Source organism: Anas acuta, chromosome 2 (genome assembly GCF_963932015.1).
Source record: "Anas acuta chromosome 2, bAnaAcu1.1, whole genome shotgun sequence".
In the NCBI taxonomy this organism is placed as follows: Eukaryota; Metazoa; Chordata; class Aves; order Anseriformes; family Anatidae; genus Anas; species Anas acuta.
Window position 1 is genome coordinate 89,805,491 of NC_088980.1, and position 144,179 is coordinate 89,949,669.

At 42.8% G+C, this 144,179-nt stretch overlaps 1 protein-coding gene and 3 long non-coding RNA genes across 6 annotated transcripts; 1 reads left to right on the forward strand and 3 right to left on the reverse strand.

The window, feature by feature from the left end:
* The first annotated feature begins 19,244 nt into the window (after positions 1-19,244).
* INO80C (INO80 complex subunit C) lies at positions 19,245-49,682 on the forward strand. 2 transcript variants are annotated; one of them, XM_068671133.1, is made up of 6 exons: positions 19,245-19,544; positions 30,380-30,507; positions 39,260-39,370; positions 42,221-42,332; positions 44,091-44,158; positions 48,967-49,682. In XM_068671133.1, exons 2-6 carry the CDS (start codon positions 30,397-30,399, stop codon positions 49,096-49,098), a joined length of 534 nt encoding a protein of 177 aa, XP_068527234.1. In that variant the 5' UTR covers positions 19,245-19,544; positions 30,380-30,396; the 3' UTR covers positions 49,099-49,682. The 2 variants fall into 2 exon arrangements, with proteins under 2 accessions (XP_068527234.1, XP_068527233.1); XM_068671132.1 differs by lacking the exon at positions 30,380-30,507 and having other exon boundaries at positions 19,282-19,544.
* An 11,684-nt stretch (positions 49,683-61,366) lies between these two features.
* LOC137850772 (uncharacterized) lies at positions 61,367-66,158 on the reverse strand. The gene is made up of 3 exons (XR_011092804.1): positions 65,924-66,158; positions 65,369-65,465; positions 61,367-64,772 (listed from the first exon to the last, which is right to left on the reverse strand). It is a non-coding gene; the product is annotated as an uncharacterized lncRNA (long non-coding RNA).
* A 13,985-nt stretch (positions 66,159-80,143) lies between these two features.
* LOC137850773 (uncharacterized) lies at positions 80,144-88,967 on the reverse strand. Of its 2 annotated transcripts, XR_011092806.1 has the most exons (4): positions 88,850-88,967; positions 88,657-88,760; positions 85,355-88,545; positions 80,144-81,360 (listed from the first exon to the last, which is right to left on the reverse strand). It is a non-coding gene; the product is annotated as an uncharacterized lncRNA (long non-coding RNA). The 2 variants fall into 2 exon arrangements; XR_011092805.1 differs by lacking the exon at positions 80,144-81,360 and having other exon boundaries at positions 85,280-88,545; positions 88,850-88,960.
* Positions 88,968-92,583: 3,616 nt separating this feature from the next.
* Positions 92,584-115,540, reverse strand: LOC137850774 (uncharacterized). The gene is made up of 4 exons (XR_011092807.1): positions 115,303-115,540; positions 100,432-100,574; positions 96,456-96,688; positions 92,584-95,748 (listed from the first exon to the last, which is right to left on the reverse strand). It is a non-coding gene; the product is annotated as an uncharacterized lncRNA (long non-coding RNA).
* Between the last annotated feature and the right edge of the window lie 28,639 nt (positions 115,541-144,179).

The window sequence follows — 144,179 nt, forward strand, 5'->3', positions numbered from 1 at the left end:
AAGTCTGGGAAACTCCCTCAGCAAAAATGTTATCAGCTTCATGAAAAAGAAAAGTCGATGCAAAACCTCTAGATACAGCCAAAGACACTTTGAGAAGTGAAATGAATTCACTAAACCATGCAGATGAAAAGATGTAATTTTGGAGTAAGCGTACATTCAAAAATGCAGTCTATAATTTAAGGACTAGGTTTATGGCTTTTGTGTTAAGAGAAGTGCATTGAGATTCAGGTTTATGGATTGTGCAGCACTAGTAAATCAACTCTGTAAAATTATTATTGGAGGGATCTTTTCATATATGTACAAATTCAAGTCACAAGGACGAATAAACAGATTTTTAAAATCTTTGTGCTGTTTTGTAATTATAGTCAGTGCTATCCTTCTGATTTCATGAGACGCAAATTATTCTGGGTAACGTACATACTGCACAATGCCTGGGGAGGAAAAAAAATAAATTAGATTTTTCTCGCTTTGGTTTCGTGTTTGTTGAGTCAGCTTAAGGCCGAGCTGTGCCACTCCTCTCATGTGCCCAGAAGACCGCAAAAGACCAGGGACAAACAGCTTGTATGCTGCAGAGAGAAACCCGCCGGCAGCTGCAGGAAGGTGAACTGAAGGGGACAAAATGGCCCATGAGCTTTCCTAGGAAAAGTCCCAGAGCCGCCAGGTTGAGGGCAGATGAACTGAAGATGAACTGAACTCAAGTTCAGGCTACCTGCAAGGAAAACGGAGGCAGCTGGGGCCAGGATACCACTGACAGGGTACATGTAACTGGAATTCATGCTGATAGAGTGGTCAAGTGTCACAATGACAGCTGGAAGCTGCCATCGTGACAGGACTGGCATTAAATTGTGCCTCAGCTGAAGCGGGTAACTGTGTCAGGGTCTGGCAATTTGCTGCCTCAGAACCTGAAGCAGCATCCCATTTGAGCTGAATGCAAGCAAGTGACCAAAATTGCCATAATGGAGGTCATTTTGCACTTATTTGGCGTTTAAGTGGTGCTCTTAAAAGACAACCTTAGAAATAAAAAGTGTATTTACATACCAGATACAATCACCTCTGGAAAAAGAAGAATGTAAACACGGCCTTCACGTCAACATTGGGGAAGTGTTTGTCCCTCTAGAACTAATTGCCAATGAAGAAACTGGTGTTTATTGTTGAGTTTGTTACAAAGAGGGTCATAAACTAACTTTATTATAGCAAACATTGTACTGTATTTGCATTATTTCCATCAGATTGTCTTTGTTTTACAAGCTGTCTGCAATAGCTGTTCTTGGAAGGTCTCCAACAAAGCATTCTCTTTGGGGCTACTAACTGCAAATAAGATTAAAGCTTAATATGTCTGGTAATCAGTTTTCTTTTAAAGCAATTTGATTTCTCATGGTCAGCTGGGATCCCCCGTATCCTCTTCTCTTCTATTTTTTCAACTTGCTGCTCTCAATAACCCAAAAAACAATTGCCAACGCAAGTACTTTCACTACCTTTCCTGAACTGAAGTGCCATCTGAGAGGTAGCCACACATGACTTCCACTCCAGAATCCAAGACTATTAAACTCCTTTTTTTTTTACTCCTCCAGCCAAGACAAGAAGAAAGTGTTTTATGTCCTCCATTTCTCCCAATGACATGAAACGAGTAAAAATGGGTAAAGGTCATGTGCTCAAACCTAGCAAACATGAGCAGGTAATCTCTCTACACCTCACCTATACCATCGATTTCCTCCAAAAGAGCTGCAGCTGTACTGGGTGAATTTTTCTTGACAGTGATGAAAATGCTCTTTTGGATGAATGGCAAGTAAGAAAGAAAGAAAAACACAAGAAGTTGACTTTCAAGAACCAGTTTCTACCCTCAAGGCTGCTGTGATCTCACTTCACTTGTAAGGGTGGGAGGCGGGAATGGCTGGGATCTGTTCTGGTTCCCCAGAGAAGAAAGTAGAGCACCTTGTCATTTCTCAGGGTACAAGGATCCCAGCACACTCACTTCCCATAGATTCTCCCGAAGCCCAAGAGTGCAATGCTCTTTTCTGCTTTGCTCTATTTCTTTGGAAAAGAGGGAGGAAGAACTGCTCTCCTTCGCCCTGTTCCTTTCCCAGTATCAGACTGGAACTAGGACACTGTTAAATACGTGGGGAGAAAGCTAAGGAAAGAAAAACAGTGAGACTGGACTGGGTAAGCCTAGCCCTATGGATATCCCACCAGTGTGACAACCTAGTAATTACTGAATTTGGTACTACATGTTTGTCCAAACAGAACACCAGTCAGACTGTGCTACTGCTACTGCTCTCTATTGTACCAGAGAAGAAGGGTTGGGAGTTGCACCAGTCCGTGAACCATTAAGGAAAGCACCTGGTAAAAGAGGATGCTGTTGGTGACTCTTGAACTTTACTTTACTTTTTTCTTTTTAATATTCCTAAAATCCATCTTGACTGATACTATTCTTTCCCTATTTGACCTACTGAGGCAAACCACTGGAGCCCACCATTTTCAGCGTGTTAGTTCCTCATCGTGAGTTAGCTTCTCAAATCCCAGTCCTCAGCCTTTACTTTTGTTCATTCTCCTATTGCAACAAGCTTTAGGACAACATCAGAGCATTGGTGAACTTGTCAGTTTGGTCATCAGAGATCCAGGAGGACTTAAACCAAGTTTGCCAACAAACAAGGTTGCTTCCAAATAGAAACATTTCACAGACTAAACAGCAATATTCAAAATGTTTTATACCTGAAAAAAAAAAAAAAAAAAAACTTTTAAAAAGTGCTTCCATCTCCATCTATGTTAAAACTGGAGCATATTCTTACAGGTTCTTACACAGCCTGCTGTTATTCCATATGTCATAATTTGTTTTGATACTTCTAAGATTGTATTACAGGAGAAAAAAAAAAAAAGAAGAGTGCTGTGTTTCTAGGATATTTCTGGCACAACAATGAAATGTTTCAGTATATTACAAAATATTTAATCCGATGTGAATATCCACAGCTACAAAATGTGGGCATTTAGACCACAAAACAACTATTACATTTCAGTCAAACGTACATGTGACCCGAAGGTCTGGGGGTTTATCACAAACAGCTCCAGCCTTTACAAAGAGAAAAGGATTGGTCTTATGCTGGAAGAAATATGAATGAGCTTTCTTCCAAGAAAAATAGAAGCAGCCTGAGGGCAACATAAAGGTACAGTAAACCTCTAAAAGATGAAGTCCCTATTTTATTTTTATCAGAGTAGCTTTATGCTATGGATAAACAAAGACGAGATATAATTTTATGTAGCCATTAGAAAGTTTATAAGCCCAGTTAAAGCAACTTTTCTCAAGCAGTCTTAAAAACAACAGTAAAACCAGCAAATAATATGTTTGCTTGGTACTCTGTTGAGTCTACATGATAGTAAGGCCTGTCTAATAACATTCGTTCTTCCTGCAGATGGGATCCCAGCGTTCCTATTTCAGCAGGATGTTTTTGTCACTGGCTTGAAAAACAGTAAGTGATTAAAGCGAGAGCAGATACTAAATGTTTTCACATCAGAGCCCATCACAGGTTTATCTCCCAGCTGGTTCCATCTAGCTCTCATTATTTTCCAGCACCGCTAACACAGTGGGTCAGCGATCTTGGTTTTTGCTAAACGTGAAACAGGGGAAATTTGTGGGGGGTGCCGAAGGCCACTTTGAAAGCAGTTGCGTGATAGAGATGGGGACCTTGTGAAAAAGGACTGCAAAAGTGTCACCGACAGGCTCCAACCTTGTATCCGGTTGGTGTCTGCAATAAATAGACCCATATGCAGAAGAGCAAAGGAGGGGAAGTGAGCTTCCCACAGACAGGTCTGCAAAACGAAGGCGCTGTCTCCTCCGCACACCGTAGATTAACCACAATAAAAAAGGCTGAATTCATCAGCGCAGAGACACACTGCATCACTGAGTTATGCCTTCGGTGACAACTGAATAGACCATTTGCCTTCAGCGAGTTCCTATCGGAGGCAGCGATTGGAACTTAATAAACAGTTGTGTTAAAAAAAAAAAAAAAAGCACTATTTATTATATATATGGCTTGTGAAGCACAAGCAGCAGAAGAGAGCAGCAACATTTCTTTTTCAGTTACAAGCTTCAGAAGAAATTGCTGGCAGATAAAGGAAGTGGATTGATGTGGTAAAAACGCACTACTTACCCACTTACTTCTCAGGTGGAACAAGCCCTTAATAAGTACCTGGTAGGTTTTCCCATTAGGCTGGCATTCCTGCAGCAAAGCATGCATCACTTAGCATTTCCACATATTACTGCCAGCCAGAGGACTGCACCCATAAGCCAGATTCCAGTTTTATTGCCCAATTAAGGTTTTAAAATGGTCAACGCCCACTGCAACTCAACGACTTATTCATATTTACCACGTACCTAAAGGACATTACAAATGAGTTTCGCCTGCATGACTGGCTGGCCTGGGTCAGAGCAAAGGTCCATCTAGCCTCGTATCCTATCCACAGCCCCACCAGTGGGTGCCCAGGGAGAGATTACAGGGGCCAGGACAAACACAGGGCGGCACCTCCCCTGCTTCCAGCTGAACTTCGGGTTGGTTTCTCTTTCCAATACAGAGGTGATTTGCAGTTCACTTCTCTTCTGTGAGGTCTGCAGGGGCAGTAATCCCGTAGGCCATTCTCAGCTGGGTCTCCAGGTAGGCACGTGTTTAATAGGAACGCACTGGCCATAATTGCTGCAGATGAGCTCTGTAGGCACACAGGCTGCTGGCAAAAGCAAAAGGCAAGCGTCACCGCTATGTCTTAATTCAGTTCCTCCCTTATGGTCCCGTCCAGACTATATGGATTTGTAGACTTTCCCCAGGGTTTTGATTTCTGGAACCAGCTGGATGACGTGTGCGGGGTCTAATAATTTATCTGAAGTATACAGAGGCTTTTCTGTAAAACCGAGGAGTAATCCACCGGGCAGGCTTCTTGTTCATGATTTTCAAGTACTATGAGATCATCTAACGTTCTTACAGCTCTTACTCTTAAACCCTTCTACACCCCAGTCTCAAAGTACAGGCAAGCATAAAATCCTTCACCCACCCACCCACCAGATATTTGGGTAATAAGGGGAGTTGGACAAGTCTTCGCTCGCCTTGCTGTGCCGCCAGGATCTCTGCTGCTCGCACATTCACTGCTTCCCTTCCAGGGATGCGCTGGTTTTAGACAAAGTGGATAAAAACCTCTCCATCTGGAACAGTTTTAACGCTCGCTGTCCGATTCCTAAATCCCACACCGGAGCCGAGTGCACCGGAGCAGAGCACGAGGCCAACACGGAGGGATCAGAGGCACAAAATCCAGCACCTCGAGGCAGCGCTCGGCAGCTGCTGCTTCAGCCCTGGAGCTACAGCAGCTGCCGCAGCCTGAGCAGCACCGCTTGGAAGGGACAAAACAAGCAAGGGCTGCTTGGGCTGTCGAGCTGCTTCTCCTTTGCCACCTTGTGACTTGCCTGCACCTTTTTTTTTTTTTTTTTAACCCTTCCTTTATGCCGTGCAAATAGTTCTGCCTGGGTGGTAACGCTGTGGGCCCAGGAGAAAACCTTTCTTCCCTCTTACACAGCCACAGCAACGTCTCCTCCCTTTCCCCCAGCTCCCTTTGATGCTAAATTAAGACTAAGCCACGATCTTTTTTAGGTGTTTGCTCAGAGGACCCAGCACAGGTGGACAGTACAGAGAGATTATTTCATCAAATGTAGCAAGCAAAGAGACTGTGCGAGCATGGAGCTATACCCTTAGGAGCAGAGGAGAAAAAGCTGGAGCGTATGCTCTAGGACAAGCACGGCAGCATTTAAAGTAAATGCATGTATTTAATTTGATATGAATCTATTTTCATACCTTTCTTTTCCTCCAGCCCGCTCTAAAAAAAGGTTTAACTCTCCAGAGTGCCATTTCGGAGATGGTTTCCCATCATGCAAAAGGGAAAAGCCTATGAGCTTCTCGGCGTGCGCGAGCAGCAGATGTGTGCGAGCAAAGAGCTGGGCAAGTCGGCATTTCCAGGGAGCTTAAAGTGCTTAATGCAGCACCCAAACACCACGAGCCCCATTGGGGCCTTGAAGCTATGGCGAGGAGACAATTGGGGGATGTCAGCAGTGTGGGATGAAGAAGGGACCTGTGGGTCTGACTGAGCCAGCGTGGGGTGCCTGGTGGCGTGCTTCAGCTGCCCTCTGCTGAACCCCAGGTGTTGCCTCTCTGCTCATCGCTTCCCTCAGGGTTGAAGGGTAAGCACAGCGGCAGTGTTTCCAAAATAGTGATAGATACCCTTCTTTGGACAAAGAGAAGGCTCTGTGAAACCCTGTTTCCTCTAAGATACACTCCTGCCTCGCAGAGTGAGTGTTAAATCTCCCTGGCTGCAGGACTGCCCGTGGACTGCTCAGTTACCCTTTCAGCTCCTGACATCATCCCCACACACACACAGCCCAGAATACAATAAATTGTGCCCCCTGAACGTTGCTTTCATTACTCTCAGATGGTTAAACTTCACCTAATGGCAGATTGGTAACTGATGCTTGTTGTCAAACTGATTTGCATGCTGATTTCTTTCGTCACATGCCGAGATCTCTTACCTTTAGTGTCTGCAATGCTACTAAAGGTGTAAATATTTTAGGATGCAGACAGTAAATCCTGCCAGCCTATTTGCTTTTTTTTTTTTTTCCCTAAATCTGTATTTATTTACTCTTAAAAAGAGCTGCTTCTTTTATATTGCAAACAATATTTATTCACACACTGTTACACATCCTCTGGTATTACCTCAGCTGCAAAATACAATTTTCCACTCAACCTTTGATGTGGGACTTCAGCCTCGTGTGCAGCCAACTTCTGCAAACGGCCACCCTCTCTGCCTTTGCAGAGGGGTGACCTTTTCAAGTTGCCTGGTTTTATTCATTCGCTATCATTGCCACCCCATCTAGCTGAAGCCTATCGGTGCGATCTGAGGTCTCTGAAAGCGGAAGGTTTAATCAGAGCCCCCCATTCAGTCTTCGGGAGTATTCACCAGAAAGACAATGCAGGCTTAAAATTGATTTCTTGCAGGACCCCTGGGTGGCTGCTGTAAAGGATAAGGAGAGGGCATCGCTCCGCGCCCCACGAGGAGAACCACGTTAACCTGAAGGACGTTGGAGTTCCCTGAAGCTGAGCGGTCACGAAAGCTATTACCTGAAAACACAGGCAGTGTATGCTGCTTTTTTTTTTTTTTCTTTTTTTCCCTGGGTTTTGGAGTTCTCTGTTCCGACAGAAAAGCGAGCACCTGTAGCTTGGTGCTGTCTACTCAGCTAAGCAAATATTACACTTTGGTTATGGTGGACAAGGCCCTTAATCTGAATAGGGCTGCCTGTAATGAATCAAATAACCTCCAGGGCATTTCTCTTTCACAGTTATTTACTTCCATACAGACCGTGCTTTTTAAAGCATAAAGCACAGCAGTTCTAACACGCAAAGAGCAACGAGCTCCTGCCCACATATCCGAAGAGAGGAGGAAATGCCTCCCTTTCTAAGTTTCTTCTGCTGTCAATCAACCACAGCTTGTATTTTTACTAAATAAGCAGCTTTTCCTTCCCTAACGGGGCCAATATATATTTTCGCTTGGGCTCTCACTTCTCACGGTTGCTCACCTTGCTCATCCCAAACAACAGCTCCCGATGTCCTGCACTGCACATTGATTGGGGTTGTTGTTCCAGGGGCACTTCCCTGGAAATGTGGTTATATTTTTAGATTAATACAGATTCAGAGGTGAAGAAAGGAAACGTACAAAACTGATTATTTTTCCATTTGAAAACTAGTTTTCCTGCTGTTCTAGACAGATGGAGAGGAAAAAGATGGTACTTAATGAGGTGGGACATACTGTACTTCTTGACAGCACTGCTGAGCCAGAATACGATTTTTTTAACATGAAAACCAGTGCAGTAGGTAACGTGCCTTTCAAACACTGTTTTAAAGTGAAAACCAATGCACAAATCAACTCATCTCACCTTATTTTCTCGTTGCAATAATAGACCAGCTTGGGTTTATTGGCTACGTTTGTATTTATTACTGCTGTCTCTTCCTCCTATCTCCTACCCCTCTCTTTTTTTTGTTTTCTAAGAAGAGAAAATAATCAGAGGGTGAGATGCTAGCAGAGCAACCCTCAGGATAAAAATACCTAAAAAAGCATGCACCATTTCCCAGGGATTCTTCCCAAGCGTGCTGCTAAAGCAATACGGTCGCACGGTGTCGGCCCCACGCTGAGCTCTGGGCCGTGCGGGTCATCGTTTTACAGCACCAGAATAGAAATGCAGTTCTGACTAAATCGCTGTACTTACAGAGTTTACAAACTCTCTTCTGGCAAGGTTAAACTGTCCTCTGCCCTAAAACTAAACATTGAAACCATCTGGGAAGAAAAAAATGATGTCTCAGTTATCTGGAAATGAGATTTCGCTTCAAGTATACATACGTTAATAAATATACAGTCAGGCTTCACCAGGTCTACCGAGCAAATCCAGCCTTCAGGAAGCTCATTGTAGGAGTGTGATTTGGGAAGCATGCAGAAGACAAGGCCAATCCAAAGCTGGTGAAGTTAGTTGGAAGAACACCATTGACTTGGACGGATTTCAGGGGACCCCAGTGGGAAAAGGTCGGATACCTTTGGTCATCACCACTGGAGCTAACAAAAGCTGCATTTCTCTGCATTTACTCTCAACACAAGCCAGAGTTACCTTGACTATCAGTGTTCATCAGCAGGTTGGAGTACTTACTATCCACGGTCCACAATCCTTCCCCTCTCTAAACTCCCCGTGGCTTTAAGACTTTTTTTCCAAATCAGACAAGCCCTGCAGCAACACAAAAAAGTACCTCTCAAAATTTCACAGAGGCAACTCCGATTACTCAAACATAATTTTGGAGTAATTCTAATTTAACAGTTGTCTTTTGCCACGTGGATTTTGAGCCTATGTGTTTGAATTATCATTTTGAAGCCAAAACCTGAAAGCATTTCACTGTAAGTAACAGTAGATGTTAATGTAAAAGCTAATGGAGGTTGCGCTTACCACTGAATAAGGCAGAAAGGAAAATAAAAGCCCCAAAGAATTTACCATCTAAGGGATCATTAAATTCAGTGGGACTACTTCCAAGATTAAATGAACACTTCTGGGCTAAGTATTTGCGAGATCAAGTTCATTCTGCAGACACAAGACACAAAATTGCCCCTGGAGACTGGGAGAATAATTCCGCCTAACAGGAGGCACGTACCCAGCCTTACTGTAGGCAACAGCAAAACTTTAATGGTAGCAGGAGAGCCCTCTGGGTTACTTTTCATATACACGCACTCACACACACCTATAAAAATGTATATAGGACTTTCATCTTTCTTTTTTTAAATATATATATGTTTGTGCGTGCATATACGTGACTTCCAGTTAAATAAATCCACATTCAAATCTCTCTCTATCAAAATTCCCTCTTGCCAACCTATGTACAGTATTAACCCGCTAGTGCTTTATGAAAGTGGGAAAACTGACGTTGACTACTGCTTCAGGATTAGGTGGGTTAATAGTCTGGCTAGGTATTCAAACCTATATTTTGATATTGACATTGAGCTCCTACCAGGTAGGGTTTTTGTTTGTTTGTTTTTGGTTGTTTTAACACTAAACTGAGGTTTATGCAAATATTCCTCAAAGAGGATGGAGCTATTACACCTTTTAAGTAGGAGATTGAAAACTGCCTACACGCCTATGAAATCATCATTGCTCCGCCAGTTAAAACTGCATCCCGAATTGCTCTCATTTAATCAAAAGCCAATCTTCTTAAGTTATTAAAAAGAACTGGCTTCTTGACATTAGCTAATACCAACATTAAACAAACAACAACAACAACAAAATAGCTCGACAAAATTTAAGACAAGTGTGAAAAGCAATAATATTTTAATATAACTGGAGTAGAGTCCTTTGTCAAAGAAATAAAAAGAAAAAAAAATGGCAATTTTCAATATTGGCAGGGTGCACATTAAGAAAATCACTTAAGATTTCATCATGGTAAAAGTAAGATAGCATCAATATTTTAGGTTTTGTAACATCTGTTTACAGTCAAGATTATTTTATTTGAAGCACTATAAATTGGCAATTGTTTATCTACAGTAATGGACTCAATTACTGCTTCCCCAGATTATGCAATGAGCATATTCAGTAACTGAGATAATTAAGCAATAAACATATACTTTGAGCTACAGCAAAGCCTTGCCAGCATTCATTCTGCCAAATCAGAAGACATGCACACATTGCAATGTCATTTATTTGCACTTCATTTTCCAGTACTTTGTCCTTCGCTACTCACTTCTGTAATGCTAATGTACTATTGCTTTGAAAATAATTAAAATTATGGCCTGACCACATGCAGTTTGAAGAAAATAGTGGGTGACCTTCAGCGCGACACCGAAACACACACACGTCAGAGGAGGTTATGCAGCACCAGAGAAACCACCCTGTGCAAACTTGCACACAAATCCTAATCACAATTTTGACAGACATGTTCGATTACACAAAGATGTGTGCAGTACAGGCTTACATTCCAAAGATTTAATTAAAAAAAAACCAACACTCTCCCTCAAAACCTCAGTTTAAAAACCATCACTTGTCCCCAGCCTTTAAAGCTGCCTGGGAATATTCTTTATTTCCATTAACTTTTCATGCTTTTTTTTTTTTTTGAAGGCCAGACACAGACACTTAAGTTGCTGATGGTTGCCTTTGAAGGCCTAAACCTCCTTAACTTTACCAAAATCCGTGGGAGAACAGAACTGCTCCACGCAATCCAACTCGCAGTATCTGACGTCTCTCAGCACCCGCTAATTGGGAGAGACAGAATGCCACTGTGGATTAATGCACCTTCTTTCACTCTCTGCACCTGAGCTGAATCTAATCTGCACAAAAGTGACTAAAAATCAATCTAATCTGACAGTGGTGAAATTATTAGGTATAATTGTATGCATTCCCAGATCCTTAGGTGGAGGAGACAGATTCCTTAGATCCTTTCAGGAGAGGAATTTAAATGATTTACTTTTTTTTTTTTTTTTTTTTTTAAATCAAAATAGTAAAGAAAACATTTGCTTACAATCATAAAAGATGAAAGGTGATAAAGACATTATCTTGTGTTCATATCAGCACTTAGTATTTGCGACAGGAAGCAACACACCCCCATGCCAGAAGTGTGGTGGAGGAAGGAAGGAATTGGGGGAAGGGAAAAACCTTGAGAAGTACTCAGATGCACCATGTTTAATTACACAATACCGTGCATTGCATTTTCAGTGATGGGCTCCTCTTCATTCAGAGGAGCAGAGATCTTAGCCTGTTCACACGATGAAATTGTTTGCAAAATTCCCTGTTTGCAAAGGGCTGTATATGCCCACCTAATGCAGAGACGAGCACAATTCTGACTTACAGCTACTTTTGCTCTCGCTCCCGTTTGCTGAGCTGTACTCAACTACAAATTAGGAGATGAAAAAGGCATGGCAACAGGCTGACATAACCTACTTTTTTGGTCAATAATCTCAGCAATAAAACACTAAACAGTGCTGCAAAAGAATCTGGTTTGCTTAAATACTAATCATGCCTATTGAAAAGTTTCAAATGCATTTGCAAATATGTTTACTCTCTGACATGACTTACTCAACAGTACATTGTTAACAATGTTCTTCATCAAACTCTTTCTTCCAGCAGGAAAATGCATTCATTTCAGTATTCCAAGAACGAAGACACGGATGATGAAATCATTGTATTCTGAACATCTAAAAGCACAGCAAATCTGTGGGTCAGAACTAGAAAGGTATTGCTGTGATTAAACTTAAAAAAAAAAATGTGTTTGGTGAAGGAAATAGAGTTTCTCATGTGAAAGAGAATCATCATTCTCTCCTGCAGTCATATTTTTTGAAGATGCCCACAAGCATGTGGACAGTGGAGATCTAATTGATACAGTATATCTGGATTTCCAGAAGGCTTAAAGAAACTAAGCACCAGCCAAAATATAAGGAGGGTTCTCACACAGACAGGTAACTTGTCAAAATAAATAAATAAATAAATATTTTACATTATATAGATGGCTACAGGAGTTAGGAAAGTAAATATTACCCACTGAGATCTGTGCTGGGACTTATGCTGCTCATTGTGTCCATAAACAAGAAAGGGCAACAAAAGTTGCTCTTGTTACTGCATCTCCTCCTAAATAATGATTTAGGGTAGTGGAGGTGAGGGCTTGTAATGAGGAACTGCATAGAGACCTTACGTGACTTAGTAATTAGGCAAGAGGAAATTCGATGTAGATAAGCATAAAAAAGATACACAGGAGAACAAAGCCGTCCAAATTTCAAAAATACAGCGAGCTGACCAGTACTACCCTGGTAGAGAGACCTTGAGGTCACGACGGACAGATTATAGAAACATAAGCTGAAGTACTCAACAGCGGTCAAAAAGAGAAACAATTATTGGAAAAGGAATTGGCAGTACAGCAGAGAACATTGCCTTGCAATCTATGGGGTGCCTGCATCTTAAACGCTGTGTGCACTTTGTGCCCTCCATCCCAAAGATAAAGTAGAGCTGGGAAGGATCTAAGCAGGGCAACAAGGAGAGCCCAAGTACCATCTTCTATGTAAGAAATAGCTGAGTAAGCTACAGCTCTTGAGTCTAGGAAGAGGAAATATTTAAGATTGAATGGCAAGGGTGAGTCTCTCCAAAAAACAGCAACCAAAAAGCATTGCATTAAGCTAGAAGGGAGTCGGGTTCAAAACAATGAGAAAGAGGTGGGTCCTCGCACATGAGATTCAGCTGCAAGAACTTCTGGTTGTGGGGCGCTGTGACTTATTCAAGGGGCACTGAATTCACAGAGTCTACCAAGAGCTACTCGGTACCCAGAAATCATCTGCAGTTCACCGACAGCCTGAGCCACAGGTGGATGAGGGCTGGGAGAAAACCACGAGGCAACATCCTGTGCAGTTGCCCCGCTCGCAGCCTTCCCCGCACATCTGCTTTCAGCTCCCGCTGAGGGTGGCGCGTGGAGTTAAACAGCCTGACCCCTGCAGCCAGCCTCACGTCTCCTTCTCGGTGGGAAAGCACATGCTTGTACAGGGGAGGACGGAATTGACAGAATCGCAGAAAACCGAGCTGGAGAAATTCTTGAGAGGTCATCTAATCAACCCGCCTGTCTCCTGGCAGAAGCGGCTGCACTTGATCCTTTGTGGCAGGTGTCTCACCTGTTTTTCAAAGCTTTCAAAAGCGAGCTATTCTGCGGCGAAGCTGGCCTCCTCTGAGAAAAAGCTCTCTGGAATATAACCCACGCTGCAAAGTTAATCCCTTTATTTCTTCATCATTGCAGGCATGGAGAGAGACGGGCCCAGCGGAGGGCAAGGCAGCGGGTGGAAGGCCTGGAAGGCCTGTCCTGTGAGGGGGCTGAGGGCATCTGGGTTGTCTCGTCTGGAGAAGAGGACACCAAGAGATGCCCCCGTGGATCTCTGCAGCGTCCTGAGGAGGGGATGCAGAGGGCAGGGAGGGTCCCTGCTCCTCGTCGCCGATAGCAGGGCACAGGGCTGGGCCAGGGGACGTTCATGGAAATCAGAACAGATTCTTCTAGTGGGGTCATTGCCAGTAAAAATAGCATGCAGATTATGGCTAGTCTCAAAAGAACAGCCTATACTGCTTAGTAAAACCATCTCTGATGGGCACAGAGAACAGTTTGCTGCCTCCTTTTCTGCAGAAATCTCCCCCAGCCACCTCTCCACTCCTCACGCCACACACATAACTTGGCTTCTCCACCTCCTCGCAGTCCGTGCTCCCTGCACCTCGGATCATCCCATCCCTCGCTTCACAAAAGACACGAAAGGTTGAGAGAGAGTCCAGAAGTGTAATGCCCAAAGCAAGACACAGCATTCAAATCGAGCCTCAGCAAAGCTTTGACAAGCAAAAGGATTACAGCCTGTGCCTCGCAGGCTCCCTGTCGCGCGCCTCAAGGCGCTGCAACGCCGGCGATTCACATTCTGCTCAGAGCGCACCCGGGCTCTGCGGCGCCTTCTGCCGCAACTCTTATCCTCCCTCTTTCACCAGCCCATGATTTATGGAGTGCCCATCGTCGTCAGTTGTTTTTTTTTTCCTGTCTTTTTTTCTTCCCCTCCAAAAGAGAGATGACTTTTTTAGGAATTCCACAAAAACGGCGCTGATGCTTCTCTTGGTGACCCCACACACGGACCCTGCAGCCTTCCCACTACCAACAAGCTGGACTCTTAAACCACTGACTGCAAAATGAAGTATGAGTTTGTGCTTGTCAAAATAACCAACCAACCAAACAAAAGCCTTCTCTAGGCTTGGTATCATCTGCAAATTTAGATTTTATTTTTTAAAATTTTTCAGTCTATCCTGTCCCCTGCATTGCACAGTAGCACTCAGCAGAGTCTCACAGACCTTGGCGTCTCGGTACAGTCCCAGTAGCTTTGCACACCCATGAGACCCATCAGTTTTTTCTAGCACTTGAATTCGTACTTTGCACTTGGAGAAAAAGAAAAAAACAAGACCAGCAACCAACCACCAAAACAAGATGTTATCAAGCGGATGCCATCTTCCGCTTTTGTTCTGTTTTTCCTTGTTTGTTTTCTTGGTTTGGTGGTTTGGTTTGTTTGGTTGTTTTTTTTTGTTTGTTTGTTTGTTTTTTTTGGGGGGTGGATACTACAAAAATATTGGTAAGTGTACAAAGCAAATACCATTCACAGACTGCCCACTAACACTTACTGTTGGCAATATTAACTTATTTAAATTTATATCCTACTAGCAATAAAAGCACCACAGCCTTGCTATACCAGCAAATGCAATGTTATACTATTGAACTAGAAGTGCTAGGACACTGGAAGGCTTGCTCTAACAAACAGAGATGTGTGTGAGCTAATTCCTGTGAACAATTTATTCAGAGACTTCAACTCCTGCTCTGCTAATGAATTCCAGAGGACGTTTATATTGCTGTGAATTTATTCTTTATTTAAAATTATTAATAAATTAGTTATATGACCGTACTCAGTCTCCAGATTGCTTACAAACCATTTTCCATCCCATCAAGATCTTATGTTAGTAAATCAGGTTACTCAGCTAATCCACATTTTCTTCAGTCCACAAACCTGCAGCGGTTTCAAGGTGGCTACTGCATTAAAGATTATGCAGATGAGCATCATGACACTTCTATCTTTCTCAGCTGCATATTTCAGAAATCACAAGCTTGTTCACATGCACAGCTACAGAAAGCCCTCATCATGCTTCCTGAATGCAAACTAAATAAGGAAATTCTTAAGCGATTTTCACTTTCAAAAAGAAAAGATTAAATCTAACTGGATAAATCATTTCATAAAGCCTTTGAGACAGTGGGTAAATACACTAAACATGGCATAATAAATAATTACCTGGGATATACAGGGTATAAGCTTCCAGTGACTGCACAATGCCAAGCTTCCTCATTTCACAGCCTTAAGTAAAAAGAACAATGTTTCAACTCAAAATCAAACACTACGTCATCTTTTTTTTTTTTTTTCTTTTTCCCATTTAACATAACCTCTTGGTTTAGGTGTCTCCTGCCTACACAGCATTTTGGTTAAGCCTGCCAGACGCAGCAGGGATGCAATTTTTGGTCAGAAGTCCACATTTCAGGTAACACCACTGTTGTTGCCACAAGCTTGCGGCCAACGTAGCTTTGCCAAGCTACAAGCAACAATTTCAGATGAAGTGCAACTCAAATCTATCCAGAACAGCATTTTGAGCCGCCTCTTACTGCTCGTTTCTGATATGTCAAATTCATCAAATTTTAAAATAAACTGAGAGAAGGAGAAGATACTAGGAAAATGGCACAAAAGGCATTTCTAAAGAACCTGTTTCTCTTTTTGTGTTACTACGAATATAGAAATGGCTTTTTCAAAGCTTCTAACAGGAAGATTGCATTGAATGGTAGATATTTGATGTGTGCAGAAAAAGGCCTTTAATATTACAGAAGTAGTCTCCTTAATCCAAGGTTCAAATGCCTATTTTAAAGGCATTCGGCATTATATTTAAACAAAGCTAGTGCAGTGCCTGCAGCTGCAAATTGCAGGGAACAAATGCAAATCACAAGAGTTCACACTGCAGGCTCTGAAAAGTCATCAAAGCCTCCAAGTACTTTTAAAGAATAATGTTCAAAATGCCACAAGACCTCACAAAGTACCCTGCAGGAATCCATCGCTTTTTACCTGATGGAGCGGTGAAGCTAAGAACTTCAATCCTTTCTTTACCCAGAACCTCTATAAAAATGCAAATAGCACCCAGCAGACATACGTGCAATTAAGAGAAAAAAAAATAATACAGCTTCTTTTAAAAATTTAAATGAAACTTAACTAATTTTAAAGTGTTGGGAACTTGGAAATTGTAGCACAAATTGCATCTGGGCAATGCCACTTGAAGATGGATAACTTAACAGCAAAGTTGTCTGACACCATTGCTAGGCAATCTTAATGGTAAGAAATAACTATCACCACCAGATGTTTCTCAACTGCCACTACTTCTTACAGTGAATTCAACTTTAAGTAATACCTACCATCTAGCAAAAAGTTGTCCCTATTTTGTAGATACAAAAAATACACGCAGAAAGAGGTTACACATGAATTTTTACTTCCTTCTTTTTAATTCAATAGATTATGTACATTCTCTCACACCATTTTAGACCCTTATTCATTTTATAAAGTGTAGCACACTTTATAAAATAAAATAATGTAAGATAAAGGGGTGAATGATAAAATAATGTGAGATAAAAGGGTGAATGACTGAATCAACAGATGATTTCATTCAAAGGCCTCATTTTTCTAGTTGTACAGAAGTAAGACCAGTCGGAACTCTTCAAGCCAAGCAACCAGGTGGGATATGAATTAAGAATTGAAAAAGAATTGATTTCAAAGTTTGGAATAGAATAAAGTAACAGTTGTGAAGCCAGCCTTTTCCTTTTGATAGAGCGGAAGGGTACCAAGGCAAGTGGCTCTGAGGCAGGCTGTGTTTTCCCCATGGCTTCTGCCTATGGATCTGCTCCATCAGGTGTCTCTGCACCTCAGGTACACGCTTATTTAATTTTCTTATTAGCTAGGCAGCAAATAAAAAAGGATAGACCTTGCAGTACGAGGGTGGGAGATGGTGTTCACCTTGAGCCAGGTTCAAAATGAGCAGCAGGAAGAACTACATCTCACTCAGCTAAACCATCAACTGCAATTTGCACTTCTTCAGGCAAGCCCTGGTCTGCAGGACAACGCAGCTGCCCACTGACACGTGTGATAGCAGCCCAGCCAGGTACAGATTGCACTTCATCACCAGAACAGCACCTCTTCATCTTCTGTGGGGCCAGGTATGGCAGGAACTCAGCCTCACAATCTCACAGCCCTCCCAGCATCCTTAATTCCCTCCTTCATCCCCTGCGGACACTCTCAACGTTGACATTGCCATTACTGCTATTTTCCAATGAGTTGTAGGTCTTCTGGGATTTTGCAGTGTTTGGCTCCCTATAACATTGCATTGCACTCAGTATTTCTGAAATACCCATGGGCCTTCTGATTTTGCTGTTAGTAAACCGCTTGATAAAATGGGTACAGATAAGAAAATGCCTGGCTGCATACTATTTAAAAATGTTCACAGATGCAGCATGCTAATCCCCTGCGTGATTCACATGCAACATCTGCTCTACAGGAGCATCAGAGATGCTCCTCCCCATAAAAGCACTCCTGCCATAAGGTATGCCCTCTTTTAAAAAGGGCATGCCTGGGAGCTGAGCACAGGGAAGAGATGGGACCTGGCCCCAGGAATGGAAAAAAGGCTGACCAAGATGAGAGCAGCACTTTGAGCAGACAGCAGAGCAGGTTTGGCTTTGTCAGGGGATACAGCTCCTGGGCAATTCCCAGTGCCTCCACTAACTTCAAATTCAGGTCACTCATCTGGAGCACCTGATGGGTGTCTGTCACTTGAAGAGGGAAGAAATGCAAACGGCATAGCACCTAAAATGATCCTCAGCAATAAGGACAAATACAGTGATATCCACCAGTTTGCCCTAAATGCTGCTGGCAGCTCAGGAAGACAGCAGCTATGGTTGGGAAGGAGAAGATGGGACTTGGATGTATTTGCAGAGCCTTGCTTACACTCCTGGAAAGCAAATCCTGCCCCGCTTTTCTGTTGTATACACAGGTGCCTGGAGCACAGCCTGGAAGACCAGGCCTTTGTCCTCAACCCTCTTTCAGGCCACCTTCAAAGCTTTTGTTTTACACAGCATGGCCTGGCACCCCTACTGTGACCAAGCTCAGGCCTCATTACGGCACCGTCTAAAAACGTGACCTAATTTTTCTGCTCGAGTGTCAACTTCTTGGACCTCTGCCTCTCCACGAGGCGTGTATTGGGTCACGATCTCACACAGCTGCAGCTAAAAGACGAATGGTCAGCCATTGCGGAGAGGTAGCTAAAAAATATTATGGTAAGGCATTGACCAGTATGTTGAATGGAGGTGCATAGAGGGGCTAAAAACAGTTTTATCGGTCATGTAGTTGGAGAGTTGTCTGCAACCCCACTATTGCCACCAAGCAGTGTTTTGGGGTTGGGTACTGAATAGCACAGAGAGTAGGAGAGCTGTCAAAGCACTCGGGGACACAGTCCGAAGCTCTGCAAACCTATTCGGACACGTCACTCCAGTGCAAAGTCACCGCAGGCTCCAAAGGCGAGGGCACACTGCCGGCCTGAGTCACCGGCCACGTCAGAGCCGGGCGTTGCGCCGTGTGCCTATCTACCTGGCAGCAGACAAATTGGTCACAGGATGGATTACCCAGAAAGCTGACGGTGGATGTCTGTCTGCGGAGTCATACGCCGAGACGTTTAATGGGCACCATGATTACCTGCAGCTTGTTTGTAACGGGTTATGCAGTTAATGCGGGGACAGCAATGGGGAGCACTTAGTGTGAGGCTCCTTGGAGCTCCTGGTCTGCGGCTGAAGGAACAATTAAAGCCAGCTGTTTTTGTTTTTATTGCAGTGACTGATGTGAGAAGGCTGACACAGCCTCGGGACTCGCTCTGAAGGCGTTAAGCGTAACTTTGTCTTATTTGGGGCAGACCCGGGACAGAAACCTGCAAACACACCACCGTCACCTCAGGGGCCACCTCCCCCACCCCCAAACACCACACTCAGTCCCAACAAAACCTTTTATTTTTACATCTTTTATTTATTAATTTAACTCCCCGAGCGGCCGCAGCGCCCCGCAGCCCCTCACAGGACCGTTGGGGCGCCATGGCGGCCCCTCCCCCCCCCCTTCCCCAACCGCCTCCCGCCTGAGGCAAGGGGGGCGCGCACTGCGCACTGCGCATGCGCGGAGCGGCGGCGGGGGCCCTGCCGAGGGGGAGGGGCCGCTCCCGGTGCCGCCGCACGGGGAGGGCGATGGCGAGCCTGCTCCCCGCGGCCGCCTCCTCCTCCTCCTCCCCCGCCGGCGGCGCCCCGGCGAGGAGCAAGAAGCGCCCGGCGAGCCCGGGCACCGGCAGCGGCCCGGCCAAGAAGAAGAAAGTGGCGGCGGCCGGCGGCTCGCAGGTAATGGGGGGCGGCGCGGCAGCGCGCATGCGCGGAGCGGGACCGCTCCTCCCTTATCCCCCCTCCCCTCCCCTCCCCTGCCCGCCGCGCATGCGCGGGAGGGGCCGGCGGGGAGCGCGCGCGGCGGCCGTTGGGGCGGTTGGGGGTGGGGCGGGGCCGTGAGGGGCGCCTCAGGGCGCTGCCGGCGGGCGCTGTGGGGGCAAACTCGGCTCTCAGGGGCTGATTCTGGGCGGGCAGCGTCAGGAGGAGGGTTCACAGAATCAGAGAATTGATGGGGATGGAAGGGACCTCCGGAGATCATCGGGTCCAACCCCGCTGCCAAAGCAGGTTCCTCAGAGCAGGCTGCCCAGGTTGGCGTCCAGACGGGACTTGAATATCTCCAGAGAAGGAGACTCCACAACCTCCCTGGGCAGCCTGTTCCAGTGCTCCGTCACCCTCACTGTGAAGAAGTTCTTTCACATGGTTGAAGTGGAACTCCCTGTGCTCCATTTTGTGGCCATCCCCCCTTGTCCTGTCCCCACAAGTTATTAATACCCATTTCTTCTCACCTCCTACCTGTGGTAGCAGCACCATGTGACACTAGCACATGGCTCTCCAGGCCCCATCCCCAACCAACAATCACAGAATTTCTAGGTTGGAAGAGACCTCAAGATCATCGAGTCCAACCTCTAACCTAACACTAACAGTCCCCACTAAACCATATCCCTAAGCTCTACATCTAAACGTCTTTTGAAGACTTCCAGGGATGGTGACTCCACCACCTCCCTGGGCAGCCTGTTCCAATGCCTCACAACCCTTTCAGTAAAGAAGTTCTTCCTAACATCTAACCTAAAACTCCCCTGGCGCAACTTTAGCCCATTCCCCCTCGTCCTGTCACCAGGCACGTGGGAGAACAGGCCAACCCCCACCTCTCTACAGCCTCCTTTAAGGTATCTGTAGAGAGCGATAAGGTCGCCCCTGAGCCTCCTCTTCTCCAGGCTGAACAAGCCCAGCTCCTTCAGCCGCTCCTCGTAGGACTTGTTCTCCAGGCCCCTCACCAGCTTCGTCGCCCTTCTTTGGACCCGCTCAAGCACCTTGATGTCCTTCTTGTAGCGAGGGGCCCAATACCTTCCCCTAGACCACAAGGCAGCATCTCATGCATCTCTGTCCCCAGGAAGAGGCCCAGGGTCATTGTGTCCTACCATGTGCTCATAACATCTGTATAAACTTTAGAAGTAGCGTGTCTGGATTTCTTCTTTTAGAAGGATTTCAGTAGCTAAGTGGTCAAAAAAAAAAAAAAAGTTGGGAAAAATGGTAGCCCTTTTATATTTTATCCAAGAAATAGTTTTTCTTGGTAGTATTTCATGACCCGTAGTAGTAGCATAGCCGCAAAGTATGTGCTACTGCCTGTTGAGTTGCTTATTTTCACATGAGCCATCAGGTCGGAGGAATGCATTTTTCAGCAGATCTTTTCTCCAGACAATTGGAAGCCATCGTGTACATGCCAGGGCACAGACAGAAACCATTCCCCGCTCCAAATGATGCTCTTGTAGCTCTTGTTTTCACCCTGTGGCATTTACATAGTTTATTTTCCTTTTCTGGTGAGCTTATCCCTAGGAGAGGCAGCACAAACCACAGTGATTTATGTAGCTAACAAACTGCACTGCAACCGTGAAAAATTAACTGCCTAGCATGATCACGTTTGACAACTTTTCAAGGTCTGTTAGAGATACAAGTCTGGAGCTTCAGCTTGGAGAGCACCGCTCTGCCTGTGTGTGCATGCATATATAAAACCCTTTACACTTAAAAAAGACTTCTCCAAACACTTCAGCCTCTAAAACTGTTTCCTGAAGCTCACGTCAAACTTCAGTCCATGGACAGCTTCCAGTATTATGAGACAACCCACGATTTCTTGCCCGAACTGGGTTTTGATAGTGTGATAAACAGTTTTTGCAATTCTTCTCACAAGTGATTTGAGTGCAGAAAGGAGGAATTTCTCAACTTTACGTTCAAGTCAGCGTACACGTCCACTGACTTGAGTAGTGCAGATCAGTCCCATAAGGAAAAGGAAAAAAAACCCACCTGCGGCTCAGAAAGTGCGTAACCTCAGGAATGGGACAAGAAACAGCTTGTTGATCCTCCAGTGCTGCTGACTGGCTCTGGAGCGAGCCAGTTTAAACAGAAACAAAATGGGGGCTTTGCAGTTTTTGCGTTAGAAACAGTGATCACTGGGCACGTTCCTCTGCAGTACCTCTTTCGGTCTGTATCTCCAGAAGTCCTTGCGTAGGCCTATTTATTTCTAACACCAAACAAGCAGAATTCTTCATCCAGCCATCTTACACTTGCACACCCTTAGCGCACGTCACTGGCAGCACAGGTGTGGAGGCAGCACTTGTTATTCTTCTGACTGTTCAGTTTCCTAATTAACTTCTTTGATATCTTTAACAGCTTTTTACAGCCTATTTTCAGCCTTTCAGAAGACAAATATATCATGCTGTAGCTCAGCACAGAATGGTTTCTATTTTAAATAAACTGACATTGTGAAACAGATGGAGAAATAGCGAATTATTTCCTCAGTTAATTAGCAAACTACAGGTAAGAGGACCCCTGCCGAGAGGTTTCTAACTATTTGCAGGGTCAGCTTAGGATCTGAGGACTCTGCTAATGCACTGTGAAATACCTCGTATGCTTTTGGCCACTGCATTAACCACTAGCTTCTGCGGAGACCCTCATGCCTGGCCTACTTCAAAGTACATTCACACTGTGCCAGCTTTGAATTTCCTCACATCTGTGGCTCCATCGCTGTGAAACTCAACCAAAAGGGTTGTTGTTGTTTTGGTTTTTTGTAACTTCCGCAAGTCACGTGAGCTTGTTTCTCTTTTGTGTGCTTCATGTCACGAGTAGCTATCGCAGTGCTCATGCTCAAGATGTGTAGGTAGGTAGGGTAAGACTGTAGATACCAAAGAATCACCAAAAATGATTATTTTTCAATACAACTGTTCTGCCTGAGGATAGCAGCTAGACTGAGTACCTGTGTGTGTTACCAACAAGAACGCACAAGTATCACAGAGCATACAGGTTTTTTTTTAGCCCAATTTAGATTATGTTTTCTCCAACACATGGTCTAGCATATGAACTGCTGCTTTCTCCAAGATACACTCCAGAGGCATTAACAAAAAACATTCTTCATAGTTTGTATGACTTGCTGACCCAAAGGTATTGAGTCATGTTTGCTTTGGAAGAACACTGCACACGGGCCTTGTCAGTCATGGCTACAGAAGGAGACACATGGTTTTTGGATACAATGCCTGTATTTACCAAACACAAAATGAAAAGTGAGTTTACAGGAAGGCAGGGCTGCAGATTAATTACATCACTTTTATTAGCCTTACACAGTTATTCCTCCCGTGCAGTCGTGCCACCGGAAAGTACCGCAGTCTTTGCTGCAGCAAGGGATTTTAAATGTTGAGAATCATTATGTATGTCGACTGCTAACCTCCATGTGTCAAAATCAGTGCTGCTTAGTGGCTTCTGTAGCACCGTTTGGTTAGATTCCTTGCCCAACAATTTCCAATAGCTGTTGTGCTGGCTCAGCCCCACTGCTGGCAGAGGTAACAGAAGCTCTGGGGCAGACTTGTCTCCAGGTCCCTTCTCGTTTTAATTACAAACGCTTAACCTGGGGTAGAATGAGTAGCTCGATACTGATCTAAAACTGCCACCTTAATATTCACACCATTACTTTCACAGATGATTAGAGCAACAGGAAGCGTTCAAAGGAGAGTATTCAATATTAAGATGTAACTGATGAAACAGAACACTCACACATGACAGCTAACGAGCTTAAAAGGCAGAATTTGCAGTGAGGTAAGAGAAGGATTTGGGGAAAAAAGTCTGTGATTTTGTCAGAGGACAAAGTGAAAATGTGCTAAATATTATGGGGAAAGCACATTTGCTTACCTTATTTGCAAAACAACTTCATGCATGAGTGATGAAGTATGTAGGAAATGCCTCACTTTGAGAGTGACATCATGGTTTGTTTTACATTTTGAACAGATGTAAACCGCTTCGTAAAGTACAGAAACACACAGAGAAGGCTTTTGCTTCCTCTCTCCATCCTTGTAGCAACAGCAGGTCTTGGTACAATTTAGGAAATGAAGATTGAACTTCCTCCTCTGCAAGATTTCAGTGGTATTTAGGAGTTACTCACGTTATTAAATGCATTGATTTTATCGCTGACTGCGAACGTTGCAGCAGTGCTACTGGAAACTGTTTTACGTAACTAGTGCTCATATGGGTATTTCACACCTTTTTCTGAGTTTCTCGTTTTATGCTCAAAAAGAGAAACCATACAACAATATTGGAAAAGTCAAAACAGCTTAAAGTTGTTACTCTCTTAAATAAGCTCCTCTCATGCACAGTATGAATGTGGAAGGAGCGACTCCAAGATGTACCTAGAGCTCCATTTTTCTATTCTGAACATAACTGAATGATGCCATTTTGCACTGAAATCTGGAGGGTTCTGACAGACAACTGCTCAGCGAGACTTCAGTATGTGCGTGGCTGCTGTTATGTATTCAGAAGCTGTCCACTAAAAGCAGAGAGCTTACCCGAGGACATAAATAGCGTGGAATTGGACTCCAAACCATACGTAAATTTAATCAGTTCTCCTGTTCTGCTGTTTTACCAAGTCTATCACTGTAAGTAGGAAACCATCAAATCAATTTTAAAATAACTTTGTTTTAAAAAGTCCATTTGATCTGGCTCTAATTTCCTGAAAAACGAGGTTAGGCAGGATGAGTTTAACTACAGAATCAGTGAGTATGACTGCAGCTACTGAGCAGAACTGCTGCTTTCGCCGTGTTCAGGGGTGAGTGTCTCCTCTGGTATGGCACGGTATAATAATGACTTTCTGATCTGAAAGGAAAAATTAACTGCTTAGGAATTCAGACCTTGTTTACAGGCTTAAGCGGTGTAACAACAAACTTACTCTAATTATTGTAATACTATTCCACATAAGACTTTCTGTAACAGAAAGGCATAATTATCCTCTGTAGCTGGAAATTAAAAAAAATAATAATAAATAATTTGTGTTTCTCACCAGTCTACTTGCCTGGAAAGAGACAGCAGGACCCTGATAGAGCACAATAATAGGGAGGAGTAAGTACATCTATATTTGCCAGTTTATTAGAAAGCTATCATGTCATTATGCTCTAGACTAAACTTTTTCTCCTTTTTTTAAGCATCTCTCAGCCCTTAAGGTTATGACAGTAACTGAAAATACATTAATTTAACCAGTGAAACAGTCCCAATATGGAGCTACTGCTTGCTCCAAAGGGTGCTTTTAAAATCCCTGTGCTCCCCGGGGATGCTAACTCAAACCTGATTAAATAGAATTAAATGGATGAAAAATATTTAAATTGGATGAAGCGTGGCTGTCCTGATACAGAGCAGTCGCTCGCTAGCTCCTGATACGAACTGCTGAGGTGGTGACCTGTTTTAGGTACAGCCACGTGCACGCCTGTTCACATTCCTACCCAAGAGTTTTGGCTCTTACAAAATGAGCTCAGCCAGTGTGAAACAAGTGGCCTTGTCTTAACAGGAGTGCTAGCAGAAGCAGGCAAAGTGTGTTAGCCCCATCACCAACAGGTATCATGCTCACTGCAGCATCACCAGACCACAGAGCACTCAAAATCCCCCAGACCTGCAGTTCTCTGTGTGAAGCAGCGAAAGGGCTACCGCTTCGATCTAGCCCTTTGAAACACGTGAGACCACAAAGATGCTGTCTGCGATAAAGCAGACGGTGAACAGCTGAAACATGAAGCATCTCTTCTAGGAGGTCTTTTGTCCTCTTCCAGAAAAAGAGCTTATTTTCAGGCAGCCCGCTAACGAGAGCCGGGATTATCCCGAGGTACCGGTTCCTGTCAGTTGCACATCTGAAGTCAAATCTGTTAAAGATGCAGAATACCTCCAGTCCCCGGCAGGGAAATGCAATAATTAAAAACAATTAGCAGATTTTGCAGGGAAATGTGTCAAAAGGTACAACGCGTGTGCTTTAGGTTTAGCTTTTTTTAAACAAGAGGGAGTTGCTTTTATACAGCAATCTGGATTAAAAGGGAGCCTGTCAAAACTGAGAGCTCAGCATTGACTTTGCTTGACGTTTATCACATACTGAAGGCTTTAGATGATCTGTAATCACAAAAGTATGTGAATTTCCAAACCGGTCTATGCCAGTCCCGGAGAACTACCAACCCCCCAGCCAAATGTGATTAGATTTGAGATTGAGAGTAAACACAGATGTGTTATGTTGTAAAAATGCAAAAGCATATGTGTGTTGACTTTTACTGTGGGCGTCAGTGTGCTGGTGTCATGCTATTTACCCTGCTCTCTCGCCTGACCCTAGCAAGGGAATTTTAATTTTTGCTCCAGGTGGGTGATAATGGAGAGCCTTGCTGTGATTGTGCTCAATTCCAGGCTTCTAATAAATATACAAGGAGGTTAAAAGAGATAATAAATATGGTTCATTGCTTCTATCACAGGGAGATAAAATTGGATGGATTATTTTCTTATGAAAGAGGAAGAACAATCTAAAACACTTAATGCGTATACTTTAGCATGACATTTTGTCGGAGAGGTAGTGCTCCTAAGAAGCAATCTAAGAATTCACTTAGATCATTAAAAAGTTCAGGTTAACAAAAGAAAACTTGGAATAACTTAACAAGATATTGCAGATTTGAATAGCTGTCAGACTGTTTTTCACATTCCTGTAAAGTGTAGTGCTCGTGTTAGATAATATTTCAGTTCAGTAGCAGTTACGTAAATGTGTTCATTTTGGTTTAGAAAGGCTGATGGAGATATTACTTTGGTAGCCTGGCAGTGTTTTGAACACATTTTTCAAGCCTTCCAGGAAAACAGAACAGAGTTGTCAGCTGTCTATTTAGGGCCGTAGAAAGTTGTGACACTGCATTGCGAAACGCACGGGGCTCTCACGGCAGAATTCATGTCCATCACCCTGAAATCTTGTCTCCCTGAAAACCCGCCTGCGATTTTGGGAGGCACAATTAAGCACCCTGCCAAGTCTCCTATCTCCATCTCCCACCCACCTCCACAGCCCTCAGCGGTGTGCTTCTGCCACCGATATCATGCCAGCACCGGTTCAGAACAGAAGTCACACTTATGGCACTGATTCCTTCTTTTTTGTATCAGGTGTCCATACAACTGCTTGTGCTGTCCCCTGCTTGAAGCTCCTTCTGCTCCTGCCTCTGCCTGCGGGGCCTCAAGCCCCTTTTCTGCATGCACATCCTAACTGCTAGGCTAGAAGCCAGGCTAGTGCTGCGGGAGAGGCATGTGGAAATGTGTTCCCTGCTGCAGCTGAGGATGGAGAGGGACCCTGTTTGGCCCAAAGAGAGTGACTGCGCAGTCTGGTACTGAACACAGTCATCAGAGTGGCCTCTCCATGTACCTTATGTTTGTTTTTTCAGTTTACATATTTTATATGATAGTTTAATGCAAAATGCACAAACAGGGATCCGAAATCCTTTCCTTCCAAAACTCTAGCCAAAGAGCTATGTAGTCACGCCATCTAATAACACCTATTTATGTGGTAATAAAAATGCATCACTGTTAATTCAAGAGACTAATAGGAAATGGATAGAAGGAAGCTATTTTGTGAGTAATATGTAATTAAACTATAGCAAAGTCTTCCACAGAGTCTGTCGTTCTGGGAGGAGTGAATTTCTGTAGTTACGTGGTTTCCAGTCATCTTGCCCCAAGACCTAAATACCAGCTGACTTGAAAAAAAAAAAAAGGCCTTGCTGATTGTAAGATCCTGCTCTGGATAAGAAGCATTTTGGGGAAATAAAGTGTGTGTGTATATATATATATATAATATATATATAAGCATATTTTTCTTTTTTTGGAAAGCACTGCAGGCCATTGGTAGGATTTACTACATGAAGAGACTCTCATATCAGACCCGTCCTTTTATCATTTATTAAACACAGCAGAAATGATTTGTTTTATATCATATATCCTTAGATTTTATTAAGCAGACAAAATACTGGGCTTCCACTAGGTATGTATTTTGACTTCTGTCCTTACAGTGCAGCACGCTCACAGCACTACTGCCCTTATATTTGTAAGGATGCTGTGTGGTTATCACGACAGCCTCATTTACTGTTTCCAGAGATTTGTGCTTTTCTGAGTTAGTGAAGGAATGAGGAGAAGGGTGCAAAAGGCCGAGACACCTATGAGAGTTTCTGGGTAAGTTAGAGAAGGTTTACAGGTACGGATATTGTCAATTAGGTGGTACAGCTGGAAAAATCAGTCAAGCTTTCAAGCATACAAGTCTTTTTTTCAAATCTGAAAATGAATCAGCAATTTCCAAAGCTCAACACCGACTGAGAACATCTGCTTAGCGTTTCGTTAGGTCTGTATCAGCTAGATCATCTCTGAATTAAGATTGGTGGCATCCCAGGAGTACAGGGGCTGTTCATCAAGGAAGGGAGAGTGTGTTACAAAAATAGTTGTCACCTGTGAGAAAGGAGGAGGGAGTTAAAACCCGTAGAAGGCTGCGTGAAAGTTATGTGCTGTAAAAAGTCTTCCTATTGAACCAGAGGTGTATTGTTACGCAGTCCATCCAGAAGCTTGTCTTAATTTTCCAGATAAACAGGTGCATTTAATAAAAGATGATCCCTCTGCCTAGAAACGTTATGCCCTGCAAGCATCAGGGCTACAGTGAAATACTGCTGAAATGGAACGTGCAGAAATTAGGGCAGTAATTAACGTGAGTTATATGACTGCTTGTGACCAAAAGAGCTTTTCGTTAGCTGCCTGGACGAGCAGTCCTTTAGCAGGCTGCTCAGGGTACCGCAACTGGGGACGTTTCCCTGTAGCGTGTTAACGAAGCCCCAGACTCAGTGACTATGTTTTAATATTAGTATTCTCCCTTTACCGTAACAATGCTTATGGTTTAATAGAATTGCTTTCCCCCCTGAGAAACACCACGATGTCCTTACAGCAAAGCTGGCTCTTAGAGTAAGAAACTGGAACAGGAGAAAGCTGTTATTATGCCTTGACGTGCTCACAGTGTGTTCAGGCCCCTCAGACCTCATCCGAAATTGTCAGTTGCTGGCAAGTCCTTATTCCTTGGGTTGAGTGCCATTGGTTACTTAGTCTAGAACTAGCAATGCTAGTTGGCATCCTTACATTTTCTCCCTTGGTTGGAAGGTTTCCTTAGGTTTTTGCTAAACCTTTTTTGTTACAGCCAGAATTGGCTTTTGATGCAGCCACAGAATTGCCCTTTCATGCTCCTCCCTTCCATCTGTCCCCAAAGGTGATTTTTTTTTTGGTATACTAAGTAATTCATTGTGGAAAACTTCCTAAAACGCCCTTCTAATCCCATCCATAACAAAATACTAAATAATAAATATGGAAAGTATTTAAATATTAAAGAAATGTTTCCCTCTCACCTATGATCACGGATGTCATACCAGACTTCTCTAATTCTAGTGTAGTGGAAAGTCAGGTCTCTTAACAGCTCTGCTTTGCTTCAAGTGCAGCAAAAAAGGCAGTCGGGCTACCAGTTTATATGCAAAATGTTCAACTGTGGCGCTTTCCAGGATGTGCTGCAGTTCCTCAACTTCAGTGATACAATATCAGGGTGAAGTGTGTTGCCACAAAACTTACACAGTTGAGCAAACAGCCACCTGCTTGTACAAATATTTCTGCGGAAATCTTTCACAAATTTGCCTCAAGATTAGTATCGCTGTACAACTCTCTCCTCCCTTTCCCCCCTGAGCAGTCTCAAAATAGTGCACAATAGATACTTGTGTCACCTTATTTTCATCTCAATCAAAATTTGCCACTTGTCTGTTTTGGCACAGTCGTCAGGATTTTTTCATTATCCAGTTAAATGTAGGCATCCATAGCATAAAGCTCCTACAGCTTTGGTGATGACGGGGACCTGGTGTGCTGCTCAAAGCAGGAGCACTTGGTGTCGAGTCTGCTAGATGAAGGAAAGTGCACGTAGCAGATTCAGGGCATGCACAGCAAGATTAGTTTTTTTTTTGTCCCATAATATGGGACAGACGCTAAGGGTGACATTTCTAGTCTGAAGATTCAAAAAAAAAACCCTAAGAGGTAGTTTCTTTTCCTGTCCTCTTTTAAGGACTTCTGGAACATCTGATACAGTAGCTGCTCTCTGATATCATGTACCTGTGGTAGCTTTTGGAAGTTTGTAGAAAAAAAACACATCTTTATTCTAAATTGCTTTAGCAGTGGATTGTTCCATATGTCACTGTACCTAACATTTGCCTTTGTTTTGGTATGACAGTCCTAAATACCTAGACACAAATGAAACAATCTTCCAAGTAACTTTGGAGTGGAGTGCTAAGCCTTTGCGGTAAGATGGGTGATGTTTACTCGTGCGTTATGACAGCAGGAGGTGTAGTTAGCAGAAGCATAACAGCAACAGAGTGAGAATTTTTATCTCCTTCCAGTGACAATTAAGACAGGCAGAATGAAGGCATAAAGGCTGCAAAGACAGGAAAAATCTAAAACAAAAAAGTTTTGTTCTCTATACCAGTTCACCGATTAGCCCACTATACCTGGCTGTAAAATCAGACTATTCTAGTTCAGGTCTATGTATTTTTCCTAACAAAAATAGGTAGGAGCTCTGGAAGATCTGTCTTTCCTCGAAACTAATTAATGCCTTGAAGGGAATACTCACATTTTGTTTCCTGTCCAAACAGGTAACGTTATACAGAATATACTAAAATCAGGAAAGCGAGTGTTTTTGTAGAATTTTTGTTTTCCTGTCAGCCATAGGAGCCGGTATCTTTCTGCTTTCCTTGCCCCAGGTTCAGGCACGTTGTAGATGAATGGAGTTGGATTCTTCTCCTGCCTTGGCTTCAGCCTGTTACTTGACAGAGGGGTTTTGATATGCTCCCTGAGCAGCATTACAGCGATAACAGCACATGAGCATATCGTAAGCCTCCATTCTTTCCTCCCAATGTTCTTTGACCTTAGCTGTTCTGTATCGAATGATGTATTTTGAAACTTTAAGGCGCAGTTTAGCCAAAGTCCTTGACTGAACTGATTTTTGTTCTGATAGAGAAAGGAAAGTACTGTCAGGTTTTATAAAAAAAATCAATTGTGATTTACTCTAGTCTTTCTTGCTACTGTACTTCCATACATTTTCAGATGTAATGTCCATCAATTTAGCAGATTTCTTTCTCTTGGGGAATCAAAATAGTCTGTTAGCTGGGCTCGGTTTTACTCTTGGTGATACGAACTAATGTGCTTTTTCATTCCATTAAATGAAACATACGACAACATATGGAAAATTTTAGCTCCAGAGCTGCTTCAGCATGATATTCAGCTCTTGAATTTGTCCGAGTTAAAATTTTCTTAATAAAGAAAACTGTCAAACGTTATAAACAAGGACTAGTCCCAGTCCACCAAACGAAATCGGAAAGTGAGAGATCCTTTGCAATTATGTAAGCCGAAGGGAGCTCTGTGGCAAATGCAAATTAAACCACACTTTTCTGGGATAGCGTGCAGCTATTCACAGTTGCGTCCCAATTACATTTTATTTGAGGCTTTTCCCCATAGAAAATAGTAATCTTTTTTTTTTTTTTTCCCTTAAAATATCTGTAAGTTATAAAACTTTGTCCATCATAGTGCTTGGAAGTTTTTAAATGGAAAAATATGTTTGGCATCTGAAATCTCTTGAGAAGAAATCAAAGCTTTTACTGAAGATTGTTGCTCTGTTTCTGTGTTTGAAAGTTTAGTAATTTTGAAGAGGATAAAGTCAATTTGAGTTTTCCTGGATTTGATTTTTTTTTTCTTTAAGTGAGCAGCACCAGTGCAAAGGCAGCTCTCGTGTCACAAAATTGCTGGGTCTTTTTCTTCTAGGTTTTCAAGCAATGTTTGAGAGGCGGGGATGTAATTAAAATCTTACCCTCCCTTTGGCTGCATTTTTAATTCTGAATTCAAACCCTCACACAGTGTAATAGAGCTTTGCTTTAGGGTGTTTTATACCTCTATCAAAGTGACTAAAGTAATTAGTATTTTATACATTTTGGTAAGTATTTTGTCACTGGGAGCGCCAGTGCAGGTGAATGATAATGGTTTGAAGCTCAGGTGGTGACGGGACCCTAAATGGGAATGTCGCCTTTTAATCAAGAGCCCTTGGAGTCTATGGTATTGAAATGCCCTACAGAGAACATCGCAAAGCCATCCATCACCTTCTGACAGTCCAATCTTTTAGCGCATGAGTAAGATTTTATTCATCCTTTCTAAGGCACTTGGAGCAGAAGATGTTTTAACTCATCTCCAAACGGCGCTGTGGATGTTGGAGAGCAGAATGTAAGGATTGCCTTCTGGCCAGTGTCTACGTCTGTATTTAGCATCTTTACTCACTTAGATTGCAGCTGAAACTTTGTCCATGTCCTGCCTCGAACATCCCTCCCCGCCCCTTCTACACACCCAACGGGCTGGATTATTGCCACATTTTAGTCTTATGTTTGGAGTTGATTTGAATAGTTGATTAACTCTCGATATTCAATGGAAATACTCAGCAAGTTAGAAGGGAAGGACTGCTGCCTCCCAAAGGGGAGATTTTGTGATTCACGTGGAAAAGGAGGGGGATATGGGACTCAGAAGTCCTCTGGAGAATGCTTATAAGAAAGTGAAGTGCATTTAGTAAAATGGACTTGGAGGTGCAAACTATTGTCACTATAACAACTTCAAAAATCTCATTTTGAGCTTTATTTTCTGTATTGTAACTACCCTCCCTCAGCTTTCTTTATGAATTAAAGCAGAAGCAGCATCGAGGACAGTGTCAGAACTTAAACGTTTTTGTTGTCAGGCCCTTGGGGTGTTACTTCTGATGTGGGAGCAGAAACCTGCACCAGGAGCCTTGTCTTTTCTCTTAGGAAGAGTTGGCAGCACTGCAACTTACTGACTTTGGTGGATTCTCTCCCAGTTAGTTCATGCTGTAAGCCTGACTGAACAGAGTGCCCACCCTACGAGCTGGCTGGAACCAAGAGCACTGACTGGCACTGTACTTCTCGTGGGTTTAGTAAATCGAGTTCTTCAGTACCCTGTGGAGCAAAATTTGCTGTGAATATGCAGGATTTTTTTTTCCCTTCCTGCTTCCTGGCATTTAACAGTTCCAAGCTGAAATCTTTTTTGTCCTACCCCAAAATAAGCAGATGAAATCTTCTCATCACTTTGAAGGGCGAATGTTCCTAAAACACTACCATGTACCAGAGTGCTGAGAGAGAAAAGGCTGGGGAAATTGTATCAGGCTTCATTTTAGTGTGTGGAAAGCAGGAGGGAAAGATGTTTTTCCCACTGAATCCAAGAACGAGTAAAATGCAACCAGATGGAGAAGACATGTTTATATGTGGTACTGAACAACTCTCTCCATCTCCAAACCTTTCTGTCACAGAGATGGAGAGAGTTATCTCAATGTTCAAGTGAGTGGTATTGAGTCTTCAGTGAGTTTCTTTTCAGAAACAGCCTCTCCTACCAACATAGGTGATGAGAAATTTTTAGCTATCATTTTAATCTGAGTGTAAGCACGTCCAAGTCTGACACCTTTCCCTGTGAATTGTTCCCAGGGATGTAAAGAGCTGCATTTGTGTCTGTCAGAGTGTACGCACTCGTGTATTAATGGCTCCTGTCATGTCATCATGCAAAGCTAAATGAATTAAATATGCAGAATGTGCAAGAGCCTGTACCGGGCTTGTTACACCATGAGAGATAACACATTAATCAAACAGCTTAATATATGTTCCCGTATGCACAATATTAGCTGGGATTCTGTTAAATAGCTGACATTCAAAATCTACTCCCAATTTTGAAAAGTCTGCTCGTATCATTGCTGCTGTCATCTAGTGACATCTGTGCTCTGTTTCCACATGGCATTTTCACTCACCATAATTGGCTGCTAGTGAAAATACAGGTATTACCCATCTATTTTTATAAATTACCATTTTCTTCCCTGGCTGCATGCCACAGCTTCATCAGGATGTCTCAGAACTTAAAGCTAACGAGTAAGGTGCTACAAGTTGGATATTGCTGCTTTAAAAGTAGACCATTACAAGAAAAAAAAAAACAAAAAACAGACAAAAACCAGTGCAGAGACTGAGTTAAAGCAACTGTGTCAGTGAAATGAAAATCATCATTGTGGTATTATGATTGTGCAAATCAGCTGCCAAAAGTAAGTAGAAATAATTGAAGTATCCACCTTCACATACAAAGGTTGGAGACATCTGGGTTCCTCAGCAAGCCAAACTGGGTGCCTGGGGCAAAACTATCACCAACTTTGAGGGCTTGATTTAAAACCAGATCCTTCTTATCACTTAATGTTCAAGAGTGACCCACAAGCCCCCAGTCATCACAGTAAGACAAAGCCAGAGGACTGGAAATACTGAACACAGAGAAAATGGATTTCAAAGCAATACCAAACCAGAAAACTGCACAGATGATCGCTTTCATCTACAATTACTCTACTCGTTATAGTCACAAAACTAACTAAAGAATGATTTGTGGAAAACAGAGAAAATCAGTTTACCAAACTGCTTTTGCTCCCTTAAACTAGAAACTCCTTTCCAGTTCGTACAGAATTTATTTATGCATTTAATTTTTGCTTTACCAACACACTGTTCAGTTTACTTTCTATTTTTAGGTTCTGCTTTACCATGCAAAACTGTAACATCTAGGAAAAATGGCCACTGAAGATCATATTGAACCTTAGCAATGTGCAAATCCATTTTCTTTCTAAGGCATGACATGCATGGTACGCACTGACAGGATGCCAGAAATGCACAAATTGAGAGCCTCAAAATTTAGCTGTTTCATATGTTTTGTTTTTCACACTTTGTTAAATCCTATTAGTCTAAAGCAATGAAAAAAAAATAATTACAGAATAAAACACAGAAATAGATACGAAATGATACTGCAGCATACGTCAGTTATTCCAATATACAGTCTTAATCTTTTTTTGGGGGGAAAAAAAAGGCAATGATTCAGACAAGCACTTTCATGAGCTAACTCTGCCCGTTATTCAGTCCCATCACAGGCGCCCGTACCAAACCCCACAGTGCTGATTCTACCTGCAAGTAGCCAAAACAAAGAATTTGCCTTCCATGGTCTACAAGTTTTGCTTGTCCTCTCCCTAAATAAAACCAGACAGATGGAGCAAGCTTTGGAAATCACGAGGAAACCAATCCATCTGCGGTAGGGAATTTGGAACGGAATATATTGCGAAAATTAATAGATCCACCAAAACCTGAGATTAAAGCTCCTGTGTGAACAGGCAGCCTCCCAATGCGAGCTCTCTCCCGGCACAGACAGCACATACAGGGGGGCCCAAGTTAGGCTCATTCCTGGGGTTTGGCTGTATTCGAAAGAAACCAGTGCGAAGGTAGCAAAGCTCAGCGTGGGGCTCTCCTCCAGGCTCAGCTGCTCCTGTAACAAACCTCTTAGGACCAGAGGGTTTGCCACAGGTCTCTGCTCTGCAGACGTTTCGCTGTCTCCACCCAGCTGGCGTGCACTGAAAACTTGATGGATGGCCTTATGAAAAGAGATGCAGAAAAGGAGAAACACCTCCACTACTGCTCCGCTCTGTCCCAGGAGGATCGACATCTATTAATAGTGCAAAAGGCTGCCAACCTGTCACACCGTGGTTGTGGTTAAAAGTCGGCTAAAGCACATAAATACAACTTGATGGGAGGAATAAAATCACACAAGCGGTCCTATAGGAAGCCTTTGACCTGCTGTCTGCCTTTTAAAACACGTGATTCCAGTCAGAGTGGCTTTTGGCCTGGCTAAGGAGGGTACTGCAATGAGGAGGAGGAGGAGGAAGAGGAAGAGAGGAGGTAAGACGGGAAGTGGTGGCAGCACGGACTGCCACGGTGGTTAGCAGCAGGAGGAAGGGGTGATGAGAAAGGATGCCTGACTGACCGTAGTGACTCACAGCCTTAGCAGCTGTCTGTACTGCAGTTTTTTTTACTGTTAATTGGAGTAAAACTAATGTCAGCATGTCCGGCTGTGATGAAATCACACCTGCATTTAGCAGGGCACCCTGGAAATGTGAAGGACCCTCCCAAGCCTTTGCAGTTAAAGCCCTCAACAGCCTGAGGAGGATTTCAGGCTGCTTAGGGACTGCTGTAGCACACGTTCCCTGTAGCTCTAGTTACATATAGCCACTTTTTAAAAGCCACAATTTAGTTTTAAAGAGCACACTGGAAGTTTCTTCACTGTCTCTCTCCTTGAAGCGTATTTCGAATTCCCTGTAAAGGCAGCTTACATTACAAGATCAGTTAAAACGAAGCTTTCAAGAAGCTGTGAGGAGTTTCAGCCCACAGTTACGCTTTCTTTCCAGCCTCACTGCAGAGCGTTTGGGATTATCCCAGGGCAGCGGGGTCGGGGGAGCTAGCTGGGTCATGGAAATGTGCTGGAGAGCGGCTGTGAATTCAGCAGGAAGGGGAAGTTACCCCACACGTGACTCCGGGTTACAGCACACATTGAGCAGTACATGTTCCCTGGTGACATGCACTTCCTCACTGCGCTGATGAAACCACAGTCTCTTAAAAGGACTACAAAGGGGGGCTGAATTCATTCCTGTTTTTTTTGCCCCAGCGCATGACAGTGAAGAATGAACTATCATCGCACGAACTAAATGACCAAGCAAACAAGCACAGCTCAGAGAGTTTAAATTCAACTAGTGTTAAAAGATAAAGACCACGTTTACTTGGCAGTAATTGTTCACCGCGAAATCTTCTTTCAGGCTCTAAATAACGTTTTGTATTTATCAGTGCATTATTCACTTGCAAGAAGGTCTTGCAGTACCAAGGTAGATCCGTGCTGGTTAAAATTCATTTGGCGTTACCCCCCTAAAAAGCTTTAAAAAAAAAACAACAACTGGAGTATTAAATCATGTTTCTTACACTTTAAATCCTGTTATTTTAAAACACAGGTTGGACAACCATTTGTTGAGGCACTTCCAGTTTGGGGCTGCAGAAGTGCTGAGGCTATCAGTGAGAGTCTGCAGGCTGCACTGACAGCATTGCAAAGCCCCATACTTGCAGGAGGTCACTGTGCAACAGCCTGTTATTCTGGAAGCAGTGCTCCTGCTGAACCCTTTAATGTTTTTCTAGAAAGAAAAGCACATTCGCCGAGTGTCTCTCCTCCATGGTGCTACCGCTGTAAATCAGAGCTCTCACACAAGCCGTGCTGACTGAGCGAACTGGCATGCCTCTGCAGCATGGCTTTTATCTCGGCTCCCTGCATGTAACGAGGATCACAGTACTCAATCTTACTTGCTCCTCAGTCTGCCACCGGGCTCCCAAATTTGCCATCGATTGCATGCCGCAGTGGGATGCCTCCACCTGCCCCCTCTGCCTTGGAGAAGCCACCACCACTCGAAGTGTCTGGGGGAGATCCCGTAGCTGCTGCCCCCGTGGGACCGGAGGATGACCTGAAATGATACCCGAAATCCTTATGGGTTAGCCCGGCAGAGAAACCACGTGTAGAATTTACATTCACGAATTGTCCTGCCAGGAGCAGTTCCCTACTTTCCTTCCCAGCAAGCCAGCAAGATTAGCACTGAATCCACAGAGAAAAGCCCACCGAGGACAGCGAGTGTAATATGTAAACGTGTACCCAGCTGCAGAAATTGAGGCCTGTGTGTGGAAGGAGGCTTCTTGCCCTTTGCTGCTTATTCATTTCTAGCTGCTCTGCCTCCAAATACCAGCTACTGCTATGAGACATTGGTCAAATGCTGCTCAAAGCCTGTTCAGAAACAGAGTATGTAGGAGAAGATCACTGAAGGGGTGAAAGTGATGAAGTAATTTATCAGAAACCATAGGATTGGTGTAAGACTGACCAAATGGCACCAAATTAAAGGAGAACACTTTGAAGAGCAGCTGTGAGTGCCAACTCCTCCAGTTACAGAATTTACACTGATAATGAATGGTATCAGAGATAATTTATTCATCAAAAATAATCTCGTATCTCAAGCCTCATCTTTCTCAAGATTAATTGTAGGGTAACAGCAGCAGCTGAAATCCAAGGTGCTGGGAGCATGCATGTGCAAGAATGTAGTTTGAAACCAAGCGATTCATTGTACAAAGTCATTCTCTTCAGGGTCGCTTAAGACAGTATTCTCTCTGCTCGCTGTCACCTAACGCACATATTTCTAAACACCCATCTGCATTTCTTTTGTTTCTGTGACAGTCACTGCCTTTTGATATTGTCCTCAGCAAGGGAAGAGTCTTGTTTAAGCTACAGACTTATGTTGCTTTCACTGATGTTATTGTGGCAGTATCCCCTGTAGTATGGTCTTACAGAGGACTGACCATGGCTTTGAAAACAGATCATCCCTATTCATATATTTTACTTTAATAAGTCATTAGAAACACGACTATTTTACTTAAAAACTTCTTTACTTTGAATGTTTACAACCTCTCTTTGCTATGTTAAAAACAGGTGATGTAGAATTAACTGGTAGTGCCCCAAAGTAGAGCTCAGCTTGTGGGGTTCCTAATCCTGTAATTACTTGGGCCTGGAGCTGCGAACACAAACACTTCCCTTGTAATCACGTGGAGAAGATATGCTGATCAAGGCCCTTGCTATACAGCCTCGAATTCTAGGGGTACTCCTGTAATTCAGGAATAATAATGATCCTTTTTTTTTTTCTCCTACTTGAAAGAGTGTATATACCAGCACAGAAGGTTGACAATGCAGGGTTTCACAAGAAAACATTCTTTGCTATAAGTATTATCCATCTGAAGGTAGAGTGGAGAAACATTTTAACCATCTGTTCAGTAACTACTGATCAGCTTTTAGCAAAGTTTTTTGTTCCTCAAGACAAAGGACTCAAAGTATGAAATTCTGGTGGCTGAACTACTGCTGCCTCCATTCTCCGTGGCTTCAGCATAGATGAGGATTTTGCTAGGCACACTGGTGTACATACAGAGGGGTAGTTCTGGTTAGCGTGGAGGCTCAGAGGGCACAAAACCAGAAGCAACAAACAAAAACGCACATTGAGGCAGCCATGCAGAACTATCAGAAATTGGTTGGACCGCCACACGGCTTTGTGAGTTCTCCAATCACACACACACACATTCTGCCACTGTTTTTCCTGCTAAACAAATAAACCATCAAGAAAAGCCTAGAAAACACCAACCAGTACCCATATAGATTTCATGAGGTGTGTATTCAAAAAAATGATATACATAATAAAATCTTCTTTCCCCTCAATCCTCACTCGAGCATGACTGAAGTCAAGGATGGAGAATAAACTGATTCTGCAGTTATTCTGCAGAACCTTGAAAAGAAACTTTTAATAAACCTCATTCTCTTTATTACTGGTAACATTTTATTACTGAACGCTCTGAAACAAATCCAGTGCACACTTCTGCTGTTTCTGGTTTCGTATGCTGTCTTGCACTGAATAGAGAGGGCTTTCATTAATTCTGAAATGAAACTGATGCTGTTTTTATTCAGCAAGCTTTGGCCACCCTTTTCCCCTCCTCCCCTTTGTATGTCAGCTGTAAATTGCTTGACAAATACTCTGTTTCATGCTTCCCTGCTGCTGGCGTCTTTAAAGATTCAAAAGAGACAGAAAGGCTAAACAGGCAACAGGTAGGTAATAAAGCAAATGGCTCGGTCTCTGGTTAAAGTTGCTCGGAGAAACAAGCAGTAAGACTGAATTCTTTCTTCAGAGTGCAGGTGGAGAGGCCATGAACGAAAATAAATTTCTGAACACAGACTCCAGCACAGGATCAGTGGAAACAGCCGTCAAGCCTTTACCATTTAAAGATCCAAAATTCATTGTAAGTATATTATTTTAACAATTTGAAATTCCAAACTCTTCAAATAAAACCCTAGCTAGATGTCTAAGCGTCTTGCTAATGTAAATATTAAGAAAGTCAGGTTAACAGCCAAATAAAAGATCGGTGGTTCTGAAGAAATTCACCTCGAGTCCATGCTACGCTCTGGTCTGACGTGCACATTATATTATAACCCGAAAATGGCACGCCTCCAGAGTGAGAACCATTATATTAAATCGTGGAGCAGAGCCAGGGAACCCGGTAGATCAAGGTATGCGCAGAAGTTTTATGGTGCGGTACCTGACAAACTCAGAGAGCTGGAAAGGCACTATTTATACCCCTGTAAATGTAGGAACCCCATCTCCCAGTTCCTAGCCAAAGGGAGGTTGCAAAATAGTTGAACTAAAAGTCAGCCACACAGTCATTAGCAGCTGGCATTTTGCTCTTCTCCCAGTCCCCGAAACGATAGCAGACCTGCGGTGTCTGCGCTTGCAGTAATTGCTAGATTCAGGAGCAAACACTCTGTGCTCCCCAGAAGCTTCGCCTCCCGGCATTCAGAAGTCATGAAAACCCTGACAACTGATGAAATACAGGCTGCTAAAACAATGTGAGATTTAAATTGGAGGAGAAGTAGAAGGAAGACTAGAGCTAGCGGTGCTATCACTGCTGGGTTTGTTTTTAATATCTCGCTCTGCCAGGGCCAACTCATTGGCACACTGTACAAATGCTTTCTAGGCAAGCAAACTTCTCAGACTGTTGGTCCAAAGCCAGTACTTAGAAAGTAGGATTTTATCCCAGATTTAATTTTGCATGAATAAGAGACAATATCCCACAGCACAAAACCTGAGTAATCAGGCATCGCACCGCTCACCAAGCAAGGGTTTGGCAGGGGGTAAAATTCATCTCTGACTTTCAAGTTGCTCTGTGTCTGCTTTGCAGACATCTTCTGTCACAAGAGGAGCATTCAAAGAAACAACTGCAGACTTGGCTTGCTCTAATTCTCCAGTGAGCACCAGCATCTTTGAGAAACAGGGCTTACTGGAAAATCTCCACTTGTGCCCAGGGGCACTCCATGGAGCTTCCCTATAGGATTTAAATAGCCATAAGGCCTGCTATCTGTCTTTTCTTAGCGGGGCATCACCATTTCCAAAGAGGCAATCCTGATGTCTGCATGCTGGAGATGATAATGAACGTACAAGGCCCTTGACAACTGCTGCAGAAATAATAGGCAGTTAGAGTAACGTTAAATTATCCTCCCCAATACAGCAGCTAATTTGAGAAGAAATGTATTGATGTTGTACTAGCTTTTTGTCTGTATGAACTGGTAGCTGTAACTTGGATGACTTTCTGCATCCTTACAGCCCAATATGCCTTAAATGGAAGAAAATAAGTCAAGTAACCTGCATCTCTCAATGTGCTTCCTTCTTACTGGCCTCACCCACACCCCTAACAGACACTGAGACCTTCCGTAGATCACTCTGCAAATACTGACTTGTAGTTAACTATACGGAGGACAACGCCTCCTTTTTTTCTCATTATGGCAAAGAGAGAGAATCAAACCAGCAGCAAAACTGTGTGTCTGATCCGTGGCCTGCTGAGGTCAGGTGGATGCTTCCTTTTGGCCCTAAAGAGATCATGCCCTAAAGACCAGCTTTTGAAAAAACAGATGACTGAAAAAAAAATGTCCTGCAATGATTTGGGGGAAAACTCATGCAATGAATTTGAATTATGAATGTGGCAGTACATCTGTTTCCATCTCCTGTTCCAGCAGTCTGTATTTGCAATGATCTATAGATTACTAAGATGTTGCTCTCAGAGCAAACATTTGCATGTACTTTCTGTATCAGATTGTGCATTGCCAAAAGCTGATAACATCATAAGCTTATGAGCATCTTTTCTGAGCATATCTTACGTCTATGGAAAAAAAGCTTTCTCGTCGAATCCCTTCTGCTATCATTCTCAGCAATTCAGCAGCCTAATTTATAAACTAATCACAGCAGAAGTGTGTTAGCAGAACTTTGCTGAGTTTTGATGAGACTGATGTGTCAGGTAGTAATTACGAACAGCGATAACAACTCCCCGATTCCAAGAACAGTTTCTGGTCTGAAGTAAAGCTGTAAATCTGTGTCCTTTGATCATTTAGAAGTAGTACAGTATATTGTGCATCTTCTGTCTCTGGAGGGACATAAATAAATTACCCCGTAGCAATCCCATTTGATAAGTGAAACTACCATTATAGTACCTGTAGCAAGCCTTCCGTTAGCGTAGCTTTCAAAATGTAAAATTGTCTTGGCAGCCAACATTCTATTTATTACTCCTTTCCTATTCTTCTGTCATTTGAAAGAAAAATAAAATTTCCAGACAGCTTCTCAGAGTATTCATTACGTTTTGCAAGATCAGTTGTGTTTTCCACAGTCACAGATAACTCACAAGAGCTAGAGCCGCACCTGTAGTATGCCATAAAAAAGGAGAGGGAAAATTGAGCCGTGTAATCACAATTTCAGGCACAGCTCCGTAGTAATAAGTTCTAATATGATGGGAAGGACGTTCAGAATCCTGTAATCTCAGGCTAAACCTAACCCCATAGATTTTCTATTTCCATGTAAAAAGCAGATTTTCATTTCCTTCAGTTAATCCTAAACGTAGCAGCTTTGACACAGTCCAAAAAGCTTTGTTTTTCTTGCGACCAAGATTAAGTGTTCAGTGTATTAGCCTGCTGATGAAATAAGTGAGGATAAGGAATGGTTCATGACAAGAGGAGATGTATCAGAAAGACTATAAAGTAGAAGTGTCATGCTCTGAAATAGTATTCTTTATTTATTTTTTCTCTGAACACCATATTTTTAATTCTAGCACTCCGGCATTGGTGGAGCAGCAGCTGGCAAGAAGAACAGAACTTGGAAGAACCTAAAACAAATTCTTGCTTCTGAAAGGGCATTGCCATGGCAACTAAATGATCCTAGCTGTAAGCTGCTTAGATGCTTTGCATGTATTTATAAATAATAAAATCCATACAAATAACTTTCTTTAAAACAAACCTAAATTATTGCATCGGTGCATGCAATATCCTGTTTGAACAGGGTCCAGTGGGACATTCAAGAGTTGTCCAGCCACACTCACCAACGCCAAGCGGGAAGGTGTGGGACACATAATTTGGAGTGCCATGAAAAAGTTTGGGCACATCTGGGGAGGGAGTTCTATGAAGGAATTGTATTTAGCAGAACCAAGTCAGAAACCCCTTATTCCTGTCAGGTTTTTGTCACCTCTTCACTGCTAAATAGCCACCTTCGCTGCATGCAGCCCATTTGTCTCCTGAAGGTGTGGTGGCTGCTGCTTCCTTAGCTGTGTTTGAGCTGTTTGCAGGGGAGATTCTGCTAGCCACATCCCTGCAGTAGCTGAGACCTCAGCCCAAGCTGCCTATCCAGCTCCTTATCCCAGATTCTTGGGAGACTTAAGTCCTACATCCCCTACTTAGTTGAGCACAGCTGAAACTACACTATTAGCACTCCAGATTACAGCCAGCTTGAGTACGTCGACAGGACCGAGCTACAGCAGTGCTCTTAATCTCGATGTACTTCAAGATGACTCGTGGAAGATACTACTGAATGGAGCTGGAGGCAGAATTTGATCCTCAGATTTTACTTAAGCAACTCAAAACTTTACTTAGGCATCTCAGAATTGACCATATAAATATACTTTCTTTTTTTTTTAATATACATTTTGCTTTATCCAAAAATAACTTGCCATTTTTTGAAGCATTTTAGATGCAGCTGTTAAGAGAAAATGCAGGCTACTGTGTGTGCCTGGCTATTGTAACCAACAATCTGTTGACACTGCTATTTCTATTAGGTTTTATTTGCAATAGTAAATTTAAAGGCTTTTTTTTTTTAAGATGGTGGCAAAGGAAATTCAGTTGTGCATTCAAAACCAGCTGCCTGTGGCATTAGTGTCTTCTGAATTATGGGAGCAAGATTTAAACATTCGATATGGAGGGAGCATTTCAGTTTATTGTAGCAGCTGGATGAGGCACAAGGGAGATCAGGAGGGAGGAGAGAAATGATCCAGGTACAAAATATTTTTGTAAACATTGAAATTCATGGATTTAGCAATTTAAATGTACCAGTCATATTTTAAAAAGTGGTGTCTCATAACTGAATGGATCTTGGTATCTAAAGGGCACCACAGAACAGCAATTTCCATCAGTTAATTTAAACATTCAGACAATTTTCTAGGTCATTGACTGGGCTTAAAGTGGTACATGCTTAAAGATTTACTTGATTTAAAAGATTACTTCGCTTTTCTGGATTATACTATTTCAGAACTGCAATCTTGAACAATGCTTCCTGGTCCTAACATACAGCGTGTGTACAGTAATGGCTATTCTTTGCAAATAACTGCGGGAATTCATTAAGACTTGGAGGAAATCAGCACATTTCATTTCAAATAGCTGTCTTACATTTTTCCTTTTAGGAAGGGCAGTTCTGTTTACTGAACTGTTGGTCTAGTGAGGTGAGCAGAAACAGGCTGTTGTTTACAGTGCTAGCAGGCTAAATGTTTTCAGAGGTAATTCTGCTTCGTAGTTCTTTGCCTTAATGCTCCTAGTTAATAAAGACCTCAGAAAGTAAAGGTGGTTTTAAAGAAGTATTTGCTACCTCTTTACATTTTGTGTTTTCCTTTTAAAATTTATGTAGCACACTGAACGTATCCCTTTGTTTCTCTCTAGATTTTAGTATTGATGCTCCTCCATCCTTTAAGCCTGCCAAGAAATATTCCGATATTTCAGGACTTCCAGTAAGTATCTTATTTTTTCTCTTCAAAATTGGCATCTTGCTTCCCACAACGAAATAAACCTGGAAATAAACCACGCTTCTGGAAAAGATGTACATGCAGAGGTTCCCATTCAGCCTTGCACTTAGTTGTTGTCCTTTGATTTATGGCCAAACCCCCAGTACTGTCCCTACATCACAAAGTCCTCGGGATCGTAATAGATGCCAGGACGGCTTAAATACCTTGTCCTGCCAGGTGCCTCCTATCACACCGCTTCCCCAGCTTCAGAGTCTGCACTGCTCCCCATCATTCTCAACTCTTTTAGTCTGTTACAGTGAAAGCTGGTGGCCCACAGTTTCCCTCACTCCTAGCTTTACCAAGCTTTAACCGCACAGTCTGAAACTTTCCATATTGAATGTTTGTCTGAGGCTGTTCTTTTTTCATTATATCTTGTAGGGAAAATTTCAAAAAAAAGATGGTTCAGCAACCTCCAAGAATGAGATTAGGCAAAATTATATTGATTGGCCCAGGCTAAAAAAAAAAATAAATGTTACTCTCAAACTTTCTCTCGAACGTATCAGCCTGAGACAGACACTTGGCATGGACTTTTGAGAATTTCGAATATCCCCATACTGCAGAGCTGGAACTTGGTGTTTGGCAGATGCATAGCCTGTGTGTCACAGATGGGCTCTCTAACATGGTTTTGTTTGTAAAAAATAAAAAATAAAAAAAAAATACATTTGACTTAGTTATGGTTTGCACATGCTCCAAAAGTCTTGGTAGTTACAATTTGGCACCTGAATTCCCAAAAGATTCTGTTGGCACAAAACATGAGTAAAGTCACTGAGTTCTGCCCAACAAAAATTTTCTATCTGCTGCTGACACTGTTCCTATGTGACATGAATAATTTTACTTAAAACAAAACAGGTGTTAGCAACAGCATAACTTTTCACTTTTTGAGTGCTCATGTTCAGATGCCTTCAGTGATTTATTTTGCAGAAGCCTGTATGAGTTTGTTGCAATGGACATGAATGGGAAGGTTCAATTTGGGACTACGGAAAGTGTTAAGTAATGGTTACACTAAATAACTACAATATTGAAAACTCTGTAACTTCAAATAGCCTTAAGACAGAATTCCTGGGTCCCTTCCCCCAGTTGAATCCCTAGGGCCCTATCCCACCTCACAGGGATGATACCACCTCATAGAGGTGCCTGTAAATATAAACGCGTTATGTTGATGCAGGCTCACACAAAAAAAGCTCCTCAGAAAATGAACAACTCTATCTTAAGAGTGAGGTTTGAGCAATGTGATTTGCTAGGAATATTCGCTGTATGACATCAGCAGGGATAAAACAAAGAATTAAACATGTTCTCACTAAGAACCTTGCTTTCTGTGTACTGAATTAGATGAAAGTCCATGTTGGGAAAACAATGGGTGAGCACTTAATTAAGAACTGCCTGATAGCAGATTCACGGTGCAAGGGATCAAAGAACTGCCATAAAGCCAGCTGTAACCCTGCAAGTCCTCACATTTGAGTTCTTCATTTGACAACATCTACTTTCCGTGACTTTTTTTATTTTTTAAGTAACGCATTTAGAAAAGCCACCTAGGAGGTGGCATAGTTCCCAGCTGTGCTCTTGAGCATGATTAGGAAGTGGAGTGGGTAGCTTGCATCGAGGCTGGTAACCCACGGTGCTCAAGAGGGAATGAGAAAGCAAAAATCTCCCTTGCAGATGAACTGGCAAAGAGAAAATGGAAGAGATTGCTCACAAACCCAGGGAGAGTAACTCCCTCCAGCCAGGCAGACTTACGGTTTCATACTTAGAAGAGTACTGTTTTGTTTTAACAGCACCTTGTTTCCAGCCAAAGAGCAGAGGTCAGTTGAACGAGGCACCCTGCATTCAGTACCCCTACACCATATGAAGAGGCAGTGGGTGGAGGAAGGGAGAATAGGTGGATATGAAATAATAATGAGGAGGTTTCACCAGAATAGCGAAAAATCCAGACAGAGTCACTCAATGGTGTTCATCTCTTACTTATGCAACCCCTAAAGAGTTTCTCAGTGAGTGTTAGTGGTGTTCACAATGGGTGCTGATAGAGTTGCAGCAACAGCACTGATCTCTGAAGGGCTAACGAGGGGCAGAAGGCATAACAGCTGAAGTCCCTGTCTCAGTCCCACCTCCAAGGAACCAAGCAATCATTCTAGCACCAGCATCTCAAAACTAGTCAGTCGTTGCAACTACAGTGAGATGATGATGGGTGTTGGTGAAGACTGTGTCCCTCCTAGCTAAGGGGCCATTCAGCCACTGGAAGCAGGCTCACCCTGTCAGCTCCTCGGGTTTTCTTTGCCAGCTCCTCCTTTCCATCAGCGACTTATGTACTTTAACTATACCAGCTCAGTATAAATAACCTCCTTTCTCTAAGATTCCATTCAATGCTGCTTTTGTTGTTTCCTTTTTTCCCTGGTCTTTCCACTTTTTAAAATTTTCCATCCTCTAATCGTATTGTGGCTTGTTCCCTATTTTACCTGGCCTGTGACGTTGCTCCAGACTACGATAAAAATACCATGCTTAAAAAAATCTTCTGTATTAAGAAAGATAACTGAGGCAGCGTGTCCTCTAAATGGCTGATCCTGAAATGTTGCCTGAGAAGCACCGAGCCTATTTTCACCATTATTTCCTGCTAGGAAGATGTGTGGGGTAATAGAATGTTTCAGAAATCTAGTATAAGAAAAACACCCCTCTATTTTCTGTTTAAAATCTGAAAGCGTTTGTGTAAGAATGTATTTTGTATGGAGATGCTGGATTCCCTATGAAAAAAAAAATAAAAAGTAAAATAAATTCCTTAGCTTTACTCATTTAGGGAAGAATTGAATGGTCTAGCAGGTACAAAAAAATGAGAAGTATATTAAAACACTCTCATCAGTATATCTGCAGTTATATTAACTGCCACAATTAAATTCTATTGATTCTCTTCTCTTTCTCTGTGTAACACAAATGGAATTAAATTTACCAGTGGTCTAAGCAGAGCAGCCAATTTATCTCTGTAAGGCAGCCCAGAACTCAAAAGCTATTATCTGCTATATTGACACTGCAAAATAAAAGTATTATTTCCAAAGTTACAAGATGAGTATTTAGTTGTATTAACATGCAAAATAAAGTAATTTAATGTAAAACAGATAAAAAGAAACTTCATATAACTAAATTATTGTTTGAAGAACATGCATCTGTGGCCTTTGGCTTAGTTTCTAGGTATGACAGAGTTGCTTCTTTGCAAAATCACCTTCGCTTTTCTGATCTGTTTCAGTTGCTGCTGAAGTAGGGTAAGTTTGTTTTCAGTCTAAAGGCCTAGTGTAAATTACTGACAGATTAGTAAACTGTGTGTTAGTTACATGCACACCTTAGTGTGTGCAGGCAGTGCAGCCCCATACGAACTTGCAGAACTGCCATCATTTTTTTCACCTGGGTTGATGCGCACCACGCATTGCAGATGTTGTTCGTCTAGTTTATTACAGAATCCCACACATCTGAGCAGCTTTCTACTTGGTCAGCTCTTCCCTAGGTACATAAGGCCAAATGTAAAGTGTGAAATAAAAATAAATGTATACCTGGCATAGCCACAAAGTTACCACCAGGGATAAATTTACTCCTAATGGCCTAGCTTCGCCATTTATTTGAGAATGAATTGATGGCCTGACTGTGAGCTGACTACATTTAATTAACCTTGTAGCGTTTCTTGGTGCAGAATCAAGCTATAAACAACACTTAATTTTCTTCTAAGTCTTATCAGGCCAGATCATTAGGTGGATTGTTACCGTGGCTGAACAGATCCTTTCCAACATAAAACTGGTAGAGGCTTCTACGCCTTTACTCAGTGGGTGTGAGCAGTGCTCTGGGCCTTCCTGGCCTTTTCTGCTCGGGTAAGGGTGTCCCAAAAGAGTGCAGCTGCCCGTGCCTTGCAGCCTGCCACCACCTCCTGTCACACAGGACGCTCCCAGAGCCTTGGCAGGCACTCTGGAATAACGCTGGCCTGCTGTGACTGCCCTGGAGGCTGTAACCTCTTGGAGAGAAGGCTACCCTGAAGCAGGCCTTCGTCAGCCCAGCCTCAGCCTCCTCTGCTGCCCCTGGGCTAGCGCAAGCTCAGGGTTTCTGTAGCAACAGGGAAGGGGAGAGGATGGAAGGAGGCTGGCAGCGCTCCCAGGCACCCGAGACCCAAACGTAGCAGAGGATAGGAGCCTTGCCCAGGGCTCGCTGGCCAGGCTGCTATCCTGAAAGCAGGCGTCGGCAGCAAAGCAAAATGCTCCGCTCACATTTCTTATCAGTTCAGTCACAGAGCCGCAAGCTGAGACTCCCTTGCTTCAACAACCGCTTTAAAGTAAATTAAAAGCAAAGTTGTATGCAGGAAGAGAGAATCAGTCCAAAGCTATCCGAGCACCCATAATTCAGCCTCTTTGTTGGGTAATTTATTGGCAGCAGCCCGACTGCTTGGAGAGCTGCCCCGTGAGAGCCTGCACAAGGCACAGAGTTGCTAGGGTGAGTTTGGAGAGTTGTGGAATTCCTTTTGCACCGTGCTTTGTGTGAGACTCTTCTAGCCCTCTGTGATGTTTAATGCATTTCTAATGCAATTTTATAGGGGTCTGTTAACTGCTCATAAGTTTTGACATGAGGAGGAAAAAAAAAATCTTTACAAACTTCTGGTCACGTGGCAGAACAGCAGTGCTGGTCCTGCAAAAAGAAGCCCAGTAGTTTTTGGTCCTACAATTTGATGCTTTTTTAATAGTCCATTTCGAGATTTTCTTTGAATAGTATCTTTGCCATTGTTTCTTTTCCAGGCAAATTACACAGATCCCCAGAGCAAGCTGAGATTTAGTACTATTGAAGAGTTTGCCTATATTCGGATGCTCCCTTCAGATGTGGTTACAGGATACCTGGCTCTAAGGAAGGCAACAAGCATTGTTTCCTGAAGAGACCAAACATTGTTGGGTATCACTCCTGAAGGGCTCTGGTTTTGAGAACCACGACGGAAACTGCCTGCAGGACTGAGGTTCTTTAAAACTCTCCATGGATATTTACATCTGGAAGTAGTTGGTGATACATGGATTTGAACGAACATGCGGTTTTAATTTGGATAAATACTTGTATTTGTTAGTTTGCCAATTTGTAAGCAATTTGGTTTGGTGAACAGAATAACTTAGACCTTAAGGATATGGATCGGCACCATAATGTCCAAGTTACATCAATTTATTCAGAGAAAGGATTTCACCCCTCCCCTATATATTTTATGTACTGCCCTGGCTCAGAAGAAGAAATGGCCATATGAATAGAGGGAAAGGTACTAAGATATCCCTGCTTCCAAACCTGCCTTGCAGATGTGCTTGCCACTTGTCTCTGAAGAAGTCTGTCCCATGTGTAAACATGGAAGTTAAAATACCAAGAGCTGCTCTATCAATGACTGCTGGTGGTACTGAGCACTGTGGAAGTGAACAGCTTCACACAAATATTTACACTGGAGAAATGTCAGCATAAATAAAGCTGGACTCAAACTTGGTTTAAAGTATCTTAAGAAATATGTATAATGGAACCAAACCAAATCACCATGCGACTCTTAAGTGTGACACTTTGTAGTTTTTGAGTACTTCATTCCACAACCCAAGTGTTCTTCTGCCTCAGTACATCATTATTATTACTAATCAGTACAAAAAAGCACTTATTTCCCAGACATTTTTTTTTTTTTTAATAAAAAGATGCTATAAAAGCATTAATTCCACTGCCCAGTGACATTCTGACACCCAGATGGATATCATCAAAGCAAAACCCCCTAGGTAAGGACACGGACCTTTGCAGTGTGAGGTACCAGAACATGCAATAGCAACTGAGAGCTGTCCCCCTTTAGAGGAAGGAGAACAAAGAAAGGTTCAGGCTCTTGCTGAGGGGTTGACAACTACTTCCTGACAGCAGAAATGATCATGATTTTTCTGAAACTAAGCCTAGGGGGAAGTGGGCAGAGATTTTTCTATCCATTCTTTCTTTCTGTCCTCTTCCTTAGGGCAAGCTGCTGATTTGTTTTCCTCCCTCTCCTCCACCTTTGACTCAGCCTAGCTTCTGTCAGGTTTTCGTTCTTCATTTGGACTCCAAGTTCAGTGTCAGCCATTCCTAGCCTCCAACCTGTGGCCTGTGCCACTTCACCAGTGTACGATCCTGTAGCTGCAGCACAGGCCTCATTGAGCTCTGTGAGCCGATGGGCGCTGGCCACAAAGGCCCCAGGTGAGTTACCAGTTGCTGTGGGGACGCTTTTCTGCCATGTGCAGAGCTGCCAGATGCTTCGTGGCAGACCCATCCCATAGCTTGTTAGCATGAGACCCTCTGGGTTGCTCAGGGGGTGAGACACTGATCACCAGCAAACACAGCCATCCTCACCTCACCCAGGCTCCACCAAGGACGTGGGGACTTGCATAAGATAACCTCTTCTCTCTGAGTGCACAGGGAGCACACCGTGGTGAGTAGCTAACCCCTAAGCTGCATCCTGAATGCGCATTTCGATAGGAATGATAATTATTGGAACAGATATTTTCTCATTGAAAGAATAAATAAGCAGGGCATTATTAATGCTAGTTTAATTTCAGCTCCAAAACAGGAAAAATCACTTAACAATGGGGTGCATTGTTCAGCGAATGCATGTAGGACTCATTCCTCAGTTTTTGTGATCTAATATTTACAAAAACAAAGTAATTTTAAAAGTCTTTGACATGCTTACAATAGATCCTTCAAAGCCCTGGATATCAGATAATGCTACAACTGTATCGCAGAGCAGAAAATAATAGGACAGGATATCTCTCTCCATGCCAGTAAGCATCCAAGCCACATTCTCTTTGTATCCGAGTTTCAGAATGGCTGTTCTAGCTTACTGTACGTACTGAAGATGTGTTTATAAGATAAGCCTAACGCTGATAGGAAAAGAAAACATGTAGAACTGCTCTAAGATCGCTTTTGCTTTAAATAGGCAGACACCAGCTTAGAAAATCAGATTCCGCTCGCTTGTTCTCTCCCACAAATATTTTTAGCATTCTTTGGGAATGACTGCCTGGGAGCACAGGCTCCCTCGCTATCAGGAGTGCTCCAGGCAGTCCCGCACCGCGCGGGGAGGTGTTACTTTTCTCAGCTAATTTCTCCTGAGCAGTGTTTATGCATTCCATTTCCAAAACCTAAGTGTCTTAGTGAGCAAGTCAGCGTCAGAAAAGGAAATATGGCTTAGGTTTAGCACAAGCGTTAATGACTCCTCTCCCATTGCTTTGTAGCCATGCGGTGGCTGTTGGATTCCCTTTTCCTTCCTTGTTTTTTTCTTTTGTCTGCTACTGGCCCTTTTCTTTGTCTTAGTTTGTGGTACCCCACTTACTAGTAGCCAGCGTGTACAATGTTGATCAGTCCAACTGGGTTCTTTTGGGGGATGATCATCTTTTTAGAAGATGATCTGAAAATAGAGAAGTACATTCATATTTTGAAGTACTTACAGGACCTTATCTAGATAAAAATAAAAAAAAAGGAGTTGGATTTAAATTGCAAAGAGGACAAAAGGAAGGCATTTGGAAGGAGAAGCAGTGACAAATACCGTTTCAGACCCAGGGGGAATATATTGAGGCTAAAAGCAGTGTCACACAGGTAAGGCGGGAAGCCAGGAGTCCCAGCAGGGACAAAGGTTACTACTTGTGGAATATCACCCGGGTGCTGCACGCTGCAGACACGGATGGCTTCACCCCGTACCCCGCTGGTGTTGGTGTCACAGCGTGGAGCTGACGCCACTGATGGCTGGGCCATGCTAATGGGAAGGGAGCTCGTGGCGAGCAGGATGCAGTCCAACTGGCACAGCTCTGCCCGTACTCTTTTTGGAAGGTGGAAAGCCTTTCCTTGCCTCATCTGTCCTGTTCCTTGGAAAGAGGAAGGATGTTCACTTGGGGCCAAGCTCCTGTTTTTCTGTGCAGCTACATGGCCCGCACACAGAGCGGAGACTGCAGGGATGGGGCTCGCCTGCAATTTACAGCGATGCTTTTTAAAACAAAAACCAAAAAAAAAACAACTGCAGTATATAACCTTGCAAATATCTCATACTTTGGGTGGCTGTGCCTGCTCTCTAAGCAGGAACAAAGCAGGCAACTGCCTCTGCAGGAGGCTGCCCAGGGCAGCAGAACGACCACAGCTCTGCCGCCTGCATTGCCACGGCCAGGGCTCTGCGCTCTGTACTCCAGGGCCCAAGGAAGGGGCCCACCAGGGGCAACTGAGAGAAACAAAGCTCTGCCAGCAGCTGTGGTTGCTTCCACCCTTCCCATCCTCTGGCAGATGGAGAGCAGGATCTCTGGGGCTCACTCCCTGTTGCTGCTTTTGCCCTGCTGCACCTGGGCGAGCATTGGATTTGGCCTCAAGTGCTGGAGAGCAGCTAAGTTTCATTCAAGGAAGCCCTGCACCAGCTCATGTTGGAGCCCCTGCATTTCTCTGTCCTGTATTCCCCTGCTTTTTCCCCTCATAGCAACCTGGATCTCTGTGGGGTCCTACTGATGGCCTTCCCCAGGGGGCAGGGGCAGCGGGCACGTGCAGGGAGATGTGCCTTCGTCTTCTTCAACAGGGAGGGACCCATAAACGTCAAACCCGCAACGTACAAGGAAAGGTAAAGCAAAAAAGGAAGGTAAGCAAAAGGGAGGAGGACTTTGTACAGGTGAAAAACATCAAAGTAAAAGTGAACTAGTATAAGGTTAAAAAACTTTTGTAAACGCAGAGAGAAAAAAGCTGAAACTCCCTGCATGGTTGTGATTTTTTCCTGAAGGAGTTAGGTAAGCTAATAAATTAAACCAACTATAATTTATTACCACAAGACTTACCATCAGGTTTTAAGGGCTCTTACAGTCTCTAATGTATGGGGTTTACATACCCGGACAAAATAGCACATAGATTTTCTGAAACACTTCAGGGAAGAAGACTTCCACAGACCTGACAGTAGGTTCTGGGGAAATAAATAAAACAAAACAAAACTACTTTGTGCTCCTTTAAGCAAGAACAGCCAAGTGCTATCTGCATTACTTCCAAACACTTCAATCACTCCAGGATGATGATGCCACCATTATTAGAATTCACAGAAATCCCTTATTTTCCTCGTTTTGATACGCGTGTCCTGATTAAAAACCACTTTTCTCTGCCGGGTGGGTGGGCTGTGACAAAGCAATATATCTTCGTGTAATAAAACATTTCAAGCCCATTTGGTATTTGTATGTATTGCCTGACTTGGTTCCCTATTATCTGAGGAGCGCTGCAGAACCCAGTCTTTTCAGATGATTACACTATTGTAAATCACACCCTTCAGTCAACAATAGCAGTAATCTCTTGGGAGACCCAATCATAACAACTAACAAGCTGCTTAAACTGCTGCTAAGTACTGCTTGTGTGGTTGCATATGGTTCGAGACCTTTGAGATCACGCGAGTTGGGTACGCAACATGGCCTTCTCCGACACAGTAGCGTAAAATCAGTAATTGCTACATCAAAACTCACAGGCGGGCTGGGTAAGTTGGTTTTGAGGCTGGGTGCACCTGCTGTTCACAAGCACGTTCTCCAGGTGATATCCCCTCAGCTGCTTGCACGCCGACAGCTGCAGCTATCACTAAAAGCTGATACACCAAGCTCAGCACCACAGAAAACAGCACCTGGTTCACGGCTATCTGGAGTCCTCGTCAGTGTCCCAGACCTCACATGCAGCAATTATTCTTCTCTCATACAAAGAAATTGTTTGCAAGCCACTAACCATGCACAGCACGTGTGAACAGCATCCCTTTTCTCTGCAGGCCTCAGAACCAAAGCACAGTTGGCATAAAACCAGAAAAGTAAAGAAAAGTTTCTTCGTGTAGAAACTTGTGCCAACACAGATCACACGCAAGTTCTCAGCATAAAATCGTGCAGTTCTTGAGGGCAGCTCCCTACCCTTTAATGGGAAGAATGAGTAATGGGGAATGTCTTGAATTTTGGCTGTGACCCCATTTATACCCTAAGGGACAGCAGTTTTACTAGATGGCTGCTCGATTCCCTTCTCCCAGGGGGTGGAGATGGCTCTAGGAGGTCATCAAACACACGCACACTGCCTGCATGCTGTGCCTCAGCTCACTGGGTTCATGACCAAGAGAAGGAGAGGGGACAGAACTAGGGATCTTTTAACGGACTGGTCTCTTGGCCCAAACCCTCTCTCATCTTCCAGCCTAGATAACCTGGATCCCCATGTGCTCATAAAAAGGAAGGGAAGGAGAGACCCCACCCAAATGGAGGGATTAATTGTGCAAAACCTTCAGGCTACGGCTGCTTACAGAGCTGGCCAAGGGCAGCTGCAGAGCGAGCACCTCCCGTCCTGCGACTACAGCTGCCTCCCTCACCAGGTGCCGAAGCAAAACTGCTATAGCAAAGAGCAATCCTTTCCAGAATACCCTGTGGGTGATCCTTAATCCCCTGAAACACAAATATGGTGTTATGGTGGGTTTGTATTTGGAACAGAGAACATAACTGGACCGTAACTGCGAGATGTGTCAGAGCTGGTGATGCAGAGCCAACGCCTGCCATCCCTCTCGTGCGCCCGAGTGCCTGCAGCAAATAGGCACAAGCCTTGTTCCCCTCGTGTCAAACAGGCTTTTGTTACTGAAGCCAATGGCCGAGCACAATCAGCCAGAAATTTTTGGCATCTAAGAGCCAAGAATTTTTGTTTGTCACCCTTCAAATCATACCAGGCGAAACAAGAGAACTACAAAAATAAAATACAAATAAAAATAAAAAATAAATACAAACAATTCCCAATTCACATTTCCAGCGTTATGTGAAGCTTTCCTGTGAGCTTTGTAAACTGAGAGTCACTAGCACCCTTCTGGTGAAATACGAAGTGCTCCAAGTAAGTGCCCTGGCTTCACCTCGTGCTTTCCTAACCCTTAGGGACCAGCACGTCGAACCCCACTGGTCTCAGGGAAACCCCATCTGTGGACAGATCATTTCAGCAGCCGTCTCCACGTCCTTCTGATTTACCTAGTGGTGAATCAGGAACCAAACTCTCTGTGGGCCTTGAGTTGTCCTTCTGAAGGACAGAGACTGCAGAAACCAAACTGCCCCACCAAAAGTAGGGCAGTAACCACCTCCCTATATCTTTTATAAAAAATCAGCCACACAGAAGATTTCTAGGGGAAGATTTCTAGATGTCCGGGTGCCGTCCCACAGTCAGTCAGTAGCTGGTAACAGGTATCCTGATGCTCCTCCCTTGCACCTCTGTAATGGGAGCGGGTGGCCAGGTTTTGGAAGGAAGGGGGTGGATTCTGTGGGACGGGGTTGGGGCTGTGGGATGCATAAGGATAACAGATGCAATTTTCTGACCCTTCCCAAAACAAATACTTGAAGTTACAGCTCATTTTTTGGTTTAGAAAGAGAGGAACTTTGTTGTTTACTTCATCCCAAAACAAACACAAGTTCAATCAAGAACACGAACCACTAAGAAATGAGGTCCACAGCACCATCAGTAACACCACCTCCCTTGGAAGACGATGCGATGCCCTCCATCTCCCACCCCCCTCCCTGCACCAAAACAAGCAAACAAAACCAGCCAACCAACCAAAAAATATCCCAATAACAAAATGCCCTCAAACCTTCACAGGTCTGTGATATTAATCTTAAAAATGAGGACAAATAATGATCAAGTTATTCGGAGGAAGCATTCACCTGGAGATCTCCAGAAGCTACTTTCTGAAACTGGAAGAGAAGAAATAGAAGAAAAAAATCCACGTGGAAAAGCTGAAACCACGACAGGAAAGCTAAGGGTACATTTTGCCAAAATGACGGCCTTCTGCAAATGATAACTGAAACCCCAGGGCAGCCCAAAGACAGGAGCATCCCCTATAGCAATCCTGCTGTTGAAAGGACCATTGAAGCAAAGCATAAAAGGGAACAAGTTCACCAGAAAATCAAAACCATCTTGCCACAGATCAGTGCAGCCATCCTAATACACAAAGTGTTCTCCATCAGCAGGCATACTTCATTTCTTAAACCGTACAGCTACCCAAGGCTACGCAGTCACCATTGGAGAAACTTCAGATAACAAACAAATGAAGAAATGACACACCCGCAGGCAGACCTTCCAAATTTTACTCTATCTGGCACGCTGGTACTTCCTCTGTTCTTACTACTCTCCTTCCTGCCAACTTGTCTAGATTAGAGGCATTTGCCCCCTTGTAACCCTATGTACAAACCCTTAATGTAAACATATGCATTGCAAAGATTTTGCCAGAAGCTTGGGGTGCAGCAGTACTACAGGCTTATCTTTGGCCATCTATTAAATGACTTCCTTTTAATTAAATTAACAAATTCTCACCTCGATAAGCCCACGCACAGGGCCACACAGGAGGTGCTGGGGATGGCAAAGTGGTTACTGCCACTAGGGTTCTGGGGTTTACTCGGAGATCCATTTATTTTTCTTGGCTCAGACTTTAAATTTATCTATACAGAACACACACACACACATTTTGAATGGCACTCTGGTATAGAAATTGCACAACTAGAAAAAGTATCGTACGTGCACACACAGGGGTGCACCTTGTAGGTAGTTTATGGTAGTTAAGCAAAAGCTAAGCAATAAACTCTGATTTCATTTGCTAAAATATAAAACCTAACGTTGCTAATGAGCCACTAAGACCCATTCAATAGGTTGTCTATTAAAGAAAATCTTGCCAGGATGCTAAAGTGGCTTATAGCCATCTTGGGTATCTGGGGAAGAGTGAAATGGGTCTGGTGCTTTTGAAGTTCCGTGGGGTTTTGAGAAATCCAGACATCTGCATTTTAATCTTTGGAAAATCCTGAGATCAGCAAGACTATCGTCTGCAGGATTTAACCACAAGTTGGACCCACCTCTTCACAAGTCTAGAAGTCTGATGATTGTTGTAGAAACCCTTTTTCTTATATGTACACGTAATGATGGGGTTTGTGCTGTAAAACATTTGTCTCCAAATGACAGGGTAAGAACACGATAATTCATGCTTGCTGCATAACCGAGTTACTAGATGCGTCTCAATGACTAATTCAAATAACTGCAGCTTTTCACCTGCTTCTTTGTCTGCAATATTTTTATGGCAGCTGCTTGTGTCAGGCCAGTAGCAGCCACAAAATGAGCGGTGTGAGCAGCACGGAGGCAAGAACACGCAGTGCCAAGCCGCCGAGCAGCAGCCAAGCACAAGCCCGGGAGGAAGAAACTCCAGCGAAGCGCAGAGCTGATGTCCAGCAGCTTTGGCACCTCCTGGCCGTGTATATATGTATCAGTGGTTTTGCTGACAGATGTGCTTTTTAAGAAGTTCCACTTTTCTCCCTCGTTGCTGTTATTTCATATTTCCACGTCAGTAAAGATGTAAATGCAGACCCTAATTTCCAAAACATTTGAGATTTTGAGTTGAGCAGGACACTGAAGTCACTACCCCTGTGAGCAGGGATCTCCAGCTAGGTATGTAGTAACAATGACTTCCCTTTTGATTAAAAAAATGAATCATGTCAAACGCTCAGATTTACACACCCCATCATACGTATTAATCTGCACTGCCCTAACTGCTTTACACATTCCTAATGTTTATTTTAGCTTCTCACATCCTCTGCTAATCAAGCCCGATTTTTCCATGACCCAGGCTGCTATCCTGAACTCCTCTAGAAGCAGATATGACACAATCCCCTTTGGAAAAATGCAATAAAACATGGGTGCACACCCAATGGGATATCAACGGTAATTAGAGTCACTGCTCATTAAAAAGTGAAAACAGGCGGATTGTGCTGTAAGGTGAGCTGGTGAGAGCTACGGCAGCAGTACTGCGCTGCTCCATAAATAAGAGGAAAAAAACATTAAAGCCATTTATGGCACTCATTTCCAACAAGGGTACTCATTCCAGGTATTTAAAACAAAGAACACAGTGTATTTCATCCTTTTTTTTTTCTTCATCTTTTCTGCTTCTAGACTGGGCAAATTAACATTGTTTTCTTACCACAACCCTCTGGAGACGCTACATTTTGAGAACGTTTTTCTGAACACTCAAGCTAAAAAAGAAATCAGCCAGCTACTGAGCTTTAAAGGAAGGAGGAAGGCAGTGGCATCTCCGTTTGCACACCTTGAAAACAAGTCGCCTTGCTACGAGCCACGCTGGGTGAACCGGGGGTAGGCAGAAGCACTGCAAAATCACCTCCCTCTGACCCAGAGCCAGCCTAGCTTATTAACACCAGTATTTTAGCATGTGTCACGGTGGTGAGCTTAGGTGAAAAGACTTACTGACTTCTTCAACAAGGCTCATTGTTATCCAACCCTACCTTTGTGCTGACTGGGAGCGAGGAGAGCTGCCTTGTGTGGCTGCTCCACAGCCCAGACCTGCTCCCAGCCACCGAGCACAGCGCTGAGTGACCAAGGCCACCTAAAACCACGGGGACACCAACCCCACGACAGAGGAAATGTCTGCACCGCTAAAGGGAGAAATACAGAAAAAAGGGAAGAAGCACGACTGTCACCCCCCTCTACAACACATTTCTATAGAAATTTCCCATTTTATATTGAATATCATGCCTTTTTTTTTTTTTTGGCAACCAAGATTTGGCAGGGTAAAGCTTTAGCTGGTGTCTGAGAAAGAAAGCAGAGGTTTGGGATGGTCGTGACTGCTTGGTGGTGGCAGGGCAGAGGCGAGGAAGTAACTTTTTAACCCGTGTCGCATGCTGAGGCAGGACCCTGTGCCAAGGCCACCCCCAGCCACGCAGCTGGGGAGCTCAGGGCCGTGTCAGCACCATAACACATCTGCACCAGCTTCCCAGGACTCGCACATGCTTGGCTCAGTATCTGCCGGACAGGCTGATTTCCTGGGGAAAATAAAAAAAATCCCCTCCCTGCCATTCCCCTGCTGTCAGACGCAGGAAGGAGCCATCTGCTGCGTGAGCTCACAGGAGCCATGCCCGCAGCTGGGCCGGCCATGGCGTGCTCCAGCCCGTGAGGCCCGGTGACACAGTGACAACCCCCTGGTGACATTCCTCTGCCAGCGGGGACTCCAGGAAGCCGCCTGTTTGGCTTGGACACAGGCACCGTGACACAGACACAGGTGGCCCCATTCGTATAGGCACAGGGGAAATTCCCCTGGGGACCCTGAGCCTGGTGACAAGCAGGCCCCTCGCTGCGATTACAGCTTATGAAGGTCCTCGTTGGGGTGCCTCCATCAACAGGAAGAGGAGGAATCTCACTCCTGTGGCTCTTTTGGGGAAATTACGAATCAGGCCTGGAAGCCACACTGCATCTGACACTTTATTTCCACCACAGGCTGTGCCAAGGTCCCGCTCCCCGCTGACCCCGTTGCAGGAGGCAGGCTTCTCTCCTCAGCCACGGGAAGCTCCTCCAGAGCAGCCGGCTGAAAGATTTACTCACTAAAGCAAGGCCCATCTCTGCATGCATACAGTTGTGATTTTAAACTCTTCCTCAGCTGTTTTTTTCTATATCTTTTGTCAGTTTGTGGTGTAACCCCCTTTTTAATGTGTACACTGCCATCTTTTACCTTGTGTTATTTTGCTCCACTGGAAGAACGAGTATTAAATGCATTTAACAGAAAAAGAAAAACAAGGATTCAAGGTCACAACAGTAGAAGCTCCTTCCTTTTTCTTGTTGGTCTGCTCATGCTTCAATGCAATTAATCATTTTATTCTGAATAAAGTTAGATGAAGACCTACCTCCACCAGGCCTGGGGCAAACAACCCACAGGCTGGCTTAAGCAGCATGCTGGAAGTCGCTCCTAACACAGACTCTACCACAACAGTGGCATTTAATTCGGGTGCAGGAGGGAGATGCTCCCGTTATGATGGTGAATGCCATGTGAGAGGTCATATCTCGGGGGGGGGGGGGGGGGGGAAAGCACAGCTCTTCCTAATGGTGAAGAGGAGAGTTGAGTCCTCAACAATTTGCTTCAGCAGCTGCTTCCCTCCTGCTTCTGTCTGTAGACTTGAAGCCTCCTTGGCCTCGATGAGCAGTGAGTCACGGCTTGGAGCTCCTCTCACCCTCACCCCCCTCTCTCCTTTTCATCACTGGTCTGGCAGTGGAAAGGCTCCCCGCAGGACCTAGGAGCCAAATCCTGCTGGAACTGCAGTTGTGTCTTGGTGCTCTCATCCCAGCTGCTATGCTGGCTTCTGCATTTAGGAGCTGCTTAAATTTCCTGCTGCCTCAATAGGACACATTTCTTGGTAGACAGAGAGCCTGTGATCGTCAGTGAGACCACGGTGTGAGGAACTGAAAGCCCAGTATTGCACAATGGCTTTGTATCTCTGCTAAATGTTTCATTTGCAGCTCTGTTCTGGAGTTAAAGCAAGTTCACTGCCAGCTACAGTAACTAAAGTATTCAGTATGAGTAATTTATTTTACTTGATGCTTCTTCTGACCACAAACGGGTAACATTTTTTACAGTCTTCTCTTATAACCACGTAGCGAAGAGGTTCAATGAAAACAATTTTTGCCTATGGTTTGCTGAATACTACCAATACCACAAAGTATTTCTGTTCAGCATTCAAATATGCTGTGTGATTGGTCACCCACGTTAAACAATATGGTTTCTATTCCCTAACCAGTTTCCTACAAAGGCCAGAACTATCTGGAAAAAATCAAAAAGGCATTGAAAGAGGATATAGGGAGAGAGACAAATTGCTGAATTTTTTAAATCTCATCTCTTTCTTGCTAAAGAAAGTACCTTATGTAAGGCTGCACACGTGCAGTTCAGCCTTTAAAAGACTCATGTTCTTTCTCCGCTTGCAGCTAGACCTGTCTAGGTGGTGTTTCACTCAGCACATCTACTCAGAGCCCTGCCTTGTGCACACATGCTTTGAGTTTTTATTGCAAGAGGCGAGGACAGGTCTCAGTTTGGCTTCATTTACTGCTTTCAAATCTAAATGCCAACATGAAGGTTCACAGAGATGCTTACTTTCATGTCACACATCTCACTATTTCACATATTTACCAGCTCTGTGAATGAGCCATCTCTGCTTTACATCATGCTGGCTAAGAGGAGCACTCCAGGTGTGCGAAGGGCACAGAACTAGAAGGCTGTGCATCAGATCACATTGAGCCAGCAGTTCCCTCTGTCACCCACTCTGTCACCAGAACAAACTATGATGAAGCAGAAGCAATGTCTGCTTTCAGCCAAAAAAAAAAAAAAAAACCAACTACTTTTTTGCACCTCCAGAACCCCACAACCCATTATCCCGTTTTCCAATGCTCTAGCACTCAAGCTTACAAGTTTTAAAAAGCATTTTAAGAGCACCCAACCAAATAGCAAGTTTAATGTCCAAACTTAAACAATAGCAATCGCACAATGAGCTGAACTGTCAGCTTTGTCAGACAGGAATGTCCCAAAAAATCTTACCAAACTGCTCTGTCTGTAGCTTGAGACACCTCTGTATTTTATTTGGTAATGCAAGCTCCGTGACTTTTCATGCTAGAGGCAGCCAAGGATATTTAAACTCACAGCTTCCACCAGCTAAGTGTTATGTCTAAATCTGTCAATCAACTTAAACAAAAAAAGCACCTATATTTTGAATGTTAAGGTCTGCACTTTGCATTCATGGCTCGTGAATGTGTTGAAGCTTGATATAATATAAATGCTTGGCTTTCACATGGATATAACAAATCTCCAAATATTTGAAAAGTTCTCAACATGAACATAAACAGCTGGCACTGCAGTATATGGTAAGTTCTCAATAATTTCACAAAACAGATAAGGAACCATTTACTCTAATATAAATCCAAGAAACACTGTTATTATTGGTCTTTAGATGGTAGTTGGCTCTGACTGCTTGCTATCTATAGCAATAACGTGTCAAGCCTGGGCAGTATGGATAATGTTTAAACGTCTATGTTTCATTTATTTAAGCTTGCATGAGCATACTTCAAGAATGAACGCTGGGCTCTTATTTTAGCCAATATTAACCATAGATTTTTTTTAAGCAAAAACATATTTACACTTTTAATATGTATTTTTCTCAAAATAGGCATGCCGCTGCACAACTTCAGCAATAAGAATGATATGTGCAACCCCTAAGACAGCACAGCAAAAAAAAACAGAAGATACACGGTGCTGAGAGTCAGGTACTGAAATACACAACCTTGCCAAACCTCTGCTTATGTAACCAGCTATTTGAGAGCATTTTGTATGTTAAAAAGATCAAATAACAAAAGCTGAGTACTGTCTGCCTCTGTTACTTATGCAGGTAATCCTGGGGGGGGCGGTTGCTGAGACAACTTAAATACTGTGTTACATAAATGCAAGTGGATGTTAAACATTCTACGTGGCTTTCAAACCCTCCATCACAACCTCTACAATATTAGAAATGGTTTCTCAGATAAATCATATGGCCATCATAGAATACTACATCATGAAAAATTACATCCTTTCCTGAGGATTTAGTTAAACAAACAAAACATCTTCTGCATACCAGGTAGCACATTATATAAATGAAACCCTTAAAAATTGTGATAGAAAGAAACTAGTAAAAGTGTGCATTATCCATGCAACAAATTCCAACCATGACAATTTAAAGTGTAATATCAGCAGAAACTATTAGCAAAATACATTTACTGGGTACTGAAACAAAAATACATTATCATTTGCTGGAACCAGCCAAAATAAATATCTGCCAAAGAATAAAACTATTTACACTGAGACATTCCTATGGGGCTATGTATGTGATGGGTTTTCTTCATATTGGTATTTGAACTGGGTCACATACATTCCTGTTAAGATGACATTTTATAACATATTTATAGAAACTCATCCTGTCCGCCACATCTTGTTTCAATTAAAATTTGATCTTGAAAGAAGACAGAAGGATGGAAGTGGTGGGACCCTATGGTACAAGCTACTGATGATATATTAACATTTTATGCTGTGTTTTGACTGGATGGGAAGGCTTGCAGGAAAATACCAACACAGAAACACTGCCCTGAAAAAGCTGGAAAGTGTCCTTCTACAGCAAGAGTAGAAGAGTCCCTGACACCTTTTCTCATACCATCTGTATGCCGTGCTCCTAAGCCTCTATATGTCATGAATCAGTTCCAAAACTACTAGCCCTGCAATTCCCACTTCTTTTGCCTTTTTATATTATGTTCCTTCCACCATTTATCTGTTTAGTTGTCATTTTTGTCTTTTTTTTTTTTTAATTAAAAAAGAGTGCAAGGCCACCATCCAGTTTGGAACAAAACTTCCCATTTCAGACTTTTAAGAAAAGCTCTTGGTATATTTCGATTTCAAGCATGCTTCTGGGATGCAAATAAGTTCTTCTAAGTGTAGCTGAACTCACAAATACTGACTGGTTTGTGATTTTTCTTCAATTGAATTTCATGTTCCTTCCTTCCATCCCAGTAAGTCCAGTCCATCTCTCCTGATGACCTCAGCTTTCCCAGTATTTACCATCAGTTCTCCTTTCCACAGGTTCCTGCCTGCAACACCGCCTCTGGCTCCCTCCTGAGTCCCCTTGGCCCTCCCTGAGTATGAGGGAGCTCTCTTCCACATTTTTGGCTGGCTATAAGTAATGTATATGGACATAAGCAGGGCAAGAGATGAGGTTAAAATTGTAAGTAAAGACCAATCAAAAGTTTGAAGGGCTAAAGAGATGATCGGTAAACTTACAGCTGCTGCCTCCCCTCCAAAAGAAGCTGCCTTCAGGCTGCATATGGTTCAGTGCAGACTTTTAAAACAGTTGTGCTCTTTCACAAAGGAGACAGATTTCTCAAAAGATCTGGAAATCTCTGGTCACCCTTCATTTTCAGAGAGCAAGACAGTTCCTCAGTACCTTGGGACCCTCTGTCCTCTGAAGTGAGACAGATCAGCTGGCACAAATCCCCCTGAACAAGTGGTGGAGAGAGGCTGCGCTGTACCTTTACGTAACACACAAACACCAACACTGCAGCTGCCAGTGCCCTCACCCAGCATTCATGGTGTGGAGCCAGATGACTCAGGAGCATTGCCCCTTCAGACAGCAAGCCTGTGTCCCCTGTGCATGTCACCTTCCTGTCCTGGCTGTCCCCAGCAGCTGCTCTGCACCCATCCCCAGGCTGACCTGAGTCCCCGTGACGTCTCCCTTCTGCCTCTCTCATTAGCCTGGCCTGCCGTATTCCCTCCTGCACACACACTCACGTTTCCTTCCTCCATTCTTCTGTCTCTGAAATTAGTCAACTTTAATGTTTTTATGTTAATTGCTTTTGAATAACAGCCTTTCTGGAAAACAAAAGGCTTCCCAGAGCATTGGTTTCCTTGGAAGTGTTCCCATGGCCAACTAAAAGCTGAAATAACAACAATAATAGGAAAATTTCCACATTATATATAAGACTTTTACTCAACAACTAGAGAAAAGGTTGTGGGTTCTGTTTGGGTTTCTGTTTGATTTTTGTTTTTTGCATTTTCAGGTCAGCTTCCCCGCTCTGTCCTCCCAATCTCCCACTTCCCCAGAGCTGCCAGGAATAAGGAATAAAACAGAGTCTCACTGCAGTCCCCTTAAAAAGGGTGAGAGGCAGCAACCATATTTACTGAGAGCACCCTCAGCTAGAAGGAGCAAGGAGCTGCATGGCACAGCCGCCTGCCTTGGCTTGTATTCCTCTGTTGTTAAAAAGAACAGGAAATGATGGTCATTTCTAAACCGGAAAAATTTGCAAGAAAGCTTCAACAAACCACAAGAAACTAAAACGCATGGCAACAATCACAGGGCCCACGACAAAAGTGGAAAAGCTGACAGCTTTGATTCATGGCCTGTTAAAGGTTACGATGCTGCCATAAAGTCCTATGGAAACAAAACCAGAGTTTTAAACACTAAGCAGGTAGCTGCTTAAGCAAATAAACCCAGTGCTCGCTCTTTTTCGTATGTCTGTATGCAAAATGGTGGTGAAATGGGGCTGGCCTCAAAAAGGCCGTGAGGCTTTGGGGTGGGGGAAGGAGTTGTGAGAGACAACTCACTCACAGAGCAGTACATCTCCCCTCTTGCTTGCGTGGAACCAAGCCAGAGGTCAAGGCTGCTAAAGTCTTTCTTACTCTACCTGCCTTCCTTCTGATCTCTGGAGCTTCCTAATGCCCCTTTCCACCCTTGGAAACGAGGGTCAAACAACAGTATTTGGACAGTGGCACAACCTGAGCCAACAGCAACTCTACAGCCGGCCTGAGTGGTTGAAGGGTTCATAACCACGTAGGTGCTCTCCTACCTTTGTGTCTTCTGCCCCAGCAGTCACCGACTTGAAGATATTCTGCTATTTCTTCTCAGCTTGTTCCTCCTCTGTTATGCTGCACTTCCATAAACTTCTAAAAAAAAAAAAAAAAAGAATAATTTGATTTAAGAGGTGCTGTAAAGGAAGACATAAATTGCACTCATCTCGTTTCAGTGTAGGATTTTTCTCACAGCATGCACATAATGTTTGTTAACTTCTAAAATATCACAGAGCACCACAATCTCATATGTTGAGTTGGCAGAACGGGAGGCATAGCACATCGAGACCTAGCTCCCACAGCGACTGGCACGCTCGCGGGCTTGGCAGGAAAGCTGCTGCTGAACCATCTTCTGTGAGCACAGAGATTTCCCCTGGGGGGGCACTGGCACAGCTCTGCACGGGGATGCCTGCCTGCACATGGGGCTGCCAGCAAGGAGGGGAAAAAGGGAAAGAGTCCACGCTCATGGGCCCACCTTCACACCATGGTGTGTGTAGGTAAAAGGAAGACAAAGCAGAGGACCAGGTGGGGTTTGGTGCTTTAGAAATCTTTACCTTTTGGCAGGGCTAAGGGGCTTCCCAAAGATCTTCCAGCACATTTCTATGTAGAGGAACACTGGTAAGAAAGCCCCTCTACGTGATGTTTCTCAAAACCAATATCTTTTAAGTCAAAGAGGACATGAAAGGGAGGAAGAAAGGAGTCCAAAATAACCTCAAGGAGGAGAAAGAAAGGAGCACTCACAAGTGAGAAAAGACCAAGCCCCAGCCCACATCAGCCCTTATAAAACAAGCCTTGAGAGGCTGCAGGTGCTCCTTTCCTCCAGCTTTAAAGGAACAGCTTGCAGCAAAGCTGCTGGAGGGTGCGTGAGGCCTCAGAGCTAGGCAGGGACCCTCAGCCAGCCTAGCCTATCAAACTGAGCCCCCAGATCAGAAGATATGTTTTTAATCCTTTTTGAAAAACATTTTCTGCATTCAGTGATAGCCATTGTGTGTACTGACACCTCCATGAGCTTTGTGAAGCTGCCTACCCAGGCTCCACCTGCAAGGGGTAATGAAAGGAGCCCTGTCAGCCAGGAGAAAAACACAGCTCCGACAATGGGGGCCTACACAGGCAGGATTTTGAGAGTGACCCAGTTTTTAGAAAGGAGTTTCTATTTGCTTAGACAAGCAGTATTAAGGTGTTGTTTGCTCTATGTTAAAAGGGAGATAAAAAGCTTGCCATGAACCTGTTTCACTTGTCTGATACCCACTGCCTGTGCACATGCATGGAGCTGAGCCACTCACTGCAAAGCTGGGAAGACAGAGAAGGATCACAGCATCCCCCAGCAGCAGACACTTGAAGCTGTGTTTTGTCAGTTCAGATCCTGTTCTTTTTGAATATGTGGAGCTTTGTATCCAAAACCTGCCACCAAGAGCCCCAAAGTCTACCTTGGTAGACTCTGCTGATTCTGGTAGAAGATGGGCACTGATGGACAGAGACTGAGGTGCCACAGGGCCTGGTACTGGTGTTGCAGCAGGCCATGCACACAGACATCGTGGTTCACCAGGGGTCCTGTTCCCAAAGGTATTTAGGCTTTTAGTGCAGTCACTGGGGACGCTGTCCTAACACTCTGGGGCCATCATTCTGTAGTGGCTTTCTCCTTTCAAATCCCAGCAAACAGGGGGGTAGTATCAGCATGTATCCAAATTTTCTGCCTCTGAGTACCACATAGAGTAAAGACAGATCCCTGCCCATGGCAGGGGGGTTGGAACTAGATGATCTTTAAGGTCCCTGCCAAGCCACTCCATGATTCTGTGATCCCCAGGGTATGCAACAGCAAAGAGAAAGCCAGAGAGAAGAGCCAAGTGAAAAGACAAATATATGTGAGCCTGAGGTTATGAGTCTATCGCTGCTGGGCAAAAAGCATTTATTCATTCAGAGATGGGAAAATAAACAGAAAAAAAATCAATACTCTGTCCCTCTATGCTGCACATACCCAGATGAAAATAATTAGAATGCATCTCACTGCTTATCATCTGCAGCCTTAACGAAGCGTAAGTGCACTGTGCTCTTCCAGGACTCCAGAGTCCTGGAGCAGGGACAAATTCCTGTCAGACACCGAGACGGGTGAAGTAGCCACTTTGGCTTGGCAAACTCGCATGAAGTGCTGAGAGACAGCCACTGGCCCTGTGTAAGCACTGCTGTGGAGCTTGGACTGCCTCCTGGCCGAGCCTGCATCCAACACGGAGAGAGCACAGAGGGACGCACGGCTCCTGCCGATGGATCCACACGCTGGCAATGGATGTTTACTGCGAGGTGGGAAAAATGTGGAAAGTGGCGATCGTGCCTGAAGATGTGTAGAGATCAACAGCAGAAAGGGACTTCAGTGTAGCTATCTTCATCACCGTAGGATTTTGCTCTTAATCTCCCCCACTTGCCAAGAGAAGCTATACCCATCTCGAGCTATTTCAGTTGGGGCTGCCTCGATGCTGTCAGCAAACTGTTTGAAGTTCCTGCAATTGAGGGATAAGCAGCTTTTATAGAGAAAAAGCTGGCACTTCATAATTTTTAAAAACTAAATTCAGACATCAAGCAAGGAGGTCTTTAAAAGCTGCCACTGATGCAGATTTTGTACAAAGAATGACTGCTTTTCTCTCAATTTGTGGAAAGGTAAAAAAGTGTCTCTCTCCCTGCCAGCAGGCTGAAAGCAGCTACGGGCTAAACCTGTCACTCCATGCTCAGCTTAAAAAAGACACTGAATATAAATGTAAAAATACAAAAATGTGTTGGATGACAGGAAAAAAAAAAAAAAAGAAAGAAAAAGAAAAAGGTTGGCAATACTTTCTAGTAATTACCCTTAAATACAGCAAGTAATGAATGCACGGCTCCGTGAGACTGCCTTGCAGAATTGGCTTAGTGGCAGCACCTTCTCTCCTTTACGTTTCCTCTCTTTCTGCTTGTTCCCCCCTTCCTGCACACGCCGCAGCCAGCTCTCCGCAGCCGTGACCACACCTGGCAATGCGCAGCCTGCCCCAGGGCCTGTGTGAACACAGCAAGGGATTGTGTTAATCCTGTGCGCAGGTTGCTTTGCCGGTGACAGCTCTGGACATCGGCACAATGGTGGTTTATTGGGTGTTTGTTACAGACTGCTTAGGGGGTGCCGTGTTGCATATCAATGCAGCCAGCTCTCTGATGTGTTCTCCCAGGCAGCAACTGCACAGCATTGCCAGCTGTATGCACTGGATGCAGCTACTTTACCTAAACCAGGATTCAGTCTTCCACTGACCTGGGAAAAACATAAATGTTTTCAGGTGCAGGGGTGAATCGTGTTCCACTTGTGTGCTGTACATGTATACGAGTGTTTAATTTACTGCACTTTCACCTCGTATCACTAGCATGCACATATTGCAAACAGGACAACTGAGCAGAAAGTTTGGGAACTTTTTTCACCTCATGGATTTAAAAAAACCCACAAAACTAAACTAAACAGCACATCAGTTACTGTATGAACAATAGGCTAATAAACTCTAGTATTGCATATGCTATATAGTAAAAGTTAACAATCCCTTATTTTTCAGATTAAGTGTCTTATCTCACAAAGCATACCCTGAAGGACTCAGCATCAATATTTTTATCATCTATCTAGGTACTTATATGGCTCCCATCACTGCTGTATCTGGTTTTATCGTAGCTGTGAAATACAGAGCCATAGAATCTAATATAGAATCAGAACCATGAAACAATGTTTGCCCAACTGCTTTATAACCCAACAAAGAAAATGAAACGAGAATCCCAATAAGCTCCAAGCCCTTTTTATGATGCTGAAACACTCATCTTCTAAGTTATCGATAAAAAATTGCTATTGTTAGGATTAAGTTTGAGCATCACCTGGAAGAAAGCCACCACTTCCCAAGAGACTGTGATGTGAGAAGGAGAGGAGAGTGTGGTTCCCATTTCTTCTTTTATGAAACCCTAAAATAGAAAATATTTGTTCTATTGACAACAACCAATTGGTATGAGTGCCTTCTAATTTTGCTTCAGTAATAAAACAGGAAGGCAGAAATGAGAAGTGCACACAAGAAGGCAAGTGCACATACGTTGCATCTGATATGACCTGCCTCTCAGAACAAAATGGTATTGCCTTCTCAGGGAAGACCTAGTTCATTTTGGTCCCATCGTTATTAGCATCTTTGCAAAGTAAATGCAAGATATGCCACTGGTCATGGTGTTGTGCTCTCCATAGAGATATGATCAACAGCACAAGACAGTTTACTGTGAAAGAATTGAGACCATGAGAACATGAAGCTTTCATATGCCTTCTTTTCTTGTGAACACAGCTTACTTTTAGTAATAGCTCAGGTGATCTCATCTTAGACAGAAGCAAGAGCATGGTTTTTACTTGAAGGATGAACCAGGCAGGTGAAGAGGCTCACTCAGTGTATTGGGCTTATGTGGCAAGGGTTTGGTAGCAGGGGGGCTGCAGGGGTGGCCTCTGTGAGCAGAGCCCAGCAGCTGCCCCATGTCAGAGCAGAGCCAGCTCCAGCCGGCTCCAAAGGGACCTGCTGCTGGCCAGAGCAAAGCCAGAGAGCGACTATGTTGGGCCTCTGGGACAGCAGATTGAAGAAAGGAAAATACCCTGCTGCACTACAGCTGCTGGGACAGCCCGTGGAGGAGCCCCCGGTGGAGCAGGTGGATGTGGCCTGGAGGAGGCTGCGGCCCACGGAGAGCCCCCGCAGGGCAGGAGCAGGCCCCGGGCCGCAGCTGCAGCCCCCCCGTGGAGAGGAGCCCCCGCAGGAGCAGGGGGTCTGGGGGGAGCTGCCGCCCAGCCGTGGGGGACCCGTGCTGGAGCAGTTTGCTCCTGGGGGATGGATGGATGGAGCCCGTGGGACGGAGCCGTGTGGGAGCAGTGCTTGAGGAGCTGCTGCCTGTGGGCAGCCCGTGTGGGATCAGCTGGGGAAGGACGGCATCCCGTGGGAGGGACCCCATGGGAACAGGGGCAGGGAGGGACCCTGAGGGAGCAGCGGGGACAAAGCTTCAGGGACTGACCGCAGCCCTCAGTCCCCTGTTTCCCTGCGCTGCCTGAGGGGGGGGGAGTGGAAGAGGGTGGATGGGTGGAAGGTGTTTGTAGTTTGCTTTTAGCTTCTCATTGCTCTAGTCTGTTAGCAATATGCAGTAAATTACATTAATCTCCCTGCACTGAATTTGTTTTGCCCCTAAAGGTGAGTGATCCCCCTGTCCTTGTGTCAACCCCTGAGCCCTTTGCCTCGTATTTTCTCTCCCTCTTCCTTTGAGGAGAGGGATTGAGAGAGCAGTGTGGTGGAGCTCAGCTGCCCAGCAGGGTGAAGCCACCAGGGTCAGGCAATGCACAGGGCTGGCACACGGGACTGCCAGCAGCATGCAGGAGAGCAGACAGGGAACCAGCTGCTCCAGAGAGCTCTGCAAATCCTGAGCTGTGAGACCTAGTGTGCAGCTGGGCACCCTCAGAGGTGAGGACAAGCTGGATGGGAGGTAAAGCAGACTGGTGCTCGGCATGACGTGTTGTGAATAGGGATGTGCAGGGAGAAGTATGTGCAGTAGCAGAGAGAGGCTGGGCAGAATACGTACATGATATAAAATCGGAGGGAGCACTCTGCTTGCCTAGAGGACAACAGCTGCCATCCATACGGAGATGCATTAAGACTCTCCCCAAGGAAAAGTTCCTCAGGAACCTTTAAAACAGGAAGGCTGTAGGCTGGCGGCAGTTTTACCACCAGGTCAATGGAAACACAGAGTTCCCCTTCCTGATCTTACTCAGTTATAGACAAGTCATCACTTTGTCAGGGATCCGTCTCAGCTCTCAGGAGAGTCTCAGACAAGTTCTTAGTCTATGACACGTCTAGACAGCAAGACCATGGAAGAGCCACCCACCAAAAAAACGTGAGGCCTCAGCCAGGAGGTGCTGAGCAGACAGCATCACGGCTGGCCAGAAACATGTGAACAAGCAAATGTGGGGCATGAGACAGAAGCAGTGCTCGTAAAGTCAGTGCTGGGTGTAACACCAGTGCTCTATTTCAGATGACAAATCTTGCATATGCTGTTGTAAGCTTGAGTGACCAGCCTGCAAACAAAATCCACAGTACTTGATTAAAATAGAGGTCAAAACTTTTGGTTTATCCATGGAAATGTCAAAGAGCAAGAGGAAAATGAGGTGTTTCTTCACAGAAGGGATGGCTCCACGAAGCTGCTGTTTCAAATCTGTGGAAATGAAACAAAAAAAAAAAAAGCACCTGCTGTGTTTGTTGTCTGTTCTCTCCACTTCTGAGCAGGGGCGGAGGGGAAGAGAACGGGCTGCCAGATGCTCTTTTGAAAGCAGCTTTTCTGTGCTTGGGGCAGACAAACAGGGCCTTGGGCCATCTGTGGCTGCAGGCGATGCCCATGCTGAGAGGCCCTGCAGCACCCAGCAGGGGCAGCTCAGAGGAGGTCCAGGCCCACTGTGGCTGCCACAGTTCCCTGATCTGGGGAACTAGGTCCCACCTCCGCTCCAGGCCTTTGGAGGATAAAAATAATGTCTGTTTTCAGAGCAGCCAAGGTAGAAGCTGAAAAACGGCAGCTTTTTGGTGTGTGCAGAGGGCAAGGAGGAGTTGGGCTCCGCTGCAAGAAGACTGCAGAGCTGGAAGCCCTGTGGCAAGGAGGCACAGGGGAGATACAGGGTGAGGGCTGTGAGACATCACAGGCTCTGGAGCAGGGCAGATGGGGGTCCTCACTTCTCGATAAAGCCTGTTTCAGAAGTGGTGACCCAAGTACTGGACTGCACAAACTCTCTCTCCAGCCCCTTGCTGGGTCTGGCAGCTGTCTCCGCCACGCTGAGCAAGAAAAGTCTGTGTGTACCTTCAGGCCTCAGCCCCAGTGGCAGAGAGCAAGGCAGACTAGCAGAAGTGCCTACTGCTTCCAGGGCACAGATCACAACTAAGAAGGTAAGTAGAAGCCCTGGGTCTTTTCTGTGATCTGAGGCCAGCTCCATGGAGAATTCAGGGAGGAAAAAAAAGCCTCTCTCTTTTTACTGCAAACACCTTCTGTTCTGGACTATGCGGTTGCTTTCACAGCTGGGAAGGGGATATTTTTTTGCCTTAAATAAAAAGAAAAAAATGGCTGGACTCTTTTGAGCGTGCTTTGGGGAACTTCAGGAAACCACATGAAACAAAAATGCTCGCTATCACACCTCTGGAAGCTTTCCATGGCTCCTTGGGCGTCACCGTGAACTAAGTTACCTTGTACAGTCATAGTCCTCTGATGAACATACCTCATCCCATAGAAAACCTCTAACTTTGGTAGCAACTGATGGAGATATCTTGATCATGAAACCACATCACCTCGGGGCTGGCCCCGGGTGTTCAGCATTAAAGCGCCTGCATCAGGCTCTGAATTTTGAAGTGGCCATCCAAACAAACTTTGTCCTTTCCACAATCCACCTCAAAGAGTGGACGAGAAGATCTAAGAGGAAGCTAAAACTTGTCGGAACAGGTCCAGAAGAACTTCTGCTTTCATTGCAGGAGATAACAGGCTCAGACCCCATACAAGGAGTAAACACAGGAAGTAGGGAACAGACTGGGTGCTTGTTCTCTGTGAAACAGCCTTCAACTATCAAAAATTTCCCATGATTTTCTTCCACCAGAGCAGCTAATTCTTTCTTTTTTTTCTTTTAATGGGGGCCTCGCCAAATGGCAATAATTCTCTCTTCTGTCATAAGACAGCTCAACCCCAGGAAGAGGCTGGGTGAGCACATGCATGGGATCCTTTTGCAAGGCTTAAAAATTGCATGAAGGGGCTCCAGAGAAATGACATGAGAAGGGGAGGCACGTGGACCTTAGCTGCTCCCTTCCCATGTGGGAGTGGAGATTCAGACAGAGGTCTCCTTCCACACACAGGTGTGTGGGTAGGGGCAGTCTCACTCTCAGCTGTTAACACTCGACTCACATTAAGTAGAGGCTGGGGGCTCGAGCACATTTTACATTTTTTCCTTCTTTTCACTCTCCCATTTTTTAACAGACAAGTGATTAATATCCCGGGGCTGACCCTGATCTTGCACAAGTGCAACTTGGACTTCATTGATGTGGATTTCTATTTATACTGGAAAAAAAGAAAAAAAGAACAGAATCAGTTTCTGCCCACAGCAGCACTACAAAGATTAGAAGAAAAAGGATTGTGAGTGCTATAAGACTAAGTTGTCATAGCAGCATAATTACATTTGAGTCTACTTTGTACGAAAGCAGACTGCCAGAACCTCGTTTTGGAGGGAGAATCACTGTCATGAGAAAAAGAGAAGGCTGCACTGCTCTGTCTAAATTGTATTAGACAGCAAACAGCATTTGGTTCTGCTTCTCCCTGCAAATGAACCTCCTTGTACGAACCCAAGCAGGCCATTTTCATTTGTTATGAATTCCGAGATAGATAACATGAAACAGTTCTTCGCAGAGTTTGAGGAAAGTGTATCAAATCGTAAAATACAGCGCATAACAATCTATTAATTATAGATGTGAACAGTGTTTTCCAGAGGTTACATTTCCACTGAATTAAAATTTAAACAACGATGAATTGGTTAGGTTGCCTTCCCGCTGAATAAGTAATTTCAGGAATCGTGTGAATATAGTTTTATCAACTATCAGTACACACCCCCTTGTAAATACAATTTTATTTTATTTTTTAAAAACATAGTATCCAGAAAAAGACAAATCAAACCAAAATGCACCTTAATTGCCAGTTCCCCGATAGGCAGACAGGTTAGCTGCTCAGCAAAGCTTTTCATGGCATGCCTCAAGGTGACATTTCTTATGGATGTTAACTCTGGCACTTCTGTACACAGGTTTCCTTTATGGAAAACCTCCCATGACACAGGGCAAGGTTCACACCGTTATCTGCAGTCTTTAGGAGCAGGTTGGGGTATAACTTTCTTCCACACACCTAGAAGGGGAATCTTAAAGCCAGTCGTCAGAAGCTGCTGGGGTGGAGGCAGCAGGCAGCTCTTCCCTTTTTGTCTGAGAACTTTGCAGCTCTGAGGACACCAGCGAATAACCTTGAGTCAGCAGGACGGAGCAATATATACACGCTGCTGTCAAGGCAATCGCTTTCAACAACTTTACGTAAGCTTGGGTTTGGTGCGACTAACTTGTAAGTTGCTTTTTATAAAGAAACAGCCATTAAGAAATGCAAAAAAAAATAAAAATAATAAATGATGAAAGCTTGATTGTGTTCCCACGCTCTCCAGACTGAAGAGGCTCACAAGCCAGGCAGACACACCGTTTCTGTAACAACCTGGAGTAGCTACAGAACATGCCAAAACTACACAGCCAACGTTTCAGGCTGAAGGTCACAGAAGTAATATAGGGGAAATGGTGTCAGCAGGAAAGCAGACAGAATATATTCAGTAGGTGAGAGTACACTATAGCTACCCAAAACCCTCATCCAGAGTGAAATAAAACTCCTCAGTAAACTGGCGTTTATTTATTTATTTTACATTTGTCGCTGTCATTTCTTTTTCAGAATGTGAAGACTTTTTGTTTGGTTGATTGGTTTGTGCAGTTTATTACTTGTGAAGAAAATCTTTAAAGTGAGAAAAGGTGTAATTGATGTGGTGCCTGAAAACAGCGCCTATCATACACTGAAATAATACTCGTGAATCATAAGCAGCTTCATTTGTTTCCATCAGGCATTCACTCTGAAGCTTCTTTGTGATCACCTGAGCGTCAACATCGTCAAATATTTTGCGGCCAAAGCACACGTTGGAGGAAGGAGAAGTTTCCTACCAATCCTTGTTACTATATTGAAGGCTGTGGCTATATTTATGAACAGTCAATATTGTCTGTGCTGTATTTTATTTTCATGGTATGAGTAAGCAGTAGGTAAAAACAAAGATAAAAAGACACCTCTTAGTTATCTCTTGAATTTTACAGGTCTGGCAAAATACTCTCTCACAGGTTTCCTGCAAGATCCTGACATACTTTCCCCTCTCTGCAGATAAACATGCACGTTACGATACGTCTGACAGGCTTATCCTTTGTCTATTCATGTAATTGTGCAATCATTAACATTATTTACCTCTGAGTTAAACTTTCTCGTCTTCTTGGGAGTGACATTAAAAAAAAAAACAATTGTAAAGGTCAAGTCTGAGCTCTGTTCTTTCTGGTTTTTCTTTACCAAATGTAGAGCTGGAGATTTCTGATTATTAGGTCAGATGTTGTTGCCTCAACTGCAGTCGTGCCGGGGTGGAGCAGGGTAATAATAAGGTGACGACACTGGCAGTCAGCACGGCTGCCAAAAGGCGAGACTGAGTTTGGAGCCACTCCACTCCTTCTGCAAAAATGCTGCAAGTACAAGCTCCTCGCGAGGCCCGATGGAGACCTCAGGAGCTCCTTTTGGGCACCCACAACGAGAGGAGATCCCACGCATCCACCTCCCGGTGCTGTCCCATGAAACACGGGGAGGCAGAGGCACCCCGTTAGCCCTTTTCTCCTGAGAATAAAGCGTTTGCTCTCACCTGTAGCAGATAATACTCCTACACCAGGCCACCCCATGCCCCAAAGCCAGCAGAAACGCTGCCCTCGGTGGTTGCAACCAGGAGCCAGTGTTGTGCAGAGACCCTAACTCACATCCCAGCCCCTGTTCACGTTCACAGCCACCGTGAAGACCTTGCATCCAAGCCTCTGATCATTACTGGGTCCCCCCTGCAGCTCTGCCTCCCCTCCCGCCCCGGGACGAGGCAGAGCTGTCGCAGTGCCCTACTTTCTGCTGTCGCCTAGATCCGCCTCCAGCTCCAAGGACACGAAATGCTCGACCTGCATTTCTTCAGGTTCACTCTGTCCTTGTCTCTCACCACCTCATTCCTGGGTGCCCCCGCACGCTGTTCTGCCAGGGCCTGTGTTTCTGTAGCAGCTCGGTGCGTCAGATCGGGAGACTGGCTCAGCTGGGAGAAAAACACATTACATTTTCCTGGTTATTTTTCAGCTGGATCAGCTTCCCAACGTGGTTCACTGGATGGCCACAGGAATAATTCTGCTAGCCTCAGCAAGGGGCTACTCCGGGGTAGGGACAAGCAGCTGGGGACAGATCAGCTCCTTGAACCACATCTCAAGATGACTGCCCACACACCAGTGCCAGCACAGGGGGGGAAGCAGGAATAAAAGGTGGGAGAAGAGGACCTGGCCAGCAGCCTGGGCTTGGGTTGACTTGATCAAACCAATTTCAGTTACAAAAAGGGAGCCTTCCACCTGCTTTCGTTTACTCTGGTTTCCAGAAAAATCACATTAAATGTTTGAGTAGCTGGACACCCTCCAAAGAACATGAAATTATAAGCCTTTCTATATCTGCTGTTACTTTGTGAGACCTGATAAAGATCCTAAGGCTCGCCCACCTTTTCCACTCATATACTTGACGTAACATCAACTGCATCTCCATACAGAAGTGGTCGCTGTTACTATTCACACTGACAAACACAACAAGACCAGCTGTGGCCATGGGCTGCAAGGCAGTTCCTGGCTTAAAGGATTCAGGACCTAAGGAGATTAGGAGAAAAGAGATGAAGAAAATTATTTGGGATAGTGGACTCCAGAGAAGAGCAACAGCAAATGAAGTCATAACTGAAGGATGGCCAGGGTTTTGTCCAAAGCTGCAATTTCTCACCTTTGGGCTTGATGATTCTTATTTGCAGCAAGCTGAATTGGCTCTTGAAATAACTGAAATATACCCAGTTTACCAAATGACCTCTATTAGCATAGCTAATTCTGAGTCTTGTGGGCTTTCCTAAGTCAAACATGCTCTCGCATCTGCTTGCAACAAAAATAGATGATAGCACTTCTACACGCATGGCGCAAGCTGACTCCCCCTTGATATTAAAGCAACACCAAAAAAAAAAAAAAAGAAAAAAAAAAAAGACTGAGGATGATCTTTTATTGATCTTTTATTAGCCTGTGCTGTCTTGATTGGTGTGCTAAAGGACTCAGGTGAGGCATTGGCTGCACAGCAAAACGTGCCCTCTTCCACGGCAGACAAACCCACGCAGTGAGGAGGAGGATGGGGAGCACAGTGACTACCAGCTAACTCCAGCCTGCCCTGGCGATGAGCTAACATGCCGTTTTCCCCGTGCTGTCAAAGCCTTTGTCACGGTAATAGCCTGTTTCCTCTTTGTGTTAATATCTCTGTCAGGAGAATGAAGCAGCAGAATTGAAAGTGCCACGGTGTGTGATGGCAGGGCCCTAGTGAGACTGCGCTGGCAGCGTGCTGTGTTTTGATTAACTGGATGTTCCTCTAAAATTTGTATGAGATTATTTTTCTGTCGAAGCCCTGGCTGATGAAGAAGGAAGGGCTGGCACTGACCGAGGCGGGCTGCGGGCCCATTCGGGACCAGGCAGGGGCACTCGGGTGCTTGTGCCTGCTCTGGCTGGGAGACACCGCTCTTGTCCTTGCAAGCCACTTCCAGTTCCTCCTCGTCTCTCTGTCAATAAACGTAAACCATGCCCTGACGCATGAAAGGTATTTTGGAATGAAACCCAGAAGCCTTGGAGTTTTACAAAATCTCCAGAAACCTGGCAAGCAAACCTCGTGTACCCACCTATACCTACCGCCACCATCACCCTCACCAGACGTGAGCCCTACAGCACGGTGTGTGGATGCTGACTTTCAGCCCTCTTCTGCACATTTTTGTGGTGACCCAAGGTCTTGACAAGGTCAGTGCGACACCAGTTGCGTACCTACATGCCTCTCTTGTGCCCCTTCTGCCATCAAGGCCAGAAAGAGCTTTGCTAGCAGGAGGCTCTGATCTCCTTGCAAGGCTGGTTGGGATGTGCAGTCCCGTGCAGAGCACTGAACATGGCTTAGACCTCTAGAGCTCACTGCAGCAGGACAAATGATTGCATCCACCAGCTTTCTTTTTATTGAAAACTCAACTTTATTTACGCAACTGAAAAAAATCCCCCCTGCAAAACATCCTCATGCCCTAAAACAGACATTACAAAGTGTTGCACTGTGAGGCTGGACTACCACAAACTTGCATTAAACTCACCGAGAGCTGGTTTTGATTTCCTTTTGTGTTTGTTGTTGTTGCTTTTTAACGGACAAGTAATATTGTCATGGAATGGAAAAGCAAGATGCCATTTACGTGACACACTGCATTATCAGGACTTTTACCAGAATATTGAGACACACCGTTTAATGAAAGAGCATGCCTGGAAACCCAAGCACTTCTTGCTCAGATAATACAGGGTGTGGAGCCGAACCTTTACAGTAAGTCTTGCAAACCACTGCTTCTTGCTACGGATCAAGTGGACAAAGACAGGGGCGGGAAATGTATTGAATAAGACTGCAATGTAAAAATAACACACATAGCACATGACATCTGGAAGAGACGTGATCTGTGGGCATTTCAAAAATGAAATATGACAGAACATAGGAAGCGAGGTCTTAAAAATATTAAATACAACACAGGTGCACCAGAAGGGAGAAAGGAAGGAGAAAGGATTACAAGCAAGGGGCTGCTTTTGCTTATGGAAACACCAGATCGCGGTGCTGGGCAAGAGGAAACAAAAATAAATAAATACAGAAAAGATGTGGGAAAACGACGAAGGACATTTTGCAAAAGGACACTGCCTTGGCAGGGGCTGCGGATCGGACAGTGTGCGTGCATGGAGAACAATAGCGAAGTGCCATAAAAACCGCCCACCACCGCTCGTAGCCAAGAGCAGCGAGCTGCCGCGGCTGGGCGAGCGCACGCGGGAGCGTCGTGGGTCGCAGCAGGAAACACCACGCTCTGTGCTGTTGGGCTGTTTTGCAAACATGGGGGGGGTTATAAGAAGCCAAGGCAGGTCCTTCCATTTGTTTATACTCCAAATAAATAAATAGCTTTTTATTTTTCTTTTAATGAGACTGGGTCAGATGGTACGAAACACAGTCCTCCATTCGTTACGAGTTAGCAAGAAGAGAGGAGAGGGAAAATCCACTGTAAGAAATGCACACAAAAAAAAACACCAAAATCTCCTCCAGTCCACAGAAAGTGCTTTCAAGAGACCATGCTGGCATTGCTCTTGTTTTAAGAGCATAATTCTCACGTTATTTCTTCTGGTATCACCAGAGCTTTCCCTAATCTCGAGGAGTTATTCTGTCCGACCTCCGAGTGGCAGGGCCGTGATGATCTCGGGATATCAGCAAGGCAAAGCTCGTAGGGAGAGATAACATCTTTTATTAGTCTAACCAGCAGAGCTGAAGAAACCTGCCAAGCGTGGACAGAGCCTACATTCATTAGCAGCAGATACACCGATTTCAGGCTCTGTGCGCTGCAGGAGTGCTGAGCCTGCAGTTTATACGGGTCACAAGCAAGCAAGCCAGCTCGAGCATCACACCCAACCCAGCCAATTCCTCATGGAGCCTTCGCAGCCAAGGTTTGAGGCGCTATCTTGCTGCATAATACTAAGCTGGGGAGGTTAAGGGATGCGATAGGCATCCCTACCTGCATGCTGGGCTTCCTGGGTTTGGAGGCTGGAGAGCTTTTGCTACAGACCAACAGCAACAGCCTCGGGCAGTGACGTGTCCTGGCCCACATCCTTCAGGTCCTGCAGTCTGGTGATGCTCGGGGTGCAGGGGCACTGCCTGGCCCCTGCAGGACTGAACCAAGAGTGGGTTACGGGCTCACCCGAGGTGAGCTGTCTCTCTGAACGCACACATCTCTCCACTCCTACTTGAGTCACCTTCAAAAGCTCTGTAAAGGCACTCAGCTCGTTCCAAAACGCCTGGTGTTTGGGCACGATACGAGGCTGGGAGTTCACATTGCAGTGATAGCTTCTCCCAGAGGATGAGGGCGGCGGATGGCCTCTTAACATTTACCTCTTGAGATAAAACTGTTATGAAATGAAAACTTGCTGGAAGAAGAAAAAGTTACATAAACTTTTTTTCTATGAATAGAAGCCTTTGAAAAACTCCAGAGCTAGTTTTTGAGCCAAGACTAAGAGAAATCTGCAGCATTGTTGGTTTGTTTTCTTTTATGGGTTTTTGACTTTGAGGCAGAATCCCGTGAATTCTAGGTGTTACGGTCTTTTTATAGTTTCATTATCTGAAGTCCACAGACCTTAATCCTTTCAGCATCCTTTTCTGCAAATACATATGTACAAACTTATATATATTTATACATATAAAGTAAAACATATTTCAAGAATAAACACATAGTATTATACAAGGGGATGAGTCCCGAGAGACTTAGGACACTAAAGGTTTCTCTCTGTCCTTTGAAGTATTTGCTTTAAGGCACAAATTGCCAGCAACTGACTTTATCTTTAAATTAGGAAGCACAGGCCTTAAAGCTACAACTGCCTCGAACACTACTGGGAAAACGACTTCTTGCAGCACACAAATTATGCAGATGACATCACATCTCCCATATATTAACTTGATGGTAGGCTCAGGCCAGGGTGCTCTTGGTAGGATTGCATGAAAAGGGAGGAAGAATTTCCCACAAAGTGTTTTAAAGCAGCAATCTTATGTTTGGAAGGAGGAAGGGAAAGTCCTCGGTGCTAGCAAGCTTTAACTTCAGCAGACTGAACCCTGCATTCAAGCCCCGTTAGGACAGTAAATGGCTAAGCTGTCCCTAGGTGATGGTGAGCAACCTGCAGCTTGCAGCAGCGAAGTCTCACCAACAACTGCAGCGGATTAGGAGCGAAGTGGGCGCATCACATTCACAACAGCGTGCTCACTTTCATTTCCATTTTTTAAATCTCTGTTTTACAGAGGTCAGCCTAGGGTGCAGACATGTTGGTTACGACTCTGACACTCTGCATACGAAACTGCAAGTGCCCTCCAGAGTGTGAGCTCATGAAAGAGGGGTTTTGATCCAATAAAGCCTTCTCCCAGCTCACGGAGCTCTGGAGGTGTTTGGCTACTGATTACTTTTTCCCATAACAGAGACAGGGTCAGCCGCAGTCACTCAGAGAGATTTGTAGTTCTCACTTTGTGGAAATCCTGGCCTTTGGGAGATGTCTGGATGAGCAAATTGTTCAATCTGTAAAAGTTCAGAAACAGAATTTAAGCCATACATGTATATAAGGATATGAATGTATACAGACATATTTGATATGTATTTTGGACTATCCCACTTTCTTAGACCTTCAAAAGCTGCCTGGACGTGGTCCTGGGCACCCTCTGGGTATCCCTGCTGGAGCAAGGGGCTGGACCAGAGAGCCTCAGGAGGCCCCAGCCAACTCCAATCATTCTGTGGTTCTGTGATACCTCCAGGGTGGAAAACACTGGCATGATTTATTTATTTCTAATTGCTTACTGCAACAAGAACTTGGAGCCTCCTTCCTCCCTTTTAATGTTGTTGTTAATATCTGTGTTTTAGGGTTAAATTATGCAAATTGTTTACTGGAAGATGGCTGTAGCTTATAAAATCAAAGGCCATGCTTAATTTTAAGCCCAGAAAACTTTGGAAAGTAAAATGTATGCTTTTAGTGCCACGTAAGACTGAGTTCCTGCTTGAAACGTGAGAACATGACCTCACCTCCCTCACCTTTCCCCCACCTGGTTGTGCGGATAGGTGCTTGTATCAACACCTCATCCCCCAGGGAGTGACACCTTACCATTTGGGTTGTTTTGCACACATAAACCCAAGTCTTTCTCCTGGGCTCTTACAACAACAAGCCTTTCTGACCTCCTAAGCGGATTGATGGAGCAGAGCTCTGTGATTATCACCAAGGGTCATAGAGGTCACAAATGAGGTCAGTTCCTCCCTGGAAAGCTTTTTCAGAGTGACACGATAAAGAGTTTGCATCCCAAGGGCTAAGCAAAGCTACCATCTTTCTTGTCTTGTCATCCTCCTTTTCCTTTCTCGACCTTTTAATGAACAGTCGTGTTTCCTGACTCAGGCTGTAGTCTTAGCAGCAACGCTCAGAAGCAACTTATGCACAATTTTAAAAGCCAACCTTGCTTTATTCATTTATACAAGATTGGTTAGGTCATTTGAATGAATTCCAGTGTCCTCACAATAGAGGTTTAGTACCATTCCTATGGTACCATCATTCGAGGCTTCCCTATATATAATTTTCAGTTTGTTTGCTTATAGAGATGTGCATGTTCAAAATCTATAAACCATGCCAGCACTGCCCTCCCTAAGCTCACCCAAGATTTGAACGTGCAATTTGACCTAATATTGACAAGCACACGCAGATCAGAAGGTGATCATCAGTCAGGAGGAAGTTGTACATGATATGGTCCCATCCCTACCTTGTTATTGGGTTTGGTTATTAACTAGGTCCAGATGAGAAACAGCTTATCTAGTTTGCAGATACGCGTGCTTCTTACATCCACTGTGTTTCTCAACCTAAATTGTTAGAAAGTCAATTCCATTACACTCTCCTCTTCAGTTACATAGGACAAACTTGTTGAAATAAAGGAAAAACCCTTAGAACAAGTCACATAAAATGGCTGTTAACTGTTTAAGCCTGTTTTAGAGTAACTAAAATATAACAAAATTAAATGTCTGCTAGTAGCATACCGTGCTTACAAAGAAGCTGTGGTGTTTGTGGGCAACCTATCAGAGCAGACAGAGGCTTCACGATCAGATGCATCTGCCTGCACTCACCATGGTGGCATCACAGCTGTCACCCTAAGCAGTCATTGCACAGAATCTTTTGGAAAACATTCAATGAAAAATTAATATCATTGCAAACAGATCAGAAATTGCCAGTTATATCATGTCTGAAGATGGTTAAAAAAACAAAACTTCCCTCCCTTGTTTCCCCTCACCTGTTACCACATCTTTGCAATGGGATTCTGCAGCTGACAGAAAATTAAAGACAGGGTTAATCTTCCCAGCCTCCCCACTCTTCAAAATGAATTTGTCCTAGAAGAACCTGTCACGAACACCAGAGCTTTCAACTTGTCAAGATGTTGTCTGCCTGGCATTTGCTGTAATGAAAACAGAATTTTTACCTTCCAGAAGCATGGCTAGAAACAATGGTCACACTAATCTGGTAGGAATATAAAACTGAAAGGAAAAAAAAAAAAAAAAGTTTAACAAGGTGCCAAAGCTGGGAAGGCTGCAGAGCGGGTTTATTTATAAAGCCCAGGCCAAAGCAGTACAAACAGTGCCGAGGTGCAGGAAGACCCTGCAGCAGGATTTGTGAGGCCCAGGCAGGCCGTCTGCGATCTGCTGAGCTGTGTTTGAGCGCTGTGCCATAAGATGTGGGCAAACATCGCTTTATTCCTTCTGTATGGCTTAACCATTTATGCTGCTTACAGCTCCAGGTGTGCACAGACCCAGTGCTGTGCCCTTCATCTAGCCATCGCAAAGGACAGGAGCTAACACCCGGCTTCTGCACAGACTATCTGGACTCTTGAGAGACCAACACCGACTTTTTTTTTAGTTTTATAATGAAGTCAACGCCACAATGGATTAGAGAAAAGCATTTACTTGATTCTCTGAAAAGGGCCAAGCCTTTCTCAGGTAAGGATGATGGGATAAGCAGGCCAGCACACCCAGTGCAAGTACTCTGGGAGTGCTGGTGGGTCAGTCTGCTCAGAAAGCCTGTGTATCTCTGTGAGGTAACCTGGGGAGCTCTAACCAGGAAGCTTTGATATTTTCAGGAGAAATCCTATTAGGAAGACTCATTTCTGACAATGCTAGAAGATGGACAATACCTCCAGTGAAGGCATGTTTTCACAAGCAGGCAATCCTCCCATTCCTCTCCCTTGCTTACACCCAGCTCCCACTCCCATGTACAGCCTCTCGGGTAAGAGGAGGAGCAGAGTCATGGAAGTGACCTGGCTTTCCAAAAACTGAGACGCTTTGGCACCCATAAGCATTACTTCCCTCTCCTCTCTCAAAACAAGCCAAAGGAAGCCAGGGTGATTAGGAATAAATTAGAAAATAAGCAGGAACTCTCACTCGGACAGCCACTGGATTCCGTCCAGCAGTAACAGCAATAGGGTTTCACAGGGTAAAAGAGTGAATCAGAATTGTTTCCCAAAATCCTAACTTGTTGAAGTTTAGTTTAGGTAAGGTTATAAACTGATGTGATACGCGAAACAAGAAGCTGGCTCCAAAGGCACCCATTTGCAGCTATTGCTGGAGCTGATAGATGCTAGCTGCTCCACTGAGCCAGGGTCACGCGAAGTATCAATCTCTGGTCTTGAGTTTCACTCCTTCCCTCCTCCAAGGCCATTTGCTAGCTCGGTATAATACCCTTCTGGGACCTGAACAACTGCAAAAACTCAGCACAGCTTTGTTGGCTGACAGGGCTGAAAATGAAACGCTTTCTTTTCAGATACAGCATGTTGCACACCTGACTCCAAAGTGGTCTGAAAAGCATTTATATTCTTTTCGTTGGCAAAAGAAATGTCCTAATAGTGGCTTTGAAGGCTGTTAAATGTACACCTGGCATCACCATGTTTTAAATGCTGTGGGATTAGCTGTTACTGTGATCACTGACAGCAAAATATACAGACAAAAGGATCCTGTTTCACCTCTGAAGAGCACATTTTGGAGAACAGATGGAAGCAGGGAGGTCAGGAACAGCGGAGAAAAGCCAGGAGTAGACATAACGGCCTGAGAGGTCTGCCTGTTAAGCATTTTCCCTTTAAAACAGAAAGATAATTAGTGGAGAGCCTCTCAATATCTGTGAAGCCTGCCCTGTTAGTGAACATGCACATGCTCTGTGAGATGAGAGAAGAAACTGGTAAGTCAGTCTGTTTTCCAGTGCGTGTGGTGCCAAAGAGGTCAATTAGCTTGAGCAGTCACCTCAAAAAAGGCAGGAAAACCTTAAAAGAAAAAAAAAAAAAAATGGCATGAACCCCTATGGCCTCCAACTGCAAAGCAAGCTGTTTTCCCCAACCTCTTCTGAGGGATACAACCGACACCACAGTCTCCCAGTTAAGGAAGGTGTTTTCTCACACCATCTCCTCTCTCCTGCCTCCCTCCACCACACAATGAGAAGCTGAACAACAGGTTAGAAGGACATCTCAAAAAGTTTAAGCAGTTTACAGGAAGAAGCACTTACTTGTTGGCAGGTTGAAAACACATCTGCTGGTGAGCTGGCCCCTGTGAGATACGAGGGGTAGCCCTTTTCCTCAGTAATGCATTTCTGTTTGCCATTCCTTTAAAAGTAAAGAACTACATTTTTAACTGAAGTAGGGCCAAACAACATTGCTTCATGTCAGAAGGATTTTGATGTTGTAAAGGTAATGTTGTTTTTATGGCATATAAACTAACTAGATGCAATTGTTTCTTTCCAGTAAGCTCTGTGTATACATCCACATCTCATCAATCATACCAGCTCACTTGGTAAGATTTAAACCAAAAATCAGACCCCACAGAACCATGCAGGAACACTAAGGCCCTCTTGGTATTTTCTCATTTCTGCCTTTAACAGATTTATTTTCTAAATGAGTCATTATTGGTCCAAAACACCTTAAAAAACACAGCTTGCTGTGAATTCATACCAGGAAAAGCATGCCACTGTCCATGTTTAAGTCCAAACTGAAAAGTTAAATACTTAAGACCCTAAAGGAACAGCACAGCAGTTTAATTGATTCCAGCCACGTTAAATCTTTGGGAATTTACTAGGAAGGAATGGGTTGTGAATAATTTATTTTTTATTCTCCATTCACAGGTGATGGGGATTAACCTGGCTATTTGAAATAGATTTTAGATTATATTAGAGTGCTGAATAATATCCTGTTTGAAGGCAGCTATTATACGTCAACAAGCCAATGTTTGCTCAGTAGGTCATACAAAAGTGAGAGGAAATTCTGACCACATACTCAGGGTTCAAGCACTGGATATTTTACAAACGTCTGTAATACAGGGAATAAATTCAAAGTGCTTTCCTTCCTCCCAGTTCTCTCCTTCCTTAATTCCTCTTTCTTTTACACTTTTAACAATCTGGTGTCACGGTAGGTGCTCCTCCATGGAAACACTAGAATACTTGCCCATGGTGCTGAACTTCTGACTCAGAAGTGATGTACATGACGTTAAACACTGCTATCACTAAGTAAACCTCAACACCTTACGGTCACAGCTGCACTAATGACGAGGTGTGCCTGATAGCAGAAACAGCTGTCTTTGCACTCAGAAGAGCACAATTTCCAGGTCTCAGCTGGGCCCATGCTGTGGAGCCAAGATGAATCCAGTTGTACTTCCAATACAGTTTCTAGCAAAGTAAATGTGTGGAACTTAGCATTGTCTATCAGAACCTTTCATAAAGGTCTAAATATTCATGGAGACATTTTTCCTGATGATTTTCACATATCAGGTGGTGCTGTTTGTCATCTCACGTTACAAATCACCATTTAGAAGCTTACTTCCTTTTAAAGAGATGCTGAATGTCAAATTAGTTAATGGCAATTAACTTGAGCAGCAATGATTAGGACAACATTTTCTGCACTGCAGTCTGTCCAGCAGAATTTTGGTGGCAGTAGTACCATTGGTAATCTAATCTCTCTCTCCATGTCCACACGTCTATTAAATATCTCCAGGCATGGAGACTCCACCACTTCCCTGGGCAGACTCTTCCAATGCTTGACCACGCTCTCTGTGAGGAAATTGTTCCTAAAGTCCAATCTAAACTTCCCCTGGTGCAACTGGTGCCATTTCCTTGCATCTTATCACTTGTCACCTGAGAAAAAAGGCCAACACCTTCCTTGCAGCAAGTTCCTTTCAGGTAGTTGTGGAGAGCAGTGAGGTGTCCCCTCAGCCTGCTGTTCTCCAGACTGCACAGCCCCAGGTCCCTCTAGTGTTGTTTTCTTGTCCCTTCATCAGCTCTGTTGTTCTTCTCTGAGCACATTCCAGCAACTCGGTACCTGTATTTTAATTAGGGGGCCCAAAACTGAACACAGTGCCCTCTGGTTGTGCGTAGCTCTTTTCTTTCACAAGCGCTCAGCACATAAACAACATTGGCGAGCGGAGGCAGAAGGCAAGTCCTTGCCACACTGGGTCATGAAGCAACGGGAAGCAGAGAACAGGGCCAGACCCAACACAGGCCATGACGTGCACGTCCCTGTGACATGTGGGACAGCCTGATGGAGCTGTTCCCTGCCAAGAGCTGCCCCTGGAGCCCAGCCACAGCACCGCTGCCTGCCCAGGCCTGTCCTCACAGGGTGCAGGTGATGGCGGCCCAGAGCAACGTGAGCTGGAGGGAAGGTGTGGCACTGAGTGTGTCTGCTCTCGTTGTGCACAGACAGCAGGGCAAGTCGTGACGTTGTCAGCCACATATGGCAAGCTGCTATGAGATAAAGCTGTCCCTTCTCTAAGGTGTGACACACGAGCATTCACTGAAACAGAGGAACAAGACTCCCCGGCCTGTATCCCCCTGTCCCCAAACCTTGCGAGGACTTAAAGACCACTGGGGAGCTGCAAAAAGATCACTTCAACAATATCAGCTTGTGTGAAAAAGGCTTTATGCATCCCAAAACCGGTGTTGTTGTTCCCCCCCCCCCCCTCCTTAACTTCACAAATGTACCATGAACCCTTTTGTTTTAAATAGTTACTAGACATGTTCAGGATTATTTGTATGATGACACAACACTTTCAAAGGGCCTTTAGTTCTTAAGTGCAGACTCAACCCTGCTAAAGGCTACTAAAAAGAGGAAAATTAAATGCACTCCATAGCCATACACAAATGAGAATCAGAAGAGGCCAATTCAAGACATTGCCACTACAAAAACAAAAGCCATATTTAGGGCATTTCTTCATGGGCACTGAAAGGCAAACAGTTAACAAAAGGCAAAAGAAAAATAAGTGTTCTGCAGCAGCCCATCCCTGCAAACTCGTGATTCAGACAAGCTCACTTCACGGGGCAGATGGTAACTTTGCAAACAGACATGGCCACAAGCAGTGGAAATGGCAGAGGAACGAAGACATTTCATATAGAGGAGGGAAAGACAAACACACACACACCCTCCTCTGCCTGCTCCTTTCCTGGCAAGAACCCAGGTGAGTTGTGTAAACGAACAGCAAAAGCATTCCTGGTCTTCAGAGATCTCTGGAAGGAATCCAGAGCTACACTCTTCTGTCTTGGCTCTCCCCGTTTTCTTGGTGTAAACCTGGTTATGTATTAACTACCTGACCACCTTCTTGGATTTCTGCATGTCCTTTCTCATTTTTTTGCTTCTTCTGTCCACCCTGATTGATCGAGACCCAGAAGGAAATAGAATAATAACGTCCCACTGACTCCCAGATGACAGTCAAAGCCTTAGAGAAGATGAAGAAAAAAAAAAAAAAAAAAAAAAAAAGTACTTGTCACATTCTCATTAATGGCAGATGAGTTCATCTTGACTATGGCTGTGCATCATTCAAAAGCACCTTTGGCAACAATAAGCTCATCAGAAACAATTCACCAGCTCATCGATACTCAGCACTCCAAAACAAGCCTTCCCGAAGAGTTTTGCAGGCATCCTTCCCAAGCCCTGGAGAACCACACCCAGAAAATAAGCTAGTTTGTCAGCTATGCTGAGTGCTTTGGAGCAGATTTCAAAACAAAGCACAGATCCCAGACCAACTGCTCCACACAGATTGCTCTTCACAGCCTGAACAGCAGCCACACGGAGCCACAGCTGCATTGAGGCTTGCCTTTCTACTGGTCGCATCAGGTCCTGCAGCTGCTGATGCTTGCAGTGATTACACCAAGTGAAGAGGAGTAATCCATTACCTTTATCACAACACTTTTGATCATGACAGACAGAAGCACTCTAAACATAGTACATGATTTATTTGCAGCGCTTTCTAATTTAGCCACTGAGACAAGTTAGTTACTGAGACTGAATATCAAGGATATCTCACAGTGATTAGGTCAGCCTAGAGAAAGCAATTTTAATTTCAAGATTGTAAGGCTTTTTTGAGGAAAAAAAAATCAGTGACAATTAAGTCTCTGCTCACTATTTTGCTATTCTTCCTGAATGTCAGGAGAGCACTGCCAATATATGATCACATCAGGGGCTCTCATTGCCTAGTACTGCTGTGTTCCTACCTACCCAGACAGAACAATTAAAGAGTCATTCATGTATAATCACCTAATTCATAACTAATGGCTTGCAGGTTTGCTGGGAACACTTTTATTTTTTTCTCCAGTTCTCACGGGGAAATGGCAATTTTTGAGAGAGACAGGCGACTGCATGTATGGGTTCAAAATATACGTGTCACTGATGCATGAAGTATTTTCCTTGAATTCTTCCTTCAAAATGTGACTCCTTCAGTCCTGAAATCCCCAGAGATCCCTTGCTAGTCCCTTCTTTAAAACTTGCATGGTGATATTTACAACGTATGTTTGCCACATACAGATATATAAATATACATAATGTGTATGCAAATGTTAGTGCATCTGAAAATTTTAGCCCAAATCTGAGCTCTTAAAGGTAACTTCAAACTAAGGCTAAATGCCAAGCAATGTTTGAAGCATGACATGTTACATGTTTATAAACCCCTTAGGTTCTCTCAGAAATTTCATCTGCTGTCTAAAGATTTGGCTTGGGCTTTATCAGATTTCAGCAGTTATAACTCAATACCATAAAAATGCCAGTAATTGCTGTGTGTCTATGAACCTGTGTTAACTAATCACTACATGTGCTATTACATCAGTCTATTCTACTGTGAAATGTCTTCTAATTCTCCCTCAAGGAATAAAAGAAAAAAAAAAAAAGAGAGAGAGAGAGAAAAGACAAGAACCCTTTCTTCAAATATAGTGGGAATATACCAAGTAAATATGCAGTCAATAATACCACATGGCAGTTTTATCAATGACTTCTTTTGTGCTAGTAAGATTTTTTCAGTTTTGTTTTAAAGACAATTTCTCTACTTTTGCATTTTTATTACTTCTTATTATTCAATGTATTGCAAAATTTTGTGACTATGACACTGAGGCTGACCTTCAGACTATCCCTTAAATAACTGCACATGACTTTTGGGACCTCAGTGCAAATACTTAGTGGAGTGGAGTAAATTTCCAATTTACTTTGGAAATCATTGCAATAAAGCACAAAATAGGATTTATTATTATTTTTTATTATTATTATAGGAGGCCAACATTTTAATTTGCCAGCAGTTTCATTTGACTTTATTTGAATGTCCATTCTCCATAAAATACTAATATCTAATGCTGAAACACACACGTAGTGCATACAAACACATGGGCAGGCACTCTCTTTCTCTGAAATACCTAAAGCCTAAAACAGGTTATCTGAATGCAAGAGCAAAGTTGCTTATTAGCTCATTAGTCCAGATCACTCTTCCATATAAGAGGAAGGTAACCTCGATCCAAATAAAATTATGCCTCTCCTGTTGTACAATGCCATGGAAGATATTTTTCTTTATTCTGCTTCCCAGAAGTGAAGTTTATGACCCAGAATTTGATGTTTGATATTGGCCATATAATTTGTCTGCTGTAAAGCTGTTAATGGTAGCAGAATGATCTAATCCTTTAGATCGTGCAAACCATAAGTTTTATGACATGCTGTAGTGCTGAATTTTGCAGAGTTGTTTCCTTTCATTTGTTTTAAGGATATTTGAATTTCCACTGCATCTGAGTGTAGCTTTTATTTTCCGGGAACCTAAAGCAAGACTTTATCATCCCTGTTTGCCCTGGTGAAGCAAGCTGAGAGCTATCAATAACCATTCCAGACCTTTGCTTCTGAAGGAAAACTTCCTGGTTTAGATTCCTTAACAGCTGTGAACAGCCTAGAGTTTTCTTCCCATTGCAACTCAAGTCTGCACGTATGCAAGTTAAACTGTACCTACAACTTTGTTCACTGAACTAAGTCTTTCTAGATTTTTTGTGCCCCCCTAATTTTTCCTGAAGTGGATAGTGATATGCAATGACATCATCTTCAACTCAGTCTGAAAATCACCAACAAAGATTACACAAGAGCACGGATCCCAGCACGGATCTCTGCATGTCACTGTTAGGTCATCTACATTTTGAAGAACAGCCAATACTTAAAGCATTTGATTCTGTGCCAGTATTTAATTAGGGACAGAAGTCTACCTGTCTAGCATAACATAAAGTCCCTTTTTCTTACAAATGTCATCAAAACCTCTTAAAAATGTGGATGATACATGCCAGATCTTTGCTTTTGAATATTTTAAATGAAGTCTTCAAACAACTTCAAAGACCAGCTGAGGACTTAAAGCAGAAGTGTGTTGTTGGTCAGATGATGTAATTTTGTTTTTCTAAGTTTATGTTTCCGTTCTGGTTCCTCTGAAATGCTTGCCCTCTGTGTAGGATATTGTGCATTCACCTGTAATTCCCCAGGTTACTCTTGGTTCCATCTTGAAGGTGAGGCTTGTTGGCGACAGTTTTACAGCAACCAGAAAGAACTATTTTAAGGGATACATTGCACATGTTTGTCAGGAACTTTCCAGTTTTGGAGCTCAGATCCCTCACGGCTTGTGATGAACACCACCTGGTCCTGGCAGTTCACTAGAATTAAGCTTTGCATGTTGTTCCGTGATTTCCTCCCTTGAGATTTCTCCCCTTCTTAACAGCATACTAAGGATGAGGGTTTCCCTTGGGTGAAATCTCCTTGGGATGAGAATTTCAACACTGGACATCATTAGCCAAGTTTAAATGCTTCAGGCAATTAGCTTTTCTGCAGTCATATCATTTGTCTATAAACTTCCTTTTCTATTTGATCTCTGTACCTAGGGGTCCAAAGAAACAAGTGCAATCCTTCTGCCTCAGACGTGTTAATAATTCTTCTGTGCTAACAGTTTCTGTTTCTGCCTTAATTAAGAAAACCTCCTTATGTATAAGCTTATAAGTTTGTGTGGAATTTTACAGTGGGCTTGGAGATAGGGGATGCTTTGCAACTGGATAAATGCACTGATACAGCTTGTACAGACACATGAAATCTAAAAGAACCAAAAAAGGCCACTACAATAAAGCTGATCTAACTCTCTTGCAACACGAACAGAGGGTCTCTCTGTTTCCTGAGTTCCCTTTTGAATCCATGTTTGGGCTCATCCAGAAGTCAGCCCCCCAGGGTGCTCACTTCCAGCTCACAGACGTTCCTCCTAGGGCAAAGGGGTGGCTTACAGCAGCGTGGGTATTAAAGAAGATAAACACCCCTTATGCATTTCCAGCAGCACAGGAAAAGGAAACAGAAAAGGAAAACAAGGAAAAGGAAAAGGAAAAGGAAAAGGAAAAGGAAAAGGAAAAGGAAAAGGAAAAGGAAAAGGAAAAGGAAAAGGAAAAGGAAAAGGAAAAGGAAAAGGAAAAGGAAAAGGAAAAGGAAAAGGAAAAGGAAAGAAGGATGCAGAATCTGAAGAAGGTCAGTGTTGCAAAGAGAGGGACATAGCTGACCAGTGGCTGCATATAAAAGTATCCTTTTGTTCAAAGAAGAAAAACATTGATGGCAAGGCTGGGAATAAGGAAAATGGAAGAGGTTAAGAAGAAGAACATTTGCAGTGGGTTAGAAAGACAGAGGCACACTTTGGCCAGATAGGTCAGCAGGCAATGTAGCCAGCAAAGTGCTAATCACACAAAATATGCTGCGTCTTTTTCAAAGATGAGGAAGATTTGGCTACAGACTCTAGAGGAGGCTTTACCCTAGGTAAAGGAAATCTGTAGCACTCTTTTATTTTCTCCCAGTGATATGAGCATGAGCACTCATGAGCTCCAGTTGGCCCCACTGGGCTCCTGAGTTTCTGAACACTGTGGCTGTGGAAGCCTGTGAGCAAGGCTTGCTGGCTACCAGGAAAACCATCTTCTTCCTCTTCTCGAAAGTCAAGTCAGGGGGGGTCACACCAACTTTCTGCAATGACAAGAAGCTTGCTGCCAAGCCCAGATGCTCCCCCAAGTGACCTCGTTGAACTCAAAATGTGACAAAGGGAATGCTAACTGCCCTGAGCACTGGTGTCCTATCCCAGGAGGAGCCCCTGGGTCACTGCACGTAGACAGGTATGTCTGTGTCCCCTTTCACATTTTACAATCCAATCCACACTCGCTCCTTTTCATCCTTTTCCCTTTGGTACAGTGATTCATGCAATATTCAAAACGATTTCCAAAGCTGCTGAGTTAAATGAATAGTCCACAGTTTACCAAACCCTGACAGGGAAATCAGAGGCAAGCTGATAAAATCAAAGACACATACCAAAGGTGTAAGGGAAACACAGAACCCTCTGTGAGAAAGCACTGTTGAATAAAGAAGGCATTCTAGGAGCAAGATGAATGGCACTCCTAATAGCTAATGGTCTTTTCTACTCTTCATTTTTTTTCTTCAATACACCTGAATTAAATCCACTTAGAGCACACACAAAGCTTTCCTCTCCTTTGAACGCCAATGGGACAAAACTACAAGTGGTTCTGAACTGCAGTTCACACGTGGCGCTGACACAGGCATGCGCTTCCCAGGAAGCCCTATTAATAATCACACAGCACACACCGCTAAGCATATTAAGGGGCTCCAACTAGCAGCGTTTCATTCAGCCTCAGAATACCCTTTAAGCCCAAGATTAGGTGTCTCCAGTAAGATCCACCTCGCTGTTTCACTCCAGACCCCTTGAACACAGTTTTCAGGGATGTCAAGCACTTGCAGAGTTGGGACAAGCCATTTTAAAACTGGTGCTCTGAGAGCTAAATGACCCAAAAAATCAGGTCTGATGTTTCTGGAGCACTGTTGTCAGCAGCTGTTTTTTCCTTTTTTTTTTTTTTTTTTTTTTTTTTTTTTTTTTTTTTTAACCCAGAGTGCAAAGCAAAATCAAAGGCAGGTTCACAGAGTCCCCAGCTGTGAAACATAAGCTTGAGCCCTTCCCTGTGTGCTGTGCTCCTTACCACATGCCGTGCCTCTTACCTACACTCGCAGCCTGGGGCCCTAGGCAGCTGGTTTGGTTACATGCAACTAAAATCAGATTCTTCCAGAGTGACCACACAAAGGGCAAAATGACGGTCTCTATTTTTCTTTTCTCCATGTAAATGTGTCTGATATGAAGGATGTCTCCCTTGTCTCGGAGACATCGAACTCACTCGAGGCAGCGCTGAATGCTCCTTGAGCAATAGGGTTTCAATTAAAGCAGCGACGGAGCTTTTGGCTCTCGCAGCAGCAACACATCAGTAGGTCCAAGAACTCCAGATGTTTGTCCAAAGAAATGTCATGGCAACAGCCTCTCTGACACAGCTCCTCTGTGCTGCAGCAGGCCTCAGGGGCTGTTGCCACGACCTCCTCACTGCTGCCACTCCTCTCCCTCCTGTCCCCAGAGGGTTGATGCTTTGGCTGACTGGGTCTCTTCTCTCTCTTCTCAGTGCTTCTGAGACTTCTTCATGGCTCCTTCAGCACTGCTGCTGTCCTGTTCCATGTCTCTGGGTTGCTGCAGGCCACATTTTAGGTATCAGGCTCCTTACTTGATGATCTCAGTACCTCACTGGAAGCTTCCTGGGGACCGAGTGCTTTCATCTGGAAACTTGGGCTGCCAGAGATTTTCCTCACCTCAGCAGACCCTTTGCTCACTGAGCAAATGGTACTGCTCAGCATACAAGGATGCTGCTTTGCTCTCATTTACGTAGCGTCTCACGTCTCTTACTAATCTTGAATTTAGAGTAGGTCACAAAGTCTGCATCACAGGCCTACACCAACGCTTACATCTGAGTCCTCAAAGCCAAGGGGCTTGGTCCCAACTAATATGTGTAGAGGAGAGGACAGGGAATTGTTTGCCACATCTCTTTTGAATAATCTAGCAACACAGCGATACTCAAACTTCAAATTCTGGCTTGTGATTTCCCAGTGAGACCTCAGAGAGGGAAATATCTGATTCAGACCAGAAACTGGAACTTCCAGTAAGAGTAACTGATTCACCCTTTGAGCAAACACTTCAGAGAGACTTGGGAATCAAACACTCGGGAATCAAACTTGCAACAGCTACCGTAATGGAAATAGTGTCCTTAGGCATCGTTGACGAGGTGCTGTGTTCCTTTTACAATCTCACAAGATTGTCATCTTTCCAAGTAAAACATCCTAGGGCAGCTTTTTACACTCATTTTCACAGAAAACTCCTCTGGGTCAAACTGGTATCTCACAGGGTTGGGGGGCAGGAAATCAACCCACTGATTGCATCTCTCATGTCTTTCTCGTCTCAAAACAGATGTTGCTCTCTTCCATCTTTCAGCTGCTGCTTTTCAGAGCTCTTCTGGTGCCATGTAGCTGAGCAGACCCAGAGCCTTTGCACATTGGCAGCACAGAGGAAAGCAAAACACTGACACCGAGACCTCTTCAACAGCAATAATCATGGAGCAAATGGGCACAGTCATTTGGGTGGGTAAGTTCTCTAATAGCTACTGCAAGGTAGCAAGGAAATTCCTTTTTCAGGTAGCAAGGAAATGCCTCTGAGCCACAAAGTGCATGTTCTCAGCATCTCTGCTCCTTTCTGTTGGATTTCCATGTAGCCCCAAGGTGGTGCTGAGTACATCCGCTGATATTAATGGGGTGACACAATGTTAGAGATTGTTAATGGACAAGGTGCATGTGAGGTGCACAAATTGCATATTCTAGGCAATAAAAAAAGGCACAACTTGGCACCTAATTTGGACCAGCTTGCAGAATAATCTGCTGATACATGAGTATATGCAACTAGCAGAAACAGACTTAGAAACAAGAAAAAAAAACCGAACTTTTACAGACTCCATTTCATTTATATATATAAACAAATAAACATTTTAAACTTTATAACGACTTGAGTAACAATCATTAGCTATGCCTGTGCTTAAAGCCAGGACTACACTTAATTGATTAAGTGAACATGGACCCCTGTATGTGAAAATCTTAAAATGCCCCATAACCATTGTGCAGCTTATGCACAATGTCCATAATTTTATGCACAATTACTCATCTTATTTCACAAAGAGGAGAAGTGAGGCAGACAAAGGTTTAGAGATGCATCAAGACCAGAACAACCACAGGGCAATAGCTAAAATGTGCAAACCTCAGCTAAAACCAGCACAAATCCACTGAAGGAAGCAGGCTACCTATTTGTCTGCTTAAAATAACCTCCACAAAGAACACATTACAGAATCAAAAATGAAACCATCATCCAGCGGAACAAAAATCTGGAATACAAATGGCTAAAACTGACAGCTGAGGCTTGATTCTTTAGCAATGTCAAATGTCTTCAGATCCTACCTGATTTCTGCTGGATGGTGGTGTTGCAGCACAAAAATAAGGGGATCAGGAAGATCAGAACAGGCCAAATGCAACGCTGAACTCCTAAAGGAGCTGGTGGGATATCTCTGATGGGAGTGAGACAGGCTGTCAGCCTTCTGCATGAGCCGAAGAAAAGGAGTGCAAGTGTCAGAAAAAGCTGTTTCTTCTCATACTTGCTTTAATACACATAGTCCTTAAATCCAGGGCATCTTCTTAGGGAATAGATAGAGAGGTAGAGTTAGTGGCTCCAAGGACACTTCAGGATGTTATTTCTTTTTATAGTTAGCTGCTATCCATAAAACTGAACTAGTTAAAATAGAGTTGTGTAAAGAAATTTGGATAGTCACAAAAGTATGGGATTTTAAAAAATGCTTGTATGGAAAAGAGGTTAAATTATCTCATTCATTTCCCAATTCCCCTGCAAACTCTATCCTCAGCTCCTCTTAACTTACTTACCCCACTTACCTATCCAAACACAGGGCAGACATATCAATTCTCATCATTCTTGGTAAAAAGACAACATTTTCATGTTTGCTGTCAAATAATATCTCATTCCAGCATGATTTCCTGCAAGCTGTGCTAATTCCTCCAGGCTTTCTAATATATGCTAGAAACTTCACTGTTTTATCTTAATTACTATCTCAGTTGGAATCACCAAGCTGCTACCTTTGATTTTGTTGTCTCCACAAATACAAATAAAACAGTATTTCAGTGATGCTCTATGACAAACTAGGCAATATGTGCATCTACCTCTTACATAAAGAAGGAAAGAATTAGTAGACAATATCCAGAGAGTATTACTTTGTTAGAAATCAGAGTGGTGGGGCAGAATGACAATGCTACATAAGACTGTACCTACAGTCCTGGGATTATATACAGTTTGCTGGAACATTAAAAAATAATAAAAAAATAATAGAAAAATAAGGTCACTGTGGAACAAGTTCACTCACTCTATATTATTGTGAATGACAAGACTATTTTAGTAACTGTTCTTTTAAACCCATATAAATTTTCAGATTTATCTCAATTTGGCTTTATGAAAACTGAAACTTGCAGTGCAAAGATCATTTATAAAAGCTTTAGAAGATGAGCTTTTCAGGCAGGGATTTTGTCACCTTTTTTTGGGTAATATTCAGCTCCCCCCCCGCCTTGTCAAGAAAAAAAGCTTAAAGCCCGCAAACTGGGAATTCTTGGAGGTGTGGCTCCATTTTTCACCTTACCTAATACATATTATTTCTTCGCTATGCTAAACTTTCACCATGACTGCATAATAGAGTCTTACTAATATTGTTCCTGTCTGTGAGTTTGATATGACTTCCCCAAATCGGATGAAACAAGCGTTTTCCATTGTGATGGACATCAAAATCAATGATCAGCTCAATGAGCTGATCTCAATGATCATCTCATCAGCTGTGGAGTCCTGCTGGCAGCGTTGTCAGCTCTCACACAATCCCATCTTAGCTTTTGGGGTCCACCCCATCTGTCCCTGGTGGTGGGAAGTTCTTCCAGAAGCAAGCAGACTGTTACTCATTACTCAGTGTAGCTGAGGCTTTGTAAGGCTTTGCTTTTTTCTTCCCTCACCCCCTCTTTGCTTGATATTGAGCTCCCTGAAAGGGCTGGAATACCACATCCATACCCACTTCCCTTACTTCAATCGTACATGTGTAGTTCGGGGAGCAGGGCTATGCCAGCACTCCCTGCTCACAAAGCTGACAACCTACCTCCAGCTTTGCATCATTTCCCTGGATTACTGCTGCTTCTGACACACTCCTGTTACAAGAGCATAGCTCAGTGCCATTAAACAACCAAATGAATGGATTGTGCTATTATTTGTAATATTTTATCCCCCACACTCCTGCCCTGGGCCAATTATTTAGTCAGCTGGTGAGCCCGTGCCTCGAGCAAGCAGCAAGCATCTTGTTGGGTAACCATCTCCTAGCCATGGGGGGACATGTGAGAGCTTCCAACTTTGTTTCCTGGTAATGTTTGAAGTAAAAGCAGTATGGAAAATCCCTGGAAGAAAAGTCTTCCTTAAGCTGAAGACCTCCAATATTGCAAAACCGGTATGAAACATTACAAAGGCAGAATGGTGAGTCAGCCCACTTTGACCAAATGTCTGTGACTGCAAAAGGTCTTTCTGTTTTCAGGAGCCTGTTTTTGAGATACTTTTGAGCATACTCTAGTACACGCTGTGCATTTTTTCAGGCCACCTAAAATTCTAGAAACACAACAGTTCTGTTTTCCCACCATGTCTTTAATGACAGTCAAAAGATGTAATTTATGTTTTTATTTGGTAGAGAGTGAAATCACTTTCACTATTAAGCTGTCACTGAAGTCAGTTGGGATTATTACAGAATGATAAATTAGAGATAATTATTATTTTTTTTGTTGTTGGATAGTATTCACTTCAAGTACTCCTGCCAGGAGTAAGGGCCAGTTAAAGGAATCCACAAATTCGAAGGGAGACTTGCCAAAATAGATTTTGTCTTTCTGATAATTTGCTTAATGGAACATTTCTCACTTTAGTATTACTGGGATAACAACAACAACCTGCATTTCAGAGAAGCAAGGTTTGCAAGGATAGGTAATATCTTAATAGACAATGATAAAGTTGAAGGTAGGGGATGAGATTTCAGGGGTACCGTCTTGATACTAACCAAAACCTAAATTACACAATGCTGCTTCTGCAATCTGAGGGACAAACTCTTCTGCCACAGACAGGCAGGGATATTGGATCGATGAAGAGGCTCACTTTGGGAGTCAGCAAAAGTTGTAACGAGAGAGTTGCATCCCTCTGTGATGGATACCAGTGCCTGAACAACCTTTCCTTCTGTTCACAGAGAAAGAGAGCTGGTGTCCTACAAAACTCTTGGGTCTACCACTTTGGAGTGTTCTCAGCCAGCTTGTTTGTACTTCAACTTCCCTTTGAAGGAGCTATAAAAGTACATAAAAACCTCCTTCTGGGGGCTTGGCACTGATCTACAAGCCAGCACCAGCAGGGCTCTGTCACATTTCAGCCTGGAGTTGAGAAGGTTCTGGGGAGACCTTACTCCTACCTTTAAATATATATTTAGTATAGTGGGCTTACAAAAGAGACAGGGAAGGACTTTTTACCAGGGCCTGTAGACAGGACGAGGCAACAGTTTTCAAATGAAAGGGGATAGATTTAGACTGAACATTATGAAAAATGTCTTCCTTATGAGGGTGGTAAGACACTGGAACAGGCTGCCCAGAGAAGTTGTAGATGCCCCATTACTGGAGGTGCTCAAAGCTGAGCTGAATGGAGATTTGATCAGCCTGACCTAGTGAAAGGTGTCACTGATCATGGCAAGGGGGTTGGACTAGATGATCTTTAAGTGTCCCTTCCAATACAAACCACTCTATAATTCTATGATACTCAAATTTTTGTATCCTGCCTACACACTTGGTACAGAAATGCATGAAAAAAGCTCTTCATGAGCCAGCCATGTCTGCTGATCCGCTTGTTGACCTGCTTCTCTGGCCCAATGTACTGTACGCTTACGATTTTTATGTTCTGGGCCCTGTTGTCAACTCCACTGTAACACTGCTGGTTCTCCCAGTCATTAGTGTGAGTTTCTTTAATGAGCAAGTAAACAATTTTGTCACATTAACAACATTTTTATAGCATACACAGCTTGTAAAAGCTCATGTTGGAGGAAACAGCCTTCTATCAACCCAATGCTTTCAACACACAAAAAAAACAGGCTCTGTGGGTTTACTAGAAGGAGTTGTAGTACATTATCTAAGAATTCCTAATTGCAAACTGAGCTCAAGACATGAATCAAAACTTCAAGCTATAATTTTCAATAATGGTATTAAATGAATTAGACTTTTCAACAAAGCTTAGTCACTGCAGCTAGGTAGGAGGTGAGTCCCTCTACCAAATATAACTGGATATTTAATTATGGTGAGCATTAACAACTGAGCTTCTTACTTTTGCTATAAACATACATGTCTGTAGCTTTGATTAGTTCAGATTTGTCTGAATTCCAAAGTGAGGGTCCACTCATATTCCCATTTCAATCAACAAGAGAAAACGCAGGCTTGCACCACCGTGTTAAGTTTAAACTTTGAATTCTGTGGAAAGAAAGAGAAAGAAATGTAATTTCAATGCGTGAAGGGTTTTTTTCATGCATCTATAAAACCTGAACAATGCTCTTTTTCATAGCATGAGGAAAAAAGAGCATCTTTGGGATAATCTGTTTTGGTCCACTGCAAAAGCTATACTTCTTCCCCTACCAAGTAAACTCCAAGCTAGTCAAGCTCTTTCTCATCAGGCATCTGCACACTTTCTTGCTCTGACTGACAGCAAACCTCACAACTTCTTGGTTTTGTCCTCAGCTCTGTCATGGTAGATGCATCCACAATAATGCCTGAGTACTATCCTTGCATCTTTCTAATTTTGAGACCTTGAAAAGATGTGGGGGGAAAAAAAACCTCATAGTTTAAACTTCCATAATTAACAATACCTAAATAATAATAATTTCAATGCTTGTTGTTGATAAGAAAATAGAAACTCCAAAATCCATCGTACATGCTTTTCTACACAGATCTTTCAAAAAAAATTTTAGTTTTTGATCAGGAGGTTTGAGGCATCACTCAACATTTCTGCTGCTCATGGCAGAAATCTTATTTACTGAACTTGATTTGCTACTGATGATGATCAAGAGCCAAGTAAAAGGCTAAAGGAACACTTCCATTACATTTTGGATTTTGAGTAAATTTCCCTTTTCTGGTTTCCACAGGGTCAGATGAATGATTTCAGGAAACAATGTCCTAGTGGCATTAAAGTTCATATTTAGACTCAGCTAAGTCTCTTTCAGACCACAGGATTTCTTCTTCTTCCTTTTCTAAGCTATTCCTTCCTTCTAGCCACAGCAGCTATTTATTTGTGAGTTACTTTAAATCCCTTCCATTTTATAAGGCACTTCAATTTTGACAGCACTGGAAAAAATGCAGCTTTGCCTTCTAAATTTAGTAGAAGGGGAAGAAAAAAACAGATTGTTTGCTGGTCTCTCTGCTTCTATTCTTCTGTTCCAAACTATTCTCCATAAGTTCCTGTCTATCGCCTTTTGTAAATAACATCTGCTTTTCAAACTCCCTGTCTCCTAATTAGTCTGAATCTTTTGTAAGAGTACAGTATGTATTCAGAAATGTACAAATCAAGTGCTAATGGGTAGGGGTAGTAACATAAATTTCCCACTCAGCATTTACATCAATTTCCACATTAGATTAAAAAAAGAAAATTTGCTGGAAAAAAAGAAAAAAAGAAAAAAAGAAAAAAAAGAAAAAAAAGAAAAAAAGAAAAAAAGAAAAAAAGAAAAAAAGAAAAAAAGAAAAAAAGAAAAAAAGAAAAAAAGAAAAAAAGAAAAAAAGAAAAAAAGAAAAAAAGAAAAAAAGAAAAAAAGAAAAAAAGAAAAAAAGAAAAAAAGAAAAAAAAGAAAAGGTTTCAAAATTATGCATTTGTATTTATAGTGCCAAATATTTTCAACCTTGAGAAAGTTTTTTTTTCTTTTTTTCTTTCTTTCTTTTTTTTTTTTCCCAGGTAATATTAATTTATTAATTGTCTTTCTTATCTCTTTTCTAACATACCAACTGGTTTGGGAAAAATCTCCTCTCTGTCATAGAGAGCTTCAGCTCACATCCTTTCTTTCTCAAGGGAATGTGTCAACTCCAGGCTACAGAGTAATTCCCACTCAATTGCTTTCTGTTTGCCATAACTATCTAGATATTTCATACAAAACAAAATAGGTCAGACCAGCTCTATCAATAGATATCAAAGGAAGGAAATCTTGAAGTATTTACTTCCTAATTATTAAGGACTTGCTATTATAAGATGGGAGACAAATCTAAACTTATTTTGCCTGTGGCAAAATGTGTCTTTGAACCAAAAAATTTCCCCTGTGCAAAATAATCTTCCCAAACTCCAGATTTCAATGATAAACCTTGAGATCTGAAAAATCCAAACTTAACGGTCTTACTATCAGCTAGATAATTAGCTGAAATAAGCATACTGAATGACGAAACAGAAAAACTAATGCACTACTTTGATTAAAGAGTAGCTAAGTAAAGTTTTCAGGAGCTAACTGGGAATAGAACCATGAGCCAGAGCCATGTCAGATTCATTTTTGGACATATGTTTTTAAAATGTGCTTTATGAATGACCTGGAGAAATACTTGAATGCTATCTGTGGGGAAAAGAAAGAAAATGCCTGTACACCAGTTGTTAACAGCCACAAAATCATTGCCAGAACACCCAGCCACTGGATCCCCATGCCTCTAAAACCTGTAGTGAGACAATCTGTATTTTAGGCAAAATCTTGAAAGTTGGAACCAACATAAACACCTATCCCAGTTCTGATCCCTCAGGTGCATTGGTGTGTCTTGTGACTCTCATGGGAAAAAACAAAACAAAAACCCTCATTCTGAATCTCACCCTTCTGGATTACTGTCTAACTCCTTGGGAGGCACATAAGCAATGGTGCCAGACACGTACAGAAGCAGGTAAAAGAGAAAGTCAGCACAAATCACGTGAAAACAACATCTGTAATGCTAGGTTTCTGACTGTGACTATTCTTTCCTCTGGGAAGGAAGTGTCTGGAGTACCTGGAAAAAAAAAAAAAAAGACAAAAAGACAAAAGGCTTGCCAATTTTGGGGAGACAGGGTATTCTCATTCTTCAGCTCTGACAGCTGAAAATGAATGAAAAGGCCCCAAAAGCTTAGTTTCTGCCTTATTATGAGTAGCCAGGCCCTCTGACAGGTAATTTCCATAGTAGGGTGATCTCTTGACAACAAAGCAAAAAAATGGCCAACACCTTTGTCAACCTTTAGCTCTTATTAGTTCAGAGTATTCCCTGAACCAAATGTAGTTTGTTTACTTTTTAAACCTAAAAAAGGTTCAAAGTGGAATACTCCACTAAGTATTCACCAAGTTCACTTGAAACCCATAGAAACTCATGTGTTTACAGCAGCTTTCATCAAGTTCACCAGGTCTAATACGAATCAGTTTTCAAATATGGGAGATAATTTGAAGAAAGAACCACAACCAAACCCTTGCTGGCAGGGAAAAGCCCAGGGTAACATAAAGATTAAAAAGGAGAAGCGCAGCCAAAATAGGAGATGGCATCCTGCTGAAAACAGTGGTCATAAGTTCTCAAAACAGCTTTCCTCAACTCCCAATTACAGACAAAGTCAAAGACAACAGGAAAACTAGGGGAAGTGGCAAATGAAGAGAGGGATAAACCAGAGAGGTTTCATGTACAATTAGATCATATGAAATGAAGGTCACATCTTGTAATAAAGAATGTTGGATGTACTTAAAAGACAGGAGAATGTGAATCTGAAAAGGACCTAATATTATGAAAGATGATAGACTCAGTGTGGGCTGTTAGGGTGCTGCTGGGCTTGAAAACTGAAGGCATCCCTGAGCAATACAAGCAGAACTCCAGAAAAGGAGTAGAAAAATCACATTGCTGGGTGCTTATTTAACAGCTTCTGGAATACCACAACTGGTTCTGGCCTTTGCAGTTCAAAATGGTAATTGAGAAGCTGGAGAGTATTCTGAGACAGACTGGCCAACGCATGGTAAAAGCACTGGAAAACAGGTGAAAGCAAGACAGCCCAGATGTGTGAGTTACTGCAAAAGAAGGCTAAATGGAAAACTAATCATGGCTTAGACTACGTTTAGGGGAAGAACAAAATTTTGGGACAGCATTTTAAACCTATTAGAAGTTTCTAATAGACACACCTTTCACGTGCTTTTAAGGGAATATTTGTGTGAGGGAAAAAGAGTAATGAACCGTTAGAAAAGCCTGCTAAAAGTTGGGACATTTTTCTACCACTAGCAATTCTAGGAACAAAATCAGTTGTTCTAAGAGGACACAATTTAATTTAAAACAAAACAAAAATCATGGATTCAGAGAAATGCTATTGCCTGTGTAATACAAATCGTGGTGTATAGTCCCAGTGGTCCCTTCTGGTTTTGTTTTATATGATTCTGGGAGTGCAATGAAAACAATTGGAAGATGCCAAGAAATCTTGTTAGATTTCTTAAATTCTTATCCTCACCAGGCTGATAGCAAAGTTTGACACTCATTCACCTGCAGTGTTGCAATTTGATATTTCTTATGCCTCCCATTTTGCATCTTTCTCAGTCTCTACAGCCTGAGTTCAGATCACCTCCCTGCTCACGAAAATTTCTAGCTGAGTCAGTTACCAATTTCACCCAAACTGTGCTATTTCCATCTCCATTTGTCATGTTTACGGTAACATGTTTACTACTTAATGTTCATACAAAGCTTGGAAGATGGAAAGTGCTCTCTAACTGCTAAATGTTGTCATTTATGCAGTTCCTGCAACCTGTGAGGCAGGAAATACAGGCTAAATCTACAGGCTGAACTCATATCTGGTGCAGAGGTAGGGGAGGCAGCTTGAAATGGCTGCCTTCCAGTCAGGGGCAGCTCAACAGGTGCATCCTCTCTGTCTAACTAACATACCCAAAGGCAGGGTTTCATCCCATATCTACCGCTTTTGGGCAAAAAAGCTGCTGTGTAGGCAGTATTTTAATGCAAACCATGCTGCCACAAGGTCTGCCCAGAGCCCCATTGCCATGTGGCCTGCACCTGCGACTGGGCCCCTGTAGGCTGCAGGCCCACCTGAGGCACACCTCAGGCACCTGGGCCAGACCTGTCGGCTACGTGTATGGTGTCATAAACGTAAAACACGTTCCTTTTTAGTTGAAGAAAGAATGAAGGATGTCTGTGCACTGTGGTGTATTAAGTAATAGTGATGGATCTTGATTACTTGAAGGACCTCTAATGAATTTCTGTATTGGCAATGCTTGAGTTAAGAGGTTGGTCAAGAGATTAACTCCTGCTCCTTTGTTGTTGCTCAGCATTTCTGTCCTAATTTCCATGAGACAGGCAATGTTCCAGGAATTGAAAACTTAAAGAGAGAAAAAAAAAATCAAAAATAGCTATTTTCATTACCATGACCTCCTTCCTGCACTAGTTGACAGGAGCTACTGAAATGCAGAAGACTAATTGAGGGGAAAAAGAGTTCTGCTGTCTAAAAGATACCTACCTTGCTCCAATATAATCCTCCTGATCTATTTAAATTGCTTCTCTCCTTAGCCTCCTTCTCCATTTTGTCTGCTCATTCATTTTGAATTTCCTTCTGATCCATTTTCCTCTTCTGCTGCTGACTGAAGACTTCTAACTCTTACTCAAGAGTTTGATATTTTCTGATATTTCCTGTGCCTAAAACCAACTTTTCCTCTAGTTTTCTGAAGAAAAAATAACCTAATCTTTTGTCAGCTGCCAAGCTTGGACTAAAAGACAAGCTGTATGCTGAACCTTTTTGTATGCACTTTTTATTACAGAAGCATACATCAACCCAGGGATGACAAGTGAAGCGGTTTCAACTGGCACATTTTCATTCTACGTTACTGAAGTACTTACATCCTGCCTCTGAGTATATATTACTCTATCCAGGCTATGTCTATAATATACACTTGCAATGTAAGCACCCAGACTATAATTTTTAAACAGTGGTTGAAATCCTCAGTCACTGATACGGTTTTGGCAACACGCTGCCTTTCATTTTTCATATCACTAACTCTGTTTGACTTAAACGCTTTCAATTTTAAAAACCGTTTTCTCATGAGTTCAATAGTTACTTTTCAGGCATCTCCTGCACCTCCAAAATTGAAGTGTGAAATCTCATCAAGATCCAGGAAATCTGTCTAGATGCACAATGTAATGATGAACACTTAAAAACTGTTCAGCTAATAGAAACAGACAGGTGAAGAGTTAGATGAGGTTCAGACTCCACCGTTCCTAATCAAACCTCTGACTGCAGGGACGGGCTGGTACCTGCTGTCACAACATGTTCCTTAAAGGACAACTGAGGATTGTGGCAACAATGAACAGCTAAACTTTCTAAACTAAGGTTACCACTTCTTGGTTTCTACGTCTGCACTGACCTCATAAGACACAGGCTATCAACCCTGTAGTTTCCAATATATCTGTTAGCTGTAATGATCTGCAATTTTGCAAGGAGCTCTTAAAGTAAACTCAGCCTGGGCCAAAGACTCCCCAGGTTTTAGGCAGTCTCAAAGGACATGGCCTTTCTGGGCACAAAGCACAGGTGCACTCTGGTCAGTCGTTCAGGAGATGTAACCACCTTCCTTTTACATATCCTGCATATCCCAATTGCAGTGTCGGTGCCTCTGTCTTTCAGTTATCTTAGCCTTACTTCCCACATCTTTGCTTTACAAAAGAAATGCACCAAAAATAAATGACCCAATACATCAAGCCACTTGGAATCATAGACTCAATGTTGGAAAAGCCCTCCAAGAGCATCTGGTCCCACCATCACCCTACCACCAATGTTACCCATTAAACCATGTCCCTAAGCACCACATCCAACCTTTCCTTGAACCCCCCCAGGGATGGTGACTCCACCACCTTCCTGAGCAATCCGTTCTAATGCCTCTAACTGCTCTCTCTGAGAAGAAATGTCTCCTAAACTTAATAAGACCTTGACTTGTGCACATGGGCATCTCCATTACGATTCTGCACCAGACCCCATGCAGGCACTGCTGTAGAATGAAGATGGATGCTGGAGGGAATCACAGCCTTGCCCAGCAATCCCCACACCATGACAAAAGCACTCAGAGTAGCAGCATGGGGGCAACAGTGTACAGAACAGTTTAGCAAATCCTAATATACATAGTGATGGAGTGATTTGTTTTATTTTGGTTAATTTTAACTTTTTATTTGTTTATTTGCTTGCTGATATGAGCAGCTTTATTACAAGGCTAGTTTACAAGTGGTGGCTTATACATTTGGTTCATTGTGTTCCAAAGCTTTATCTTTTAAAGATAAAAAAAAAAAAGAATAGCTATATATCTTCTGACCATGTTTGAAGGATTTTTTTTTTTTAAGTCCGTACAGTACAGAACTTGACTGTGAAAAGAGAAGTTAGGGAAAACAACCTCTGAAAAGGTTTTCTATGGCAGAATTAAGAACAAGAAAAATCTACTTCTACTCAGTTGTTCTTAATGGGGCGCCTGGTGAGTCAGTGTATTTGGAAGTCCTTCTAGGTTACAGCATCTTGTCTACTTTCATGTTTTGATCCTACTTTGATTCAGCTTTCTTTAGATATAAACACTGTAAACTTGAAAGTCAACCTGAGATCAAGCTCTGATGACAGCAGTGTATACATTATGAAAGAATAATGAAGCCATGTGTTACTACACTGTCAGATGTAAGCTGAGGGCTTAGATGGTCATGCTCCTGCTCCTTGTGCCGCCTTGAAGGCTAAAAGAAGGGCAAGACCTCGCAGAACACAAGTCGCAGCTCAGAACTGAGATCTGATAAAAGTACAATGTGGAAAGCAGAATAAAAATCCATTACTGCTACTAAAAGGTTCAGTAAGGAGTTGTAACTCAAGGAACTAGAAACACTATTTCTGGAATGACAAAACCCAAAAAACTCCAATGGGGGGAAGGTTCTTAAAATGAACTAAACGGTTACTTCTTGTCCCGCAAGAATTAGAAGGAAATCAGATCCATTCATTTGGAAGCAGCTACTACTGTAAAGGAGCTTTTTTTTCCTTTTCTTTTTTGAAAACCCCAGTCACACTAATCAATCCCAGATAGGATACAGAAAAAAAAATATATGCAAAACTCTTTCCATATGGTTCTCTCTGTAAACAGCAATATTTTTGAAATAACTTTTGTATAAAGAATTCCAGAAAATGAGCAGAGTAGTCTGAAATTAGTTTCTATAATGCACTTCTCAGAATTATTTAAAACATGTGGAAGTACTGGTCTTTTGGTTAAACATGATTCTTGAAACTGATATTGAGTTTTATACCTGAAATGGTTCTTGGTGATTTTCAAACCGTTTTACTTTAGCTTGCTTCACCATTTCTGTCTCTGAGTTACAGACCCTTGGAGCACATTTTTTCTTCAAGACTAACCATGGCTGGAGCAGACAGTGTAAAATTCCCAATTCAGAAACGTCTCAGGAAGTGGAGATTTAACTTCAAAACAAAGTTTTAATGGCCTACAGGGTGCATTTATACACCCTGTTACATAAAGTACTCTAAGAATCTGAGCATCATTCATACTTGTTCAGACAAAATTTGTAGCTGACATTAAACTACAATTGGTCTAAATAAGCTCACCCGATACCAGCACTATTTTTAAGAATGCTTAATAGCCACTGTCACACATCCCATAAAGCCTCAAGTCCTCCCTGATTAGACTTGCAGAAATTTGCACGCATGTTCTGCAGTCAAAGGAAAATATCTATAGGTCAGTTATTCAGCGACCTTAAGTCACAGTTGCAAAATGCTTTGAGGTTTGAGTCCTTCCTGCTTCAGGAATTAAATTCTTTTGTGAATTCATAAATAACTAAGGTACCCAGGAGGTTTATGCAATATTTACCTTATTTAAATTGACCAGAAGGTACAATTTGTTTCAAGCCTGCCTATTTTGCCTGTGCTCAAAGTCCAACAGCAGACAGCTCTGCCTCCCTCACCCTTGTGTGCACAGTTCAGAAGAGCATTGTGCCAAACAACCTCCCAAAGCGGGCTGTCTGGACCAGGTGGGCCAGCTAGCTGGGTCTGCTCTTCGGCTCTGGATGCTCTCTGTAGATTGAAAGATCAGAGACTCTTTCATACTGCTATTTCAGGTAGGCCATTGCTGTAATTGCCATCAGGGAAATGTCGTAATCTCAAGTGGGAGAGGATATAAATAATCTTGAATGGCTTGTGAAGTATCCAGGAGTCGATTTGTCTATTAAGACATGAGCTGTGCTGTGAGCCACACGTAAGCAAAACTTGTTCAGTTGCTCATGAATTGCTAAGGATTTTTCTCACTCTTAAAGGTGATACCATCACTAAGAATAGGCCATATTATCACTTTTTATATCAGACTGTAAAATAACTAATCTACTTATATCAAAGGACAGACACTTTGCTGTGCAACCTGCCTCAATTCAAATTCAAAAGCTCAAGATCCAAATACGGTCTGAGGCCTGTAAGTTTACCACATTTCAAAAGGTTTACCACATTTCAAAAAAACCTTTTTTACCGTCTTCCTTCTGTGTGTCTTCTTATACAGAGATATTCCTGAAGTTACTGTTCAGATGTAAGGTGTATCGGATGTAGGGGTTACTGGTTTTCCTGTGCCACCACTGGGATCAGACAAGATAATCCAGGCACTACTCTGCCTTCTGAGAGACTGTGAGGTGCACTACTAGACATGCAGGAAATTATTATGTTTTGGCACCAGGGAAGACCAGAGATGGCATCAGCCTGCACAAACAGCCTCTCAAGTGCAGCTGAGTGTTTGAGGGGCTCATACCCAACCTCTCAGGGCTGCATTCAGGTACAGAGACTACAGGCAGTAGGAAAGACTTGGGAAGATCCCAGGAAGATCTGGGAGAAGTGCAGCAACCACACAAAGCACAGCCAAGGAAGCATGGAAATAAGCAGCAGCAAATTGCCACAGACTGCACTAACTCAGGATCACAGGAAAGGAACAAGAAGGAGATGAAGATACGAGAAGGTTCTTACACAATCTCTGCTCTGAAAGAAAATTCAAAGTCACAATGAATACAAAAAGGCTCAAGTTCAAAGTCACAATGAATACAAAAAGGCTCAAATTCAAAGTCACAATGAATACAAAAAGGCTCAAAACCAGGCTGAATCTCAATGGGCATGTTTTTCAGGGTCACAAGCCTGTCCCTTGCACCTCTACCAGACACTGGGCCAACCTGTGCAGCTCTTCTTGCCCCTTTCCAGTCAAGTGACCAAAACTGAGTACTGTTTTCTGCTATTGCTGTGCTAAGAAGCACAGCAGACAGAAAGGAAAAACATTCTCAGTTGCAAAATTCCCTCCTTAGTCATAGGTATGAGAAAATGCTTCACTGCAGACAGGAAAAGTGAACACCCATTCTCCTCCCTTTCACCCCCTCCTGGGATACTGGGTTCAGTAAATGGAAATACCAGGGGAGTGTCTTCTTAGAATTTAAATGGCATGCTGTTACAGGGAATTTAAAAAAAAAAAAAAAAAGAACAAGATTTCACAGATTTTCTCACTGTCTGCATTGTTTTCACTTTTGGTTGCAACATGTATGCTCTTCATAGCTCTAAGGAGATATGCAGTATATCCAGTACCTCGAAGCCCTAATTATTGACACGCTGTGCTCCCAGTATCTCTGTCTTGGTACATAAAACCCAAGTAGCAGGCCAAATTCTTCCCTTGCTCACACTGGTACAACTGTTCCTGTCTTAAAAGTCAGTGGGAGCCATGTTCAATTTGCTCTGCCTTCATGTAAAGTTTTATGTCTTTTTTAAGCACACATTTTATTACTAGGTCTCTTATTTCCATCTGCTCACACCGACTCACACAAAAAGTCTCTCTTTAGGGCATTCTATAAACAAACTAACGAGATGAATGCAAATTTTACAGCAGCCGCTCCTTCTGCCACAGCCTTCTCGGTGCAAAGGCCTGTACGCACAGAAGCGATAGGCAAAGCTGTGCTGCTTCCGAGATGGAGCTGCGGATTTTATTGATTTAGAAAACACTCAGGTTTCTTCTGAGAGAAGCACAATGGAATTGATGCTTATTATTTCAACTATACTCACACATACATGCTTTTTAAATTAAAATCTTAGTGACGAGAGGTAGCCCTCTGATGGCACCATGCATCTTTCTCCAGCAGCTCCTCAGGGACAGCTCTACCTGTGTTACTGAGCCAGGTACTGGCAGTTTCTGATCCACACTACCCAGCTTTTCCAACCACTTACAGAGCTCCTCTCTCGCAAGGCCTGTGACTCCCCTCATTTCCACACCACCTTGAATTCTGCTGAGGTCTCCTTTGCAGGGAGTGCAGAGGAATGAAGGGACCACAGGTGGCCTGCAATGAAGTTCCAGAAATCGCCGGTCACCAGACTCTCAGCAGAGGTAAAAAGCTGCAAGCAGGAAAGGTCGTGTTTAGGAGGATTCACCTGAGGTGCAGTATGCGCTCATTTGCTCTTGGCTTGTGACATCCACATGTTGCCACTCATTAAGAGAAGCAGCCACCGGCGCTAATGAGGTGCCCTCAGTAATCCACAATTCCCTTTCTTCAGCACAACAATACCCTTTGACCTAAAGGTTCCTTGTTTGGCAGAATGTATAAGGTATAAGCAAACAGATCATTTTCACTTTTTTTATATTGCTAATCTGAACAGCATAAAAAAAGCAAGTAGTGAACAGGTAACTAATTAAATTCTTCCTTGGAAGAACAATGGCAACAGCACAACCTTTTTATGAGGCATGCGCTTTTAATCTGATGACTCCACTTTCTGATTTCTTACTTGCCCTTCCTTCTTCCGCTTTTAAGACAGAATTGAAGAAATGCTGGAATTAATTATCTCCACAGCAATATTCATCAAAGCACTCCTGCTTCTATGGAAGCCAGGGATGAAAAGTTAGTAGGCAAATCTAAAGGAAAAGTGCACCCATTGGATTCTTGCAAGCAGGCTAAATGTTCACAAGATAAAATGAATAAAACTGGAATGTTTCTTTCAAAAAGTATTTTCTCTCAGCTGATGTCTCTGAGTGGTGCTAGCATTACCTATCTTGATGATGAACATATTTTAAAGAGCATTTTTCCACTAACAAATAGACATTCTGAGAGGTAACCATATGTTTAAGTGCTCCACAGAGCCATGGTCTGAAAGAGGAAAGGGTCTTATGGAAAACATGCCAAGACAAAATCCTGGCCCACAGAAGTCAATAAGAATTTTGCTTTTGATTTTAATGAAGCCAGGATTTCACTCAAGAGAACTGCAGAAGGGTCAACCTATTCAGAGAAAAAAAAAGTATCCAGATGTCTCACAGTATTATGGGCTCTAAATCAGAAAGTGCTGTAGCATTGTGAAACATTTTTTTTCCACTCTCTTTACTGCAAGAAATAGAATGCCTTATTTTTAACCAAAAATAATTCTTACCAATAAAACAAATATAAAAGGATGTATGTCAGAAACACAGGTCTATTGCATTGTGAGAGGTACTAATGCCTTTTTTTGTCTCATAGCTTAATCCTTCTGCAGAGAGTTAGATTTCTCATTTTTTATGTTGACAGTCACATTTATTTCTACTGTATGGATTTATACCAGAGTAAAAAAAAGAGAACAATGAACCTCTGGACTGATAAAGCAGGTGGTTGTTGTTGTTTTGTTGATTTTCATTTTTAAATGGGAAGGTAATAGAAGATTAATTGGCTCTCATAGGTATGCATGTCTGCAAGGGTAGTCAGAGATATGAAGAGCCATTTTCACTCAGCTGTCTTAAGAAGCTAATGTACACACTTCTTCAGTTAGGACAACATTATATACCCATTTCAGAAGCCAGGGGAATTTTAATCAGCATGTTATTATAATTTAACTGCATTTGGTCTCTTTTTCTCCCCCCAAACCCTTTTAGACAGTGCTTTTCTGTTGTATTCAAACTGGATCCTGTTGGGATGCTGACATTCTGCCGTATCTTTGCTCAGAAGTACTCACAAGGAGAACATACCTCCTGCCAAAGCTCTCACCAGTTGTAAAGCAAACACAAAAAAAGTGTCCTCAGAATGTTCCATCATATGCCAAACAAGACAAATTTACAGTGGAGGAAACTGCACGTGTTTCATGTGGCTTGCATTTCAGTTAGCGTCTCCTGGCGCCTCGTGCCTGATAGGAATATGTATGGAAAGAGCAAGCAGTGACCTCTCCACCACCACGAAGCCTTGCGCTTGAGCAATCCGGCACTGCAAGCCCTGGCTCTTTGACTCGCTTGGTCTCGAGCTTCTGTCTGACAGTGCAATCTGTCACTGTCAGCCCACAAGGGCAGGCTGACAACAAACCATGTAGTAAGTAATAAAGCCCCAAATACTTCTACATCCTTTTCCCCTGTAATTGGAAACCTTTGAGCTTGAAACTCATCTCATTTACATCAGCATAAATTCTGATTAACACCACCAAACACAATGTAATTCCCAGTAATTATTTTAAGGAAAATGAAATCAAATTCCAGCACAGTGAATCTAAAAAGCCAAAGGACACTAAATATAGTCATAATCACTTCATTTAGTGAGCCAAAAAGCAAGTGAGCAGCAGCGCTAACTGACCCTAAGCGTACATTCTAATCACCACTAAATGACAGAATATTGTTATTATTTTGTGAGTGTTGCAAGGAACTATTAACAATTACCAATTTGGAATCATTTGAATGTAATTACTGTGTAATCACCAGAAATAAGTGGTCTTTGCTAGGTGTTGGTTATGTAATTACAGATTAAGAACAAGAGTGCCTATGCCATGACACAAAGCAACGTGCCAGAGATCTGGTCTTGAAGAAGCTTGCTAAGGAGCTGAGAAGATACCTACTGACATACCAAAGGATGTGGCTGTATAATTCAGTCACTACAGTGTCATAGAGTCACTGAATTACTGAATGGTTTGGGTTGGAAGGGACCTTAGATCATCTCATTCCAACCCCCTGCCATGGGCAGGGACACCTCCCACCAGACCAGGCTGCCCAAGGCCCCATCCAGCCTGGCCTTGAGCACCTCCAGGGATGGGGCATCCACAGCTTCTCTGGGCTGCCAGTGCCTCACCACTCTCAGAGTAAATAATTTCTTCCTCATCTAAATCTTCCATATTTTAGTTTAAAACCATTACTATAACCTTGTCCTGTCACTGCACTCCCTGACACAGAGTCCCTCCCCAGCTTTCGTGTAGGCCCCCTTTAGGCACTGTCAGGCCGCTGTAAGGTCTCCACGGAGCCTTCTCTTCTCCAGGCTGAACAACCCCAACTCCCTCAGCCTGTAGGAGAGGTCTCTTCACAGGAGAGGTCCTCCAGCCCTCTGATCATCCTTATGACCCTTCTCTGGACTAGCTCTAACAGGTCCTTGTCCTTCTTGTGCTGGGGACCGCAGAGCTGGATGTAGCACTCCAGTATCCATTGAAAATACTTCAAAGGGACATTTTATTAATTTATTTAACTGGGGAAGTAATTTAGTTCCTCAGTACAAAAGCAACACTGAAAATAAAATAAATAAATAAATAAATTTGAAAGAGGCTTCCCTTTTTAATTGGCCTGTCCCAGTTGTAATACCAGCCTCCACCTTCCAGGGGGAAAACACCAGAAGGTGTCGGCTGTGTTCCAGCACCGAGCTGTAGCAAGCACAACACTGTGTTGCTTGAGCTGGGCTGGTCCCAGCTCTGAGGGGGCTGAAGAAAGTCTGAAAGAAAAAGCCGCTATGCAGCAGCATTACCCTCTGTCCTGGGGAAAACCAGTACCTCAGAGGGTTTTTTTGGCTTCTTCCCTCCCTCCCTCCCTCCCTCCCAGAAAAACAACTAGCTTGCCCAGCTGGGCCTTAGCATGTCATCTATCCAGAAAAAAAAATAAAATTAAATTAAAAAAAAAAAGGAAACCTGGAGAAAAGCTACAAGTTCTCATCCACATACAATGTACAGATCTTCCTCTCAGCAAAACAAGTCCCTGGAGTGTTTAAACACGAGACTCTCCTAGCCACATGCAGTAGCAGGGGCGCTTGCTGTGTTCCTCAAGGCATCTTTGCATCAAGCAACCTGTCATGGGAGAGAGGGAGCCGAACCCTTGTTCTTGTTTCAGGTTTGGTTTGAATGCACAGACTCTGTAGTTTTAGGCCCTGACTCTTCTCTTCCCTGAGGTGGAATTTCAGTTCCAGGGCAAGAGACATAAAAACTAAACACACACAACTGACATGGTTTACCTACCTCTGCTTCCTTTGCTCTTAATTCCAAGAGGAAAGCCATGCAGGCATCCCCAGCCAGCCTGTTGAAGACCTAGTAGATTTAGGGGTCCCATAAATAAATAAATAAATAAAATCAAACCAAGCTTTGTGGGTTCCTGCTCCTATTATCTAAGGTTTTGGCAAGATCCTTTCACACTAAATGGACAAGTTACTCTGCCCAAGTCTCTGCTCCCCTCTCAATCTTCTGCCCTTCTCATGGCAGTCCCTCTCAAACTGGGTACACAAAGGTAGAGGCATCCAAAATAAAACAAAGCCCTAATTATTCCCCTAATTTTTAAACGAGGTTAGTAATTAGTTCACAGTCTGTTGCAACGAGCTCCTGTGTGGCTTGTGTAACAAATGAGGTCCCTTCAATTAGATGGCCGTTGCCAGCAGTGGCTCAAATGCCAGCTTTAAATGATTTTTGTTCCAAACACATCCCTAGCATTACTTTATCCACAGAGCTTGTCTTGTGCTTTCAGGATCCAGGGAAAATAAGTGTTTGCTGTATGTGGTTGGTACACCGAGAAGCAAGGACTAGATTTTTTTTGTTCTCTTCTATGTCCTTAGGTGCCTGACTCCCATTTCAATCAATGGAAACTTTTAGAAACCTGCCCCCAAGTGACCTGGAGCTTGTGTGCTCCGTGTCTGCTCTACTGCTTCAGGCACGTGCCTAGCCAGTTGGTATACCAACTGCTACGGGGAGCCTCACAAACAGCACAGTACTGAGTCACCAATAAAGCAAGAACAGTTTGTCAAATCCCATCAGAGGTCTGAGGAAGAATAAATGTCACAGTCATTAATACCGTCTCTGGAAGCACTTTCTTCTTCTGGATTTCCCAGATTAGTGCTGTTGGAAGTGCACTGCACGGTAATAAATGTTGAGCATTTATGCTTAGTATTAAACATAATCCAAAGCATAAGAGTTGACGTGAGATCTACAGAGAACATGGAGCTGTAAGCATGGTGATTTGTGTACCAGTACTAGTGAATGAGATCTGCCTGGGAAGAGAGGACGAGCACTGCTCCAGATCTCACAGCAGTGCCACCATGACGTGTATTCTAGCACCCATATCCTCAGCTCAGTATCCAGACAGACACAGTAGCTCTGCATGGAAGTCTTTCATAAATCTGAACAGGCAGTAGGCTGGGAATGCAGCAAAAAGATTTAGAAATCAGATACTAAAAAAAAAAAATCTTGTGGAAAAACCTTGCATATTAAGTAAAAAGAAAACACTAGGCTTCGGCCCAATTTGAATAATTTGACAAGGACTTTAATGTCAGTATTTTAGTCACATTGGCATGTTTTCTGCTTAACATTTTCATATCTGCAACTTACCATATTCCACATGGGAAAATTAATGCTGTGCTCTGTACAGGTCTTACAACAAAATTACTTTCTCTGACTCGACTTTACTAATTTAAATCAATGGCAAAATTTCTTCTCACTTTGATGTGAGCAGAACCCAAACTAAAGCTACATTGCCTATCTCTGAAAAACAATTAGATATCATTTTATAAAGATACCATTGACTGTTCGTCTACTGCACCTCATAAGTATCTGCTTTCTGGAAATGATAAATAAAACTATTTAAACTAGAGCTACAGTAAGGAATTTATATATATAACAGGTTCAGACTAGATTTTGGACCCAAAACTCAGTTAAGGTTAAAGCTCTCAAATACGACCTGGAATATAAACAGCACAACTGAGCCCTGACCTAGCAGTCCTACTCTGCTGCTGTCAGCCTTCTAAAATGTTCAAGTAAAGCCAGTAGGAAAAAGGTGGGAACAGTAAAACCAGAACTATTCCACTAGTCTGCAATAATACCACAATAACCCTCTATAGGACTGCTGAACAATGTGAATTTACTTTTTTTTCTTCCACTTTTTGATAACACAATCTAGACGAATAGAGACACTCATTAATTCCAGACACTAGTTTAACAATTATTGGGGAAGGAGATTTTTTGTTTTCACTTCACTCTCACGACAATCCAACATTTCCTTTACTACTGTGAAGTGGCAGAACAGCAGCTGAAGGTAAAAGTAACCTATAAAAGATTATTATTTTTTTTAATTGTAATGAGGATTGGTAAGACTTTTTTTTTTTACTTTACTATACCAGCCAGTGGGCAGGAAGCAATTAAGAGGTTTTCAAGCTCTGCTGTGTGGTCTTTCAAAAAAAGATCTCCAGGCAAAGATCTCTGCATAGAGATTGCATATCCATAACACTTACTGCTAAAGTTACTGGGGGGACAGGCAGGAGAAAGCAATTCCCTAGGCACTCAAACCAAGCAAAAGCCTTGGAGAAGGAAGAAAAAGTCCTCCTTAGTTACCATTGCACTGTGGTTTTATTGTTAGGTTTTGATGAGGGGAAAGACAAATTGAAAAAACAAACAAACCAACCAAAACAAACAAACAAACAAACAAACAAACAAACCCACACCCCAAAATGACAAAAAAAAAAAAAAAAAAAAAAAAAAAAACAAAAAAAAAAAACCTTTATTATTGGCTTTGAAAGAGGCTGAAATGTTGAATTTTAAAACCGTTTTGTTTCCATTTCAAGCCAGGAGGGTCATATTTGAACACAAAAGTGCAGCGTGCAGACTTTGAGAATCCCCAGGCAGGAAAAGGGGCTCCTTCCTAGCAGTCAGGGAAAGACTCAGGAACACACAGGTGAGCACTGGGGCCTGACAAGTGATGGGCCAGCCCTCTTTAAGCAAAATTAAAAGCTTAATCCCTGTTTTCCTCAAAATAAAATGCTACTGGCCTTTGTCCTTACAAACGATCCTGAAAAAAACACCAAAATCAGTCATCAAGGTATTTAAGTTTTCCCAAAAGTTTGCTGACACTGCACCCTTAACCTCAACCTCTAATCTGTGGTTTTTACAGAAACTCTGACTACAATACGTCATTTCCCATGTCACGACTTGCTGATTTCCTGGTTAATTATTTGAGCCAGTGGTAGGGGCCGAGAAGGGGAATCATGGAAGAAAAAGAGGAAAACAGCCATAAGTGCTTAGGAAAAAAAAAGAACAACTCTTTTGTCTTCTCTTGATCTGTCAACCTGTTGAAATAAAAACTTTCAACAAGATCATTCCCCTGCTGGCAAAGGCCTGACTGTATTCAGAGCTCTGCCTTTGTGTTCAATTCCCAGCAGTCGCATCCTATTTCCCCACAACCGGTGGAAGATCCCACCTTACTGACAGAGCTCTGTCTGTACCTAGGAAGGTAATCATCTTTGTGAAACGCATCTTTATAAAAAGGCCAAAAAGTGAGGAGAGAGGACTGTTGATTTTTCTCTCACCAACTCCCCAGACTCAGCATAAAGTCTGGGATGTTTCTATAAACCATTGTTCCGTAGGTACGTTCAGTGGGCCCAGAAATCATCTCCATTCAAAGGTGCTCACACACAAAGGGAAAATCCTGAGCAAAAGCAGGTCAGAGACACTGTCGAGGGCCTCTACTCCTTCCAGAGGCTTGGTACACCCACCAGACAACCTTTGAAGAGGCTGCTTCCAGTGCTGCCAAGGAACTGCCTGGCCAGAGCAGCAGGCACATCTGGAGAAACCACTCACGGGTGCCTTGGAACAGGAGCTGGTACCGCCTCGCCAGATAACATCTGAGATGCAGTAAAGCAGCCAGCATAGGTTAAAAGCTTCCGAGGATGCTGCCAGGAGAAATGTGCTGTTCATCTGATACCCACAAACAGCCCTGTGATGCATGTTTTCACCACTGTATGAAAGCTGTTTTCATCAACGAGAGCCTACAAAGGACATACATTAAAATAATAAGGCTGGCTTAGCATCATTTTTCACAGAACCCGATTAATCAATCGTGATGAAAGGCACTGAAGTGTGCTGCTGACAATGTTAAAACAAAAAGTGACAGAGGTCACCCTCCACCTCACTCTTTTCCCCTCATACTCTTTCTGTTATGCCTGTGCAAAGGTGGTTACAGAACTGCAGGCTTTGCACTGTGGATGCATTTTGTGTCCCACCTTCCCAGCTGAGGACACGTCTGACCAGGCTACTTGGCTGGAAGCCCTCGTATAGAAAACTTTACTGCTAAGGGTGATGCATGAGGTAGAAACAACAGTTTTACTGTCCAACTTTAGCACTGAGTTCACCGCATGGGCAGGTAGAAAAAATACCATTCGAAGACCAAGTTGAGTAAGAGCTAGGATCATTGCCAAATAATAAACACCCATCCCTGTAATGCCATAATAAATAAACAGGCTTGAGTTCTTTCCGAGAAGACAAATACTAATTTCCTCCAACTGTTTATAGCTGGAGCTTGTTGACCCACGGGCTATCACAGCATATTTTGGAGATCTTCCATGAAAAATTTTTTCCACAATTCATCAGGTCAGCACCCTGTCTCATAAGTAAGAGACAGTTTAATTGTCAAGGCAAATTATTGTATGCTTGGCATTTCAGGTTTAGACTTGGCACTGGGCTCAGAACAAGATGCAAGGCCTCCACTTCCAAAACTTTCTTGGGTGTGGATTGAGTTATGCTTCATGTGTGGTTCCTTAGAAGCTTCTAAACACATGCCTCAATTATCATCAGAAAAATCAAGATAGCTGTCAATGTGAAATGAAAGAATTTCTACTTCAGATCCAGTCTGCACTTCAGTAACAGCATGAGTGCATCTCTGTAGCTCATTGGACTTGAGAACTCTTTGGAACTTAAATATTAGCCCTTCTAGCCCCTAGAGTAGTTAGCGTCTAAGCTGACCAGACACTTACAGGAAAGGCAGGAATGCTTCTTCCTTTAGCTCAAACACACGCACCGAAGTACGTCAAAGGACCATTCTTTCTCTCACCTCTACCCAGACCTGGATGACAGTGCAAAAAAAGTACCTGGTAGGCATGCTCTGTCAATCTCTATCATTCACTGCATCTTCCAGGGGCTCCCTTTGACCTTTCTCTTCTACTAGCCAACACCATCATCTCAGGATACAGCCGATCCGCACAACACAACTGACTGCTCCAGTGCCCTCTTCCAGTCCTCCGGCCCTGAGGAACCAAAGAGCCAGCTCACCCAGCTGTGGCTCTAGGCTCAATGCTGGATGAGCCATGCATGCCAGCCATCAAACTGCATCAAACCGAAGTAGAGTCTAACAGCCCTGCAGCTAGCATTCAAATATTTCCATCTCTGACTGTCCCTTATAAATAATTCATCAGTTCCTTATATAGCGCATTGTGCAGCAATTATCCCGTACTCCAAGCTTTCTAACGGAGAGATTACTTCACCTGGGTGCTGAGCACAGGTCCCAGGCATTAGGAATTCCACGAGACCGATTCACAGTTTTTCCTTTTAGTCTTTCTTTAGTACTTAGTCTTTCCCAATCTACACAATTCTCCTGGTGCCTTGGATAGACCTTTAAAAACCCTTCACTAAAGCAGAGACAACCAGCTTGTTCATTCAGCATCTAATTTCTCATGTCGTACTTCAAACATATTGAGTTGCACAGCACCACAAATTAGCCTTCTCTTCTCTTCTTTAAGGTCTTCATAGCACTGTGCTGCCTAAAACCCTGTCACAGAAATACTAAAGGAAGTGTGTCTGGAAAGCTGCATTATGCTGCTCTCCTACAGTACACCCTGGTGTTCAGGATATTGAAGAAATATCTAAATGCAGGTGAATAAATCCTCACAACCAAATCACAAAGCAAGTTAGAAAACGAATCAGATGCACAGAAAAGCAAACAGGCATGCCCTGGGTTGTGCGGGGAGGCTAAGCATTATTCTAACAGTAAGTCTGTCTTCTGCTTCTCCTGTATGTGGAAAAATGTTGAGAAAAAAGCTACTAAAAATGTCAGAAAATTCAAGTACTGTTCAAGGGAAAATATTCAGAAAAAAAAAGTAGCAATCAAAGCCAAACATTCCTCTGTACACTTATGAACTCAGATACTGTAAATCATAAAGAAATATCATTAAGGTCATTTTTGCATCTTTGACTCTCTTCCTGTCCTACTAATGCTCAGTTCTTCTGTTCGTCATAGTTAGATATTTCAAATATTGTGTGTATAACCTGGAAACACTAGCAGCAATACTTTTCCCAGGAAGTTAAAAAGCTAGCCCACACTCTATAGCTGCCTTAAATGCACTAAAGCTATTTTGTCAGCATAAATTTCTCAATGATTTATACTCTAGAAAAATGCTTATGATTTTGGCTTTTGAGAATGTATGTCAATGGCAAGCGAGCATGAGACTTTATATCCCCTTTCTGTTTGCTCTAATGCTTAATTCCTCTTCTAGGACCATGTGGAATTCATCAGCACCGTGGAGCCCTTGAGGTATGCAGAAACCATGTTATTAATGCTATTAGTGCTAATTAATTCTGCCAACAAGGCCTCTGCAACTAGTCAAGACATTAGTCTTTGCCAAAACCAAAAGATTAAATACATTTCAAGCTCTAGGACAGCCATTCTGCAGTTATAATGAGCCAAAAAGAGGGCTAGGGAAACACTGAAAAGATGAGGTAATTTTTGAACCTTCATGCAACATAAATGCTTTGTCTAATTTGCTTCAAATTTGCTATGAATTTGCAGATGGGTTCATTTCAGTTCATATGTCTCTGCAGAGGGTTAGCTAGCTAAATAATGACTAGTTGCTGTGAGCAAACAATGACAAAATTCATACCTTCGTGATTTAAATTATTCTTTAGTTTTGAACGTATTGCAACACGTTACAGTAAAATACCAGTTTTCTAAAGATGTGGGTTTCTAATAAATCATTATATAGAAATTTGTATAGTGTTACATGTACAATGTACATACTGCGAACATATTAGATGAGAACATACATAAAATAAAGCATTCAGTTACAAGTACAGTCATTGTTTTTTGTACAGCACTCACGCTCCTCTGAGACAAGAAACAGTAGAAATGATTTATGTTTGCATTTCCACACCTTTGCAGCAGATTATACTTGCAGTTTGAAGAGGTGACTTTTCACTGCACTTCGCCACCTTTCCAAGCTGTTCTCCCCATCCACCATGCCCAAGGCTCTCTGTTATCAGGAGTGGCTGACACAGTTCTCATCTTAAGTATCCTGACAAGCAGCTTTAAATATTCAGTTAAGCAATTCTTCAAATATTCAATTAATTCAATTCTTCTGCTGGAAATAGGCAGCTGCACCGAAGGAGACGAGCACATTATCTCAGAACTTCTTACAGCACCTGCAAGCTCACCTCTGCATACAAAGAGAAACAAAGAAAAGCTGTGCTCCAGCTGGGTTCATATTTAGGTTTAGTATTCCAGTTCTTCATAAGCCTGAATTATAGTGAACATGGTAAGTAAACAGAAAATGGATCACCCTTCTTTCCCAACAACTCCAAGTTAGGTTGGAAGAAGTGATGGAGACAAGATGGTGAGGCGGTGAAACACAGAATTTCCACCCTACAGACAAACTCCCTAAGATTCTCCTGTTCATTGCGGGTCACAACAAACCCAGTTTGCATTTATTTGGTGTGTTATTGCCAAACTAGCCTTTGGCATATGACTATTATGTTAAGGCACATCCTGGCCATGAAGACATGTAACTATACTAATGTACAACCCTTGTTCACGTGCACCCCAGGTCACACACACTTTCCAAACAGTTCATCTCCTTTACTTTACCAGCTTCATGTTACTGCTTTGCTTAAATGAAGGAATGCCAGTATAAATGCATCTGAACTGAGCTGTGCTGGCCTGAACACTCTGTTACAAAAAATGTTCAATTTTATCATCAGGCTGTTAATGTGTGGCTCTTCCTGGAGACCGCTTCAAGCTCCCCATAAATCTATGAGTTATACTTACAGCAATATACTAAGGGAACATTGGTCCCTCTCAGTTCAAGGTCTCTTGCTGTAAAGAGTTGGCTAATCTAGGAAACACCTTGGAAAATTCAAACTTCTCATGATCCAGCCACTGCTTTTATTTCTAGCCCAGTTTACTACCGCAAAAAAGGACCTCATAAGTCTTCCTTATAAGTGCTATAAATACAAGCTATGGACAACACTGTTTTCAGCACATCTGAAAATGCTACCTGGACTTAAACACAGCTATTCTTACTTCTATCTGTCCCAAAGTAGGCAGGGGTACAGAGATACCTCCCTGCTCTGAAACAGTTTGGCTATGCAGTGAGTACAATGTGGAGATACTGGCTTACTTAGGATGCTTTATAAAGACAGCACTGCACTCAAGATAACAAGCTAGGCTTTTTAATCAAGACAAAGGCATGTGCTTTTATGCCACCATCTGATGCAGCTATTCTGCCTAGGCTCCCAAACTTGGGCTAACTCATGCAGGTCAGTCATCTCTTTCCTGTATTTCACTGCCTAGAACTGATATGTGCCCTTGGAGATCACTAATGCTGTGGTGTGATTTGGAGGAAAGGCAAGAAGGTTTTTCCCTCTGTTTGAGCATCATGTACACTTAGAAGCAGTAGACTGCCCTGAAAGGAAGGTAAGATGGCTCCTTCCCCTGGGAAGCAGACAAAAAATAGAGAAAACTGCAGACTTCAGGGTGACTTGGGAAGACAGAGCTGCAGCAGCAAAATTTGACCCTGCAGTTACAAAGAAGACTGCTGGGAAAAGCAGGAAGCAGAAGAAGGGGAAAGAACTTCCTATGGGTAAGAAGGGTCATGGCATAATTTGAAGCAACTCTAAAAAGTCACTGAATTGACTGAAATCAACTCTGGAAGCCAAGACCTGATTGCAAGACCACAGTGGGCAGGTGGAAAAGGTTATTTAGAAATCTTCTTTCTCATTTTGATGTTGACTTAGTTACTCTTAGTTATGTCCTAAAAAGTTTTAAGTTCTTCCTAAAAAGCATTTTCTAATTAAATCTGGTTTCTCTCTCTTTTTTTTTTTTTTTTTTTTTTTTAACTGTCTTTGGTGAGCTTACCTTAACGAGAAGGTACAGGCATTTCCACCTCAAAGCTCTGGATGATATTTACACATGCAGACTCCCCTCACAAAGTGAAACTGTAAAGTCGAGGAAAAGTAGAATGAATTTACCACAGCTAGAATCTGATCGGGACTTTGGAAGCTTATGCAATCTTGAAAGTGACATCAAAGCAGGACCAGACAGAATTTAGGTTCATATCACGCTCACGGCAGATCATCTTCACCCAGCTCACTTACTCAGTAACAGTTGCCTACTAGCTATTGAGATTGCCACCAACAATCAACAAAAAGCTATCCAGTAAACACAGCAATCAATTTAAAAACACGGAATGACATAAAATCTCTGAAATTCTGGGTGTTCCACCGTCAGACCCTCCACTTTCCATCCATCCTGTAACGCGCTGTCACAAAACCACTTGTAAGGGGAAAACGGGGAATGACATACTCAGGCAAGCAACTAACCCAACCAATTCACGGTCTGGCCTGTGACATCAATCTCTGCCGGTGCGTCGGAGGACTGGGTCTTTGGACTAGATCAAATTCCTGTGCCTCTGGCTTGCTATAATCTATGCTACACAATGAAGCAGAAAATCCTTTCTTCTCAGCTTATGCCCCGAAGAGAAAGACTTGCCACAACCCTTATAATTCTTTGGTCTAACTAATAAAGCTTCAAGTGCTACGACTGCTTATACAAATGCCTAATCCTTTTTTTTTTTTCTTTTTTCTTTTTTTTTGAATCTTGCTAACTATTTGCCTCGGTAACATCCTGTGACAGAAAATCCCATGAGTTGATTACATGCTACATCAAAGAGTATTTATTTTTAATGCATTTTGAAATTGGTGGTTTTTGGTTGTTGTTTTGTTTTTTAACATTTGCCAGCTTTCTAGTCTTGCTTAGCTCTTCATTCTGTACCTTCCCAGGCATGTATTTTCCTCTTCCCTCTCCAAGTACATTATACAGAGACCAGGGGATGCTTATACTGATTGCTTCTTGTTTTCCCACATCCCATTATTTCCACTAGAGTAGTTTTAGTACAGGAAAACAACCAAGAGGTGCTCCCAGTCCAAACAGCAATGAGACGGGACTCTAAAAGAGTGAGTTATGTAAGTGCTAAGGTATACATCAAAACAATCTAAAACCAGACAAAGTGAAGTGGCAGAGTGCTTGTGTACTTAAGCATAGTGGAAGCTGAAAGTACTCAGGCTATTTATTAAGAAAGTATCTCACTTCAGAACTTACTTTAAATGAAGTGTTATAATGCTCAGTTCTGCTTCTCTGTTCCCCATCTGTATGTAGAAGCAGTATTTGTTGAAATGTATGAAATAAGATATGAGTGAAAAGTGCGATGTAGGTTCCAAATATTAATTCCGCGCATAGCATTCATGTCACACAGAATTTTTAACCAGCACTCATTTCAATAAAGCAGGACCATTTCATATGTTGCCCTTGTGCTTTATATTGAATTTATTTTTTAGCATATAAACTTATCATTTCCTATGCTTATCCTTTTTATGTTCTTGAGAGAAGGCCAGACCAATGATTTTAATTGCATATCATGTGGCAGAATTTCTCAGCTGTGTTTCTGTTATAAACAGCGTGAAACAATAGCCACTTTAATAAAACATGACTGAGGAAAATGCTGAATTATCAAAATCAGAGATTTCAATCCCTGAGAGGAACTTCTCTAGAAATGTAAGTATTTCTAGAAGATCCATATCAGGTAAAAAAGTACATGGGCTTTTATGTCCCCCTTGCATCCAGGGTTACTGCCAAGAGCCAGAAGAAATGGTCCCTACCATCCTCTCTTATGTCAGTATTTAGCAGTCATGGATCAGCGATGAAAATACAGGATGGCTATAGGGGCCACATGCTGTAGACCAGATCAGGCAGTGCTTTGGGATGCGGGAGAGCTACTTAGAAGAGTGGCCTCAAAATCTACGGTTTCTTAATAGAATGAAATAAAAGCCTGGGAGATGCTGAAGCCTCAGAACTTCATCCAAAAAGTTGGATTTTGCTGTCTGATAACTGAAGTCACACTTGCAGTGATGCCAATTAATCCAGCTTCAAACAGGAGAAAGCAATTACAAATCCAAGGCTTATTTCTCAGCCCCACAAAGTGTGCACACACATATGGCGACTAAGTCAACACATACAGCAGGCACCTCAGCAGACAAGCTGAGTAGAACAAACTTTGTAGTAGTTGTGACAGCGTGCCCTGTACTGGCCTTTTCTCTCCTTATTTGACCTTAAGATGTTTATTTGGAGGACGACTTACTCCACTGCACTACTGATTTGAGGTACACAAAGGCATGTTTTACTTTTTTTTTTTTCTTTTTCCTCCTCCAAAGAGAAACCAGTATATCATTTTTTGTTTGTTTTAAATCTGCTTTCAGATAGAAAAACCCTTCAGAAGCGGATGGAGAGAGTCTATCTTTTGCAAGGTTTGACTCCTGCAAAACCAGAAGATGTTTCTACCTTGAAATACCATTTCTCTTAAGAGAGGAGATGATTAAATTCCTGTTCTTGCACAAAGAACAAGGACAGGGGTTAAAACACAGAGCCTCTGCAATGCGTTCATAGATGAAATATACGCAAAAAGGTGAAAAGTTAGCTGAAGACTAAGAATGGAGGCAGCAAGTTATTAGAGCGAAAAAGAACAGAGCCTTGGTCTCTGAAAGATGGATTCATGATTTAACTCATAATCCAAAAGGGCACTAGTCTTTGTCCACCGGCGTAACCAATTTGCCGAAATCTTGTCAAGTGCTCTAAGAAACTGTATGCACACTACAGTGCAAACTTCTGTTCTCTGTCTGTAGTCTTTTTATGGACTGTAAATCTCAGGTTGCCTACATAACTTTTCCTCCCCTTGAATCCATGAATCTTATCTTTAATGATTGTGTTATTAACCTTCAGGCACTAACAGCTTCACAACTATGCTTACTACATACAGATTATTTTCGTACACCACACTAGTAACTAAGTTTTGAAACTCTTAAGTGTTTAATTCAGTACTGCTTCAGGGCCAAACCGAGCAGTTGTACTCAGCCATGAACAGGGACTCAGTGGGATTTCAGGAGAATTGATGTGGCTGCTCGTGCATATCTAATGGCCCAGGATAAAGGGGGGAAAAAAAAAAGGATAAAAAAAAAAAAAAAAAAAGAAGACAAGAAAAAAGCATAGAGCATTTCTGGAGGAAGAAACACACTTTTTCTTAGGGAGAAAATGTTTTTGAAAACAGCAAGGAGGATTTGACTGACCTGGCATTTCCGATATAGCCTCAGTTGAGGTGATGAAAGACCCTTTTCCTTCATTCTTTATTGTCAGCAGAATCACGTTTAAAAGTACTTTTAATACTTGTCTTGTCCTCTTTTCTGTGCTTTGGGATGGCCAAAGTTTTCAATTTCTTCTGATGAGAAGTCATTAAGACAAGAGGCTAATGGCCAAACTGAGTTTGTTTCCATGACATCTGGCATTTGTTTAGGCATGATTCATGTGTGAGATGACCAAAGTAATGGTATGAGGGAAATTAGCATATAAAGCAAAAAGGACATCAACTTTTGTTCTGTCAAGACTTCATGAGGAAAGGGAGGCTGGAAAAATCATAAGGAAGGGGGAATCACAACAGGAATAACAATTCTCACACACTTTGCTAGAATCAGGCAGTCTACCAGTGCTTTTGAGAATGAGTTTTCCAAATAACTTTTTTTTTTTTTTTTTTTAATATTCACCTTATTAATCACCTGAGCCTATGAATCATCTAAGCTTTCCTTCAGTTCTCTTGAATTTGATCTTGCAGGGGCTTGTCTGTACAATAACTGCAAGGTAGTAGATTCTTTTCAACATAGGACCATTAAATATCCACTGCATTTACAGTTCAAATGGAACAATTCCAGGTTCATCTGAAACATGTAATCCTCCCTTCCAATTATTTTGGAAAGCTCAAAAGCAATTCTCACAAAAGAATGGCTGCAGAATACGAGACTTTTTCAGTGGTACGGTAGAGAGGCACCTTGCATTCGCTAGCAGACCACAGTGGTAATGAAGTGCTTGTATCCATCTGCAATATACATGCCCTTGACAGATGCCAGGCACTGGAATGGCCAGCTCCTGCATCTGAGCTGTGAAAAGGCAAAGAGCAAACTCCAAAGCCCAGCCTAGATCTGCTCTGTCAGTACCTTTGTCAGTTTTTAGCTCAATACTGTCCTGCTGTGTCTTTGAATGCTGAGATAAACATGGACAAAAAAGTCTTCTGCGTCATTTTCTGAACTGTTGCAACATTTTCATAAGACATTTTCTTCAACATATACAGGTTTTAAGGTCCTCCTACCCTATTTAAGATCACAGTGAAATATATATCCAGATATGCCAGCATAAGCAACCCAAAAGCAGTAGGCAGCAACAGCCAGTACATACATTTAGATCCTTAAAACTATTCCCCCACTTTCATCTTCCATCCTCCGAATGTGCAGATAACTCACACCTCTCTTCTCCTTTGTGGTACATCACAACACGATCAAGTGGATGACTATACATACTGCAAAAGTGAGGGAAGGGCGACCTTCTCACCCAACACATGACAAAACACAAACAACAGATGTCTACTAGCCCTTTCTTGCCCTCTATTTCTAGCAAGAGGAGCTGCTGTGAACATAAAACTTAGAGGCCTTTGGAGGCCATGACAATGCCACACGCTCCGTTAACCAGCTTATGTGTTGTGGACCCAGAGAAGAGGAAATGAGGCCAGCAGCTCCAACCCAGCCAGCCTGCTAGGGAAGGTACTTGTTTTTATTAATATTTTGGGGCTACTTACTCCCCCTCTTTCTCTTTCCAGCAACTGTTGATAGTCATCTGCACAAATCTCTTTGTTGCTGGTTATGGCAGATAGTAAAAACAAAGATACAGAATTGCACAGCATATCTTTATGTGTCACCAGTGATCCATATCCAAGGCTGGGTGCAGCAGAAGTGGCCACAGGGAGACACTTTGATTGTCCAAAATGTAACAAAAATGACAGCTAAAAGTTTTCTCCATCTGTCTTGATCTAAACAGAATTACGTGCGCATACAAATTCAGGCCTAAAACAGCAACAGGCAGGAGATGAGTGCATTTACTGTAGACACCGACTATTTCATTCTTCTCAGCGTAACCTGCTAATCCAGCGCCTGTGAGAAAGTTACTCTGTGGTCACGTAGGGATGCAGGCAATCCAATGCCTGTCATCCATTTTGGCCACCACATTGTCTCTTTTTCCCCACTAGAAGATAAGCCTTTTAACTGTAATTGCATACAGTAATCCCCTGCCGTCAGACAGGTCAGACATTAGACAGAATAATTATGGAGCAGCATCCATTTCCCATGGCCCACATCTCACAACATACCCAAGTCTCGCTGCTGTTACCTTGGCCTAATGACTAGCATCTTCACATTTCTTTTCTGTTAAAAACAAAACAAATCTGAGAAGCTTAAAATGAGCTTGCTTAATAGCCTTCCCATAAAGGCTGTGCAGCTATGCTTAGAGTCTTAAGCAGAACCCAGATTTACAGGAAAGGATTTAAAAATGACTCTTCAAAAATCCTCTGAGCCTATCTTAAATAACTTCTTTCTAAAATACATGGCACATACAAAATGCAATAATGACAGCTGAGGGTTTTTTGTTTTGTTTGTTTGTTTGGTTTTTTTTGTTTGTTTTTTGTTTTTTTTTTTTACCTTGTTTGAGATGTCCAGGATAATTCTTATATGGCTTTTTCACTTTTTGGTGAAATACCTTTTCCAAATGACTGTCAAGAGGGTTACCTGAAATCTTCCCATCTGAATGAATTCCTTATTAAACAAAAATGCTGCTCTGATAAATATGAGAACATTTAGCATAAAATAGTAATGACTTCTTGTTTTTTTGAAATTATCAAAGTTTTAGGACAGGTAAAAATGCATTGCATTATAAAATACAAGTCAGATTAGTAAAAGTAAAAATTTAATGCAAAACAGTTGAAAATAACAGTGAAAATGAGTAAGAAAATCCTTTTTCAGAATATTTTAACTGATTTATTCTGAGCATTCAATTTTTTGTCCTCTGCGTCAACTCTGTCAGTTCCAAATTTCTCTTTTGATCACACCAAAAATTTTCTCATATTCTACATATAGTGTAGCAGTACTTGCACGATCTCAGCACACAGGTGCACTGTTAACAGCTTCTGCATTCAGGCCTGTTGTGGGGTCTGCAGAAGCTGCAGAAGCTGGCTGTGGGATGCCCAGGAGAAGGAACACTAGATGCTGCCCCACCATTTTGTAGGCCTTGGCAGCACCTCCTTGGTAAAGTTCCCGTGGGCCCATGCCCACAGTTCATGGCAGGGGAGGTCAACAGTTTCCTCAGTGGAGGCAACTTACTCTTTGCTTTTAAGGTGTTCACCCATTAAGAGAAATTATGGTACACAGGTGCCAAGACCACCACGGGGCTTCCAAAGAGGTGCAGCACCGCGCTCTCCCAGGTGAGCCATTGCCAGAGGGCCAAGGCAGCGCTCCCCGTGTTTCCTCACGCTGGATTTCCACATAATTCCTCCTCTGACACAGGCTCGGTGCCTTACAACCAGAGCTTCACCTCACACACTTACACTCAGCATATCCTCACCAGGATGGAGACAGCTGCCTGAGCCAAATAGGCTTTCTGCAGGAGCACTTCTAAGCACGGTCCCCCAGCAAGGTGGCATTACAAGGCGTAAACTACAGTTTAATCTACCCGGTGCAGGCATTTTGAAAAGAGACTTTTTGGGCATGGAAATGTATCCTTTAGGCCTGGTTTGGAGCAGATTTCAACGGATGTCCCTTGCTACTAGGAGACAAGTACAGGGAATACGACTACTGACAATGGTGCTGCGAATTATTAAAGACTGTTTTCCATTCCAGCTGAAGAAACAAATGATCCTCAGACTGAAGGGCACACAGTTCCTCTCCTAGCAGCAGTGGGCTTCTCTCACAGGAAGAAAATTTTTATTAGTTTTTCAAAGGGCCTGGTATAATACTGTTACGCTTACCTCTAATGTACTGTAAAGAGACCTGAACTGCTGCCAGCAGGAGGGCTGTGAAGGGAATTCGGAGGCACTGTGACAGGCCTTCAATTGACTTTACTAGCAGCTTTTACACATCTCTTTGGAGCTCCATTAAAACACTTTATTTAGTGCTATTCCAATTGCTTTCATTAAAGACTTGTTTTGTGCTGTTCCAGTTGGAGGGCTCTCTCATTCTGGTACTTCTTTGAGGTTCCTGACTGGGATGAAAAAGCTACTGCAGTTATCCTGCAGACTGTGGACTGTTTAGGTTTTACATAAGCCCCTTATCTTCATATACTTTGAAGTACTTGTTCTTTGCATGCAAATCATCCCTACCCCAAAATCAAATCTGAACTGCTACAGCAGTGCTGCAAAAGCAGCTGTGAATAAAGGATGTATTTTATTAGGCTTCAGTATGGACAGGCTACGGATCTGCTTTATTCAGTCAAAGGGAAATACTCATACCTAGAGCCAATTCTGGTAAGCTCAAGCCAAAACTGTAGGACAATTAGGACAAAATGCAGTCTAACATGGGGCCTGCTGCTTTGAAATGAGGTCACTCAATGAAACAAGGAAAGCAATGGGGTGCCCTGAGCCCTTCCTGATTTCATTCCCACCTGGCATGTCAGCCAGCAAGTGCCAGGGCTGAGACTCAGCTGTCTCTGTCTAGCAGGCAGCCGAGCTGCAGCTCCTGGAAGAGCCAGCTCTGAGTCCCTATCTGCGTTGCTTCTGCGGATCCTTGGGATTTGCAAAGTTAACATTTGTTCTAGTCATTTCTCTCTGTCTTCCCCAGCCATCCCTTTCTTCCTTTTTAAATGAAAACAAGCATTTACTTGAAGAAAGAACAGGCCTTTAAACATCTGAAATAGCTCTGTGCTGGATTTCCACTAGAAAGCTACAGAACTTCTTTGCAAGTTTCCTACAGCACAGCTCCCATGTTCATAACTCATAAAAGTTTCACGTGTTTAGGCTTTCATGTTCTCTGAGCACAAGCTGTTTTTTTTTTTTTTTCCCTTCTTTTTAATTAAATTCACTCAAGGCCCATGAACCTCAAGAATTGGGACTTTTCTTTCTCCAAAGTTGTGTGTGTGTGTCTTTATATAGAATAAGGAACTGCTTTGTCAGAAGTATTTTTTTTCAACTAGCATTTTTTTAATAATATAAAAGCATAAATAACATTAGTAAACATTGCTGAATCGCTGCCTTGGGCTTCATTCCCTTTTATAACTTTTCTGAAGACTCACTTTCCTTAAAAAAATCCTCACAGCAAATTCAGAACTTGTTTCCAATGACAGCTGGCACCTCCCTGCCAAAAGCACTAACACTCTACTTCGGGCTGTTCATGTTCTTTGCCATTTGCTCTCCCATGAGTACATTTGTTGGGGGGAGTACGGCAGCTTGACTGATTATGTGAGCAGCCAAAATATTTGAGAAGCTAAGCAATAACTTAGTTGTCATTTAAACAATTCCAAAATCTGGGTTTGGACTCCACAGTTCAACTGAGAAACATGCAAGTGATGCAACTAAAAAGGAATATTAAACCTCTCTTCCTCCCTCTCAGCTCCCTTGTGAAACATTTAAGGCATATTCAGATGACTTTCCAGCTCAAGAGAAAATGAGGCATTACTTACATTACAGGGGCCCAATCTATTACCCTCCGGACATGGGGATAACGCCCACTGACATCACTGGAGATTACTCATCTGCAGGGTGGGAGAACAGGAGACAAAGATATTCCATACAGACAGCACATCCAGATGCCAGATCTTCTCCTAATTTGTCATAAAATTTCCAGCCATCAAACTGCTTTGCCAAACCATCCAGTTTCTTGGCCCCTCAGCTCACCTGCTCAGCTTTTTACCCTCGCAGTCTTGCTTTTTCACCATTTCATTAGCTCAAGTTTTTAATGTGGGTTTTACATACTTTATAACAGCTCCAAGAATCAGTAAAGAGACAAACATCCAAATCATCATGGTCCACATTGTTCCAAAAGTAATAACCACACAGACCTTCTTATAAAACAAACACAAACTTTTTTTTTCTTTAAAAAAAAAAAAAAAAAGAAAGTGATGGTGAAACTTGGGCGGTTGCTTTTTAAGCAGTTAAACAGCCATTGCTGAAAACAGCTCGCTGTTTGGTATGAACAAGATGTTTTCTCTGCATATTTAACAATCGAGATAACATTAAAGAATGGGAGAATTGAACTGGAAAAATGCCAGGGCTTAGAAACCCAGGGAAGAAGGCTACTAACACAGGTAGTATTTGGCTGGAGGTCCACTTTATTACACAAGTAGCATGAGGAGATCAAGGCATCTACAGATATGAATGAAGACTGTGCTTCCTTATCTGAGTATCTACATTTATAAAGGAGGTTACAAATGCTGATGACTTTTTTTCCTTTTAAAAGCATGACTTAATTGTGGATCACATAATTTTACTTTTCCTTTTTTTTTTTTTTTTCTTCCTGAAAAGGACTCCTGAGAGCTGAGCTTAACACTCAGAAATTATCAGGATAGGCAAACCAGAAACATAGCATTTAAACAATATATTAATATTTATATTTATTTAGGAGTATTCCTTGTACACAATTGCTAACTGCAGTCAGTTCCTTACTTTTTTCCTCCTTACCTCTTTCTCTCTTGCTCTTCTCTTATTTATGATCCTTCAAAAGCATCTCTGCCACCTTCCCCTTCCTACAGATACTTCCACTGTGTCCCCCCACCTCTGTCTCTTTCCTTTTTATCTCTGCTGCTCCCCTTCTACAAGAAAGAGACGAAGCATTAGCACCTCAGAACAGGATCTGAATAGCACTGTTCTTAAGAAAAGCAGTGTTACAGGACAAATGTCTGATAACTGGAGAGCAAAATGTTTATCACTCCAGTCAGGTATAAATCCCGAGCACTCACTGCGTATTACAAAAGCAGTACTTGATTTAGAACCTTTCCCAGTGAAAATCTTTCTAAAGAGCATCCTGCAAGCAGAGACTGGAAAAGAGAAAAGAAAATTAATGAACTCTGGTCAGAAACAGGCTTTTTTACTTATGGAGCAAGCTTACTGAATCAGATGCTAGTGGCTTCACAAGGCTTTCTAAAGTCAGGCTATTGGGATATCACTAGTAGAGCCCCAGAAGCAGAGAGCCTGAATGCCAACACCATCACTCTGTCCTGCTGGCTGGCTCTGGGACCTAGGTAGCAATTCATCCATCAGAGTCTGGGCCAGAATTCATTGCAGTGTTCCTCCTTGGCTGAGCTCAAGACCTATGATGATGTCTACTATTACAGAGAAACAAAATTAAGCCTTTTCCCCCAAACAGCACTCTGATTTCCCTATAACCAGCAGACATGGAGAACAAGTGACTGCTGACCTCTTTATAAGAGACCTTTCTATGTTGAGTACCATTAGAGTGACTCTAATCACTTGAAATTTTAGAGGGGGAGGAAAAACAAACAAACAAACAAACAAACAAACAAAAAAAGATTACTTCATGTTTTCTTCCTAGGTCTCTTTCTCTAAAATCCTTTGTCACTCCTACTTTTGTACTCTGTGCCTCCTCTGATGTATTTACATCTTTGTCACCATGCTGGGCAAAGATGAGCACAACACAGCAACTGGGATCTCAAAGCCAAGGGGCAAATAATCTCCTATCATACCACCCCTTAGAGAAAGTTTGCTCTCCTCTGCTTTTTCTTGATTTTATTTTGTTTTTGCTAAAGCAAAAACCTGGAGGATCAGACCCAAAGCAGGCCAGCAAAAGATTCACTTCAGATGTCACTGATGGGACAGCAGGAGGAGGGGAGTTTTTTGTTTAGACACTCAGCAAAAAGCCTATCTTCCATATGGCTGAGAAGAAAAGATTAGCAAACATGATGACATGATAACACAGAGCTTCTGGCACAGGCTGAGGATGGCAGGGAGCCCAGAGAAGAGAGAAAGATGAGCAAGAAGCACATGGGGAGCTGAGAGGGGGAAACGGAACAAATGGAAGAAACTCCTGGTACTGACAGTGAGCATGGCCTAGAAAACGTGTGATACTCCTTCCACCTCACATTAAGTCCTTAGCATGTCCTCTCCTTATAAAGAGGTGATGTAAGTTAAAGATTTTAGGGATCATTTCAACTACTTAGCTACTCACTGGCCATGACAGACTCCATTAGTCAAATGAAAATGGGGGGACAACTCCTTCCAATTTTAAATTTGTGGAGAATTAATAGATTAATTGCCTGCACAAAACATCCACTACACGCTGATTTACAACCACAAATGAACTGTCAGTTTGGAAAGCATGGGGACAAACTGCACCTGAAATTTGGAAGCTAAAAGAAAAGATGAAAATAAAATGCCCAACCAGTATTGTATTACTCACTGTAAACACATATTTGACTTTGAAGAACTTTCCAAAGGACTAGGAGTCTGGCAAGCCTGCAATAAAGAAACACATCTAAAATTACTTCCCAAGAAAGAAGAACAGAGAGAGAATGAAAATAAGTAATCAAATGAGACATAAAAGGTGTGGTGAGAAAAGAATTTTAAATACAAAAGAGAGAAACCGCTTGTCCCAAAAAAGGAATAGCATTTCACCTACCACAAACCAAAATCAATCAGTCATTCTGCAGATGAACAGATCCACCATGTTTCTACTATTTTACTGAAAGCCTCTTTTCCTTTTTTCTTTTCTCTGTTTATTTTGTTCTTCTTGCTGTGAGTATACCTTTCCAATTTGTTCTTTCCCCAATGTAAAGTGTTTGGAGTGACTTAAGAAATCAAATAGCTTGGAAATAAAATTGCAATAAGAGGTTTGCTTAGTGATACCTCAAGACATTGGATTTTGGCAGTGAGGAAAATGAATTCTGATATTACTCAGCAAGTCTTGGACTCAAATAAACCTGTTTACAGAAATAACTGCTTTTACAGAAAGTATCTGTCGTCTTCAAAATTTCTTGAACTATTGTCAAAAGTTAAATCCAAACATTTCTGGCTACAAATAAGGATGAAAGAGAAAGTGTTAATAGTTGATTTTCTGGGGAAGTTGGGTGAGAGACAGCGTGTTAAATGAAAATCTGAGATTTTCCAATGAGGAAAAAAATATATACAGCTTGCAGAAAAAAATAAATGTCTGCATAAAAGGTAAACAGTACCAGCAACAGCCTTCCAAAGTTTCATTTGTTTCAAAATACAGTTAGCTACAGACTTCTCATCAGCTCCTTCCCTCAGGCCATTCCCAAGTCCTCCTCCTAAATTCTAGAACTACAAGACATATTTTTAAACAGTGAGGATATGTAACAATTTGAGCAGTTTATCACAAGGTGTCAGATTTTCCAGCTCTAAATATGTTCAGGATCACAACCAGATTGTTTAAGTAGAAATATTGCTACCCCTTTTTGACCCCCCCCCCCCCCCAAAAAAAAAAAAAAAGTTAGCAAAAACTCAGGGTCAAAGTGTTATTTTGTTCAGAAAAAGAAGTTGATACAGAGGATGCACATCTCTTTCACGGTATTGCTATTTACAATGAGCGTACACAAAAACCTATTCCCTTGAACACAGTAGGAGATAGCTTATTCACTCACAGGGCTCAACTTCCATCTCGATAACAATGAACTCAAAAACCTCTCTTTGTATGCTCCCATCCATCCCTCAGGGTTTTCACTTAATGCTTGCTTTGCTTGACTTCTTGCTTCTTTTCTGTCCAGTGGTCTGGAGTTATAATTGCTTCTTTTTCATGGGGAGACACACAAATATAAGCACATATGCATTTGCGCAAGCAATGGCATATACTTGTTTTGTTTGGAAGCTGTTATACTTTCAACAGTTTTGTTCAATAAAGAAGATTCATTGTTCGTTATAACCACGAGTAACAAAAAAAGAAGGACAGTAGTTCACCTACTGCTTTCAAAAAAGATTTAAGCTGGCCCACAATAATATATCTGCATCCCACCACAAGTTATTGAGATTGATAGAGCAATTATTAAGTCAAATTCCAGAGCTGTAATGGTCCCCCTGCCTTAATAGCTATGAATGTCTATCAGCAGTAGATGAAAGACACCCTCAGGACAGATATTAACTGTCTTTTAAAATCCCATTCATATCTTTGATTTTCAGGAAAGAAGACTTGTTAGGGTGAATTCACTGGCAGGCAAGTAAAAAATAAAAGAGAAAAAAAGTAACATTTCTCGGGATCTGTATTTCTGAAGGCTGACATAAATGCCAGTTGGAGTTAGCTGCTGTATTGTGCAGAGATGAAGCAGGCCTCTCCTAGACTTTGAGAAATTATAAAGTGCCACAAAATAGTTGAACTAAAATGAACTAAGAGAAATAGAGTGATTCAAAGTCTCAACAGAGCTGAAATGCTGTAAAAGCGGGGAAGGTGGGGATTTAAAAACAGACTCTTTGGATTTGTAAGGGCTGATACAAACACACACAAAGAACTGTTTGAAGATGAACTAATTTTTGATAACAGCACCAGTAGGAGGACTTTTAAAACTGTTTTCAGCTTCCTCAGAGACTGACTATGAAGCAAGCATAAGAGCCTTGCACTTTGTATTAAAAGGAAATATATGAGAGTGTGAGAGATCTTTCTAGAAGGAAAACAGAGAAGGAAATTGAAAAAAAAAAAAAAAAAAAAAAAAAAAAAAAAAAAAAAAAAAGTAGGGCTACACTTTTGGCCAAAATTGTGCCAAAGAACCACCTTGCAAAGGAAGGCTTCCAGAAAGGGTGGGAAAGGCATGTAGTCCCCAGAAGAGAAATGATTTTGCTGGAGCTGGTTTGCCCTGGGTTAATAGAAGTGGCTGTGAAAAGCCACTTCCATAAGAGATCCTCCCCACTGCAGCTGTCTCTCCTAGAGATGGCTTCTTCAGAAAGATAAATATTACAGCATGAAGAGGATGGGGCAGGGGGGCAGGAAAAAGACAAACACAAGCAATAAAGTTTGGAGAAATAAAATAGAGGACCTCAAGTGATGAGGTTTTCCCTTCATTAAAGAATTTTATATCCAAACCACCAGATACATAAAAGGGTAAAGATAGGTACTGTGGCAGCACAAGAGGAGAAAAACTCCTGAGTGCATGAAAAATGTGGCAAGCCTTTTTCAGCAAGGCTATTTAGCAACACAAAGTGGGCATCCAAATGGTGTTGGGAGGTTCAGGCCAGTCTTCCCTTCATGCTTCTTAAGATGCAAGGACCCCTGAAAGATGAACAACAGGCAACTAGTTCAGCTGAGAGCATTTCTGTATGTGGCAGGGAAAAATCAGATTATAAAATCTTATTTTTGACATTATAATACTGTTATCTTCTGTGACTCCCATACCAAACAAGCAGATGATGCTGGAGGTCACAGGGGCTCTCACTCTCCAGGAACAGCAGACCATGGTGGGAAAGAGAAGGTGCTAAAAAGAAGCTTTTGGTCTCAGTTCAGCAAAGACGACTACATTTCCCTCATCTGAGGGACCTTCAATTCATGTGGGTAAGAAGGGCATCCTCACTCGTGCTGTCAGGAAGTCAACAGGACTGACAAAAATTCTCAGCTTCCACATGTCTTTGCTTGAAGTAGTTCACAGGTTAAAAACCCTACACATTGTTTCCTTAAGATATTTCCCTCAGCTTCGTGAAGAATTCTACTGCACTCAAATCCTGGAAAATAATTTGAGGAAACAGACCTAAAAAATCCTGTCCTGAACTATGAAAACCTACACAGAACAGATACACTGAAGTTCCCACAGTGATGCAGTTCTTTGCTATTTCTGTTTCTATTAGGTACCATTTTCATAGCAAAACCACACCAGTGCATTATTTAGTGACTTCAGATATATTCTTCAGAGCACTTGACTTAAAAACATGGTACAGGCCACAGTGTTATGTGCATATCAACCTGATTAAAATGACACCTGAGAAATCCATTCAGCCATAAAATAAAGCATCAGAGTTAATCCTGAGAGGAAGGTCCATATAATATAATTAGCACCTGAGACAGTAAAAAAAAAAAAAAAGGGCATACACATCTCCAGAGAGAGTTGTTCAAAGGCACCAAAATGTCCCACAAATAGTGGCTAAGGGGACATGTGAAGATCACTTATGGATTGAAAACACTAAGAACAGACCCAGATATACTTCACGCTGGTCTCAAAGGGGACACTGATTTCCTGAAAGGGAAATCTTTCAGTTTTATCATGTATATCCAAAATGTAATCCAACTATCACCAAATAATTCACATTTGTGATACAGGGGAAAAAAATCTGTCTCCAAAGCAAAGATGGGGCAGGCTTCTTTAACAGATGGAATGATCTTAGAGAATAGACCTAAACCCCGGTGCCAGCCCTCCTGGAGGTACATCAGCTAGCCACATATTTTGTGCATCTGAAAAGCATTTTCACCAGACAACATAGTTTCTTTCATATATACTGCATCTTTTGCTATAGCAGTTATCACTGAAGCACAGGTTCAGCAATACCGTAACTCCTCTCCATTATCTCTAAATTTAGGAATATTTTCGAAATGAGAGAGGCTACTGCACAAAGCTATGCATGCTGAGACTGCGATGTGTACTGAGTTTTGTTAAATTGCAGACTGGCAGAAACGGAGCAATAAGCGTTACATGCTACATCTTGATATATCTCCATCTTTTGTCCAAACCACTGCTAGAAATCTTCACAAGAGATGGAGGAGATTTGCTGCAGACTATGTCTCCTGGGGTTTCCATTTTTTTTTCCTGTGGAAATCTGCATCACAGAAATAACTGAGGGGAAATACAAGGAGAAGGAGAAAAAATGGACAGTGGTCGTGGTTGGTCATCACTTGGATGGTCACACACTCTTATAGAGGGGGGGGACATCTTCTGCAGGTCACTTGGGGAGGCTCGGTTGTGTTGCCTGAGCAGGTGTCACGCTGGCGGTCACCTCGGGGGGCTGGGGCCTTCAAGCATGGGCTCAGCACAGGGCCCTGGCAGTGCCATGTTCCCTGCCCAGCCAAACCCCTCAGGGGTGTGTGGTATGGCTGGGCAGCTCAGGGCCTGAAGGGGTGGCAGATGAGCTCTGGCAAATATTGGCAGGGTGGGGAAGCTGCTACAAGTCCTCTGTCCCACAGCAGCCTCCCTCAGCTGCTCAGGTTCGCAGTTCGGCATCGTGGGTCACGTCCTCCTTCGCAGGACGCAGGGCTCTGCGCAATGCCAGGCTTTCTGTCAAAGCCTTCACTGCCACTGTCACTTAACAAGGTTGTTTATGTCTAGCTGAAATCCTGTACTGTGCTAATGGTGATCATTAATGGGACTGAGGATAGCCTTTGCTTGTCCTGACCCCTGGCAGTACTGCCAGACTTTCCTTCTCACTACTTTATTGCTGTTCTGCTGAACACACATGGCTGCTGTTAAAATCCCAGCCAGCTGCTAACAACTGCTGTTTTTTTCTCAGTTCATTAGGAGGCCACAAATAGTTTTAAATCATGAAGCTAATTAAGCAGAAAGAAGGCTGCCAAGTGGTCTAGGCCTCAAACAAAATACACATCTAGAAACTGCTGACCTGGTAAAAGCCTGCAGGGAAGAGTTCAGCACCTTTTGCAAGCCCTGCCTCAGCTCAGCAGCTTCCCCAGGCACGTGTTTCGGCTCTGCAGCTGTGAGCCTTGGTGCTAAGAAAGTGCTGGCCAGGAACAGTAGTTTCTGGCATCACAGCTGGCTGTTGGAGCGGGCTGGCCACAAAGAGTGCTCCCGGTTTGCCTGCTGGACTCACGGTCTGCTGTGAACAGCTTTTCTGTGCTCGCAGCAACTCTCACCCCAGCCCTGGTAGAAGGCAGCTCCTTGGACCACTGTGATAAGAGCAAGGTGCAGATCCACCTGCATCTGTATCCATGGGTACACATCTCTTCTAGGCATCTAATAAGATTTTGTTGGTGTTGCCATTGGTTTGTGTTTGTTTTCTCATGTTCTATGTCCCATTACATGCACGTTAGGTCCAAGTTTGGGAGCACGCCTTCCCACAGGAAAGAAGACTGAATGCTTGTTTCCCCCTCCCACATAAATCTCAAGGAAGCCAACACAACTCACTCTTTTCACAGGTGATAAAACACAGCTGACGTGATTCATACCTGCTAAAAAACATCCCCCAAACTATTTGGTATTAATAGTAACATATAAAACGTAGTGTATGCTAAACATATGTTAAATATCACTTTAGGAAAAAAAAATCCATTACTGTCCTATTAATTTTAGACTTCAATGCACTTAACACCATGCAGGAAAACAAAAGGTCAGATTTTTTTAAGAAAAAACAGCTTTTAAGAATTCAAACAGTAATAAGAGTTCTCAGATAGAGAAAGGACATTTCTTATCTTCAGTTCTGGTCCTTACAGCTGGTATTTAAAAAAGTCATTATAAGAAAATCACAGAATGTGAAACATTTGGGGATTTCAGAGTCTCAACTGGACTCGATTAAGAGCAACAACAATCTATTATTTTTTTTTAAATAATGTATTTAAAATCCTATGAGAAATACTATACCACCAATATTTCTAAGACAGGCAACTGTAGAATATTACTGTAGAATGTAAAATATAACAAGCAGAATCTCACTAAAGTCAATGTGAGTCAAACAAAGAAACATCATTAGGAAACCCATGTTGTGATTCTTCTGCTCCCCGGGAGACCCAAATGCTTTTATAATATAGCTCTTCCTTAACCACTGCTTTGCACACATACAAGGATTGTTTCTGGTCATCTGTTGAGCTGCATGCAAGATTAGATCCCAGAGCGATTCAAAGGCAGGATTTGTTGTTAGAGGCTGCTAAATAAAGACCCTTCAATATTTGCTTACAGAAGGAATGACTAATTCCTTGCACCTTTCAGCAATCTGAACCTGAGACAAAGAAAGCCAGAGCAGATAATCTCAGGACCTTATGAGACTGAATGCAACTTACACGCCTACAGAAACACAGCAGAAGTTCCATTTATCAAAAACTTGGTTAATAAATCCAAATCTTCCCTGCAAATTTGCTCCCAATTTGAATAAACAAGCAAACAAGCCACTCTGCTAGCCAGAAGCCAAGACCAGGAAACAGCTTCTCCTGGACTTGGAACAACTCTTAGTCCTGAATTTCAGGTACATTCAAGGCTGGAAGTGGAAGCTTGGAGTAACGGGAAAAAGAAACTTCCACCTTTCTCCTGGGGAAAACAAAATTTTGGTTAGGGAGAACCCCAAGATTTTCTAATTCAAGGTTGCGTCATTTTTGTGGAAGAAAGGAAGATTTGAAATTTACACACCTGCTTGCTTATCGGCCAGACACAACCCAAAGTGCCAACGCTCACGTGGAGAGTAGGAAAGCCTGAGAGGTTTCTCTGCTGGAGTCGTGTCCATGTGGGAGCACAGCCTTTTCTGCCCAGCCCTCAGCTGCTGCTCAGGTGCAGAGGAGCCCCAGTGCCCTGTGATGGGCCATGGAGCGCAAAGCTCCGTGCGGTTATCTCACCTACTGCAGGATTTGTTCTCGAGACTGCTTCAGATAGTGTTGCTTTACCAGAGGATTCACGTTCAGAGCCATTCATGTCCTTATCCAGCACTGCTGCAGGCCCACTTCGACTCAATTCTTTCAAACACTAAGTAAATAAAATAAAATAAAATAAAATAAAATAAAATAAAATAAAATAAAATAAAATAAAATAAAATACAGATTCCTGAAGCTCTGATTAGAACCACTTCCTCCTCTTTGCCCCTGCTTCCCATACCAGGACTAAGAACTGCCTATAGGACAGGGATATGGAGCCAGGTGACTTCAGCTATTCTTGGTATGGGTGAGGTGATGAGGGCCAAGCCTAGTTTCTGTTTTTTTTCCTCTCACTGCTATGCTTGCAATGGGAGACGTGCTGCTCCGCAGTCTGGCTTTGCCTGCAGGTTCTGAAAACAAAATACAGACACCTTTCACAAATGCACATTTTTCATATGTGGCATAGATGATGGAGACATGCAGGATGGATGGGTATGGCATAAAGATCTTCACAACGTTCATTTGGAAGGACACAATTAATTCCTGCTGGCTTCACTCACTCGCAAGCACTCTGACTGTCACAGCAACACAGGCTGATAAAATCTTTATTCTGTCGAGCCTTATTTCCCTGCGGGTGTATTGTGCACAGATCTAGAGTAGGGTTACAGTGCTGGTGTATTGCTCGAACCAACTTAATTCTCTCCCGTGGATTTCCATCTTCCTCCTTTTTCACTAAGGCAAAACTAATGATTCTTCAGCTTGCCAATCCACATTCATTTGGACTAAGGTTTATTTATTCTGGCTTCAGTTGTATGGTCTTCCTTTCATAGCTTCGTAGTACTCCCAAAGAGAGGAGGTTTACAGTGCATTTTAATGGAGATTTCAGAGGTTTTGCAGACTCAGAAAGGAGAATCATATCCACATACAAAAGGCAAGCTGAGCTGCTGGGTGCTAGAGGGGACATTTCTTTTGTGTGTTTGCCAGAAAACACAACTGAGACAAGAAATACCCCAATTCCCAAAGTTTGCTCAAAGTAATCTGTCATATCTAGCTGAAGTCTAATGGTCACTTTTCAAGCAAATGAAATGTGAAAAAAAAAATGTCTTGTTGCATCTATTGGCTGATTATACATTAATATGTATACATCTTTCTCTGGCAAGTTCCCCTCTATCTTAAGACATTTATGCCAGAAAGATATTTGTATAACTCTCACCCCATTCCTTTCCCAGTACAATGTTAACCCTTACAGGAACTCTCTTTTTGATTAGCTGCATTAATTTCCTCTGTGGTTAGCAAAAGAATTAACTTGAATATCTGTTGGAAGCCAGGAACAAAAACTTACAGAGGAATTAAAAGGATAAATACTTTCAATCTTGATAAAACACTGAAATCAGTGGAAAAAAAGAGAGGGAAGATAAATTACAATAAGGTGAAGGAGATATGCAGGAGAATAACCAAGT

Excerpts from the sequence above, each read along its gene's own strand:
- INO80C (XM_068671132.1), top strand. The coding sequence starts at position 19,326 with ATGCGCGGAGCGGCGGCGGGGGCCCTGCCGAGGGGGAGGGGCCGCTCC. Across the intron at positions 19,545-39,259 it reads CGGCGGCCGGCGGCTCGCAG|AGTGCAGGTGGAGAGGCCAT; the intron begins GTAATGGGGGGC and ends TTCTTTCTTCAG. Across the intron at positions 42,333-44,090 it reads GCAACTAAATGATCCTAGCT|ATTTTAGTATTGATGCTCCT; the intron begins GTAAGCTGCTTA and ends GTTTCTCTCTAG.